Source organism: Molothrus ater, chromosome 5, assembly GCF_012460135.2.
Source record: "Molothrus ater isolate BHLD 08-10-18 breed brown headed cowbird chromosome 5, BPBGC_Mater_1.1, whole genome shotgun sequence".
Lineage (NCBI taxonomy): Eukaryota > Metazoa > Chordata > Aves > Passeriformes > Icteridae > Molothrus > Molothrus ater.
Genome location: NC_050482.2, coordinates 71,556,441 through 71,700,619, shown reverse-complemented (window position 1 = coordinate 71,700,619; position 144,179 = coordinate 71,556,441). Strand labels below are relative to the sequence as shown.

General features: G+C 41.7%; 2 protein-coding genes across 4 annotated transcripts in view; both read right to left on the bottom strand.

The window, feature by feature from the left end:
* Positions 1-70,241: 70,241 nt before the first annotated feature.
* Positions 70,242-128,184, bottom strand: BCAT1 (branched chain amino acid transaminase 1). 2 transcript variants are annotated; one of them, XM_036400804.2, is made up of 12 exons: positions 128,032-128,184; positions 112,435-112,485; positions 97,923-98,123; positions 96,702-96,758; positions 94,556-94,666; positions 93,129-93,248; positions 91,051-91,214; positions 89,478-89,620; positions 84,604-84,689; positions 82,807-82,947; positions 81,566-81,640; positions 70,242-77,556 (listed from the first exon to the last, which is right to left on the bottom strand). In XM_036400804.2, exons 1-12 carry the CDS (start codon positions 128,038-128,040, stop codon positions 77,515-77,517), a joined length of 1,200 nt encoding a protein of 399 aa, XP_036256697.1. In that variant the 5' UTR covers positions 128,041-128,184; the 3' UTR covers positions 70,242-77,514. The 2 variants fall into 2 exon arrangements, with proteins under 2 accessions (XP_036256697.1, XP_036256699.1); XM_036400806.2 differs by lacking the exon at positions 96,702-96,758 and having other exon boundaries at positions 128,032-128,183.
* A 9,844-nt stretch (positions 128,185-138,028) lies between these two features.
* Positions 138,029-144,179, bottom strand: part of GOLT1B (golgi transport 1B) — a 13,911-nt gene continuing 7,760 nt past the window's right edge. The window contains exons 4-6 of one of the 2 annotated variants that reach the window (XM_036401380.1): positions 141,997-142,078; positions 141,028-141,061; positions 138,029-140,675 (exon numbers count right to left, since the gene is read on the bottom strand). In XM_036401380.1, coding sequence (XP_036257273.1) covers positions 141,053-141,061; positions 141,997-142,078 — 91 coding nt within the window. In that variant the 3' untranslated portion in view covers positions 138,029-140,675; positions 141,028-141,052. The remainder of the gene's footprint in view (positions 140,676-141,027; positions 141,062-141,996; positions 142,079-144,179) is intronic. The other variant, XM_036401379.2, reaches the window with a different exon arrangement.

The following is a 144,179-nucleotide window of genomic DNA, read 5'->3' as shown; positions in this document are numbered from 1 at the left end:
TGTTCCATTTAAAAATTCCTCACATTTGACTCAATGCTGCTATATATTCTCAGTGCTTTCTTTGCTTTCTTCCAAGGGACACAAACCTAAAAATATGAACATTTTCTTAACAAGCCCTACTGGTTTCTATATTCACAAACTGAAGCACGATGTATGTCTAGTAATGTCTTACTCAATTCTTTTACTTATGTCATTAATTCCACAGCATAAATACTGCAAAACAGAGACAGATCTTTCTAAAGAGGAAAAACAAAAATAATACAGTGATATTAGATTTTATAGTATGATGTCACTGTGAATAAGCTTGCCTTTTTGTATAACCTTTCTATATATCTCTACTTATGGAATCTTCTTGGAGAATGTAAAGCTTTTTGAAGAAGGTAAACACCATCATCTAGAAACACATTTATATTTATATATATATAAATCTATATATAAAATATATACTCATATATATATATATATATACACACATATAGGAGTTTTCTCTTAGCTCAAGGATTAACTTTAATCTATCTTGTTAGTAAAAGCTGCAATCCCTCTTCTCCTGATTTAAGGAGGAGACTACAGGTTTGAGCAGAGGTGTACCAGTTTTCCAGGCTCTGAGCTGCTGGGACTGCTGGGCAATAGCTACCCCAGACAGTCAATGTGCATGAGCAGTGGTCAAAACCTGACTGACCTACTGTACACTTGATGCATGTTTTGTGAAGATGACATGTTTGTACTCATTGATCAGGAATATAAACCCCTCATTATGGACAAGTCATGTGTGGGTGTGAGGCAGGAAATAATAAAATAAATTTTAAAAAACCCAAACCAAATCCAAGCAGAATCCACAGGTATTTTTGCAAACACAATGTACTCAGCTCCTAAACATGTCCAGAAGCATTTAGATCAGATCCCTGCCTGGAGATATTTGGGAAATTAAAAAAAAATCTCTAAGCCCTAAGAGCTCTTGCTGGTCCTCACTCACTTCTTTCTGTGTATGCCACTTCCATTTTTATCCTCCAAGTTTTGCACAATGGTCAGTTTCCTGGATGAGATGTGCTGCTTTTAATCTCCCACCAGAACAATTCTTTTCCCCTGCTTGCCCCCATAAACCTGGTATTTATCCATATTGCCCTCCCAGGCTTCACAGCCCAGCAGGAATGGATCAGCTGCCAGCACAGGGCAGCCACATCCTGAGCAGCTCAGAGGAGGTGGTCATTCCCCCTGCTGGGTATTTGTGAGAGTAGTTTTGGACACCAAAAAGCAGGAAAAGTAACAGCAGAGAGCCCCTAGGCCAGCCAGGGGCTGCAGCAGCTGCTCTGTGAGGAAACACTGAGGTTCTGCCCCAGAAGAGATGGCTTGGGGGTCCTGCAGGAAAAGAAACAGGAGCCAGACTCCTCCCAGAGGTGCACAGAAAAAGGCCTAGAAGCAAAGAAAACCAAATTGCTTGCAAGGAAATTCTAACTGGACCAAATGAGAAAAAAAATCATCTCCTTCTGAGGCTGGTGCAGAACTGGGAAAAGTGCAGAGGAGCTGCAGGAGATTTTCAGAACTTAAATACAGCCCTGAAATACCAATCAAGATGGCCTTGCATTGAGCAGGAGGTCAGATCAAACAACATTTCCAAGTCTTTATGACCTGAATTGCTCAAATTCTCTGATTAATCTGTTCCAATTTTCCCTCCCCTCAGCATGTAACAACTTCCACATCTGGGCACTGCTTCTTTCTGTGTTTCATGGCATATGAATGATGTCAAATGAACTGTGACATCTCCAGAAATTACAAGGCACTTGTCACAACATTATTAGTTCTATTTCAGAACCATTTCACCTGCATACATTGAAACATAATTCCCAGGTTCCTCTAAGTTGATTTTAATCTTCACTCAGAATAAAATTGCTGGGTATGATGGAAATAAGAAACTGGAGATTCTCCTTGCAGGCGGCTGCAGGTGAAGATGTCTCTGCCTTAAATAACTCTGTGATGGATAAACACCAGGGGTACTCAAAGATAGATTCAACAACTGATGACTCTAACCTGAACCAAACGAAAAGGGGGTCACAAATGGCCATTGGATTTCTGGAAATTGAGTAAATGTCATTCACCTCCACATATATGTTAAATTCCTTAATGCACAGAGGGGAGAAAAGCCAGTCTTGATTGAGTCAAGCCCATTTTGCTTTTACAAATACAAAGAGTCAATTGAAAAGAAAGGATGACCTTTATTTGGTCAAAAAATCTTTGATACATGTTATTCAGTAACAGCAGGTGGCCTGAATGCTAGCTTTTAAAACAGAAATCTTATTGCCATTTCTGCTTGCTTTAATGATGATGTTTTACTTAGTCCTGGGCATTGGAAGTTCAGTACCTCCCCAGAATTTCATGCTTTGCCTTTTCTCCTGGGCCCTCATCACAAGAAGGCAATATTTTACTGCAAATGGAGGGAAAAAAGCCAAAGGCCTAATTTGCTAAATGCACAAATTAGAACAAATACAACATCCTTAAATGTTACAAACAGCCTTGGGTTTGAGTTTGTGTGTGCGGTTTTAATTCTGAGAGCCTGACTATAAATTATGTCCACTCTCATTCAAACAAGTTCTCTGCTGCTGCTGGATTGGACACAGCATATTGAGCACAGCAGAGCTTTTCACTGGAGGAGGGATCTCTGCTTTGGGTTTTACAGCTCTCTGTACAAATCAGGCCACAGCAGATGGAGTGCTTTTCGACCTCAACTGAGCTGCAGCATTTGTGCACCCCAGTATCCAAGCATGGTGTGACACAGAACGATCCTGCAGTCTTGCTGATCACCAAATAATGTACAAAAATACCTTCTCTTTTACTCCAGGATGCTTGGCAGCCCTGACAGCTGCTCCTGCTTTGGCTGGAGCGTGGCAGGGATGTGACACACTCTGGTTCTGCTGGTGCTACAAACAGCAGATCCCTGACAGGAAAATCAAGTTACATTATCTGGAATTATCCTCTGGAATTCCATGCCAGGCAAAAAGTGATCTCTCAAGGAAGACCTGCTGCTTTAGCATGTGAGGGATCTGCTTCCCAGTCCCCCAAACAGGAGTCAGACACCACAAGCATTCTTCAGGGCTTGTAAACAAACAAATGCCCAACTGGACTCAAGGACAGCAAGGCAGCCAATGTATCATGGTTCCTCTTTGTTGTCTGGCTTGGAATTTATTGCAGAAATTCTCTAGGCTTGTGGTTGTGAGCCCTAATGCTCCATTGCTTCTGTGTGTCTGCACAGAGAGTTTTGCACAAACACCCATCACCAGTGTGATTTCTGCATTTGGAATGCATCAGGATTGATGTGTCCAAGTACTTCCTACAAAGCACCGTTGTGCTGCCCACTCTTCACTGCCAGATTTTCATGCACTTATTCCAGCCCTTTGTTCATTCACAGACACCCTATTTTACATGTATGAAGTCCAGGAATTCCCCACACTGGTATAAATCTTCCATAAAGAAAATTTGTTTAATCATTTGTTAATCTACTAAGGATCCTGGAAGAACACATCTCAGCATCTACTGACAATTCCCAGCAAGGGCTGGAAAATTCACTGCAAATTCACTTTGCAGGTCCTAAAACTATAAACAGCTTCTTACCTTTGGGGATTTCAGAAATTGCAACAGAAGAACACTGACAATACACAGAGTTTGAAATCCTGACAACGTGCATTTGCTACCATCCAGGCAGTCAAAATCAATGCCTGGAAGTTATATGGGTTTGCTATTCCAGAACAATTGTAGTGTCTTGCAGAAATTATCACAAAATGAACTTCTGTAAATGTATCGCCCTGTTGTAATTCTTCTGCTGTTAGCATTGTGACAAAAATTTGCCACTCTTTTATGGACATTGCACAACAGTTCCATCCTGTGGACTTTGGATACCAACCACCACTTAGCTTTGCTGGGCTGTGAAGGCAATTACAGACCTGGAAGAAAGAGACTCTACTGCAGCACTGAAGTGATCACATAAAAACTCTGCAAATTCAGGTCATGGCAGAGATCATGGACTGAAAAACTTTGTTAGGTCCAAGATGAATGAAAAGTAAATACAGGTTTAAACCTGGCAAACCCAGAATTGTTTGAACACTCTCAAGAACTGGACAAGACATCTGTGAGACTTTTAAAGTATTAAAAACACCAGCAAATAGAAGAGTACAAGGTAGGGTTTGGTGTAGGGATTATTTTAAAGCCACTTAAGCAACTTCAAATAACTTCTATTGACTGCACTTACTGGGCATGCCTCTTGCCCTGAGCTTTCCTCCTTTCTTGCTTCATTTGTGGTGTATTCATCCCAGAGATAAAATATCTTTACAAGTATGTTAGCTACCATGAGCTTGGGAGATCAGGGAACAAGCTGAGGACCTTCTGCATTAAAATCAAGACCTGTTACACCTTCATGAAAAGAGCCCTGTGTCCTCAGCTGTCACCACTGTATTTTCTGAAAAAACCCTTGCCCAAGATTTCTTCTCCTGGGAAGCTGAGAAACCCCAGAGAAAAAGGAAAACAGTGTTATCTCATTTGCTTCTCCTGCCTTTTGCTGATTTGGAATGTGGTTTGGAGATTGTTTATCCAACAGGTGGTTGTTTGATTGGTTTAATGTGAATTGTTTTAACTTAATGACCAATCACAATCAGGCTGTGTCAGACTCTGAAGAGAGAGCCAAGAGTTTTCATTATCATTCTTTGTAGCCTTCTGTAAGTATCCTTTCTCTATTCTTTAGTGTAGTTTTAGTATAGCATAGAAATTAAAATAAAATAAAATTGAAAAAAAAAATTAATACATAAAATATTGATATTAAATGATAATTAGATGATATAAAGTAATATAGTAATAAAATATAATACAATAATATACAATATAATATAATAATAAATTAGCCTTCTAAGAACATGGAGTCAGATTAATTCCTTCCTGCCAGAAAATACCACACTTAGCCAAGGCTGCAGCAGCCTCCTTGGTCAGCACCTTGGTGTGGTGCCCTGGGAGTGTGATGACATGAGGCTGTTGTGAGCACCACTGCCATTTTCAGGAAACTTTCTGCACTGAGATATTTTTCAGCTAAGTTCATACACAACTCCTTCAGCATTTTACACTGGAGAAGTTTTGCTCCTGGAGAATGTAACGGTGTAAATAGAAATGTCTGGGTACAGATGGGAATTTAGATGATTATGGGGAAGGGAAAAAAAAAGTGTTTCCTTTAAATGAGTTTTACCTGCCAGGAATCTTTAGTGAATAAATTAAAGGAAACCTTTATTCTGTAAATCTTGCTCCCACACACTTTTCCCTGCACCATTTTGAAGGAACTGATTTTGGTTTCGACCAAAAAAAAAAAAAAAGAAAAGGCCAGTTTGTGAAACAGCTTAATAATAGTTTTAAAATTGCTATTTAAGATGGTTCATCTCACTTATTTAAAACACAGCCTATCTCTAATCAAGTCTAAGGAGTAGGATTTCTTCTATAAATAGCCCCTTTGCACGTCCATTTTCCAGCTCCCTCTTTGAAAGAAAATCTCATTTTGTCTGATGACTGCATTGGTTTCACTTCAGATTTGGCTCCCAGTCTGTGTGTTCTAGACAAATGCCCAAATCCTGCAGAAAGTAACCATCATGATCTCAGTGTTTGCTCCTTCCTAGGGGTGGCAGGTTGAGACAGGTGAGGTGGAGTGGCTTACACTGCTCACCACTTGCAAACATTTTGAGTCTTATTTTGATAAATATTAGGGAAACGGTGCTGCTCAATTTTACATTATTGAACCTTACTGCTTTGCTGTTCATTCAGTCCATAGAGCTTGAGAATGGACAACAAAATCTTTAGAGTTTTGGGAGAGTATGGTTCTTCTGTTTATCTTATATTTTTTCAACACTGTTTCCACACACATATTCAAGAGCACAGCATCCTAAATTATTTTGGAGAAACTTTGGGAAATACCCAAATATGTTCTCAAGGTGACTGACTTTAATCTCCAATTATGATGCACTGAAGTAATTGCATATTAGCTTACCCATGGTCTAACACTTCATATTTATTTCTCTCTGGAACACAGCCTATATTTTCCCTCAGAAGCAGCTAGTTAAATACTATCTGGTTTTTTTTTGTTTGTTTTTTTTTTTTTTTTTAATAAAATAAAGTGAAGGAGCATGTCCTGCCAGCACAGTTCAAGACTTTGCTAGTATCTCCTTCCCATTTGTAACACAATGAATTTGTTTTAAAAGGCTGCATTTTGTGCTGGATGAAGATTCAGGTTCCATAATAACAGACAGTGGGAATTCATCAGTCAAAGGCTCTGACCAACTGCTAAATAACAAGCTGAAAAACTCTCCTTTGTTGAAACTGTCCAGGAAAATAAGGACAATAGGGTCTTTATCAGAGTTTCTTCCTGTACAATAGCTATTGCAATCACCGAGCAAATACATTAAAAAAAACCCAACCAAACAAAAACACCACCCAACCCTTCCAAGATTTCTTTAAATCTATCTGATAGCTTCTACTTGTGAAAAACAGTGCTTTGGAGGAATTTGAATATTGCATTTTACTTCTACTTACAAATGTAGCAACAGGACAAGGTTTAGATTAGATAATAGGAAAAAAATCTTTTGTGTGAGGGTCGTGAGCCCCTGGCCCCTGCTCTCCTCTATTCCCTGCTGTTTGCACTTTTTGGGCTGAAGCTGCAGTGGTGTCCTTGGTTCTGGGGCTGGGAAAGGATTGCTCTGTGTGATTGAAGAGAGGAAAAGGACTGTTGTGTGTGACTGAGCTGTGAGGAGAGCTGCTAACAGTGTATGTAAAGTTCAGAGTTATGTACTGATGCAGCACAGTGTGGAAAATATAAAAGCTGAAACTGAAGGCATCAGTGGGATTTAAATATAAAGGGAAGCAAGGTGGTGACTGGGGAAGGACAAAGCCCCATGCTGGTGAACACTGCAGAGCTGCTACCACAAATTCAGACCCTGCCTGGCATTTGACACTGCAAGGGATTGTTCTTTGCTGTCCTGAATGAATGATGCACCCCACCTTTGCCAAAGCCAGCACCCTGTGCAGGACACAAAGGTGACACACAGGGCCAGTCACTCTCACAAACTCTTCCTGTGAGCAGTAGTTAAACACCAACCTCCTCTTTGCTAAAATTTCAGCTTACAAGCAAATGGGCTGCTCAGTAATGTCACACTGAAACACAAGCCAAGTGCACATCAGGAGACGGAAAAGGCAGCTGTAAAGGTAGAAAGTGGCACAGCTCAGAGCTTGCAGGTACAATCCTGTCCTCATCGTTTTTATGGGAGAGAAAGGTGGAAGAGGAATAACTTGCAATGCTGCTAAGGGAGAGGTGTGAAATCCAAACATATTAAGCCTTCAACAAGGTGCACTTCTTAGAGGAACCTAAAAATAATAAATAGATGCTGGAGTCAGACTTCTAATTCCTGGAAGGAAGAGTAAAAGCAATGAACCATCCTGCAATTCAGGTTGCTGGGAAAGACTGAGACTAAAAAGAAGAGCTGGATGTGTTCACAGTGTGGAATGATAGAGGAAATGGGAAGAACCAGGGAGGTAAATTCCCTGAAGTTCACAGTGGGGGAAAAAGGAAGCCTTTCACATGTGTGTAGGCCCAAAATTATATAAATATGTTTTTAAAAGGGGAACATTTTTTTACCTACAAGGGTGAAAGTTTTTGGACAGCTGTCCAGTGCCAAATATTTTCCTATACTGAAAATGTCAGCAAGGTTCTGGCAGGTGCCCTGGAAAACAGAACACACTTTTATCCACAGTCAGCATCCCCTCTGGGAGACTCCATTTCCATAGGCTGCACTGGGGTTGTGTTTGGCACCTGAGCTATTTCACAGGAAACAACAACAACTTTTTGATGGTATGGAGGGTACTGCAGTCTGAAGAAATGTTTTAGCATTATAGGGGTAGAGGGGAGTGGGTGTAGGAGTAGAGCCTCTATGCAGGTGTGGAAAGAGCCACAGGTCTGCTAGTTCAACACTAAAATTAAAAACACAAAATATCCAAAAAAACCTCATGTAAATCATTGGCAGATGAGAAATAAAAATAAGAAATACAGAAAACACAAATTAGAAATAAAGAAAAACAATATCATCAATGATGATGAGCCATTGCAGAACTTTTTTGTCTTCTGCAGTTTCTCAAATCCTTCTGAGGTCCCAGCCCTGTGTGATACCAAATGCAGAAGAAAAAGAAGGTAAGATAGGCTACTGCTTAAGCAGAAAGAAAAGAAAGAGAAGCCTTGGCTTCTTATTGCTGCCTAGACAGGAATTCCTCTGCAATCAGTCATGACTCATTTAACCCATCCTAATGCTAAAATATTTCCCTAGCATGTAAATATAGCCTGTATAAAACCATAAATTCTGCTATCAACTCAATTAATTTACTCTTGGGGAAGAAATGGACTGGCAAATTACAGCCTACCATACTGGCATTTTACAAATGAGTAAGTAGAGGTTCTTCCTGGGAAATTCCCAAAGAGGCCCAATGCTGCTGCACTGCAGAGAGAGTGGGAAAATCAGACACGTAAAAAGAAGTCTGTGCAGTGACAAGCACAGGGAAAACTTTGCTAAGGTAAATATGTGATTCTAAGCAAGAGAGATGGGTGTTGAAATGAGGTCCCTGAGAAAGCAGGACTGTCTGTCTGTCTGGAGCTAGGAGGGGACAACAGAGATTAGGGCAGGACAGAGGCCTGGACCTGGATGGAACCAAAAGTTTCATAGTGGCTCTGGTCCTCAAAATTATTAAAATTATCTTCAAAATAAGCCTTTTGGGTGAGGGAGTTTTCAGGCCTACAAGAACATGGCTGAAAATCTTGACTCAGATATTTCTAAGTATCGTTATAGATTAGCAGTCCTAAATGTAAAAGTTAGAGTTCCAATAAAACATGGCCAAGAATATTGAACACAGTCAAAGAAAAAGAGAGATTACATGTGGCAGACTAACCAACAGCATATTAACCTGTGTGATTTGTCTTTTCAGTGTTGCAGACAGACTGGAAAGAACTGTTTTTATACTATGTGCATGCAAGTAGTTGAATGCAGCTGGGAATATCATCCCAGATCAATGGGGTTAATGCGAGTTAAAGCAATTCTCTTCTATAGATATTCAGCACCTTCCTGAAGTCGAGAGACTTCCTTCCTCCTCCTCCTCCTCTGGAGAAAGCTCACCTACATACATAGATACCTGCCAATACTTTAATGTGTGCTCCTGTGTGGATTCCTTTACAAATCACTCCTGTCAGAAGTGTTTGAGAAAATTTACTTGTGATATTTAGAATAAAGGTTCTGAAAGATCTTAATTTTTGCAGTTCGGTAACTTTGACGCTTGGCTATTCCTATTTTGGGTTGTGTATGTAAAACTGATGGCTCTGTGTGATTTTTCCCTATAGCCAACTCTCAGTCTGCTCTAACAGAAAGTAAAGAGTTTTCCCTGGACAGCAATTGATGCAGAACCAAATCCTTCAGTGTAGGAAAGGTGATGTTCAGCTGCTCCTGAGCTCACACTTCCTCAGCATCAGTAAAGACTGATTCACAACTGCACATGGTCACCACCACCATGCCATGGCCTTTGCCTCTCTGGAGAGTCAAACCCTGCACTGTTTAAAGTTATAATTTGGTATCATTGCACCGTGGGATGTCACTGTGATATTTCATGAAAAATCCCTTTTGCCAGGATCTTTTCACCTGAGAAGCTGGGAAGCTTCAAATTCTCCATGTTTTGCTACTTTGGAATGTGATTTGGAGAATTGTTTACCCAGGATGTGAATTGTTTTTAATTACTGACCAATCCCAGTCCAGCTGTGTCGGGCTCTCTGAGTCTGTCACAAGATTTCATTATCATTCTTGTCTAGCCTTTGAATGTCTCCTTTCTCTTTCTTTAGTATAGTTTTAGAATATAATGATATAATAAAATAAATATAATAATATAATAATAAAATAATAAAATAAAATATAAGATTATATAAAAATAAAATAACATACAATATCATAAAATTATAAGTCAGTTTTCTGAAACATGGAGTCAAGATTCTCATCTCTTCTCTCGTCCTGGGGACCCTCAAACACCACCACAGTGGGATTCCTTGCTTGCTGAGCAGACAGGTATGCACACAAGAGTTTGGAGGAGGAATGTAGCTGCTTCTTGATGGGACAATGCTCCCTGGTTGCATCGCTGTCAGCAAATTCAGCAGTGCCTGGGAAACCCCTTAAGCCTGGGAATGTGCTCATCTCTCTGTTAAGGCACAGGAGTGGTGATTTTGGGCCATGCCAGCTGGCCCTGCCCCAGACAGTTCCTGGCCAGGTTCTGTGGGCTAGCACGGACATGGACCATTCCCAGTGGGCATTTTGCAAACACAAACCTCATTTCTGGGAGCCAAGAGAAGTGCAGAAGGAATCCATCATCTGCCAGGGGGTCTCAGTGCCCAAGAACTAACAGACAAATGCAACTTAGAGTCACAGACAGAGGTTTTATGTCCTTAGGGACCACTTCAACATGAAGAGATAAATATAAATTTGTGACACTGTTCCGAGTTTAATGATTTAAAATGCATTTCCATACAAATTTGCTGTAACTCAGAATCATTATAAGCTTCTCATTCTTCTTTTTTATTCGTTTATTATTTTAAAAAAGGAACCCAAAACTAAGCACATCATCTACTTTTATTGGCTTAAGTGAGTAATTTTTCAGCTTGGAGTTAAAATCAAGGGAAGAATCAATATGGGCATCGCTGTAATTGAAAACCAGTGGGTGATAATTCTGTACTGAAAACAAGATAATAAGTATAGAGATGAAACACTGGCAGGGGAAAAGAAGAAAAGATTAAAGATACGATCTCAATTAAATATCAACTATTATTAATATTATATTAAAAACTTCCCTGTGTTCTTTTCATACACTGTCTATTTTTTCTTTTTTCCTCTAATAGATGTTAAAGGAAAGAATAAATGAAATTATGTGAAATTATTATAAAACAAATTCAGACAGAATCAATCAAGTGTGTCCTTAGCTGGTAATTTATTCCTAATATCATTGAATAGCCCCCAAAACATGAATATTTAAATCTAAATCTTCTTTCTCACCACTCTCTTTACACAGCCTTCTCTTCTACCTCCAGCTAGCAAATCTAGCAATAAGGAATTATCTCCCCATTGCTCACAATGAAAGGAGAAAAAAAGGAGAGAATTCACCTTTACTCCTTATTTCTAATAGACCTGCTGGTTCTAGCTCTGGACTTTAATACTAAGGAGAAAGGAGAATTAATTCTCTATCAGGCCAACAAAACTACATTTTCTCTGGTCTAAACTGTATTTCAAACAACACAGTGATAGCAGTTTAAGAGAGAATCCATTTGGCTTTCAGACCTTTCACATTCAAAGTCAAATGGAGGACTTCTAAAAGCTTGCTGAGAACAGATGATGAGGAGGCCTGAAAATTAGTTCTATTCAAATAATTTTTTTAAAAAATGAAATTAAAATCAAAAACCTGTCTCCATAATGAAAAGTATCATTCAACTTTTAATAAGGCAGCCTGCCAAGAAAGAAGTCAAATCCTTCTCATTACTGCTACTTCTGGCAACAATAGAAGGGGAAGGCAAAGAATATTCTAACACCATTATTTAATAAATAAACAATAGAATATTGTTTATTTCACAATAAAAAGTGGATTGTAGAAAGAAGACACAGTCCAATGCCTCTTATTGCTGTCATCTTCACACAGAATGTTAGTCATGACAAGATGTGTCCACAAAATTAACATTAATAATAGAATAAGGGTAAATGTCAGACTAGGGGGGAAAGAATTAAAAGAATAAGTAAATTACAAGTATTTGAGCCAGGTCCCCAGGTGAAGTTTGTTGTGGCACACCTAAAGATCCTACTGTGGCAGTTTCTAACTTAGGGAGAGTGGAGGATGGGGAGGAAGGAGAGGATCCCAAGTGATTGATACAGGCCAGCCCCTTCCCTCTTCCCATTTTCTAAACCTCAAAACCTTTGAGGAGAGCTTAACCCTCAGTTCTTCTGCACACACACCTGCCAGTGAAATCACCAAAAGCTTATTATTAGCACTTAGATTTACACTGCTGTGCCAATGGTTCATAAATCCTTCAGAAGGGCACAGATTTGGGGTATAAATGGGTATTTTTGTGCCTTTCACCAACAGAGCCCTCCAGGTGAGTGTAACAGCACCAGCAGAATCTGCTCCTGCAAGAACAGCTTGTCATTCAGACCCCAGCACAGGAACAATTCCCCAAATCCCTGTCTAGCCACACTGCCTAACCAGATATTGTATGGGCTTGCAGTGGAAAATGCAGATATTGTTCTCTCCTTTTGTGCCTTTGCACATGAGTGGAGACTAAGAGGAATGTGCTCAGGCCCTGCTTGCCAGGAGAGCCATAGACAGACAGGGGGAAGTAAACTGCACCTTTTTTATGGGCTTTTTTCTGCAGAATGGGACAGCATTGTGTCCAGGGCATGTTTCTTTGTCAGCCCTGCTCCTGGGACAGCACAATGCTCTGCAGTCCCACAGGCAGGACCCAGCCAAGCAGGAATGGCCATTAAATAAGACAATTGTGCTATCAATATATCTGAATGTGCTCTTAAGTGCCAGATAAAGAAAACAATCTCTCAAATAGAGTTCAGGATTTTAAAACGTACATTACATATTACTGATTTTAATTATAGATTCTTTGAAGCCTCTTTCAGTCACTTCAGGTAATCTGTGCTTTTAGAATATGGGAGATTTACTGCTTTGAATATTACTGACAAGGTTGCTATTAAAAGTAGAACCAGCTTTTAATTTTTACAAGTTGTGTCAAAACGGTTTAAGCATATTTGAATTTATGGGGTTACCTTTACTCTCCCTCCTACAACTGCAACACAAAGTCAGGGGTCACAATGTTACCACAGGAAAAAATTACTGAGCCAGCATCAGAATAGCAAGGGATAGGTACAGAAAAAAAACAAACAAAATAGCTGTAGTAACTTAGCTGGCCACTCCACTTGCCCCTGTAGAGTCAGTTAAATGGTATTAACTGATGTAGCCATGGTAGCCCAAAAGCACTCATGAAGATACAGCTTGCAGGGTGAGGTGCCTTTTCTGAACAACCTGTGCCACTATCAAGCCTTTTGTTCAGCTGGGAGAGCATCACAGATGGGATTCATCACAATTTTTTTTCCACATTTTTGCACAAGGAAATGGCCAGGCAGAGCTGGAAAGGTGAATATTCCCTCCCATGCACAGAGCCAAAGACTCAAGAGCCCTGCAAAGCTCAGAGATGCATTTCCAATTCCATCTCAGCCCTTTGCCAATGGCTAAGGACACACTGAGCACTGCAGCATCCCTGGTTTGGATTATCTCACCTCCTCCACTGCTGCCCTCTGCAGCTGCAGCCCTGGATAGGAGAGGTTCATTCCTCCAGGTGAAGCACTCCTCGCTTTTCTGGTTATACACAAACCCACCCAATCACATTTCTACCATTAAAAGCAGCACTTTCACCTGCTGAAAAATCTTTCTCAACTGTCTGCAGTGAAATATTTATTTATCAATGTGACACTCTCCTCCCAACAACTTCTGATGCAATTTACATGAAAAGCATCCTCATAAATAATTCGCTAAAGGGTGTTTTAATAATCAATTGCTGGATAATTACTGGTTCCAGCAGGACAATTGCTGTAAATCACAGGCATAAGGAGCCAATCTCTAACACCTCCCAGTAGTTTCTGCCCATGCTAATGATGTCTGACTATGTTAGCCCTTTCTTAACCATTTATAAACACACATAAATATTACATTACAGAATACAAATTTTTGCTGACAGGGTAGTGTGGAATTAAGGGGCAATGTTTTAGAGCTTTTTCTGGTAGAGAGGTCTCGTTAGGAGGGATACAATTATACCTACATAAAGACACTTGTTTTGCTACAGTTTTCTCTCTCATATTTCCTCTATGAAAACAAGAATAAGCTATTTAAGCAATAAGGTCCTTGGCTAACATAAGTTTTTCTCAATGCCACATAACAATCTGGGCATGGCAGCACGTTTTCCAGTTAAAACTAACCTTACATGTATAAAAAAAAAAGGTAAAGTACATCCAGGCCTGAAACACCACTCATGGCCTGCAGAACTGTGGTGCACTGCAGTGTCCCCAGCCATTAATCAGTGCACTCAGATGCTTTGGTGTCAGGCAGATCATTATGGACACACACCCTCAGGAAAATAAAGCAAATGGAAACTTATTCCAATCATCTTACCTTGCACGCACCCTTCACTCTCGCTCGCTCTCTTTTTAATTTATTTATTTTAATTGGGAGGTTTTAAAGTGATATTGGTTGCTTTTAAATGCCTAATTATCTTGATATAAATCGCACAATATCATCCTCCATCCTTGAAGTGCTGTGCTTGGTGGCCTGTGCTGTTTGTTATTTTGCATTACAATTATCATGCAAAGCATAGAAGGTGACTTTAAGCAGCTCATTTGAAGTGCTCTTTTCCTCAAGACAATATCTTTTTGAGGCTATTTACATAGATGTTTATCTCCTCATTTTAAGAAAAATCAGCTCAATTATAACTACACAAAAGTTTTTATTATGAGTTTAATCCTGAAATGTAAATGGGCCATTGTAAAATCCATGCTGAAATGTTCATTTGTGTTCTCATTTGTGTCTGTGGATTAACAAACCATCCTGCAGTGAAATTAATTATACAGAAACACAAAATATTAACTGATAGGAGAGTATATGTGGCAAAATAACTCAGCAGTTTGAAGAACTAGAAGGTCTTTTGGTCTGTACATCATGGCTACTGAAATGTGTGCCTACTGCCCAAAAAGAGGAAAAAAACGAAACAAAAAAAACCCATCTTGTGCAGTGGATATGTATTCCATTTAATGTTGCTTTCTGTTGCCATGGCTATGATAGCCTTAATATTGTAGGCTCACAGCAAGGTTGCAATTAGTATTTGGATTTAGAAGAGGGAAGATAATGATTTCATATCAAAACTTCTCACTTAATACTCTTCTGGACATAAAGCTGCCTGTGGGTTTCAAACCAGCTATTCCCATGCTGAAACCAAATGAGAGGAAAGAATCTGTGTTATTTGGCTTTACACCTGACAATTCATGAAGCTGTTTGGCCTGGCCTCTCCAGAACTACAGCTCAGGTCACATGTATATTTATGCATATATATACAAATATAAATGTATATATACACACTTAACCTCACATGAGGGAAGTTAGAACTATTCATTTGCCTTGTCATAATTCTGACATGAATTGACACTCTGAGAAGGATCTTTACCTGCTTCTTTCTGATCCCTCCTCTTACAGAAGAGTGCACTTATCATCCTGAAACATTCTGGATCAAGGTTCTGAGTTTGAAATCTCCTCCTCCACACCACCAGCCCTCATCTCCCACACCAGAGTGGGCTCAGCCTACTCAAATGGACAACTCTGCTCCTGTGTTCTCCTGCTGGAGAACAAACGCTGATGGAGAAGAAAAGGCACAATCTTGATGATGGAAGGCTTAATTAGATCCTTTGGTAAGGGTAAAAGTTGTGCTTTAAACTTCTTTCACCAGTTACCCACCATGGCTGGGAACTTCTGTTTTCCAATGCTCACTGCAAAGTGTTATTTTCAAGCATTAAACCCTTTTGTACAGCAATGCTGCTTCTGCTGTCTTTGACAGGAATCATGCCTTAAAGCTTCAGAGGAAAGGGCAAAGAAACCCTTGTGGACAACTGTAGAAAGATTCACCCAAAAAAGAAACATCTGCCAGTTCCTGTCAATTTGTGCTTAGATTTCATCTTCACTATGCTGAGTGCGACTCTCTGTGGTTCTGTTTTAAATCTTTTAATCTTCCCATCCCTTTAAATATGCCCACTTCTCCTTCTCAAATCCATTAAAATTCAGGGCTCATAGTTATCCCACAGCAATGACTGCCATCAGTTGACTGGATTATGTTAAAACCAGCCTTTCCTTTTTAGCATACTTTAAAAGTTGTAGTAGATTTGCTGAGAATGTTACAGAGCAGAGTCATCTGTTAATCTTCCCATATCACTTTGAATCTTTGCTATCTTTCAACTTGCTTATTGTCCTTCCAGACCAAACACAGAGGGAAGGGGTTTGTGACTTTTGAGTGGTCTGGCAGCCCCACTGCCTTGTGCCTCTGCCATTCCTGTAGGAGATGTGCTTGGCTGTCATTGGAGGCTGGGCTTGATTCACATCAAGGTCTCCATAAGGGATGGATTTTTTCCTTGGCCCTCCTTTGGGTGTTGATGCATTTATAAAACCACCAGAGCTCCCACCAGCCCTGGAGGGCTCTGTGACCACTGGTGTTGGGAATTCTCTCCCACACATTCCAGGAGCTTCCCAGGCTGCTTCCTCCCTGCTGTGCTGAGTTTCCAGCAGACAGCCACCAAGGTCAAGCCTCACACAAGAACAAGAGCTGGCAATCCTAAAACAGCAGCCAGACACTTAGAAAATCCATCATCTTCCTCTCCATCCTGGTTGGGGGGCCTGCAACAGACTCCCACCAGGATAACTGCCCTCTGCCCTGCTCAGCTCTGTCAAAGCTCTTTTTGCTGACTGTAGAAACCTCTTGCCACTGCCCCTGCACAGATTTTACACTTCTCAGTAGTCACCTTGGAGGGAAAGTCACAGGTAGATGAATTTGAGGAGGAGGGAAAGAGTGGCAGGAAAAACAAATCTTTCTGGACTTTGGTAAATACTTTTTGTGGAGTACAGGAATATACCCAGGCTTTCCCTGAACTGACTGAGCAGATGTTGATAGAATGGATGCAGCAGCACAGAGCACACGTGTGGCTAAAAATTCACCTGGGTAGGCACCTGGTAGACATCAAGTACCTATTCCTGAAAACCAAGACATGAAATCTGTCTGCCTGAGCAGTCCCTTATTTCAGCACAATCTTACAAAGACCTTGTTCCTGGAAAAAATTGTAAAAGCAACTGCTTATGTATAGCTGTCAGCTGTCATCAGCAGAATCTTCTGGCAAGTCCTGCCCAGAGCTGTGGATGTCTTCTTTCCCTTGTGAATGACTTTGAATCTCCTTTCAGACACCCAATTTTCCCCCTGACTGCACAGTAATCCTGTTTGCTTTTTGGTCCAGCTTTACACAGTATGTGTAGCTGTGCAGCAGCCTTGATCAGAGAAACAGCTGGATTGCTCCTGCTGCATGGGAGCACCTATTTAACTACTATGGTAAGAAGTGTGCTTGTCCTCTAGGTTGGTCACTTTCCAGGGATCACCAGACTTGGATGCTCTGTCCACTGTGATCTATTATCTCCTGATGTCTCTAGAAACAAAACAGCATCACTTCAGGGATAGCTGCCCACACTGGGGATGCTAATGGTGACCCTGCTGCATTAGCAAATTTTAATTCTTCTTATGCGGCCTCCTCCCATTCAGACAATGCCATTTCTAATAGCCTTTTCCTCCACATTTTCTGCAAATGTCATCTGGCCTGTGATTCCTGGGAAACAGCCTCTCTCATCTGACCCAGGGGACACCCATGCTCGGTTAGAACTTGGGCCGCTTCCAATTCACATTTTTTCCCCCCTCCTAATCCACATCACTAGCAATTGGTTTTTTTTTAAATACTGCATCTGGTATGAAGGAGTCACCCAGAGGCTGGGAAGGAACAGCTGATGCTTGTCAAAAAGATGCAGAGCATGATCCACAGGTTATCACTATCTTTGATTCCATCAGCTGTGCCTGTCTCCAAGGATGATCCTTCCCATGGCTTGCACTAGGCACAGGTCCTTATCTGCCTCTTCCAGGGCCAAGTTTAGATTTGGCATAGCAGATTCTGCCTCACTTGAGCTATGTCCAAGGTACATGATGGAATGAAAGCCTTCATAAACAGTCTCCTCAAGGCTGTTCCTCCCCCCTACTACCATCTGATTTGCTATTTTTGCCATTATTTTAAGAGGGCAAATCTTCCCTCTGTCTCCGTAGGAATGGCTATGAAAATAAAACACACATGCAGGCACACATTGTGGGCAACATTAAAAAAAATAATAATTTTATAGATATTTATAATTTTTCCTTTTTTTTTTTAAGTGTCTGTAAGACCTGAAATCTGTAGTGGAAAATTCTCAACAAAGATGCTTTGATCTCCAACTGACAGAAACCACCAAATACGAATATTTCTTTATCAGTTTAGCCATTTACAGATGAAGCGCTCAGAGTCCATCCACTGCCCCCAGATTCCAGGCCTTTTCGGTACAGCTAGTAAATCTTTCCTCCACCAAATAAGCTGCTGCCATTTTCAATCTACTTCTACCAGCTGAAGTACTTGTCTGTGTATTGCAGAGAGTGATTGAAACATCGCAAATAACAAATGCCATTTCCCTTTCCAACTTTGTTAGACAGACTGCAAGAGATCCATGACAGGACAGACAGGAGGATGATATTCTTGGGGAGAAGCCAGCCTGTGCAGCTCCATTCACATCACAAGGTGGATGCCTGATAACACAATTCTCAGATAAACATCTGGATTTAGGAGAACAAATATTAAATATCAGTGTACAGCATCTTATTTCTAGTCCTTTTTCCTCCAAAATAGAAATTGAAGTGTAAGTAGTGCATGATCATCTACCTAAATCTGGTTCCCTTCCTACTTTGAGAGCAGTCATGTCCTCCACTGGTTCTTCAAGTGAGGTGTGCCCAAAAATTACTGGAGTGGAACTTAAAACACCCAAACAACTCAACCCAAAACAACTTTCCCCTGTGTCTCTACCAGCATTGTAAAGGTATCAGACACCCATGTCAAATTCTCACACAAATAACGCTTCACTTTCAGCACAAAGGAATATTTATTGCAATTATTTGGCAAAATAACTTTGCAAAAACAAATAGCTGAAAGAAATCTTTGATATATTTGCAGACATTTTATGAAACAAAAGGAAACGTAAATTCTTTGATTTAATCATACACAATGAATTATTCATCCAGCCCTTTTCTGTATTAATCAGTTAACACAAGGTGATAAGATGACTTCAGAAAAAATGAAAACAAAACCTAAAGATCTGTAAAAAGGTAAGCATTATCTGAAATATGAACAGGAATAGAGCATGTATAATGAGATAACGAAGGTTCCTTTTAAGGCAGAAGAGGCAAAGCCAGTACACCTTCTGAACAAGGAACAACAATATTCATATTTCCTGACCTTCATTATGTTGACTCCAAAGGAGAAGGAGTTTGCTGAGGACAAGCAAAACTCCTAATGCAGCTGCAGTTACCTGGCAGTTCTCTTACCTGCACTGGACTCACTCTGACCCTGTCCCTTGGAAGGAGGATTCAGTTCTGAGACTGAAAATGGGAAAACAGAGCCCCAGTTTCATGGTCTGACTAAAGGAGCTGGGGCAGAATTTCAGTCCTAATCCACTTTCCAGGTGAGACAAAGTGAGAATCACAGAGGTGCTGATGCTCCAGCACACAGTCCCACACTCCTGGGGCAAGATCTGTGCCCCAGTTAGAGCAAGGCTGCATCGGATCCTGGTCAGGGCATGAACTGGTCCTCACAGAACCCTGGAGGGGTTCCCTTTGTGACCCCTTTGGGGTTCTCTCTCCCCAGCCACTGGCTCACCTCCAGAGCCAAACCTTGCTCCACACACACAGCTCCCTGCTAAGCTTATTTCACCACAGGGCAATGCCCATCTCATTATCAGCATTTAATTTCCCTCTCAGAAAAACCCATATTCATCAACATATCCATGACTGCTTTTCTATATTTAATTGAAATTTTACATACTAGAAGTACCAACAAAATCTCAAGGTAAATGTAAATTTTTCTTATTTTATCATCACACAAAAAGTTCTCCGTGTGGATTTAGCACTCAATGTATACATATTTCTTTTTTTAAAAACTAACCCATACTTTCATGGAATTTACCATATTGGTGAATATTTATCAAGAATGTTTTGTGATTTTTCCAGACTTCTTCTCCCTCGACCCCTAAACATCTCAGCTTGAACCTGCACAAAATATATGCATACAAAAATAGAAAGAGACTCCAAAGACAGAAAGAGAAGTGGCACTTGGAATTCCAACCTGCTGAGAAATATTTACTCTTTACTTCACTTGACTTGAGAGCAGCTGAAGGGAGTTGCTCTGAACAGTAATTTTATGCCTTGTAAAAGCTATCAGAGCTGCACACAGATGCATTTTACAGACTCAAAAGAACACTCACACTTCTTGGCAGGTGAGTTAAGCCTGTGGCACTGTCTGCAGACAAGGTTGCAAGGGTGAATCAAGCAGTCCTGAAGATCCAAATCATTACATGAATTTAAACATTTTCTCAGCATCTCTATTCCCCCAGCCACAAGTGTGCTTTTGTTGGTTAAACCTTTCAAAATGCTAATGGCCTCTGAATGGCTGCAGCCCTAAATCCTGTGGTACCCAAAGCAGGGCCAGCCCATCCTAATAGCCCTGTCCGTGGTCTGAGCAAAGGGCAAATGATTCCTCCAGCATGGAATTAGCCCATAACATATTTATTTATTTCTGGAGACAGGAAATAGGCTGAAGAACAGCACCTAGTTTTGTGTTGTTTTTTTTTTTAAAAAAAAAAAAAGTGACAAAACACACAGTCCTCTAAATAAGGTGGCAGCAGGTGCTAAGTTAAACTCCTCCAGGCTGCAAATACAAATTTCTGTATTGATGCAAACACAGTACAGAGCAGTGAAGATGCAAGCCCTGGAAAGATTGCAGGAGCCATGCTCCTTTGTAAGCAGGCTATTTTAATACATTTTCACTTTAAAGTCCTACCTCCTGTTACTGCTAATCCCCCTCATCCATAAGAAGAAACTGTGAGTTGCTGGAAATGTATTTGAATGCACTTGCTGCGAGAAGCCATGAATATCAGCACCAGAAATTATGTACTGTGCCTTCCTCCCTGCCACCTTTGCCCTGAGCAGCTTTGGCTTCTCAGCCTCCATTGCAATAGTTTCTTTTATCTGACACATTATTTTGTGCTTTATTTCTCTGAGTTCCAGAGGTCAAAATTAACCTGTAGCAAGAGAAATGAAATAAATATAGGTCAATCTATTAATTGGATGACCTACTAAGAACTTTACAATAAAATCTGAAGGCCAAGATTTTTCAAAACCAGATGCAAATGAGATTTTTGCTTGGATACTAGTTATGGTAAGAAATCACCACTCTAGTGCCTGCAGTCAGTTCTAACCTTGAGTTTACTTTAGAAATAAATAACAGCAAGCCCAACAATAAAATCTGCATGAATTTCTTTAAAATCAAATATTCCTTTCTAAGAGGTGGATGGACAGCAGTAAATTTATAGGAAGGCAGAACTGCCAAGCAAAGCTCCTGAAACTTGTAATTCTAAGTATTATTGTGTGAGAGAATCCAATGGGTCACTGAAAGCCCTTCATAATTAGATTACTGACTCCCAGCAATATCCACAGGAATTCTAGGACCAACTGGCAGCATGAATTAATAGGAAGAGTTTCTCCAAAATCCCCTTGTCATCTTCTGAGGTGTCAGGCAGGCATTCCTATGCCCAGCTGTATTGCAGATGGTTTGGTTATGTTTCCATAGGTACCACCCTATCTGAAGGTCACAGGTAGCTCCATAATGGCATTGTATGCAACAGTAACATCATCAGGAAAGGAAAGTCTGGGATTCATGGGTTTTGTAACAAAAATGGTGCACCCAAAACAAATAGAGCAAGTTGCAAACCTTAATTCAAGGGCTGTTGTTTGTACTCTGAATAAAATCGTAGCCTGGCTCAGCAGCCTTGGAGCTCCTTCCTCTGCCCTGCCAGAATTGGGGGAGGATGAGGCTCTAGCCCTGCCCAAATTAAGAGGCAGCAAGCTGAGCAGGCTGGGTGTCCCTGCACGAGGCAGGGGACAAAATCCAGTGGGATTCCTCATCAGTTCTGCCTTTGAATTCCATCTTCCCAGAGCCTCTCCTCAGAGCCAGCTCCCTAAAGATGACCAAACTGAAATAAAAAGCCACATTTAATTAGATTATAAACTAATTAGCTGGCTCTAAGTGGGGAAAACTCAAAAGAGGGTAGGCAAAGCAGAACAGAAATAAAACAGGTTTATGCCCAAGTCTTCCCTTGTTAGCTACTTTCCTGCAAGTAGGTCATTGTTTCCAAGCATGATTCCAAGAAATTAATGGCTCTGCTTTGCAGCAAACTGCACAGTTAAAAAGTCCTCTCTGGTGCTTAGGAGCCACCCATTCCCATTTCTAGAGACCTGACTGTGGGGCTTACACACTGCTCTCAGCCTTTTGAGCACCAGTCCCACATTCCTGCTCCTCACAGTCACCTTACCTGACCAAAACTGCTCTCACACTCAGCTGTTCACCTCAAAAGGAGCAGCCCCACCAGAACCACTTTTTACTTAGGGAAAAAATGACCAGCTAGATGGGGAAAAAAAAAACCAAACCAAAACAAAACAAAACAAACAAACAAAAAAAAACACCAACCAAATTATTTCCAGTTAGCTCTTCATTGTACATTCTCTTTAAACACTTTTCTGTCTCTGAACATCTGGCTTTTCCCCACACACAGACATTCACAAGGACAGAAGTGTTCACCCAGCTCAAAACCAGTGCTCTAACACACTGCTAGTGCAAAGCACTGCAAAGGAAATATTTTGGATTAGTTTCATAGCTTTATGTCTCTGCTGAACTCCTTTGCTTCCATTTGGGAAAAGGATGGCCCTGGCAAACATTAATTTTAAAAAGCCCTGGTCACAGCTTCCTGCTGAGCACCCAAAAATAAAGCTAAGCCATGACCACAGTTATGCAGAGCAGTTGTCCTCCTCCATCTGGGCATGCCAGAAACTACCTCCAGAAATTAGGGAGCTCCCCCTCAACTCACCGATTGCTCACCCATCCTGTTCTTGTCCAGTCCCTTGTTTGTAAGTGGTGTCTACCCCATAAAATGGAAATTGATGCTGGCCATTATCAGATCACAAAGCAGCCTGAAGCAGGTTCTTTACTAAACCTCACAGGAAAGTCACAAGGAATGCAGGATCCTGCTCTTTATCAACACAAACTTGAAAGCTTCCAGCTAATTCCAAATCTCAATTTCCTTCTCAACACCAGAAATAATCTTGGATGTACAAAGCAGCCAGTATCCTCTGAATTTGAGTGATAGCAGGGATTTGAAGTGTTCTGGATTCTTATTCTTTCTCTGTATGGTTAAATTCTGGAATTCTAATATGAATTGCTCCCTTTCTAGAGGGATAGTTTAAAAAGCTACCTCCTAATAGGCTGTGATCTTGTCTGTTGTGGTGCATGGATACAGAACTAAAAGAAATGATGCAGAGCTAAAGGTGGGAGAAAAGCTGAGGCAAGGGATACTTGCTTTTGCTTTTGAAATTCTTGCATTTTCCCCATAATTATAAAATCATTCATAGCACTGGAGACTCAGTCTCACGTCTGAAGGGCACCTGATTGCTGAAATGGAGTCAGTTGCTCTCTGAAAAAAGGGGTTATAATTTAATGGATTGAAGTGCAACAGCTCCAAATAGCAGCAATAGAGATGGATGCAAGGAGTGCAAATACTGGAGAGCTTCCAAATGCTTGGCATTTACCAAAAAAAAAAAAAAATCCCCCAAAAAAACCCAACAACAACCAAAAAAAACCCAACAAAAACCGAAAAAACACATGGCATAGCAATATAAAGCTATGTCACAAATATGATTTTTTCCAAGTTGCTTGCAACACTAAAGCTGAAAGCTGAAAGGACTAGAGGGAAGTGGATAGGTCAGTCCTAGGAAAACCATGCCTTGTTTTGTGGGATGGCCTTGAGAAGGGCAGCTGCCACAAATGGACCTGGTTTCAGTCCCTCTCAGGAGCTCTGTGGATCCACCTCCCCTCACTGAATCATCTGCTTCAGCCCTGCAGAGGAATTACAATGCTTTGATGAAACTGAAGCCATCAAACCACTGGTGGTGGCTCTGAATGTGTGACACTTAAAAGAAGCAGAACCAGCTGCAGGAGGCCTCCTCTCTACTATCAGTTTTCCATTCAGTTATCTATATTGACTGGCAGAGAAGTTTTGGGTTATGTGTTGTCTTATTATCTGCTATCCAAATACTCCCTGCACTGTCCTGCAACTCCCTCCTGCTTGTGCCATGTCCTGGTAATGCTCCTGCAAACTACAAACAGAGATAGCTCATGTTGGTGCTTCTCTCACAACACCTCTGTCTTCATCTAGGCTGAGGCTCATAACTACAGCAGCTGGATTATCCTGGAGTACACCAGGCTGACCAAAGGGATTCTTTTGGATGGGAACTATTGTATTTTTTTTAAAAATGTAAATAAAGGCAAAACAATGTCTGCTCTGAATTGTGCAATATACCACAGATACGTGCACCTTCAGGTAGTCTGGAAACCTGAATTATTCTTGAACTAAAAAAAAAATTGCTTGCCCAAGTAGAGATCAAGAGTGCATTAAATGAATTTTGGTAGTCACAAGAATGAAGCCAACAAGGTAGAAAGTAAATTTAAAAGAGTCTGGTACACTTCGAATGCTTCTCATAAACCCCAAATATGCTTATCTAACACACATCTAAAAACATGCCTAAAAAGGCAGCTGTTGTAACAATAATCAGAAGCACTCATTCTGGCTTCCTCAGGTGGCAGCTGTGGTACACAATCATACAAGAGAGGGTAGAACAAATGTGGCCATTTTTCTGCAGATGACTACTGCAGATGTTGGGGTGAAGGGGACTGGGAACTCTGGGCAACCTGTACAAGGATCTTTTTAATATCCCAGCACCCCTCAACCCTGCTTTGATTTCTTTTGGGAGAGTTCCTTAAGCTGTGTCTTTGCACCAGAACCCAGATGATGGAATGTCACTTAGCTTTTTACATATTTCTTTCCTATCTTTCTTTTTCCTCTGAACTTTACAGAACTCAACCACAGTCTGGATTGCAGCATGAAATCACTTTCAACCTCCTCATTGGAACTTGCAAAAATAAATAAAGGGTGAATGTAAGGAAAATACTTTTCCTTTCTGATGTGTGAGGTGCTAGATCTTGAGGATAACAAGTATTTTAAGGCTTGCAAACACATAATAGGTAAGTACCATTTGTCACCAGGCTTGTGCTTGTAATAAAAGCTCCTGTGTGGTACAGCAGGAAAAGAAAAAGCTTCTCACGATGCACTTCACAGTCCTTGATCCTGATACTGAAGAGACAGAGCCACAGCCCCAGATGTCAAGTGTGCCCTGCAGAGAATTATACTGACTGGAGTCCTCCTTCAGTCCCACACACTGATACAGGTGCTATTTGGACTAATAGAAGTGCTTGATCTATTTACTAAAAAATAAAAATGAGTAAACTTTTTATTTGCCTCATTACCATCCCACAGCAGCCAGGTGTGGGTACTTGTAGAGCTACACTCTGTTTCTTTCATGGGAATCTAAGCAGGAAAGGGGGGAGAAGAAGAATTTCTATAAACATTGGCAGAGACCTGGCAACAAGATCATCAGGAAAAACCTGGCATGGGAGGATTAAGGATTTCCGGTACTTTTGGTGCAGCAACTTCTATTTTTTGTTGTAAAATAACCAGAGATACAAACACATCAGAAGGTTTGAGAGTGAGGCTTATCCCATGAGGAAGGAACGTTTTGTCATACTAATTTGGCAAGGTTGTCCTTGGACATCTGAGAGGCTGCCTTTACAGCAGCTTTTGTAGCTGGATTATACAGTGGGAAGTGAGAATATATAACCTTCCTGCAACTTGCAAAACCAACATCTCTGTGGTTTCCCAAGGAAGCAAAAATAATCCTGCAAAATTTGTTCTAAACCTTCTCCTCTCCTTGCTCAGATTCATACTACATGAGCTGGCTGTCATGGAATAGGAACACTCAAAGAAGGGCTCTGAAATAAGCAAAGTTTCTGCATTCTTAAAGATTATTTCATTTAATTCTGTCTGTCAAGTGTGATGGGTTTTCTTTTTTCAAACTAGACAATTTTTCTCACCATCATACATGAATTACAAACATTGTATTATAAGCAATAGTGTTGAAGAATGCTATAAGACTGGAAAGTCTTCATTATCTCAGCACTAAATGGTGTGATTTTTAACCACCAATAGACAAACTGATCCTAACTTTCTACAAGAAAGCCCCACAGGGAATTGGCTGATGATGAACCAATAGAAGATGATGCTTGTTCTATCATTCACTTCAAACCCAAGCTAATTTTACAAGTGCCTGTCTTTCAGGCATCAGAAACACAGCCCCATTTCTGATAGATGGCTTTGACACATCTCTGCTGTGGGAGCTTTGGCAAGGGGCACTATCCCTTTGGCAAGTGCTTTTAACCCTTCGTGGGTTGCTTTTTCCTGGGGGAGCCCTGGCTGGGGCTCATTGCAAGTCTGAGTGTGGTTTGTAAGAGGGATTTGTCCTTGCCGCTGAGGGTGGAGGGCAGTCCTGTGTGTGCTGGGGGCTCTGAACCAGGGCACAGCACCTGCACAGGTGCCCCTGCAAGGTCACAGCCTTGGCACCCTGAGCTGCAGAGCAGCTTCACAACTTCCCCTGCAGGGATTCAGGTTTGGTTCTCAGCCTTTTCCTGTGTGCCTTTAAAAATGAGAAAGTCAAAAAGACCACCACAACAAGTGTCATACAAAACTTCTTGCTTTTCACCAGGAAAAGAGCTAGGCCTAAGTGTGCCAGCAGCTCCAGCCTGATTTGAGCAAATTCTGGCCACTTTGGAGAGACCAACTTGAACTGGACCCCTGCAGCATTCACATTCTCCAAAAAATCCCTTTGCCAGGATTTTACTCCTGGGAAGCTAAGAATTGTTTTCCTTCTTCTCTGAGGCTTCTCATCTCTTTTGCTTCTCCTGTGTTTTGGTGCTTTGGAATGTGTTTGGAGATTGTTCATTGGTTTCGTGTGAATGTTCTTGAGTCAATGGCCAATCAGGGCCAAGATGTGTCAGGACTCTGGAAAGAGTCAGGAATTTTTATTATTAATTTTTTAGCCTTCTGTAAGTATCCTTTCTGTATTCTTTAGTGTAGTATTCTTTAATATAATATAGTATCATAAAATAATAAATTAGCCTTCTGAGAACACGGAGTCAGACTCATCATTCCTTCCTTTGTCTGGGGGAAAGCAAATACAGAAGACCCCTTTTCCCTCGAGGCCACCTGCTGCACAAACTTCCTAGGCATGTTTGGTAGCAAGTTACTTAAATTTCTCATTAAAATTTGGAGAAAAAAAAAAAAGAATGTCAAAGTATGTATCTTATCTCATTTGCAACATTGCACTGGGTTTATTTTTAAAGCCCTGCAACCAAGGAACCAAAAGAATGCCATGTTCTCCTCAAAACACATGTAAAGTGCATGTATTTAAAAAGAAAAATCTGACCAAGAGTTATTTATGAAAAAAGTTAGCAGAAAGACTTTGATATTCCAAGAGTGGTTCAGTTTAGTAAGGACAAGTGACTAAGAGGGAAAAAAAAAACCTCTCAAAGGTCATTCTCGATTTTTCAGCTCTGGTTTGGAACATGTGATACTGCATTTTTATTTCTGGGACAACTAGACAGTGCAGTAGCCAGTAATGCATAATTCTACAGGCAACTGGTGCCTCAGACCATATATATCACTATTTTAAAAAAACACCTTTTCCTAGACATTGGTACTTGGAATTTATTGGGGTTTTAAATTTACTATTTCATTTAAGAAATGTCACTGCAAGTCTTAATAGGTGCCCTTACAAGACACCTATCCAGCAACATTCATGCACAGAACAACTGAAATAGCCATTTGGGTAGTTAAAAATCAGACTTCAGGGCAGAAGACATTTTAAAAAATTATAAAAACTGTGAATGTCCATTTCATTTTATCTTAGGAACAAGGAGAGGTGATTCAGTTTCCCAGGGGAGTCTCCTCATAGCATTGGCTGGGTGCTTTTGGCAGGACTGGGGGTGCAGAGGGGCGAGTGCCCACCCCAAGTGGCCAAGTCGGGAGAGGGGATTTGGCTTCAGGGTTACACAGCCCAGACCTGCAGCAAGCCCTCCCTGTGACCCCCACACTCACGGCAGCACAGCTTTGCAGAGGATAACATTTCAATAAAATGATGTATGTGACCAAGTTTTACTTGCCCAAAGTGCTCCTGATGGCTCTCAGGGGAAGCATTAAAGGGATGAAAGGAGGTAATGCTCCCTGGGGGTGGAGGATGCACAGGGCCTTTTCCCTTTCCCTCTGCAAAGGGACATGAGTGGTGCCACAGTATCAGAAAGGCTGCAGAGCCCCCCAACTCCCACTGCTGTGTTTTAACTGGCACATTCCATTTAAAGATTAGACTCCCTTCAAGGCCTTTCCTTTTGTAGTGCACAATTTAGCCATGAACATCCACTAAATCTGGTCTAAGTGTCAGTTTGAGATAGAACAGCCAGAGTTCTGGAAATTTCTTTTTCAAACAGCTGAGGCTGTGCTCCTAAAGGAGTGACAGAGTGTAGCATTAAAGAAGCTCCTTCACTCTAATCAACTCTGTGAAAACCCCAGGGAAATGTATTCCTGGATAACTTTGACCAAGAGCTTCGAGCTCTGTGTGGTGTAGAGTTTTCCACCCCCACTGCAGATGAAGGCAAGAAAAAAACAGTTAGAAAGAAGATCTTTATAGACCTGTCCCACTAATCTTATCATTTTCATATTATACAGTCAAATTCAAAATAGATTTCAACACAGACTGTTGGGAACCTGACTATAAATTTTTTTTCTTCCACATGAAATTCCTTAATTGAGTTTTTAAGAGGAAGAAAAAAAAAAAACAAACCAGAGATTTTGTCCTGCCAAGCAAAGTCCTCTTTTTAAGGCCCTGTTTCTCCATCTCTCATTGGAAAAACAATAAATACGTTCTTTCACACTGGGAGTTAAGAAGTATATTATTCACTGCAGTCAGGAGTTCCTTTCTCACTGTATCCTGGATATGAGCTCATGCCATATCAACAATCAACAATAGCTATTGTTCCTGGAGCTTTAAGGAAGTTTCTGTGCCCTGTTTCCTGAACACAGTATGTAAACTAATACACACAAAAAAAGGTGTTTCATATTATTCCAGGTACACTGGGCCCCCTCCTTCTCAGCCAACCATGCTGGCCAACATTTCTGCAGAGAGCTGGAAGAGCAAATGTATTCTTGTGTTTATCCATTTGTAAATGGAAACAGGTACTTCCATCACAAACTGCATGGAAACAGAATCCAAAGAAACACAACGTGTTTAATTTAGAAAGTGCACCTTTAGCTCCTGGCTTGTAAAACTGTCCAGCCTTATGGGTTAGTTCCTCAGATAATTCATCACTTCTGCATGGATGAAGAAGGGTAAAATCCTCAAGCTCCACGCACATCAGGAAGGTTGGTGTTTGTTACCATGTGGCAGCAAAGAAGGGAATTGTGTCATTCACACTCTCTGAAAAATCCCTTTGCCCGGGATTTTTCTCCTGGGAAGCTGAGAACCCTCAGAGAAAAAGGAAAAAAATTCTTATCTCATTTGCTTCTCCTGTGTTTTGCTGCTTTGGAATGTGCTTGGAGATTGTTTTAATGTGAATTGTTTTGATTCTTTGGCCAATTGGGGCCAAGCTGTGTCAGGACTCTGGAAAGAGTCACAAGTTTTCATTATTATCTTTTAGCCTTCCATAAGTATCCTTTAGTATAGTATAGTATTCTTTAATATATGATCTTAAAATAATAAATCAGCCTTCTGAGAACATGGAGTCAGATTCATCATGCCTCCCTGCCACAAGGCTCCCCACAAATCCCTGCAGATAGGGAATAACTGAGCTGGGACCTGTTTGTCCCCCTAAGCCTCAGGCCAAATATTCATGGAGGTGCAGATATACCTGGGATAGATACATCTGTGGTAGATGCACACCTTGTTCTGCATGACACAGTTGTGCCAGGACAATGGTGAGCAGCTCCAGGATGCCCAAAGGCACAGGAACCTTTTCAGAATACTCCAGTGTGACCAGTGATTCCAGAACATACAGTATGACCAGGGCTGACCTGCCTTGCATTTTTACCCCTTCTTGGCAGACTCTGCCTGGCAGTACCACATATTTCTGTATAAGGCAACATTTATTGGATTTTTTTTTACTGTTACACAGTCTACATCTCCTCAAAGGAAGGACAAGGCAGCCCAGTGGTATCAGTGTATCTGGTGGTAGCAGGGGTTACTGTCATTTATCCCCACAAATGCTAGCCAGCCCTCAGGCAGGGAAGCTGGAACTAAATTATCTGTAAAGTCCTTTCCAACCAATGGTTTTTGATTTCTCCACAACCTGCTGGGCTCTGAGAAGGTTTCCAGTAGGGAACACTTGACCTCCCAAAGATTCCACCATGTTGCCCTGAGGTGATGGTGCTGCCTGAGCAGCACAATGAGTAGAGCTTGTGAGAAGGAGAATAGAGAAATTCCTGTCCTGACTTAGGGAACTTCATCCAGACCTCTCCAGGTACCAGTGACCATGGTGAGTCCCTCAGCCCTCCCAGTTTAAACCACTGCTGCCTTTACAAGGCAACCCTTTAGGAAAGGAGACTCTCTCCTGGTGAGGATTGATGACCGTGGTCTGAACCTTGAAGCAGAAATAAAGACGTGATAAAGGCATTAACAATGGATGGTTTAATATATCAAGGCTGGGCAAGCCAATTAGGACTGAATAGAAAGTAAGCTAAATCTTTTCCCACAACTCTAATCCTTTCTGTAGGATTTGAAAGAGAATAAAAAGCTGGTACTGCTTTAAAAGTTACTTTCATGGTCATTTTTATGTTTTTATACTAATACTCATGCTCCTGCCAGGAGCACAAATGAAAGTGCTGAAATATCCCACAGCCTTTCCTGTGAGATTTACAGGCTAATTTTATAGATCCAACAAGTTTGAATTATTGGGATAGGCTTCAAATGAGCTTCTAAATTTGGGAGTATTTCTCTGAATCCAATATGAGATATTTACCATTTGATTTTTTCCTCAGCCCTATGGGAGCCACAGTGTATTGTTGCGCTTTTACTGCATGTCCTATTTAAGAGTCTCAGATCTTTTATTTCCAGGCCATCCATGCAGTTTCTGCCAGTGTCCAAGTGACTCCTCTGACTGTTGCTCTTCCCAGAGCAGGACACTGGGAGTGCACTTGGAAGAGCACAGGGAGGGCAGGCAGAGCTCTGGGATGCTTTGTCTGGGTTGTGCTTCCAGCTAAAATTCCAGAGGGCTTTATTAACAGTGCACTGGGGAGGAAAAGCAAGGAGAGGGAAGGAACAAAGGGAGGCTCAAAGAGGAGGATCAGACCATGTCTCACTGCCAGAAGCCTCTTCAGCCCTGTAGCACAGAATGCCCTCACAAATTCCTGCACAGGAGGAACTGTGGAGGGGACTGCAGTCCCCAGGACAACCCAGAAAAGACATTTTAATTTAAAAGATTACTCAGTGTCAAAATGCTGCCAAGGATCTCCCTAATTCTCCCATAAAACTGGAAGAACAAAAGGTAGCTTAAAGCCCCCTCTATCCTTGAACTTGACTCCTCAGTTCTAGCTCATCAGGCTAGTGCTGAATTTTAAATGAAATATGTAACTGGCCATTTTCTCATTCCACCCAAAAGTGGAACAAAAAAATAGCATCAGTATTAATAATCAAAACTCACACAAAGAGAAGTTTTAATACATATATATGAATTGTGCCCTTGTAGGCAAGGTTGCTGCTGTCGATTGCTCCTTGGTTAACAAATTAACCTTCTGAACATCATCAGCTCTGATTTCACTCTATGGATGTCATCAATTCTGTTCCCAAAGTCTGTGGGGACCTGATTCTGCAAACATTTTGGAACATTTAAGTTTTGACCCTAAATCTGTACTACTTAACCCCATGATTCCATCTTATTTCAGAATACTTTCAATGGAATAGCTTTAGAGCATCTGCAAATGTGGGTGTTTGTGGTTTTAGTGTGTATGTTTGAAAAAACCCTTATGCTAATAGAGATATTTCCCAAGCATAATTGTCAAAGTCAAGGAAAAATAATTTAAAAAAATTCTTAGATAGAAATACAAAGAAAAAATACTAGTCTTCATCGTTCTAATACACCCTTTTGAATCTAGGCTTTAAATAACAAACCCTTTAATCTTATTAACTTAAAATCATGTCTCTCCTTTTTTTTTTAGTGTCATTTAGCAAAAAACCCCAAAACTTATAATCCATACTTGAAGGCTTTGAAGACCAAAATCTATAAACACAAAGGGAAAAGGCTAATGAGGAAGGAGCTTCTCCATTTTTACTCTTCTCCCTCCATCCTCACCATGGCACACACTCATGTATGTGCACACTCACACAGAGTTTAAGGACTGACTGGCACTTGAAAGCAGCTGCTCCACACAGGAAACCTTACAATAAAACATAGAAAACAAGACTGCAAGTGAACTAGAGCTTTGGGGCTTAGAGAGGCATTTTAAAATATTTTTCCATTCAGCTATTAATATTGTATTAAAAAAATAATAGTTTTAGCTCAAATTCCCATGTTTCAAAGCTCACACAGCTCTAACACTGAGGTTATCTTGTTTGGCATGAGAACAGCTCATGTCTACATTAAAGCTGGGAGCTTAGAAGTGACATAAACAGGCCTTTTTCTATAAAGATAAAAGGCTAAGCTTTAAAGAATTTTATATTTATAGATAAACGTTTCCATAGTAATCATTACAGTGAAACTTGCTGGTGTCAGCAATCCTTTGCATACAAAAATGGCTTATATTCAAATTAGCAGGAATCACAGAATCAGATCCCAGCTGCTACCTGAAAGAAGGGCTTACAGAAAAAGTGTGAATGGGGATCTCTGGGACAAGCAAATGTCCTTATTTTGGTCCCCTCTCTGCTCCTTTCTGCCAATACATAAAACAGGACATATGATGTAAGAGGCAACATTGCAGGAAAACAAACAAACAAACAAACAAAAAAAAAAAAAAAAAAAAGAAAAAACCAAACCAAAACAAACAAACAACAACAACAAAAAAACAAGCTGAAAGACCCAGGTGTCCTTTTCCAGCTCTAATTTTCAAGTTTCTATTATATAAATACAGACAAATTAAAGCATAAGACAGGTAACAACCAGAAGACAGCAGTGTGGTTTGCTCCTCATCTATTCCCCATGACTTGGATTCTCTTACACGATGGTACAAATTCCATCCCTGCTTTGGAAAGATGTCCATTTCTTGTGACCCGAAGTAAAATCTCCTTCTCGCACCCCTCAGTGAAGCTGGACTTTCCCAGAAGAGCTCAGCAAAGGCCCAGGTAAATGTTGTGGCAGTGATGAGCCCTGCTGGGTCAGGAGTGCCTTATTACAGCTGCAACAGGCAGAATGGCATTCACAGTGATGGGAGTTATTTAAAGCAGAGAGGTTACAGTAATCATGTAAGATAAGACTCAAATCACATGTTTCTGGAGGTTTCTACCATGCCCTGAAGTAAATTAGGTTTTAATTAAAAAGAAAGAAAAAGAGTGATGTGAAGGCTTTCAGTCTATGAATTTTTAAAGCACTGCCAGTTAATTAAACAAAGGAAGGAGAATATCACACTCTTTTTTACAGGTGGCAGGATGAAGGAGAACAGAGGTGAGCTGACTTACTCAGGGACAACATGGCAAGCCAGTAGTGCCTGGCACAGAACCAAGCCTCCTCACTCTGAGATTACATCCTACTCACTCCTTGAAGTCCCAAAGAAGGGAAAAGGAAAATAGCTGAGGGAGCTGTTCAGCTTTGAAATGAGAGCTTCGTGTGCGAGCCCACAGGCGTACGAACATATGCCATGGGAGAGATGCAAGCAATACTCCCTGATCAGCAGTAATGAAAACCTGCCTCCTCCACCTTTTTTCCCTCTAAAAATTTTTTTTTAAAAAAAGCAAACCAGGGAGGAGAGTAAGTCTGAGTGGTTTGCAATTTATATACAGAAGTTTCCATTGTAATGTGAACATTAATGGCTGTCACCATCAGCACCTCTCTGCAGAGAGAGCCTGCCCTCTGTTTCTCTTGGCACTCTGACACAAGGGATTGCTTTCACAAGGTGCCCTGTGTGCACCTCCAATGGCCATTCTACCAGGTTTTTATGATATCTTTGGAGACATACACCCAGTTGTTTGGCTCCTTCAAAGCTCCCAAGTCTGGAAGGCAGCTGGCAGAAAAGTACCCCCAATAAATAATGGAATTCTTTTGGCCAGGGTGATGTTTGTGTTAACACCTAGCAGAGGGGAGGGAGCAGGGCTGGGGAGGGTAGCCACACTTCAAAGGGGGTGCCCCTGGCTCCAGCCACAGCTGCCTGGGCTTGGCAAGAGCCAGGGCTGCCTGGAGCAGCTCAGCAGGATGGCTCCTGGCTGCTCCCAGGTGCTGTCACAGAGCATCAGGGCCTGGGCTAAGCAGAGAACACAATGGGAAACACTAAAAGGAATTGTAGGGGCTGTGCTCCACTGAGCAGTGCTTGCTCAGGTTTGATGGTGGCAGGGCAGTAGCAGCCTCATACAGATAATTTTTCCTTTGAGATGCTCAGCAGTGAACCTGAAGCATTTTTTCTCCCCTCTGCCTAACTCAGAGATTCAAACCATCAGAGAGTCAGGGCAGTGTTACAGTACAACTGTAGGACTTACATGTCACAGTTGAGACAGCCACAATACACAGAATATCCCCACACAATTTCTGAAAGCTTCACCCCAAGCCTCTTCAGAAAGCTTCACCCCAAACACAATAAACACCAAACCTCTTCAGAAAGCTTCAACCCAAGCATAGTAACATCTTACCTCTTCAGAAGGCTTCAGGCATCTGCCCACACACAGTACCATCATTGCAACTCCAGAAAGCTGCAGCACCTGCCCTCCCTGTCCCCCAGCCCAGGCTTTTGTGCCCTGCTCCTGCTGCAGCTGCCCTGTGTACCCGCTACTGCCCTCTGGGGTTGGGCAGTGCCCCTGTGCCCTCCAGGGCTCGTTCCTGTTAATGCTGCTCACCTGTGCTGCACAGCTGGAGCCAACTGGGGATGGTTGGGCACAGCCCCAGCCCAACCACCACTGACTCTGTGCCTACACTCACAAATCATTTGACCTGAGCCAATATTAAGGAAAGTCAGTGGGCTTTGGATCAAGCTCTACCACTGGACAGCGGCATTAATTAAATTTTTGCATTTCTGCAGCACATCCCATCCCAGCATGCAACGTTTTACAGGCATCACTTGAGACCCAGAGTTTCTAGGTAGGGAAGAAAACCAACCATTTTACAGAGGAAGAACTCACGCTAAGGCAGACCTTTTACTGTGTGGTGATCAGAAGTTTATAAAGAGAAATCTGGGGATTCTCTGTCCTCGCTACACTTCCATTCTTGGTGGCCACCTAGCATTCAAGCCCACAGTGGCTGTCACAGTGGTTCTCTGGAAGCCTTTCCTCCCATCACACACTCTGGGAATGACCTTCCTTCCTGGCTGTCTCTGTGCACACCAACAGCTCCCAAAATCACACAGCAGATGTAGCTGCCCACCACCTCTGGCAGTATGTGCACACACACTCATCATTTTGCAAAACTGATAGCTGATAGCTATCTGTTAGCAGTTTAGCATTTTATGAAACTGATAGCTGTTCTTTATTGATCACACACCAGAGCCTGACACACCACTGGCTCCTCTCAATTGCTTTGACCAGGAAATAAATGTAATTACTTGCCATGTCTGCTGGCAGATGGTGATTTTTACATTTTTACAGTAGTTCTGTGTGTGTGTGTACACATATGTGTCAGAGGGACATAAAACTTTGGAGAAGAACAGAAGCTTTAGTTAAATACCCTGAAATTCCACTCTAATCTCTTGTTATTAATAAATTGTGTCCCTGAAGTTTTCCATGTGTGGTCTCAATGGTAGGTAGAATAGAAAGTTTGAGAAAGAGTCTGCTTAGACATTTTATGCTACGAGAGTAGGATGGAGAAAACTTTTGCTGCAAGTTTCAAATGCCTTTTGAAAAAATGGCCAGGTTAGACACTTAATTGCATTTTCCTTCAGTTTTTTAGCCCCTTTTGATTAAACAAAGTCTGAGGCAAATTGGCCAAGGGGTTTCTGAAGGACCACATTTGCAGATACCAATTACAAAAAACTATGTCATCCACATTCCAAAAGATTTCAGACAACATTCCAGGGGCGTTAAATGGACTTACTTCACCACCATTTTTTGCAGGAGAAAGACATATTTAGAGAGAGCGTAATGAGAAACTTGACTGCTCTGAAATGCCATCTTAAATCATTTGAATAAAAGGTGAGCTAATACAGAACTTCACACAGCACTTGATAGTGGCAGAAATGTTCCTTCTATTTCTTGGTTTTTCCAGCTCTTTTCTTTTCCTCCCCATGAATTGCCTGTTGCCCCCACCATCCTCCTTCACCTGCCCACACAGATCCTTTTCTGTGACTGTGGAAGGTTCCAGCCACACTGGGAGCTGATGCTATGCCACAGAGGGAGAGGCAACATCAGGAAATCAGAGATTGGAAAAATGAAGGGGGTGAGCCTCTGGCTTGGGTTCAATCGATAATCACCCTGCTCCTGGCCCCACGTTCCTCCTGCACCATTCACTCAGCCCCTTTGCACATACCTCATCTTTTGTATCAGTTTGTGAAAAGTAAATTTACTGTTTGCTGAGCCCCAGTCATGCAGGATGGTGGAAAAAAAAAATCTCACTGATGGCAGGACAATGAGAGGTTCAGTACAATGGGTGCAAACAAAGACTGAGTAGGAAGGTTTGGTTTTCAGTGCGCATTTTGAGTGTTAGATCAGCTTACAGTTACACTATGAGAATTTTCCCCACTGGAAAGAAAAATGCCCAGAACCATCAGGGTTGTAAACCAGGCAAGTAATATTAAAATGAACAGTGCAGGATGAGTGGGGCTGAGCTGCTTTGGTGTTGTTTTGAGAAGGCAGCTGATGAGGCAATGGCCAGGCATTGCCTGCTTGCTGGGATAGCCACCTCAGTCATTTGTAATTTGAAATTATTCCCCACTGGGGAGGAATTTCAGCTGCAAAACACGGAATTGACTCCCAGTCCAGCAGTGACCAAAACCCAAGGCACAAGTGCTTTGGCATGGAGGTGTTTTGTGCTGCTGCAGGCTATGCCCAATCTACACTGAGCAGGCTAAAGCAGCACGGTTGGTCTTGGAAGTACAAACCAAAAGCAGGCTGAAGGAGATTTTCCAATTCTAGCTTGAAGTATTAAAAAATACACATGTACACACATACAGCTTCTTTCTTGTTTGCTCTCTCCTTTGCCTTTCCCCACATCAATCCTCCCAGGAAGGCAAGGTGCAGTTCACCTGACTTTTTAGGACACTGGAGTAGCCATCATCTGGCGTCCATCTTAACAAATATTCCAATTGCCTTCCATCTGAGTTTGTTCCTCATTTAACGTTCCTCAACATGCTGCAAAATCATGCAGAAAAGGATGCAGCAAAGGAAAACAAGCAGTGACATTCATGACTAAGGTGATCCTTCACTTTGCTAAACAACACAACTCAGTTTTTTCTCCTAATTTTATATTCTATTTTTCCTCAAGTCCCATTCTACCTGAATGCACTCTTCATTTTGTTGACATAATTATTTTTTAAATTATAATTGTAAATGAAATTTCAGATAACAAAGCAAAGCACTTCAAATAAAAGAAGTCAAAACATTTCTTTCTGAAATTAAAATTTCAATTTTTCTGACAGATTTGTGAATTTGTTTCTTCTGGAGCTAAATATGCAGAGCTGGTAAGAAGTTTCACTGCAAAAATTCTTCCTAGCTCTGAAGATGAGTGGTTTTGTGTGTGCCTGCATTTTTGCAAGAAGAGAGAGGAGCTGTTTAGCAGGCTAGGACAATGACAGAGCTGCCAGCACTGCCCCTCTTGACTGCCAGCGTTGGCTGCTGTCTGCTGCCTGTCTGGAATCATTTTGCTGTGGATCAAATCACCTCCCAGCACCACTGCCAGGATCCCCAAGGCTCGGGGGTCTGGGGCTCAGTCAAGCATAAAACATTGCTCATACTCAGCGTGCACCAGGCTGGAGCAGTTGCTGCAGAAAAGGAAAAAATGATTACAGAATTGACTTGTAGTTTAGCAAATCCCCATTAGATCCTTTTTCCTCCTCCCCAAATAAATGAAACTGAACCAAACTGGTGCTGCTCAGAGTGTGTTCAGAGTCAGGGCCACTTTCTCAGCTGAGCAGAGCAGAGCTCTCCTGGCTCGCCCTGCAATGATGCTGATTTATGCAAAACAGGCACATGGCCCACAGTTTATGTCACACATCCAAAATCCCATAGAGACTTAATTTTGCTTTTCAAAGCCCACAGAGATCCACAAATTAACACCTTTTAGCATTATTCACTTGGAGTTTGTCAGTTTTTCTGCAGTAATCGATTAACAGTTGTTTTCAAGTTGGGGTTTATCTCTTGTTGGCGGGTGTATTTATGACACATGGTTACACCTACAAGAATATATTAAAAGTTTTTTGAGCAACTTGGAACTACAAAGGCAAACTAGTGCCTTGCAGTTGCTATAATCTTTGATGTCACTAAGAGACTGCATTTACCAGAATCAAGCAGGAGAATTCTGTTTTCTGCAACTGAAACAATCCAGGTTAAACTTTTAAAGAAGCCGAGTCGACACAAGTAACTCACATACACTTTGAAACCTTCAGAGATATTATTAAGAGTGCCATGCATAAAACTTTTACCTGTAGATCTCTTCCCTCTTGATTAACTTCTTTTTCTGAGAGAGGGAATGCTGTTTGTTACACAGCATCCAGCTGAACAAAGGAGAAGCAGAGCCTGAACTCTGTGCTCTGGGCACCAGAATCTGATGCAGCTCACTTTCATCTCAGTGTAGCTTATCTGGTAGGCAGACCCAGTGGAGGCATGAATTCCTAAGGATAAGTTATATTATACAGCATGTGACTGGCTTCAGCCAACTCACCAGTGATGAATTTGCCTTCTCTTCCAGAGTTTTTTGCTTTTAAACAGAAACCTCTGCAAATGGAATGAGTCTGTCAGGGTAATCTTGACCATAGTTAGGCATGATGTAAAAAAAAGGATACAAAATATGCAAGTTACAGACCCACAGTCCAGCCTGATGTGATTGTACTGGTGCATACAGACACAAACAGAAAACACACACAACCTGAGGGAGCTTATCTTTAATGACAAGGATTGGGACTCCAGAAGAATTCAGTTCCCAGTCTTGCCCCTGAATTCTTCCATGTCTTGGACGTGTAATTCATGTAGCATCTTAATCTCCATGCATTTATGGGCACAAAACAGTCCTTTGGGGGCAAAGGCTGTTCTTCACTGCATGATTGTCTATTGCCTAACAAAATAGCCTCTGACATGAGTTAGAATTTAGTCATGTCACAAGTAAGTTATTGATAGTTCTCTTTTTTTTTTAATGCCAAAAATGGATCACAATGAGGGCAGTGTTGAGCAAATTCTATAATTAAGGAACAACATGTTTCTAGTTTCATTTTCTCCTGTTGTAATAAATACTGCAAACACTTGTCTCACAGCACTAGCTCAAAGCATTCCAGGTTGCAGTGAGCTACTTGTCTGTTCAGGGGATATCAGTATAATCCATGCTGCTATTTTATAAGGGTTTTTCTTCAGACACGCAGAAATTTGAGACAGAATTCATCAACACCTTTTCCCTGACTGCCAACGCAGAGCTGTGGCTGGGAGATGTGAAATGTTCTGTGAGAGTGAGGGAACAGAGGACCTGAGTGGGGAAAGCAGTGGGAGCTGCTCAGGCTCCACAGCCAGGGCAGGGCCACGCTGGAGCCAGGGGGTGTCAGAACCCAGGACATTGCTCTGACTGCCCTGGAGGACTCCACACCCTGGCAGGGGGCTCAGAGACCTTGGCACAGAGTCACAAACACCTGTGCCTTTGATTTTAGCCCTTGGAAACAACTACCAACTTTGTGTGAAGAGTTACAAGCCACAAGGGTTTGAGTAGAATGATAGTGAATTTGTCACAGGGTGAAAAAGTAGAGTTTTGGGGGTTTTAGAATGGGGGTTCAAGAGGCAAGATGGAGGAATCTGGGTGTGTGCTGTCGTTCCTCCTGTTTCTTCTTGTCCTCTATCTTCTGCTGTGATGGTGACACTTCTGGATTGGTTTAGAGCAGAGACAGGCTGTCTAACATAGGTGATAGGGATTGGAAAATTATTGTAAATAAAGTACACGTAGTTCTTAGTACAAAAAGCCAACACCACCCCAAGGGCAGGGACTGTGCCACAAACCAACCTGCTGGACAGACCTCAGCAGGTCAGAGAAAGAATGGAATAGATAAGAGAAAATAAACAGCCTTGAAAAGCAGAGCTGAGGTATCCTGACTTCTTCTTTTGTCGCGGGGCTGGGAAAAAAGACTTTTAATACCTCGGGAGCCATTTCAGCAACACCAAACTCCAGAAGGTGGTGTCACTTGAATAGTTCTGCTGGAAAGGCAGCAGCTCCACTGCCTGTGACACTGGGCATTATCCACCATCACTGTCCTCATCCTCCTCCAGCACACACCCACACCTTCAGGCCACAGAGAGCTGCAGAGCCAGGGGCCTTTGTCACCCCCTAACTGCTGAGAAGGGACTCAGCTCTGCCTTCCAGTGGTTATTTACCTCACAGACCTCTGCTTTCAAATATGTGGTTTAATTTCCTCTAATCCCAGGTCCTACCATGATTATGTGGAATTCCATTTATTCTATTTGTTCTATTTTAAAAGGGATGAAGTCATCTGTGCTGGAAACTATGACCTGATTGAAAGAACTGAAACGCTGCAATGTCTCAGACACAGCTCTGGCACATGAAGAAGTATAAATTAAACTCTTCTGCAGACATTTGATCTCTTGCTATGAAAAGGGATATTGTGCTTCCTCTGTTTAACAGTATTCTCTGCCCACTGTGAAAAGAACTCTGTTTGCACTTCTTTTTTTTTTTTTAAGTGTGGCATTTTTTTCCACTCTAAATAGGATTGCAAATTAAGCTTCAGCATGTATACACACAGAGTCTACATATTCCTGTCTGCTGTGAGCTCAGGGATGCCAATGCCAGATCTGCCAGCCTCATTAACTAAATAAAATTATTTCACTGGTTCAATGGCTACCAGTGAATCCCAGTGAATGGCTACCAGTGAATCCACAGCTCCCAAGCTCCAGGGCTGTGCACAGTGCAAGCACTCCACAACTGCAAACCATTTTTGGTCATGAGTAACAAATCAGCAGAAGACAAGACAGGATGTTGATCTAGTCATTGCTTAGAGTTGTCTACAAAAATTCCAGTAGCCATGCAAAGTCTGCTCCTTTTAGCATAAGGTCACCAGTTACAGATATCATTTCTTTCTTTAGAGTAATTCTCCTTGAAAACTCTAATATAGCTCTGCACCAAGGGTTGGGGTTTTTTACTCTAAAATTTTTAAGGAAAAAAATGTATAAACCTGGTCTCATGCCACATGAGCTATAATTCAGCATGCTGTGGTGTAAAATAATTCAGTAAAATTAACCATCTCTTGCTATACATTTGCTACAGAATTAGCTCCATTTGCCTACCCACTTCTACAGCTAGGGAGGCTTAAGTGAGAAAAGCCATGCTGAAAAATAGTACTTGAGTTGCTGCAGGGTTAGCAGCAGCTGAGCTGTGTGAACCACAGCAAAGTCCCCCTCCTTTCCACAACAAGCTAGACAACTCATATTAATAGGGAAGGAGCTTTTTGTGTCAGCAGGATTGATATTGGGGGCAATACACTTGTTCCTTCTTCAGTGGAAACAGACCGCAGTGATTTCTGTATCAAGTGCTTTCAACTTACAACAATACTGGACAAGAGCTCAAAATGCTCAATCCTGACCTGCCTTTGATCCACTGAAGGGGGAAAAAAATCTCACTTCAGGCATTGGAAGCAGAATGAAAACAATGGAAATATTTATTTTCATTTAAAAATTCTCAACAATGGATTTTTTTAAAAAAACATCTAAGCATGGCAAAAAGGAACCTGCAGACTGGTAGCTGAATTATTTCTGTGTGTGGCTACCACAGACAGCATTTCCAGTGTGGGATGGACCCACAACTGGGCAGGGCAGGGCTGTGGAAGCTGGAGACCAGACCTGCTGTGGCACCATGAGCAGAGGGGAAGGACTCTGGGCAGGGAGCCTCAAGGCCCTGCCACCAACACAAATTGCCTTAACTTATGATCATCTGCAAGGGGGACAAAATCCAGCTGCAGGATCTTCTCTTGCAGCTGCCAGTGCAACTCACACCTCCAGAGAAAGGTGTCATCCCTTCCATTTTAGTGCTAGGAGCAGCTCAGTCCCCTGCTCTGCCTCATGTGCAATTGTATTTCTTTAGCTAGCCAAAAAACCTTTGCTCTTACTTCTGTGTTAGAAGGCTGATTTTTTGCTAGCCAACATTTTTATTATTATTTATTCATTATTTTATTATTATTTATTCCTTTTATTATTATTTCATTCCTTAAAAAGAATCTGAACTTTTTTCAAACAAAAAGGCTTTGAGTATTTTAGCCACAAATATTTTGAGGTTACCTATACTAGATAAACTCCACTTTTGCCTATGTTTTCTACTGCTAACAGAGCCTTGCAGAAAAAAAAAAATAAAAAAACCTGTACATTCCCTACTTCTTTCATTTCACAATAATATGATGCTCAGTCATTGCTCTTTGATGTTCCTTCGTGCTGGGATTTTCAAAGGAAATTAGTTTCCAAAATGTGATGGCACTCAGCAGAAGCTGAGCACTGAACTTCAGTGGGTCACACTGAGCACAGGCTTGAGCTCTGACATTGAAGATACGTTTCACCTGTGACCTAGAGACTGACACCTTTTGTGGCACTTGGTCCTGCCAAAGATCCCTGATAGAGAGAAAGAAATGAACTGAAAAACTGCAGCACATAACAGGTGTCTTTATGGGTTTTAAATCTTTAGTCCTTGTGTCAGCTTTGGATGCTTTGATAGATATGATGGGCTGACCCTGGCTGGATCCAGGTGTCCACCAAAGCCACTACTCAGCAGGGCAGGGGAGAAAAAATATAACAAGAGGTTCATGGCTCGAGATAAAGACAGGGCAAGATCACTCACCAATTACTGTCACTGGAAAAAACAGACTTGATTTAAGGAAATCAGCTTAATCTATTGCAAATCAAACCAGAGTAAGGTTATGGGAAATAAAAAGAAATTTTATAGACATTTTCTGCCCACCTCCCCCTTTCACTAGGGCTTAACTCCACTCCCCATCCATCTGTCTCCTGACAGTGGTGCAGGATTCTGGGAATGGGCAGCAGTAGTTTATTGCACATTCCCTCTGCTGCTCCTTCTTCCTCAGGGAGGGATTTCTCACCCCTTCCCCTGCTCTGGCATGGGGTCCCTCAACAGGAGACAGTCATCATGAACATGTCCAACCTGAGTTCTTCCGACAATTACATTGCAAAATAATAATGCAGTTCTCCAGGACCTTTCCATGGTAGGAAGCTCCTTCAGGAACACAAATCCGGGTCACAAATCCACCAGCAAATCTGCCCCAGCATGGGGGGCTCCTCTCTCCACAGGTCCTGCCAGGAGCTGCTCCAGGGCTGACTTCCCACAGGGTCACAGCCTCCTTTGTGGGGACATCCCTGGGCTGCAGGTGAATCCCAGTTCCAGTGCCTGGAGCATCTCCTGCCTGTCCCTCCTCCCAGTCCCCAGTGATGCAGAGCTGCTCTCTCACGCTGTCCCTGCTCTATGTGAGTGCTGCCATGCGGTTTTTCCCCTCTTTCTCAAACAGGTTATCCCAGAGGTGCTTCCACTATTCCTGAGGGCCTTGGCCTCCCCAGCTGGCATTTTCTGCACCAGACAAGGGTGAAGCTTCAGCAGCTCCCCATAAAGCCACTTGTGGAGCCCCCTGCTACCTGAGCCTTGCCAGGCAAACCCAATGAGTAAAATGCAGCAGTTGTCTTCTTAACAAGAACACTATGGATTCAGTGCTGCTAAAGACTTTATAATTTCCTGAGGTGGAAAAGCATAAAAATCCCTCTGAATCTCACCTGAATTCAGCCCAGGTGATGTTTGAGTCCCTCAGACCAGTAATTGTGAATGCAGATATTATCTGGCCTCTCTGAATCTCATGTTGCATTGCTCTGGCTATGTCCACAGGAAAGAGGAAGGAACCCCACTTGTCTAGAAAGGAAAATCCCAAAGAAATGTGAGCAAAAACCCTGCAGCGGGTCAGATATCTAGGGCCCTACCCTGTCTCAAACAAAAGGAATAAAAGAAATTTTATCAAGAGAAGGTGAAGGATGTTGTGGCCTCTGATTCCCTCCCTGCTCAGGAATGATGTGGCAATCAGGTTGGCTTTGCCCAGAAAGTTATTAATAATATTTATTATTCCTCAGTGTTTTTCCACTGGTAGCCAGCTGCTCTTCAAAGGTGCATAAACCACTTATCATCAAACTAGGAGAAAAATTCTTAGTATCTAATCTGGACATAGAAAGACACTATGCAATTTTAATCAAAATCTACTGCAAACACTTCATTTGTTTTGATGTTTGAACTGTGATGATCAAAGTTCAAGCCGTGCTTATTGTGCACTTGTTGAATGTAAAAAGAGAAAGGACACATGTGACATTATTCCTGTCCCTGACAGTCTCTGATGAACGAGTCTCTAGTGCAAAAGTCCTAAAGAAGAAGAAATTAAAATTCACTTTGGTTAAAAATTGGAATGTCCAAGCCTAGAATCCATTTCCTATGGATACTTATTAAAATTCATCTCCATGTATGTTCATGAAAAGCCTCCAGAGTGGACAGACTCTGGCAGTGGGGATTACAGCTTCAAATGAATATCAGCCATCCTTTTAGACTCATTCATTAAACCCAATTTTACAGTATTAATCATAAAAGACCCTGAGAGATGTCTTTAGGCTCATTAATTAAATGAATCCATTAATTGATGATCGAATATATTTACTTGCAGAAAAACCATAATATTCCAACTTTTATTATTATTATTATTATTATTATTATTATTATTATTATTATTATTATTATTATTATTATTATTGTAATGGCCATTCTTCTTTTCTTTTTAAAATCTGTTGCACCTTTTAGAGGCACTTCAGTAACCATGTTGTTCCAGGATACAAAGGGCTACAGAGCATTGCCCACTCTGAAGAGCCCTCTGAATGGGGCCTTTGTTTTGTGTGCTGTTTTGGTAGGAAATGGTTGCTATTTAGGTCTCCAAGAGGGAATATAAAACTATGCTCACCTAATCAAACAGACCAGTAAATACAGCAGTTAATCTGACAACTTCAAATTCCTGAATTGCGTTTGGAGAAACAATTTAACACAAACAATCATTTAAAGCCTGCATTAATCATCCACCTTGGGTTACTAAGATGCATAATTTGTTTTCATTATTGCAAGCTCGTGGTTCTAAGTGACATTTCTAGCAGTTGGATGTTTTATAAAAGCCAAAAGAGGAAAACAGTGCTGTTAATCTTTTCCATCAACAGAGCTGTAAAATAAAAGCAGGGTTATCATAAGTATCAGAAGATAGACCTCAGAGCTCCACGTCTGAAAAATGTAACTGTCTTAAGTATTTTACATAAGAAAAACACAATTGCTTGTGAACTAAACCAGCTATTGTTCTCCACGGTGGCAAAATGTTCCTTTCTGAGCAAGCCTGCCTGGTGAATGTGAATCAGGAAGTGTGGCTTGTTTGGATTGAATTATTAACATATCTACAATAGCTTCAGAGTTACCTTGAACAGGTTCAGTGGGCACGTTAGAAACAAAAGGGAGAAAGGGAAAAACATGTGCAACAAAAAACTCCACCTGGCACTTCAGTGCAACACAGAATGGCTCTTTAGAGCAGCAGCAGAAAAAGGCTTCTCCATGTGGGTATAGTCAAATATAAAGATATAAATGCTGTGGTTATGCCTTGTGCCTCCCAGAACAATGGCAGCCTTGAGCAATCTTTTCCTTGTCTGTCCTTGCAATGCTGCAAGGTAGCTTGGCCAAAGCTGGCTGTGTTTGTAAAACATGACACAAACTCTTTCTGTCCTCGCACAAAAAAAAAAAAAAAAAAAAAAAAAAAAGGAAAGAAAAAAGAAAAAAATAACCTGGCTTTTAAAAGAGCCATTGTCACTTCTAGCTGAATGTTTATTTTACTGTCTCCTGCACAGCAGAGGACATTCCACCTATAAAGAGCAATTATATAGCACTGGGACAATTTGAATACTCTAATCAATGCAAGTTAAAGTGCAGATAAATAAATTTTTATAGTGCCAGGGCTCCTACCCTCTACGGAAATTATTGTTAATTTATTGAATCAATAATCTTGGAACAATAAATTATAATGCCTTTTGTTTTACTAAGCCCATCTCTCAGCATGTTTAAAAAGCACAGCTTTATAAATATTGCAACAGGCCAGGGGGAGATTTCCAACCAAGGCTTTGTGTTTGTCCCATTATGGAGAAGATTAAATTGTAAAAGCAAAAGAAAAAAAAAACCCTCAAAATAAACAACAAAAACTTGAAGGTGCAGAGGCACTGAAAAAAAAATCCTTAAATACAGAAACTGCCTGGGTTGTAGCTCAGCCCTTTTGGGACTGTACTTTTTAACTCCTTCATTACTAGCTGTGCTTTTATCAATTTCTTTTCATAAAGTAAAACCCCTGGATTTAGAAAAACACATGTGGTTTAAAACAGAAGAGCAGAGCCTGGTCTCCAGTGCAGCATCACTTTGCAATAACTATTGACTTCACAGCACTGTCCTGGGTCTACATCAAACTAACAGTGATCACAGACCCACCCAACAACTGAAAGTATATATATATATATGTGTATATATATATGTGTATATATATATATATATAATTTAGAAGTAATATCTCCCAAAAGATACCAGTAGAATTATTTTAATCCTTAGAAAACACCATTCAGGCCAGCAGGTATCCTGTAGATAGCATTGACTTCTTCATCAGCTTTCTTACTCCATATTTTGGAGTATATATTATATTTTCCTTCTCTAAGGAAACACATCCTTGGCTGGTGAGGTGCTAGTGAAACACAGTTAATCTTATTATTCCCTGTGGAAATGTTCCATGCATGTGTAGCTCAGTGATTGCAGTTTGTATCAGTTCAGCTAGGAGCTCAGACCTCTTCTTGTGAGGAGCTGGCGGTTTCTATTTACCTTTTCCAGATAAAATGAGCTGGAGCAGGAACTGCTGGCTGTTCTGGTGGGAACAGTTTCAGGACAGGAGCACAGATACACAGCAGGGTCTGTCTTTTGCTTTGAATAGCTGGTTGTTCTGGGCTAAGGTGAGGGTTTATCTGGTGGTAATGAGAAAATTCCCCGTGAATTTAAGGTGTCAGAATTCTACCCCTGTTCTTTTTTGACTCGTTACTGTCGAGATCTCAACACTGGGACACTTATTGATGAGAACCAGGCCTTGAGCAAGGTGTAAATTAGCTTAGTTGAGCAGGAATTAATAATTCTGCCCAGCTTTGAAAGAGCTGAGCATTTAGTCCAAAGACGGTTGATTCTGTATCGGCGCTGAAGGAAAAAATGACAAGAGTTGTTATTCTGCTTCCAAACTCCTATTTTTGATCAAGGTTTATGGAGCTGGAGCCACAGTCCCCAGCTTATGTAAGTTTCACTTATTACACAATGAGCTAAACATAAGTAAAAGTAGGCTGAATCATATGGGGATGCAAACCTGGCCAAAACCCCCAGAAATCTCCGAGGTGGGTGTGAGGAAAATCAGCTGCTGTAATTATGATGGTGGTTGTGGGGGATAAGGGAGCAGCCAGATTTGGCTGAGCTTGAAGCAGTACTTTTTGATTTACAGACAGGGAGTGTATTTTGACTTGTCCTCAGCTTGTTAATTTTTAACTCTTGCTGTTTGCACGAGTGCCAGCATGCAGACGGGAAGCATCCCTTCAAATGCTGCCCACAACTCCAGGCAGCTTCCATCCAGGGATAATTTTAAAAAGACTCTTTAAGTCATTGGCAGGCTGTAGCCATTTTGTCTTGTGTTTCTAACCCAGCTCACCACTGCTCTTTTCCTGCAGTCTGCCACCAGCCTCTGGCACGCTGGGGCTGGGAGCTCCACGGAATCCTGTCCTTTTATCCCTGTGTTCCTTGTGCCTGTGTCCTCACATCCCACCCACAAAAAGCTGCTGTGGGAAGTTTTCACTGACACACCCACACGTCTTTTTTTTTGATGAAGTTGTATTCTTGGTCTTAAAAATCCCTCATTGTGGAAACCCAGGGCACTGGGAATATTTCCCTGCCTGTTCTGGGGTGCCCTGACCCCCAGGGGAGCGCTGACTTTGACCCTCATTCATAGAGAAAGTTTCCCAGACTTCAAGATAGACTGGAATCCACAAAAGTGTGAATAGATTATAGAGAGTAGTGTAGGTGCATCATTGGGTGAGAAATTGAGGGTTTGGGATTTTTAGTCTGTTGTGGATGGAAGCAAGATGGAGGGCACAGGGTGTTGTCCTGGGTTTCTTCTTCCTGCTTCTTCTTCCTCCTTCTTCTCTATGGGTTTGGGTGGCATTTTGTAATTGGGCAGAAAAGTCCCCATTGTGGGCTCTGTGGGATCAGTTATTGGGTTAAAAGGGAAAATAATCCAGGTGTCAATTCTTAACTGGATAGTTTGGTCTTAAAAGACCTTGTACCAAGAGATTGTTGGTCATTTTGTGCCTTCTAATGAAAAGCTGCTGAGCTCACAGTAGTGAGGCTGTTTTACTGATAAGAAATAATAAACACTTGAGTGTGAACATGAACTACTGTCTCAAACTCCTTCAATCCAGACCCAGAAAAACCAATACCTTGTGGTGCTGAACTTGGCTCATGTAATCTGGGGTGCTTTGGATGACAGAAATTACATAATTAAAGCCATTTTCAGCAGGAACAGTGTCCATTATTTGGGTCTTGAGACCACATCACTAAATTTGTGGGAGTTCTGTCATTGATTTAATCAAGAAGAGGAAGCCCAGAGTAGAAAAGCTACATCCAAAATATATTTTTTTTTTTAATAGAACATGTAGGATAACGCACACTTGCAGTAATTTCTGTGGGTGAGAACTCACAAGATAAATGGAGTTCCAAAGCTACTATTCTAAACTCCCTATATTTCAGATTAAACTCCTCTACTGCCTTTGCAGCAACTGCAGAGGATTTTCTTCTCTCTAACAGCATCCCCCAAGCAGATGCAATTAGGGATCTTTGGAGCCAACATATGCATATCTTAATTACAGAACCAATATGGGATACTGTTTGTTCCAACATTAACCATAAAAAAAATATCATGGACATCTAGCTTAACAGATAGTTATTGTCATGCTAGCTTTGATGAAAATGTACTCAGCTAAGCTGGTCACTCTAAATATGACACTGAATTATGACCAGGGCAGGGGAGCACCATCCAGCACCTATCCTAGCTAAGAGAAAACAAGAAATCAGGTTTTTCATCACATGGCACACCAAACAATCCCTTAGAACAAAGTCAGCATCTAAATATTACAGGATCAGAGCTGTTCACATACTCACAGCAGTTGTAAAATTAAAAATTTACATTATCAGTGGGAAAAAAAGGTTATAGGGTGAGAAAATCGTTCTGAAGGGTTTGTTTTAATTCCTACTGCTCTTTTCCTTTTAGTTAGTGTTAATAAAATTTTCTTTATACACTTTTAAGGTTTTAAACCTACTTTACTTTCTCCTAATCCCAATTTACAACAAGAAGTGAATACACTAGTGATTAACCAGCACCAAACCCACCACACTCTTTAATAAATTAACCAGGAAATGTTAAAATTAGTCAAATCTCTAATTAGCAAACCAAAACCACTGGAGTTGCTAAGATGCAAGGGAAGGAAGATGACCTTGGCTGTATCATTTAATTAACTGTTTGACTTGTTGAGTTGCAAAAGAGTTTTCCACAATTTAGTAAGGCTTGATATACTACCTGAGAGGGGAAACAAAAACAAACAAACAAAAATAACAAAAATACAAACAAACAAAAACCAAAAACAAAACAACCAAACAAACAAAAAAAAAACAAACAAGGAGAATGAGTTCCTGGGTGGTCAAGTACCTGGGTTGTCAAGATCCCACACTTTTCTGATCAATTAAGAAACCAAAATCAACATGGTGTATTGAATAATTACACGAATTTAAGAGATTGTATTCATATAAATGAGCAAATTAAAATATGGCAGATACTGGATCTGTAATTCCTTACTGCCTACAGCATCTGCAGAGCTTTTCTTTGAGCTGCCATCAATGACTTCTCTGGGAGCCTTTTTGCATCCTGTATTTCCTGTGGAGGGAAGGACATCTCCATTCCATGGGCTAATGCCTGCAGACAATGGCACAGGAAGCAGAAATGCTGAGTTTTCACAATCCAGTCTGAGACTAATCTCCTCATTCTCCACTTCTCCCTGTGAAATTAGGAAATATTAACACTTACTTTCCTCAACAGGTGGTGTTTGTAAGCATCACAATTCCACAGTGATCATATGCTTCACAAATGCTTTGTACATTAAACAAACCATTTTTACAAATCCAGCAGGCTTCTGCACAAGAGTTATTTTTGTTAAGAGTGAGTGAACAATTATAAAAGCCCCAGTTATTTATCTGTTAGAATAAATTAAGACTTTATGACTGATACTCCCAACCTCCTTTGCTGTTTCCTAGTTCAAGCTCTTTATCTTGTGCATCCAAATTTCCCACTTCCCTTAACCTAGATGTTTTTATAAAATTTTCTTTTTTTCAGATTTTTTAATGCTACTTGCTACAAAGTATTCCTAGGGACACTTAATAACCTGTTTATCGTTAGTATATCTTATATATTATCTTTAGAATAAACCACATTTATCTTTAGTAGTAAAAAGATCAATCTTTTTGAATATTTAAGTGGGAGGACTAGAGAGTTGCACTAGAATAATGTTCACTAGGTGATATGACACAGGTATTGGTGTATTTTTCTTCTTTTAAAAGAATTTCTGATTATTTCTATGGAGTTTATTTGTTTGTGGTTTTTTTTCCTGACTGGATTAAGCAAAATTTTGTCTTATGGAAATTGCATGAGGTCCCTTGGATTATTGCTATCCATGTTCTACCAGGGCACTGGCTGGGTAAAGGATCCAGGTTTGGGACATATCACCTCAAGATCAGTGGCTGGCCAAAACAAATGCCTGTGACAACTCTAAAACATAATAAACCAAGTGGATAGGACAAGGAGGGTAAATTGATGTAGTAAGTTCCAAGATGTATATCTATTACTGATGGCATTACAGAACAAAACTAGAAGTTAAAGAATGTGTGGCAGATTGTAAAATCTGTGAAGTTCTAGATAAAGACCAATATTATTTTCCCCATCTACCTTCTGCCACCCATACCAGTCAGCATATGCTCAGCATTTTGCCTCTCCAGAAAAATCAAAAATCAAATTTTGCATCTCCATACAAACCAAAAACCAATACTGTGGGTGATATCTGAGAGGCAATGCACAAATATCCAGTAGGCAGAGGGTGAGCTGCCAACATGCCACGTGCTGGCCAGGGAAAGCCAGGAGCCCTGGAGGAGAAGGATTTCTTAGGTAGCAGGGTATCAGTGCAGCATCATAAAGTAATAAATCAGCCTTCTGAGAACATGGAGTCAGATCCATCATTCTTGCATTCCCTGCAAATACAACACAGCAGGTTCAGTGGCTGAGCACACTGCTCAGCACTGAGCAAAACAAAACAAACAAAACCTTGCAGACTTGAGGACTGCTGCATGGCCTGCCCTTCCTTGCACAGGAGACAAAAACATAAATCCCTGCCCGATGCAATTGTTTTCCTTTGGCTCCTACAGCTGCTGGCATGACAAACTTCCTCACCAGACAGACAGACAGACAGCAGTGACCTGTGCTGGTCCAACTGGAGATCAGGGATTGCTCCATTCCTGCTGGTCAAGAGGGCCCATTTTTATTGACTGATCCATTGACTCAGCTGCCCAGAACAGGACTTTGAAATTCTCAGCCTGTTTTTGGAAGTGACTGTCACAAACTGCCAGTAACCCCTGTTTGCTCCTTGCCTCTCCAGGCAGGCAGGTGATGTAGAGCCAGGTCAGGGAAAGCAGCACCAGTGCAGGCAGCAGTACAGGAAAGCTGGCTGCAATGTTTCATCCTGAAAACTGTTTTTTTATTTAAAAAGATTTTTTTTCTTTAAAAATTAGAGCATTTTGCAAATAACTCTTTGGCTCTTTAAAGAGTCTTCAATTTAAAGCAATTTTTTAACTGTTAGATTTCCTCTTTTTCCTTTTTTTATTGAAGAATGTGATGAGAGGCTTAGGGACGTCTATTTCTCAGTTAAAACAAAATTTTGTTTGTTTTAAAAAGTGATAAAAAATAAAAATAAGTACATGTGTAGAAAGCAACCAAATTCCAACAGCTACAGAGCCACCAGCTTAGTTACACTGGCTGATGTGCAAACACATAGAGTGCACTAAATTAATTAGATTGCCAGATATATATCAGATACATCATGATGCAATTTGAACACCAGAATACTTAATGAAGAGAAGTCTCTTTTTGGTATGATTGCAGAGAGCAGCCATAACAGCTGCACTTCAGGTAAGCTGGAAAGGCCACAGTAGCCTGTACATGGAGACACATCTTTCTAAAAAGACCAGCAAAACTGAGGAATTGCAGCAGCATCACTCAGCATCCCTGCATCACTCACTGGTGGGCCCAGGGTGACCTGGTTGTACACCAAAGCTGAATTGAGGTTCAGGCTCTGAGGGAAGTGCACTGAAATCACACAGCCAAGCAGCTGAAAGTCCAGCCCCACAGTAATGCTCATGGCACTCATTATGTCCCTACAGAGAGCAATTAGTAGGACCTAACAGGGAAAAAGAAAAGCGATGTCCTCTGCCTCAAAAAGCTCTAATTTCATGGCAAGACAATAGGAGATCACTAAGAATAAATTAGAACAAAGCCCCATGGCTGGAAAAAGGGGAACTGGGAAATGATTTCTATTCCCATCTTTGGTATGACTCTGTGATTCTTGGTCATCTCAGTTTCCCTGACATATCTCTGTGTTTTCCAAAGGGAACAAAAATCTTGCAGTTATTTGTTAAGGATTGCAAAGCAGTTTTGACTAGAGGGGAAATTTTGATTACCACAAAAGGACCACAATAAAGCCCAGCTGTTTGCTCAAGGTTACCCCGATGTGACAGTCTCTGCTGGGTGCAGGTGGCTCTCATTCACACCTTTGGCCCCTGGCTTTGGCAAAATGCCACCTGGAGGGTTTCTGGAGCATTTCTGGAATTCCTGAATGCCAATTGCATTTGAGCAGTTGGTGCAGAAGCCTCAGGAACACCTGAGACACAGAGCAAGGCACCAGCAGCTCCAGACACCTGGCAAGCACAGCCCTGGCACAGCCAAATCCCAGCGTTTCATCTCTGGCTGGAGAGACAATCACACAGGGCTGGAGTCAAAAGGGTTTTTAAATGCTCTGTTCACACAGAGTTCTGTATCACAGGGAGGGAAGATCATCTCTAGTGGATCTGTGGTAGAGATCCTTTGTTTTTTACGTGGCAGGATCGCAAATATTTTATGCACGAGACCTTTGAATGTTGATGTGGCCACAGGAAATAGAGAATTTAAATGGAGGACAACAGGAAAAGCAAAATGTAAGATGTTGTGTTGCTTATTCAAAGCCAGTGAGGAAGGGGCCCAACAGCTCCATACAAAGAACTGTTTATATCAACCAACACCTAGTTTTAAATCTCCTGTCTTAGTCATTTTTGGATATCTTTTTGTCCTGTGTCTTTGTCACTCTCCACTGAGCTGAAAAGCACGATCACGTTAAAAATACTCTTTTTCCTTTGTAAGGAAACCCAGTGACTCCAGATCTCTGTGCAGCACCACCAGGAGCAGCAGCCACCAGGAACTGGAGCTGAAAGGTCCTGCCAAGGCTTCCATGAGTTATCTGGGGCTGTGAAAAACAAGGCACTTGCTAACTCTGAAGAATAACTTAACTGCACACACTTGCCCCGACCTGAAGGTGCTGCCTTTGGGAATGTTTCACAGCTTGACACAGAAGTGCTGAGCATCCAAAGACACCAACCTGACTCTCACAGTCACAGAACAAGCTCTGCTTCTCCACCAGCCAGGCTCTCACTGCATCACTCTCTGCACCCACGTACACTTGGCTTCTCCCTGGGTGCTGATAGCAAACAAAGCAGCACTCAGTCAATTCCTGTCATGCCTGGAGTCACTTCTGACAGACCAGCAGCACACAGTGGTCCAGGAAAAGCAATCTCTCCCCTTCATCCACAGAGACCAGCTCTACACCAAGGTGCTGTGTTCATCCCCAGGAACCCCACAGAGAATTCATGTGCTTAGGCTAATAGCTTTCAACAAAAAATAATAATCGTTTTAAAAATCAGATTTCTTGCCACACAAAACAATAAAAATGCATGTTTTTCTTCTTCTTAAACACATTTTAGCCTTTGTGAGCTTGTGTGAAAAGACCCCATTATTAAGCCCGAGTTATTTAAGCAATATTGGAAGTGCCCCTGCCCTTTTGTTAATTTGCTTGGCTTGGTGCACACATGGCATTTGTTTTATATCATGTGTGGAACTTGCTTCTTTAAAAAGTCTGCAGGTTTCAAATTCCTCCACTTTTGATAGATGTACTGTATGTACTGTTAGGTTTAAAAAAGTTACAGGTGGCTGCTATTTTTCCCAATTCAGTCCACAAAAGCCCCTTTATTAAAAGAAGTCCTTAATGAAAAAGAAAAGTAGAGCTACTGTATGTGAGGTTGCAAAGAACTCTGGTGGAAATATTTGGTGTTTACATTTTGCTGAACTATTTATACTGTGGACACACACTACACTAAAGGCTCTCTTTTCCCTGCATAATAGAAATCCTTGTGACTGAATTCTATATACTCAGTATGGTTTACATTTTCTATCCAGCCTCACCACATTTTATTCCACGGTGTGTCTGCAGGGCTCTCTGGGTCTGCAGCAGAGCTGTAGAATAGCAACACCTTCTGGAAGAACTGGAGAATCCTTGTTGATCCTTGCAGCTTGTTGCACTCACCAGCCAGTGTACATTAGTAATAATGCAGAAGCTCAGAATAATAATTAAAATACTTCACTGGCTGTATGTGCATTTATTGCTTCATTTAGCAGTAATTGAAAACTCTGTGTAGGTTTTTTTTTTAATATCTCTTTCAGATGCTTTTCGTTCAGAGTACTTTTAACAATTAATATTCAGTGTTTTAATTGCACCAGATTTATGGGTCTGAGCCTCTGCTCTGTCCACCTCTTGTCTGGTGATGTGAAAAAGCAGAAAAAGCAGCAGCCACCTCCTCTCCCCTCGGAGCAGCACGAGCTGCCAGCACCAAAAGGAGAATCCCCAAACCACAGCCCGGCAAAGGATGTGCGGTGGCCTGCATTTAACACCTTGCAACCTTAGATAAGCACCACAGCCTTCCTGGGGTCTTTATAAACAAAACTCTGCCCCTGCAGAGCCTTGAGCTGCCTTTGGCACTGGGGCTCTTCAGTTTTTGCCAAAAAAGACAGGCAGCCCTTTGGGAGTGTTGCTAGAAGACAGCTTTGCAAGCACAAGGAGGAAACAGAGGGTGGCTGGCAGGAGGACTCCTTTAACTGCCTTCAACTCCAATCTATGGCAATATTTTCTTTTGCAAAGTACTGCAGAGAGATGCCATTAGAGCAGCAGCAGCAGTAGTAACAGCAGTAATAATAATAACCATACCAGCTCTAATTAGATCTTTGAACAGAGGTGCAATCATTTTCACACCACTGCTGTAAAGACGAGTTCTGCTAGAGAAACAAGGAGGGAGGACTGGATTCCTTGAAAGGCAGTATCAAAGGACAAGAGGTAAGGAGAGGGACAGAAGAGCTTCCACGTTTAAAGTTTGACAACATTTCAAGCACAAAATTTGCTTTAAGAGTACCTAACTAGTGAACAGTCTGATTCCAGAACACTGGGCATCATTCAGAAGAAGGATTATCAACTGCAACCATATTCAGTTGGCTTGGAGGATGCAGGACTGAGAGTCCAGATGAGCCTCAAACCTGGATGCCTTTCCTCAGACAAGGCAAGGCACAGTCTGGTTCTGCTCTGGCCTGGTCCTGATGAGCAACCCAGGGTCAGATCTGACACGTTTTGCTGATTTTGTAAAGTTAACACAAGATTTCCATTTTGCTTTTAATTTTCAAATGATGTGTCTGAGCAAAATTTGCCGTGTTCCTTGCTTTGACACTGGGTTTCTATATCTCCCATGCCTCATTCACACCCTTGGTCAGGATTTTGTTTTTTGGGCTATTCCTTTTCTTTCTGCACACCCTTCCTGCAGTGCCAGCTCCTGCCCACCTAATAAAGAAGCCAGTGTACTGCAAAGCTTGCACAGTGCAGCCATCATCCACAAACCACTCTGACTTAGCTCACTCCATTATGCAAAACAGCTCTGAGGAGAAGCCTTCTGGGAAATGCAGAAACAGATTTTTCCATGATGGAAAAAAAAAAAAAAGAGCCCTGCAAGGTATGTTTAAGTGTGTCAGGGGAGGGAAACTGTTTAAGAAAAATAGTTGTCAAAGGTTTTCATGAGATATCTGATTTTTGCAAAGCATTTGAGGGCTAAAGATGTGGTACACCCCCAGCTAATCATGGCAAACACACCCCACACCTTTCTAAGTAACTCCATGCCTGTACTAAGGTACAGGGATCCATGATTCTGCATGAGGGCAGAATGCAGAGCAGCAAGGAACCCATGAGAGGGCTGCAGGCAGCTGCTCAGAGTGGCCAGGTGAGAATAGCTATCAGAGCAGCAGAGGGAAGGCCATATGGCACCAGCTGTGCTCTGCCTCCCAGCAGGACAGCCTCTCCTCTCATGAATATCATTTCCACAGCATGCACAAGAGTGATCTGCTATTGCAATAAGCTGCTCCTCTCCTTTTCCTCACCTGTACCTATCACCCTTGGGCTGCTGAGCTATGGCACAAAAGAAAAAGACAGTGCAAGGAAAACTGCAGGCTCTGAGCCCTTCTCTGTGATGGTGCTCCAAAATGAGCCACCAAAAAAGAGACCAAATTCTCTAGGGAAGCCTCTTCCCTGCCCCTTCTGCTCGCCACGCCTGTAAATGCCCAGAGCCAGGGGGTGATGGCCAGCAGGACTGTCACAAAGCTGCTCATGGTGACAAAACCCTTTTGTCACAAACCCTTCTCTCCGGTTCTGCCAGCCCAGCCTCACCCAGCTGACACAGCCCCAGCACATCCCCCCAAGTTGGGGAATGGGTTAATCCCAGAGGTGCCTTAAACAGCTGGAACAGAGGCTGGACAGAGTTAAAAGGAATAAAAGGATATTTACTCAAGAGCCTTCAAAGGCCACACCCTGGCAGTACCCGAGCCACACTTATGCTCTGCCGAGATGGCTCCAAGATGGAAGCAAAGAAGGGCTTGGTCACAAGATCTCACATTTTTATAAGTTTTGGTCCATTAGCATCTTTCAGTTAATTGTCTAATTACAGCTCCAGCCCATGCAGTCCCATCCTGCTTGTTTTTCCCTCTTCAGCCCACATTGTTTGCTCTCCTGGGCCTGACATTTGGATCATTTGTCCTTGGTGCCCAGCTGGAGCAGGAATTGTTTTGTCTCCCTGCTCTGTGCACAGAGCTCACCATCCTCTAATATAAAACCCAGACCCACACACCAAAGCAGCACAGAATCTGAACAAATAAATTAAAAAAAAAAAAAAAAAAAAAAAAAAAAAAAGAAAAAAAAAGCTAAAACCCCTGAGGTATCACCAGGACAAGAGGAGTTTGTGACAAACCAACAGCCAGCCTGAGAATCCCGAGCGGAATTTTAACGTGTCTGGCCTGGGATCCTCAATCGCTGATAATGACAGGCATTACCTGACCCAGCCAGCTCGGGGATCGCAGAGCTGTTCTCAAGAATTTGCAAATCCTTCTCCAGTTCCTGGCTCCTTCCCTCTGACTATCTTGGCAGCCTGTTCTGGCAGCCAGACTATCTCACCTAAGACTTCTCCAGCTGGTGAAGCATCTTGGCGCTCCTGCCTCTCCATGCCCACACACTTTCATCAACTTCAGCAGTAACCCTTTTAAGTGTTATCTCTTAGCAGCCCTAATTACTTCAAATACATTTTCTGCCTGCCGTTGTGGGACAGGTGGAAACTGAGCGCCATCTATTGCTGACTGAGAAAGGAAAGGCTGCTCTGGTGGGGATGGAGAAGCGCTGCCTCGGCACCGGGAGCCCTGCAATCCAGCAGCAGCATCCAGAAACAATTCCACTCTCAAGTGATGCTTGAAGCCTTGCTGTTTTCCAGAAAATACACCCATACGTTCAGGAGGTGTCCCTAGCTAATTTTTTCAACCTGTAAATATTCTGAGAACCAGCTTTCCCATAATATTTGTGTAATTATGTAATTAATTTTGCCTGGAAATATTATGGCATGAACAATCTCTCTCTGGTGTTTATATCTGACACAGGCTGGTCTCTACACAGTTTGCAGTCCCAACACTGGCTGCAGCCCTTTGCAAGTGTGAGCAACTGATGTGGAAGAAGGGAGCAATCCCCAAGGCAAGCCTCTTCCCCCAAGGAAGATCCTTCCATTTTCCTTGGCTCTTTCCAGCCCAGGAGCTCTCCAAAAAGCTGAGGAACAGAGCAGTGGGCAGCACTGCCACTGCTGGGAGGAGGATTTGGTTTATAATAAGGCATCATTGTAAAGCCAAAGGTCATTTTCTTGTCAAAGGTCTTGGGACTTCCCTGCACGATATAAAATAATTTACAAACCATCCCCAACAGGACAAAAACTCTGGAAATACTACCAAGAGCCTAGGGTGGGTAGATTTCCACGACAGAAGCAAAAGCTGTATCTTTTCTGAGTCCCATACACAACTTTGGAACATATCTGAAGGGATGCTAATTGTTAGCACTGAGGCTGATGCTGTTAATTTCTGCCTCTCACTTTAAGCAGCTGTTACAATCTTTTGCACAAAAATGCAAAGGTTTGTAGTGAGGACAAAGTTAAGAGAACTGATGGGTGGAGATCTGAAAACACTAAAGCAAAGTGCTGCTGCAAAGACCAGGAGCATGTTGTCTAACTCTGTGATGCTTCCAATAGAACTGGTTGCAAAGATTCCTGAGAAAAGGAGAGGGTAAAGATGGCAAAAAAGATGAGCAACACCACTTCAAAGTGTCTGCAGCCATAAAGTTGGGATATCTTCAAACTCTTATAAAAAAATATCCCTGATACTGTGCCAGCTCCATAATACCTGCTACATTTTTTTTCTAAAGCTCTACATGCCTTAGAAAGGAATAAATTATTTTTAAACATTATTTTTTAGCACACATGATGGAGACAAAAGGTGAAGTATTTGTATCAGGCAGTTAAAAAACAGAGAAGCCAAGGAAGAGAGATGTGGGGTTCATTTAGCAAAATATCCTTAGGATTTTCAAGGTTGTTCTGAAGGGTTCTAAAACCTAGCTCATGATTTTGGGTTAGGTTTTATTACTGATTCAAAAGTCACCTTAAACTGTATAATCAGATATAAGAAGTCAGGTAATGAATCCTTGTTTTTTGTAAATGAATAAAACTGGTTTTCCTGATAAATTACAGAAAGGGGAGGAAGAAATCAAAAAAATAATTAAATCATTCCAATTCAGGTGTGTTCTCCTTGAGCCTCTGGGATTCCCTCAGTTTTGTATCCTGAAGCCCAGATTCAGTGCTGCCTAGAAGGTAGGAGACCACTTTTACCTCCCAAAATGTGTTAGGAGAACATGGCCTGGTTCACATTTGCCTGAGGCTGAGCCTTTCCAAGAGCTCTGACTCTGCTCCATCCCCAGCTCCTTCCCTGTTCCCAGGAGGGGCAGCAATCAGATTGTGCTCTCAGCAGTGCCAGGAGCAGAGGAGGTGTGAGCACAGCTGCATCGGGGGCAGATCCCACCCATCCACAGCTGGAACTGGGAGCAATACGAGGGACAAGGCAGGTGTGAATATTCACCTGCACTTGGTGCATTTGTACCAACACCAAAGGCAGCTTCACTGGGGATCTGCAGGGGAAAATTTGTCCCTGTTTTGTCCCAGTCTTCATCCCAGTCTCTAAGTGGCTGCTACTTCTAGCCAAGGCAAGAGTGGTGGTCCTTAGACAGGACCCCCAGTGGGATGAGGAGACTCTGGAGGGCAGGGATGTGTTCAGGACACATTGACCCAGCTCTGACACACAGCAGGTACAGCCTCACAAAGGTGCTTGGCCAATCGTCCTCCTCCCGGGCAGACAAGCACTGAGGGCTCAGGAGCAGCAGCCCCACCCCATGTCTGCCAAGGGCATCCTCCTCCAGGAAAATGTCATTGAACACACCATCAGAAAGGCTGGACTTGGCTGCAATCCAACCAGCAAAGAATTAAAAATTACTTTGTTATGACTCTGAATACTGCTGGTAATAATCTGGGGAGTAGTGATGAAAAAACAGAGAATGTGGTGTAAGAAAATAAATTTACAAGGTTTCACTCTGGGGGTTAAGATGATGGTGGTTGTGCTCCACTTTAGGTAGACTGTCCCAAATGCTCTTCTTTGTACATTATTTCAATATAAGAGGAATTTTATATTGGTTTTTGTTTGGTTTGGAGGGAGCTTGGTACTAAAACTTTTAAATAAGTACAAAATTAATTAATACTGTTGTGTTTCTTGGCAGGACTAGTATAGAAGGTTTCATGTTGAAATACACTACCTCTGTTCTCTGTATTTGGTTTTGCCTTTTTTTTCTTTTCTTTTTTTTTTTTTTTAAGAGGACAGGGTGCTGAATGGCCATGGAAGGAGAATATTTTTTTGTTTGGAGGGTTGACCTATTTTTTTCCTACGCCACATTTAAAGCCTGGAAGGTAACCAGAACAAGATCCAATTTCCCAACCTATTGCAAACTTCTGGTATCAGATAAATAAGTGGTTATGGGTTAAATAAAAAATGGTTACAAATTACCTTCTGCAGAGGTACTGCAGTCTGCTCCAGAAAGGAACATGGTAGGAGCAGTTAGGGATGAAGGAAGGATGTTCTGGTTTGAAACAAATCACAGAACATTAGAAAAGCTCTGCAAAGCCTGCTCTAGCTCACACAAGCTCCCAGGGCTGTCAGGAAAGCACCAAAGGCCTGAGTTGCCTGGGATCAGTGAGTTTAAAGGCAATCTGTTCTTCCTGAGCTGGGAGAGCCCTGTGAGACTGGGACTCAGTTCCAAACTTCTGCTAACAGCCATGCCAGCTAGGAGCATGGTGAATTGTGATTTTTGTGATTTCCCCAGCATAGCTGTGCCAGCCAAAGCCCCAAATGACTACGTTGTTCTTGCAAAGAAAAAAAGAAAAGAAAAAAAACCCAAAAAAGTGCATTTCCTTGTGCAACTTTTCCTGTGTGGGGCTGTGGCCAGGTATGGCTTTACTGTACAAACACCAAATGCAGCTCCACTGGCAGATCTGCAGCCTTCTGTGTGCACTGATGGAATGGCCCTAAGCACTGGCAAAATGTCACACTTGGGTTGTTCAGCAGGTCTAAAAATCCTCACAGAGGCTTTGCTGTTCTCTTTGTGGTTGTTGTGTTGTGAACTTAAAATATGCAAGGTTATTCTGTTTTTCTTTTGTACACAGAAAACAACTTCTTTCATCCTTTCTTCTCCAATTTCTAGGGGAAGGGAGAACTGCACACAGCCCTCCATGGATGTCTTTCTTCAGGTAGAAGAGCCAAGCAGGCATCTCACGTTAAAGGAATAATTTGCTTAGAAAGTTAGAATTGTGATAAAGAACCTAGAGTCATCCTGCCTGTGGAAATTAGAGGGGTCACAACATGATTGCTGGAGACAAGGCAGGTTTTAGGTGCAAGCTGAAGGAAGAAAAGTTGGGAGTTCAGTGTTTTATCAGGGAACAAATGCTCCTGCAGTTCAGGCACTTGAAAAATCGCATTAACCTGGAAAAGCAAAAGCAGGAACAAGATACAGACGTGGATGTAATAGACACTGACTGCAGGGGCTCCAGGGCAGATGCCAGCTCCTACTTCTGCAGTGGAGGTCACAGAAGAACCTTTCTGATCCTTTTTTTCCCTTTTTTCTTTCAAACCAGCATTACATTGTGCATTTAAGCAACAATAATTCACTGGTGAGCAGGAAGGAAGAGGCCAAACATGGGTCTTTCTCTGTGCCACTGTCACATTTTCTGAAAAATCCTCTTCACCAGGATTTCTTCTCCTGGGAAGATGAGAAGCCTCAGAAAAGAAATGAAAACAATAATTATCCGATTGCTTCTCCTGTTTTTTGCTGCTTTGGAATGTGGTCTGGAGATTGTTTACCAACTGGTCATTGTTTCATTGGTTTCATGTGAATTGTTTTAACTTAATGACCAATCACAGCCAAGCCGTGTTGGGGCTCTGGAAGCAGTCACAAGTTTTTAATTAGCATCTTGTTAAGCCTTCTGTAAGGATCCTTCCTCTATACCTTAATATAGTTTTAGTGTAGTATTCTTTAATGTAATATAAGTACATAAAAAAATAAATTAGCTTTCTAAGAACATGGAGTCAGATTCTCAATTCCTCCTTCATCCTGGGGACCCCAAAAATACCAGAACTTTGTGTGTCTCAGCCACTTCCCCACATCTTGTATACCCAGAGATTGTCTGGTCAGTTGGACAAAGGTGGTGTCACATAAAGAAGCAAGAAGGCAGCTGTGGAACAACCTCCTTGAGCAGGCACAGTGAGCAGAGCCAGGCAAGAGGCCACAATGCCCAGTTCTTCACCACCACACTCAGGCACCTGTGGTATTTTCGGGGTCCCCAGGACAAAGGAGGAATTGATGAATCTGACTTCATGTTCTCAGGGCTAATTTATTATTTTCTTACATTATATTATAATAAAGAATAGTGTACTAAACTACACTAAAGAATAGAGAAAGGATACATACACAAGGCTTAACAAGAATGATAATGAAAAGCTCATGACTCCCCAGCGTGTCAACACAGCTGATGGTGATTGGTCACTAAGTAAAAACAATTCACATGAAACCAATGAAACATTGACCAGTTGGTAAACAATCTCCAGACCACATTCCAAAGCAGCAAAACAGGGAGAAGCAACCAGATAATTATTGTTCTCATTTCTTTTCTGAGGCTTCTCATCTTCCCAGGAGACGAAATCCTGGCAAAGAGGATTTTTCAGAAAATGTGACAGTGACAGGCACCAAAGGGTTCCTGCAGTTACAGCTGCACATGCAGCCAGGCAGCTCTGGAGCTGGAAGGTTTTGGGTAAGTCACTGAACTGCAGCTCAGCCCATCCTTTCTCTCTGAAGCAATAACTAAAGTGTTTTTTCCACAGATGTCTGCAGGGCTTCCCTGTTGTGTGGGCTTGGGTCAAGATCACAAAGCTGAACTGAGTAAATGCTTCAAGTCTCACCTCTGTGGATTCTTTTATGCTGCTTAGTGACATAAAAGATCTTTGTATTTGCAAAACAGCTGGTCCTCCATTAGGAAAGGTGTACATGCAAAAATTATGGCCACTAGACATGCACAGAAACCTGAATTTCTGGAATAGACTCCAAAGCCCTCCTTGCAGCTTGCCTTCCTCCCCTGAGGTTCAAGGTGTGTTTGGTTCCCATGCACAAAGGAGAAGGGATTAAAATGGACATTCTTCTGCAAAAACATAGCTCTGTGCCCAGATGTCTGCTGCTGGTATCATTAATTTGCTTCTGAACACTCAGAATCCCAGAAGGTATCACCTGGGGCTGGGAGCAGAACATTTAGGCAATGCAAAATCTCCTAAGGTTAGGTGAAAATGAGCTGGGTGTTTATTTGTTTAAGCCAGAATCCATACTGTAGGCTGACAGGGCCTGGAATTCTAGAATGCTTGGCCATGCATCAGCTTGATTTTTCTCGCATTTAAATGTCACTGTCAGCTGTAGGCAGTGCTCCAGCTTGTGAAGTTTTACTGAAACTGGAGGCAACACTGAACTTGGCAGAGAAGTGATCACAGGGTTTAATTGAAAGAATAAGCCTGCTATTACAAATTAATGTGGAGAAGGCAGCCATGGTGGAATCTGAATTCAGGTCCATCTGGCCCTCCCCTGCTCATGGATCACCCTGCTATGAATCCACCTCTGTCTCCAGGGAGCTTTACCCCCATTTTACAGCTGGAAACAGCAGCTAGGAGGGTCACTGTGCAAACCCAGGGCACTGGGAATATTTCTCTGTCTGCTCTGGGCTGCCCTGACCCCCAGGGGAGCACTGACTCTGACCCTCATCCATGGAGAAAGTTTCCCAGACTTCAAAATAGACTTGAATCCACAAAAGTGTGAAATAGATTATAGAGAGTAGTGCAGGTGCATCACTGGGTGAGAAATTGAGGGTTTGGGATTTTTAGTCTGTTGTGGATGGGAGCAAGATGGAGGGCACAGGGTATCATCCTGAGTTTCTTCTTCATGGGTTTGGGTGGCATTTTGTAATTGGGTGGCAAAATCCGAAAATCCACATTGAGGGTTTTTAGGGATCAGTTATTGGATTAAAAGGGAAAATAATGTAGGTTTGGCCTCAATTGGATAGTTAGTCTTTGAAGACCTTGTACCAAGAGATCATTGGCCATTTTGTGCCTTCTAATGAAAAGCTGCTGAACTCACAGTAGTGAGACTGTTTCACTGATAAGAAATAATAAACACCTGAGTGTTTATTTAAACATGAACTACTGTCTCAAGTGCCTTCAATCCAGACCCAGAGAAACCCACAACTGGGATCCCCACAGTTCACCTGTCCTGCTCCAAGGCACAGGAAGGAACTGAGCAGGGATAACTGCTGATCTCCCCTTCCTTTCCAGATTGCTTGTCATTTTTCCCTAAAGAAAATCACTTCTCTGAAAAACTCCTATTACAGGCTGCAGAGAAGTGTGTATTATGCACACCAAGAGAAGCAGTGTCTTTTAAAAATAAATCATTACAAGCCCTCCTGGCTTTTGCAATTTACTGTAATTGCAGTTTGATTTTCAGTTTTTCCATGAAATATCTCAAACTTATAATCTGATGACTGAATGAAGTAGTAACTGTTACAATATTCTTGGTTGATTACTGATTATCTGTGGGTCATAATGTTATTTTTTTCCTGGAAAAATTACTTTTATTTTTTAAAATGAAAACCATAACACTTTCTGCCTACCAGCTACACAAACACAAAATTATTTTTCCTGATGATATCTGTTTTCTCAGAGAAAAAAAAAAAAAAACAGGTTAAACAACTCTACAGCAGATTAATTTTGCCCTGAACTTCAAATCTAATTTGATGAGAGTTTCATTGAGTCAAACACTGGCTCTCCTTCATGCTGCTTAAATTTCAGTAACAGATAATAAAGCCTTGTTCATGCTACTTTCTCTTTCCAGGAAAAAGTCGCCATAAAGGGGCTGTGAGGCTTGGCAGGGATATGCACATGTTCAGAAAATAAGGTTGGAGTTTTAACATGATCTTATCCTGCAAAACTGGGGGAATTGTCCCCTTTTTCAGGCTGAAATTTTCCCTTATTGACACCTCTCTTAACTCCTGGGTTGTGTTAGTACTAAAAAGCTTGTCAATATTTCAGGTATGCAAAAATGGGTAAATAACACAGATGTTGATGTTTTGTTGCTGTTGAAATGTGAAGGAAATGTGGAATAAGAAGTCTTCCTTTGTGCCACTCACATATACCATAAGGGAATGTCCCAAGGGACCCTGAGAGCCAAAGAGGAACCAGCAAGCTCTAAGATTTACCCTAGGAGATGTAAGAAATTGCAAGGTAGGAGCTCAACAGCATTTACCTCTCCAAACCAGGCAGCCATCTGACCTAAAAATGTGCTGATTGCCGATGGCCCATATGCACAATACCAGTCTCAGTTACAAGGCTTTCATGCACATATTGTTAAATAAGCCTCTGCCCAGGCTGGCAGATTGCAATCTGGATTCCCTGAAGTCAAAAAAATAAATATATAAATTGTGCTTTGCCTCTTTAGAAAGTCAGACTGCACGAGGGAAAAAATGCAGCAATTGGGGTTTCACCGGATTCCTTCCATGACATCAAAAATACAGGCAGCCAAGCTAGGTAATACTGTCTTCAACTTATTTTTTTAAAAGAAGCCTCCTTTCAGCAATGTGATGGGACCAAAAGGGTCCTCAGACAGAATTCTTCCAGCGTGCAATGCAAGCAAAGCCCACATCCCCAAAACTGTGTTTCTTTGGTCCTGAGGAAAACTCACACATCAGCTCTCTTTGCTTCCCACCTCAGCACACACAGAGCCTACAAACCCAGCAGTCTGAGAGGCCCTTGAGAAAAATCTGAAGGGTTTTGGATTAGAGACTCAAATTTGGATTAGAGACTCACCTGAGAGCAGCCACCAGCACCTCCCAGCCAGGACAGAGACACCAATGGATGATAGAGACACCAAAGAGAGCCCAGGGAAATGTCATTTCTCTCAGCAGGACAGAGTATCCCTCCAAGCACCTCTCCCATAGCTCCACCAGCCAAATAATGTTTTTTTAAGGGGACCTATGTGGTGATTGTAGCCACCTGACATCAAAGTAAACAAAGTAATGTTCTGATTACAACAAACCAAGCACAGGTGGGATCTGGTCCCCACTGCTGAGGGACTGACCCACTCCTTCCTCTCTATGAAAAAGGGATTAGAGAGGATTTCTAACCTTAAAACCTTTCTAATCTTAACCTTAGCCATAAAAATATTCTACCTGCAAAAGGAGGGAGTAGCCAAGGGTACCGGTGCTGAGTTATGCTTACAGGCTGGTATCTGTGGGAGTGCACTTTTAAGACAGGAATATGAACACCTGACAAACTTCCCAGATTTTCTGTTCCTAGTATGATACAAGGATAGATTCTGCAGTGGAGGGTGGAGGTGGTATGAAGGTTTTAAGCATTTAAAAGGAATGGGATTCTTGGGAGGATCCAGAACAATAGGATGGTCAGAACCACATCCCTAGAGGTAACAAATCCTAGGATAGCAGGCTGACCTGTGACATTTTTCTGCAAATTTTAAAGCACTAAGGTTTCCTAAATAGATGGGCATATTTTTCACTGTCTGCTCCAGTCAGTTTTCAGACATGCCCTCATGACACAGAATCTTCAAAAGGTCCTTTCTTATCCAACCTGGGACTTCACAGTAAAGCAAATATTACAGACTTCACTCACAAGGTTTATATGAGCTAAAGGAAGGTTAAAAAAAATAATTAACCCAGAATTCAGCAATGACTTAAGCAAGGTCTGGTGCATTAAAGTTTAAGAGCCATAATAAAAGTGTCTAGCACCTGGGATATAAATCCTGATGTGTCATAGGGGCTGATTTTTGACTGCCTTCAGGTCCTTCAGACAAATGCTGCTGTGGGGAGCAGAGCAGCCCTGCTCTCCGTGTGTTTGGCACCTGGGCATGTCCTTTCTCCTTCCTGTGGCCAGGCAGGGATCTGGGCACCTTGCAGCTGGTACAGAGCCAGCAATGCCACAGAGGGGACAGCAGGGACAGGGCAGCTGGGAAGGAGTGGAGCTGTTCCCTTCATCACCCTCAGAGCACAGAAATCACCTCAGCTGAGCTTCTGATCCAACACCAGTTGTCTTTGCTGGAACTGGCATTCCACTGGCTCTGCTGGGTGATGAGCTGTGCAAGTGTCACTAAAGGGCAGCTGAGCCCCAGTCTGTTTTAAGACTGTGTGGAAACCCAGGGCACCACAGGGAATATTTCTCTGTCTGCTCTGGGCTGCCCTGACCCCCAGGGCAGCACTGACTCTGACCCTCATTCATGGAGAAAGTTTCCCAGACTTTAAGACAGACTGGAACCCACAAAAATGTGAAATAGATTATAGAGAGCAGTGGAAGTGCATCACTGGGCGAGAAATTGAGGTGTTGGGATTTTTAGGATGATGTGGATGGAAGCAAGATGGAGGGCACAGGCTGTTGTCCTGGGTTTCTTCTTCATGCTTCTTCTTCCTTCTTCTCCATGGGTTTGGGTGGCATTTTCTAATTGGGCAGAAAAGTCTTCACTGGGGCTCTGTGGGATCAGTTATTGGGTTAAAAGGGAAAATAATCAGGTGTCAGTTCTTAATTGGACAGTTTAGTCTTAAAAGACCTTGTACCAAGAGATTGTTGGCCATTTTGTGCCTTCTAATGAAAAGCTGCCCAACTCACAGTAGTGAGGCTGTTTTACTGATAAGAAACAATAAACACCTGAGTGTGAACATGAACTACAGTCTCAGGTGCCTTCAATCCAGACCAAGGGAAACCCACAGCTGGTACCCCCACAGGACTGGTGTGTCACAGTAGATGAATTTCAGCCCTGTCACAATGAGTGTCAGAACTGGCCTGGCTGTTTTACAGGGGATGGGGTTCCTGGCAGTGGCAGCCTCCCTGCAGGTATTTAATTTGCACATCTATAAAGGGCTGATATATAATCAACTCCCTCACACATAACCCTGCAGAGCACACAACCCCTGACCCTGCCACAGCTTCAGCTGCACATCCAGATCAGGGCTTTGCCTACATCTGCCTGTGGGCAGAGCCTGGAGCTCCCTGAATGAACACTTGGTGTGTTCTGAGGATGGCAGGTCTGTTCTGGGCATTCACACAGTGCCACTTCACAGATCCCACAAAGCAAATCAGTATTTAATCAGCTTTGTCTTTGAAAGCCTGTGTCTTCTATGCTGGGAATATCCAAACATGCCTTACACACAAGTTAACTCAGACACTGTTGTCATCTTATTGCAAAGCCCCCATACCTTCTCAGTGATTTCTCATGGGCAACTCCTCACAGCACTGACTCCTTCTTCACAGCACAACCAACAAACCCCATCTCTCCCCTCACCCAGCTAAGCCACTCTTGTAGCACTCTTCTCCTCATTGGACACAGCTGTGGCCTATTAAGGGCAGGCCTGTTCCTGATCTTTGGTGATTAGTACAGCTGCAACTCCTCAGGTGTGAGACTAGCTTCTGCACTATCTTTATTTTCTTACATTCTATCCCTGCACAAGACAACTTAAAATATTACATTACTTATGTAGTACTGTGCAGGTCATTTGCTTTCTGCTTTGCTCTCTCACTGTATTATTTTAAAATTGTGGGTTTGGTTTTTTCTGGTTACATCAGCTTTACAAGAGTTTGCATCCTGGATCAAAGCCTTCAGAATTGTTACTCTGCAGCCCCAACAACTCAGTGCTGCTGGTGATACTGCAAGTGCTTTACTGGACAGAGCTACTGCCAGCTACTGAGATGTTTCAAATAGGAGGAAAAACAAAAAGTCTTTTAAAAAAGGTCCCTGAAGCCCAGTGAGCACCTTGTATGATCAGTCAACTTATTACTGCTTGTGATAGGTGAGGTTTGAAAGCTGGAGCTCAAGCTGGAGTTACAGTTTAGAAAGGTTCCCTCAGGATGAAAGGGGGAAAGGGCAAGACACAAGAAAAAAGTCAGATTCTGACATGCTAGGTTCATTCTCCCAGCAGTAATTAATAACTCTCAGTACTTACCTATCTACAGCTTCCTTAAAGTGTCCTGTGTCCATGCCAGCTTTCTCTGGAGTCACTGAGAACCAATCCAGGTGGAAAATGTACCTGGAAAATGTACCTGGAAAATGATGCTTAATTTACCACAGCATGGATCAGCACTACCTTTAATTACAGTATTCCCTTCCCTGGAAAGAGGGAATACGTAAAGTTTTTTTGTAAATATAGCCACCACACATGGCAAATGTCAAGATTTTAATGACACTCACTTTCAGTACTTTCCATCTTCAAAAAGCTCCCCACTGGTTAAAATATTTGGGAGTAATGACTGTTCAAAAATGCCCTGTGAAGTAAGTGCTCCAAGTACAAAGCTGTTTTCTGGCATTCTCTCCCTTTACTTCATCAGCCCCAAACCCTGAGAATGGGAGCTGCATTCAACCACTGCTACACACTCCTGGCATATTAAAAACTCCTTCATGGTTAGCAGGTAGGTACTTTTGCTGCTTAATTTGTCCAGCATTTTACTGTAAGTGAGAGAACTGGCTCAGCCTCCAGGCTTGGCAGGGTAGGTGCATGTCTGCCACTTCAGCCTTGCTTTGCTGTTCTTACATGACACACTTCATCCAGATTTTATTTTTTCTTTTAGTCCAGCCTTCAAGAATTTATTTCATAGCAGCTCCCATCTCTGAGATAATCACACTTAGTTAGCTGCACTCAACACCAATGATTACATAACGTGCCACAAACAGGTGCCAATTAAATTCCTTTACTGGAGACAGAAACATTGAATTTGAATACAGAACATTTGAATACAGATTTGATGAAGGAAAACTGCAAATAGTATAGACTGTTTCTAATGCTAGCAAAATACAGTTCTTACAGGATGTACAGACACACAAATATAGCGCTTCTTTCATGCCAGATGGTCACTACGTAACAATGTCATTAGGAGCTCTTAATTGTGCTTCTAAAAACCTTTAGAGAAGAATGAGGTAGAGTTTCCTTTAGTTTATCCAGTACTTTTTCACACATCTGTCCTTTACTGCTTTCATATGCTTCAGATTCTTGTAAAATACCAAGTTAACTTTCAGCATTTGAGACAGAGACCCTTCAGAGGTGTTTACTTCTCCCTCCCTAAGCTGCTAATTTCCCACTCCAATTGCAGTAACCACTTCTGCACCCTCCTAAATGCTTCAAAGGTCAGGTAGATTGGGACTTCTGGCTTTCCTACAGAAATTGTCTGTAGATAGCTTCAGATGAAACTGTAACTTTGTGGCAAAGAACATTCTGCATTTTGTCACCCAATGCCCAAGGTGAGTCCAGGCCACCTCCCCAGGAGACAAAGGGAACAGATCCACCCTTTGTGAACATTCTGGATTAGGAATAGTGTTAATGATGTGTTTGTCTCCTACTTGCAGCTCCAGTCCACCACTGGGCTTGATACAAATGATGGGAAGAGAATCCACGAGTGACCTGTTAGAGGGTATGGAGCATGAGCTGTTTGACCAAATATTCCACTGCTTTACAAGATGTAAAGGTGTTGCAGCTTTTGGTGAAGATACAGGGGCCCAAGCTGAAAATGTAGGCACAATGGAGGTGTTTGAGCAAGTGAAGAGCATTAATACCAACTTAAATCCCAACATCAGTCTCTGATTCTGCTAGAGTTGTGGTGGTCCCTCAGTGGACTGAGCAAGAGGGCTGTGATGTGCTGCTGCCCTCCTGCCTTACTAGCACTGAAGGCTATTTTCATTTTCACTCTTGCTCCTGCCATGCCTCTCCCTGACACAGCAGACTCCACTCACTGCTCTGGCCTTTGCTGCCAGCACTCAGTTTAGCACAAGCAGGGTGCAGTTATTTCACCCAAAACGATCACAATTCTAGTGGTGACCAAATCACAGTGATCAGGGGTTTGGCATACACAAAGAAAGTGATTACAGAAAGAATAAAAATGTTTAAGCTACTGCAATGTGATAGTGTAAGACATCAGTTCAGCAACACTGTATCAGAACTCTAAAATGAAAAACAAAAGTTTTATAAAAAGGTGCAAAGTTTAAAATATTCCATGTTCACACCTCGATCACTTTGATCGTAAAAGGACAGAAAATCTGTTTCTGCAAGAACTGCCTGAGAAAAGCTTCTGAGCTCCTCTACCTCCACCTGAAACGACTGCTCTAAGCCTGACAGAATCAGGAACTATACAGAGTTAGTGTTAAGAGAACCAGCTCTTAGAAACTTCCCCAACTCTTACTAAGAAACAAGCAATAAACTTATTTTATCAACTATTCCCTGCATACCTCTTTGGTAAAAACCAAAAATGGCCAGTGCTGGTAAAACATTTGGAACACTAGTCAAATGCTCGCACAAAGTTGTCTTCCCTGTTTCTACTTTAGCTTTACCCAGCAGGTATTTTAAAGGCTTTAAAATTTTAAATCAAGGTCTTAAATCTTCCTTAAGATCTTCTCATGAGCATGAAATTTAAGAGACTTGTTTTTTTTTTTAAAGCATGGCACGAAAATGCAGGATTGTGGTAAAATTCAGATATGTTAAATTAAATTTTAAGATGAGCAAAGAGTATAAATTCATGTTCAGAGAGAAGCATGCTGTTACTACTGGTGAATATAATTACCATTATTCTTTTAGTATATTCGGGTGTGCCCAAAATAGTGTTTTAATATATTTGGGTTAGCCTTGCTAGAGTGATTAATGAGATTTCTGTTAGTATCTGAGCTACTAATTCCAAAACTTAATTCCAAATCTACTGACTGATCTTATTTCAAATCTATTTACTGTTGTAATTTAGTTTTGCTCATCATCTGCTAGGTCCCAATGTGCCTGACTGTTCTAGCTCAAGGTAATGACCAAGTTAGTTTTGTTTATGGAGCTGGGGATATATTGGCCAGTATATTGCCAATATATGTATCTGTACTATAGATGGCACTCAGATTTTGCACAGAGAAAATATCCTGGAATTCCTACTAATAAGAATCATGCTCACAGCAAGGCATGGACAGGTGGACTGCTACAACAATATTTTTTACCAATGCAATGCCAGTGTTCTCTTCTGCTCTAATGGCTAAAAACACAACTTATTAAGAAGTTTTCGAGCTTAAATGATTTAGGACCTATGAATTATTTTTCCACATCTGGAGGTTAGAGACAAAATACAGTAAAACACAGGTCTTTCACCTTCCCAAACTGGTAAGCATCGCAGTTCAGCAATTTTTTGGATATGATGGATAAAGAGGTCTCAGCGCTACATGACGAAGTGCACCTCTAAGTCCCATGCTCATGACTTTACACTGAGAGGTGTCATGATTCCTTCAAGCATTTTTCCAATAAGATAGCCCAGTCTGAGATGAAGTTCTCTTGTTAAGATCATTCTGCATGCTAATTTTTATATTCTGAACTACATTTGTTTCATATTTATGGCTCTACGCAGCAAACCTTGAATGTATTTTTCATTTAAATAACATTTTTCTCTGCATGACCAAGTTAGTGTATTCTAATGTAATCCTTGAAATACTGGACTTTACATGGCATATTTCTTGTTACTTAAAAAGCTTTTTCTGGAAAGCTTAATTTGATATGTAATGAAGCAAGTTTTTAAGCAAAAGTTTGGATTAGAGTTAGAAGTGGTATAAGTGGTACTACTACTGCTTTGCAGCCAGAAAGAATTCAGGTAACTTGTCCAGGGTCACAAAGTCTGTTCAGGATTACATGTCCTGGTGGTAAAGCACAAATCTGATCCCTCAACAGCTGGAATATGAAAAAACTGCCTTTTTTTTAACTGTCACTACTGCTAAAAGCAAGAAGAATGCAAATTTGCTCAAACAGTCCCTTCTAGATATGAGACAACAATAGCAGGCTGGGGAAAAAGGGGTGCAAGTCTGTGTGAAAGGAAGAGAAAGACAGCAAGGACCAGGGTAACAACTGTCTCAGGGCATGCTCAGCTATCATTTCCAGCTGCCACCTCTCAGGACATCAGCCTGCCACCAGAACACTGACATTTACCCTCAGCAGGGTGGATGCCATGCAGAGAAAGGCAGTGTACCAGAGTGCCAGGCTGTGCCACCAGCTCTGCATCTCTCTGTGCACTACCCAGAGCAAGGCACTGACAGCTGACACTCAGGAACCTGCTGGGATGATGCAGATTGTTTTGGAGAGGCCACTGAATTCAAGAGGGCTCCTCCTCTAATTAAGCAGCTCTGAGATCAGCCCTGGCTGGTTTTCTGTCTACCTCTTGGTAGGTAGACAGACATTTCAAATAACTTGCACTCCAAATTACTTTTAAGTATCACATTTTTCCAAATTACCATTCTTCATGCCTGAGGATAAATAATAAAACTAAGTACACAGGAAGGGATCTATGATATCTCTATGCTGAATTAGGCAAACCCAACAAGATGTTATGTACAAAGAGGAGGAGTGGCTGGTAACTGATTTTGGCTTGAGACAGTTGAACAGGTATAAACAATGGCTGGGCAGAGAGATCTCACTACCTTGCTTGTGTCTTACCAGTCTTCCCTTCCATACCCAGAAAAATCCTGTTTGCTTTGCCCTGCTCTGGACTGAACAGGTTATCTACCCCAGGAACCTTTATCAGCATCCTCACCTGGCTCTGTCCCTGCCAATTTTCAATGAATTTGCCTTCACTGCAGTTAACAATCTGGTTACGTAATACCAGTTGCTGAAGCCATAATTCTTGGCACCAGAACAGCTTGTATGAAATGCCAATTTCATGAAAATTCTGTTATTTGAAGGACTTTTTTCCTAGTCATGAATCATGCGAACCAAACCAGAAAATTAAGGACACGCTCAATACTGAAAATAATAATCAAAAGAATGCAGAGAAGAAAGAACATATGAAAATTAGATTTCAGTATCATCATTTTAAAGTACCAGTGTTTGTAAAACATAAGCATGTGAAAGGCTGAATCTCATTTGATCAACCCAATTAAACATTAAATAATTGCAGCCAATTATGCAAATATCACACAACAATATTAATTTGATCTTTTTTGAACGGTTTCAAATTTTCCTAATGTTAGACTATCTTATGTCTTAAATGATCAATTACCAGAACCATAACTAAGTGATGAAGAATGGATAATTGCCTAGTTATGATGTACCATACTCTTTCTATGTAAATCTGTTGCAATTAAACAAATAGGGCACATGGAGAAAAGATGTGCAGATGTTCTTTTACAATCTGTTACTAGCTCAGGGAATACCACAGCTCCCTCCTAAATTTTACAACTGAAAACAAGGAGAATGCAATATCAAATACTGATTGTTACTTACACATGTTATTTCTTTCTTTTGGTTAATGAGATAAAATGCACTGCCAGAATTCAGAGTAGGACAGCATGCAACAACACAAGAATTTCCTGTACTATATACTGACCCATCAGCTCTCTTCTTTAGGTTTCAAAGTTTAAAATCTAAAACCTATTCCCCTGGTTGGAAACAAGCACGGCCTTGAGCTGACACAGACAGAGCAAGGCAATTAACCAAGATGTTAAAGACAACAATTATCACACACACACTCCACGTTTTCATTCTTCCCTGGGAGAAAAGACCACTCATTTCTGTGGGTCATTCCACCATCAACTCTCCTCATTCTGAGTCTCCATTAGCAGAAAAAACAGAGGTGTCTCTCTGGTCAGTGCAGGAAACAGTGCAAAACACAACAAATGAAACCACCTGTTTCATGTTAAATAACTTGCAACTGATTTAACAACTTGAACAATTTAACAACTTCCAGGTTTACATTTCAGTAAAGTAATTTTTCTAACTGGTCCTTATTCATTCTGCCTAGTGAATAGATTGCTGCTGGTATACTGAGGCCTTCATGGGGATTTCTGATATGTGGTATCATTAATCAGCTCTGTCAATGCTGTGATGTTCAGGTATTGCACAATCACTTTGCCATGCATCTGAACTTAAGATATTTTCACTTTTCCATTTGCTGATAAATCAAAGATGAACTTAAGGGAAGGAATAGATTGTTCAGTACCAGTAAGCCACAAATGCCTGCTCATTACATCATCTTCAGAGAGCTCCACTCCACACTCTGGTTAAAGGCACTCTTAAATTTCAATACTGGTCTCATTGCATAAAACTCTCTACCCCATGCTGCACTTTGACATATTCCCCATGTTTATATTACAGCCATCTAATTAAATAAAAGGAAAGACTACTAATTAAGTAAAAGACTACCAGCAGCTTATAACACACAGCAAGATACTGAACTAAGACCAGCAGAGGATACAAATTCAAATGTCACAACACTATGGCTACTGTGAGTGAAACAACATTTTGTGCTTGCAGTTGTAGACTAAAGAAAAAATTATCCATCAATTTTTAACAATAGTTACATTGCAGAGAGAACCTTCAACTGTTCTTCATTAAAAGATCAGACTGGACTGCAGTCAAAGACAGGAAAAATCATCTATGAAGGAGCAGAAGAAAGTGATGGCTAAGGAGGGATCTTCAAAAGGTGACCAAAAATGAACAGGAAGCCATAAGGCTGCTCTTTAACAGCTGCATAAGGCATGGATGGTCCACTAGAAATTATATTTTACCTTTTTAAACTATGTTACCAAATGCCAGTAACTACAAAAGACTTATTAAGCATGGAGAGATACTGTTGGTCTTAAAAAAATTAAAGTGCTAAATGTTTCCCTTAATACTGGTGTATCTCTACTGCAAACTAGAACAAGAAATGTTTCACTTTTACTTCTTACAGGACTCCAATAAAGTGTCAATAAAGTTCCACCAGTTTTATACTGAAGTAGCACTTTGGAACATTGATACAGAATATGGTTATCCTTTTTGGCAAGAGGTATCTTAAAGCTGTTCAACAAAGCTGTGTGCAGAAGGAGAGAGCTAATAAATATTACAGGATGGTCGCTGGTGAACATTTGCAGGAGTTACTTCCCCAACTGTGGGCTACATGCTCTGTATTGCTTCCAAAGAATCAAGGCTGCATGTGAGAAAGCAGCGTGCTATGAATTATCTGCTTAACCAGAATGAGACCAGGGTTTGAATGAAGCCTCTTTCCTTCCAGACATGTTCTGCTGACAACACTGCTTGCTCCTTAACAGGAAGGCCCTTCTACAGTACACATGGCAATGAAGGCTTGATACAGCAAGTAGGTGAAAGGGACAAGGAAAACATTTTTCTGATCTAAATTACGTGAGTGAGTGATGGAAGAAATTCCTCCATCCAAAGGTTTGCTTGCTGTGAAGAATGGTTCAATATTCACAGCCAAAGGTGTCTAATCTCATTTTCCTAGACATTCACCTGGAAGGCAACACTGTGTCTGCAGAGCCCAGCTCTGGTAGGCAAAAGGGGAATTTTTATCTCATTTTTAAAAGCCTGACACAGCCTTTTAGATCATGTCTAGGAGGATGTACTCAACTCCCAGAGAGGAATGCACTGCCCAAGCAGGCACTGCAAATCCCCACAGAGGGAAGGGCAAGAGGCCAACAGGGACCATCCTGCAGGATTTTGGGCTAAAGGTCAGAGTTACTGGACAGAGTAGGAGGGCATGTGCCAGGCTATGCAAACTCAGGAATCTCCCATAGCAGCAGAGTATGAAAGGATGGAGTGTATGGCTAAATTTGTTTCCCAAACACAGAGCAAAAGGCAGAATAATGTCAACAGAAGCCTGTGGGCAGCTAACAGGCAACATCCTCTGCTGGTGGAGGCAGTAAACAAACCAAACTGAAGAGCAGTTGAAGAGCATTTTACAAGTTTCCAGACTATGTATATAAGGAGGCACTAAGAAAACCATTGGGAAAGTTCTATTGCTAACATTTAGCACCTCTACCAAGAAGACAGGCTTCTACCAAGAGGATTACAGTAGAAATCAAAATGATTGTGTTCACGTTTGCCAGCTTGTGGAAACAATCATCCTGGGGAGCAAATTGATACTGGGACTATGCTACACACTGGCAGCTACAGAATTTGTCACTGTTCAGATGTCAGGTCTGTCTGGAGGCTCTGGACTCTGCCACCTTCATGACACCAGCATTGCCCAGTCGCTCTCTTCTCTTCCATACTGAAACAAAGAAAAAATGAAGTTTAAGAAAAGAAGTTAAAAGAATCAGTGTATGTTTACAATAACTTCTTAGGTGTATCCTCAGAAATGTTCATTTTCACTGCTCTGATAGTAGTTTACATTATTTTTTATGCCTTTACTTGCCTTTGATTTGGGCACAGACTAAAGACAGCTTGCTTTACCCATATTACAATAGCTGGTTTAGGAAGGAGCAGAGCTGATACTTAGTACAGATGACACAGAACAGCCCTGCTTCACTTCCATCAGTTTAATGCAGCTACTCCCTGAGGCCTGCTCACTAATTCACTCAGAAGTATGCCCCTGCTGAAGCTCCAATAAACAAACACATTTCATTTTATTTCTTTTTATTGTCAAGGTGGCTTTTTATTACAGCATTCTGATTGAACGTGAAATAAAACCATCACAAATACCACAGAGTACAATTAGGGAGAATTGTAATCCAAAATAAAACAAGTTGTCTTTCTGTACACAAACAAATGGGATCACCAGGCAGAAATGAAGGTAACCTATGGCATGCAGCCATATCCACTTCCAGGGGAGCATTCAGCCCCAAGGCAGCACTTCTGACAGCTAGACTGGTTCTGTGTTCTAAAGCTCTGTCAGAAGTCCTGTAAACAATGCTCCAGAGAGACCCCAAAACACGCACAGGGCTCAAGCAGGTAAATAATTCAGAGGTGGAGGGACAGCAGCAGATGGGAATCCCTTCCCTTAGAGTGTAGTACTCAGGGAGCTTGAAAACACCTTCAACCAAGAAAATGAAAACTAATTTTAGAGGCTTTATGTAGGCTAAAAAAGATGAGTTAATTTCTCCAGAGTGGAAAAAAGGAAGTTCCTCCAATACAGGTTCTGCATCAGCAGGAAAAGTGCTAACAGGTCACTAAAGCAGGGAAAAGACAATAGCTCCAAATCAGGATGAGCCAGAAGAAACACACTTCCAGATCCACAAAGAATGGTGTTCAGTGGGTTTGTGTTTTAGCCCTTACTCCAGCAGGCAAGGCACTAACTGACCTTCAAAATTATCACATCTACTTTGTCTTTTCATTATTAATTCTGCTGCTCCTTTTCTGCAGCTGCAGTTATCTATAAATTTTGTCATCTTTAGGCAACAGTATCATCCAAGGCTCCAATAAAGAAATTGTGGTAGGGACCAGTCTGAGCTGCCATTTGACTAGAATTTGCACCTGCTCCCAGAATTAAGAGGGGAATGAAGCTGCAATACCACAATGAAAATAATTTCTTTCTGCAAATAAAAGCAGATTTAGCTTCCATTTTTAATTCTGTCAAGGGCTTTGTGATCTCAGGCTAGTAAATCCAGTCCCTCTTCCACTGTCCACCACCTCCAGGTTGTTTTTTTGTGAAAATTACCACATACATGGTCCTATGGTCCTTTCCTGGTTGTTTTTCACTGCCCAGAGAAAGAAAGGGGCTTTGATTAAATGTCTCTTTTCTGCTGTCTTGCCTGCAGTGTTTAAATGTATTTAGTAACATGTAGCATAAGCAATACATCTTATTTTCTACCCATCTCTTCCAAGCTCTTCCAACTTAATCCATGTCTTAAAGGACACAGCAAAAGCTTGTTTATTCTCAAAGCATGGATGCAAACCCACAGAAACATGAGTGGTGTTTCAGTGAGTGTATTTCCAGAGAAAAGAACCTCACCCCTAAATCTACCAACTCAAGCAGCTATGGAAGAGTGTACTGTTACTAATTCATTCATAAGCACACCATTAATTTATATAATGTATGTTCTTTAATTTGAAGTCTTTATCAGGCTTTGGTAACCATGACATCCATTCAGTGACAGGAAGGGAAATGTGCATTGCAGTGCAACCACTGTCTCTCTCAAGTGGCATGAGAAATTGAATCAGTTCTGCCCATGAGGTTCTAATTTGTCATTCCAGCTTTGGTTCCACTGAGCAGCTGCTCACATCTACAGACATCCCAATGAACAGGGCAGACTTGCAGGAGAGCAGCATGAAACCAGACTTGGAAACACAACAATGAAGAGAATATGGAAATAATAAAAGCAGCATGCACTCTACACAAGGGAACTGGTATGACCACACTGGATTATGGAGTCTGCACCTTTGGTCACAGGTTCACATGCAGGATGTGGTGGTGTTGAGAATTTCCACTTTTTAAAAAATTCCCATGGTTCAACATGAAATGGATACAGTGCCCCAGTTCAGGCAGCAGAACAGCACAGAGACCAAAGCTGTGTTTGACTGCTATTTCTATTGCACTTTATGCTTCAAAACTGGAAGATTCTTTGGAATTACAGCCTCAGATTGTCCAAATGACTCGACAATAATCCAGTGATAATGCAAAGAGATCTGTTATTTTTTCCTCCTGGTAGAGAATATAGAAGTTCTTGGTCAAAGATTCTCCTCTAACAGGTTAAGGTTATTATGTAGTCACTTTTTGTGTCACAGCATTGCTTTCTGCGAAACATCAAGTCCTTCTGGATATAAACCCAGCTCCCTACAGACAGAAATGTGCAGAAACACAACCAGCAACCACTGATTGACTCTTAATGGGGAATCAACCACCGATCTCTTTAAAATCAATAATTTTTAAAATGGTTTTCAATGATTATGTCTTCTAACTCTCCTGATTTTTTTAAAGAAGGAAGAGAACCCAGAATTAAGCATAGACATAATAGTCCAGCATTTACCAGGAGTAACAAACTTACTCCTGGCATGTAACTGATGAACACAGACTAGGTGCACAGCTGAAAGGTGAAAAGGTCCACATCAACAGGCAAGCGAAGTGAAAAGGTCCCAGAAAGATAATGCTTAGCAACAATCCACACTTTTTCAGCCTCCTCCTGAGCCTTGGCTGGTGGTGGAACACCAGGGTGGATGAGGCAAGAGGCAATGGGCAGGAAGTGATGCCCAGGAAGTTCCACCTGAAGATGAGGAAGAACTTGTTTATTGTGCAGGGACTGAGCCCTGGACAGATTATCCAGAGAGAGTGTGGAGTCTCTCTCACTGGGGATATTCCAAAACTGGACACAATCCTGGGCCATGTGCTCTGGGATGACCCTGCTGGAGCTGGCACCAGATGACCCTGGTGGGCCCTTCCAGCCTGAACCATTCTGACCCTCTGTGAGCAGGGAGGGCACAGGACGACCCTCAGGGAAAAGGCTGGATACCTTTGTCTTCCACTGCTCACTGTCTCAAGGCAGAAAGACACAGACTACTGGCAGGAACATAAAAATTTCAGTGGCAAATCTAAGAACACTTGGAGCCAAAAATGTAGAACGGAAACCATCAGAGTCAATTTGAAGAAATCCTGGCAATACCGCCAAGCAACTGCTGTAAGATCTTAAATAAAGGGTCTTTGTAACTTGCTCAGCTCTTCCCCTATCCCCAAAACCCCACACCATGAACTACACCAAATAAGGAAAAAAACCCAGGAAACTTTGATTAAAAGGGCTGCTGCTCACTGACTTCACCTGAAATGGTTCCTGAAATGCCCAGACATGGAGACAAAGCACAGACTCCACACAGGCTTTGATATTTAGCACATGATAGAGGAGAGAAGTGCTTTAAGAATGAACAGTGACCGTGTGATTGGAAAGATAATGAGAAATGGAAATGGTGATGAGCTGGCCATTCCCAGTGAGTGTTTAACTGCCTCAGTGATTAACCTGTACTCATTTGTGATTGTGGTTCAGATGCTTCATAATCCTGTCTTCTTCCCCTAAAAAGCAACCTCTAACATCACTATTAGATTTCACTGATAACAATAATATCTTGCAACTCTTACCCAGCTTCCAAGATGAAGTATAGTGTCGTTTTTCCCTCTCATCTCTACCATACTTTTTCAAGGAAAGAAAATTGGCAGAATAATCACACTAGACAAAGGGTCTACATTATTATATAATACCATCTATAGCAGCACTACCAAAAAATATTATTTTCCACTCCATTCAAAGGTTCACCTTTTGTTATTCTACCTGGTTATAGAAGAGGAAACACCTTACCTGGATATCAGTTAGCTTATTGAGGAAACGGGTTGTTACCTCAGGCCCATTCTCCATGGTTGGGATGTCCAAGTGCTGGCATGGAACAAAGGAGAGGGAGAAGGGGAGAGAAAGACAGTAACATGTTATTACATGTTATTCTTTATAGCTTTACATATATATGAATACCTTATGGTTGCCAGAAGTTTTAATAAATATTTATCATGCTGGCTAGCCCCCCCTTATGAGTAGAAAAGGGTGGGTAGTTTGGGGTTTTGTGTTGGGTTTTTAGTTGTTTTTTCTTAAACAGGAGGGTGGTGCTAAGCCAGTGAAAAGTTAGAGAGTTAAACTGTTATGCTCCTGTTCAAGAAAGACTAACCTAAGCCTTCCAAGAGATCTGTCCAAAATAGAGGGAATATTGTGCAGGCAAGAGAGGTAACATTATATACAGCATTTCATTTCAAGGTATATGGTGTAGAAATACAACACTTATATTTACAGTACCTCTCACTCAGCACCTCCATGTCTCATATTATCTTAGCACCAGGTAATATCAATACATTTATTCTACTTGATTCATTCAGGAAGTATCACCTAACAGACATTTACTGTACACATAGACAAAGCACAACCCTTTATGCAGCTGCACTGCTCCATGTGCTCTGAACTAACTTTGTGCTGACTAAATAACCCCAAATCAGCTTCACATTCTGAATGCCTGGGGAATTCCACCTGTGCAGGAGCAATCTCCCACATGGTGAACAGTAGGTGAAGGCAGCTGGGCACTGCCTTGGAACAGCTCTTCCACCAGAGCTGGGATCCCTGCAAGGAGGGTGAACAAGAGAGGAACCTGAGAAGGAAGGGCAGCAGTGGCTCAGAAGTTTGGTTCCCTGTAAAAGTCTTTTCTCTCCTCACTTCTCCTCACCCTTCCCAGGTACCTTAGCAAAAAATAATGAGTAAAAGAAATGTGGAAGAATGTCTTTTTCTACATTTGCAAACAGGCTGGGAACTAGTGTTTTCTTTCACTTTCCCAGAACTTGAGATTTTATATTTTCAGCTATTAGGAAAAACCCCAGAAGACAAGAGGGAAAGCTCCCTTCTGACAACCAGTAACTCACTTGGGAAACAACACACTGACACTGTTCAGCCTTCCAGGCAGCGCACCTTTTCTATCTCCCTTGGTTTTGGCTTTCAGTTGCAATTAACTGTGATAAAATTCAGAAGAAAGAAGGAAGGGGTAAAAAAAGGAGACATTTCCTTACCTTGCCCTTATATAAAATTTTAGAGATGGGACATACAATGCAGGCTGTTCCAGCACCAAACATCTCCTTCACCCTGTTCTTTTCCAAGGCAGCTGTCAGGTCACTCATGGTGATGTATCGCTCAGACACTTTGAATTCTCCCTGCACAAGAAGCAGCAACCATAAAAATGGGAAAAAGTTAAAAAAACCCCATTACTGTTTTTGTTTTCCAAAACATTTCCAATAGGACTTTTAGCCTAGTGACAATAAATCAAGTTTTGACTCTGATTTTGTGATCTTTTCAAACATGCCAGTGTCACACAAGACAGATTTTCATCAAAAGAATACCCTACACAAAGATGCCAGTGGCCTGCCAGATGCAATGCTGATCATTAAGTGGCACTTCCCTCTGGTTTGGTGCAGAGTATCAGTATCACATTAGGGAATAACAAAGAAGAATTGTTATGGGACACTGGATCTCTCTATTCATGGTCTCTAGCACGTTAAAGTTTGTCCAAAAATTACTCAATTATCTCAATTTGCATCCCACTCTCAGACAATTCCTAAGCAAGATACATTCTGTTGATTAATCTCACCTGCCAGGCCAATTTAGGTATTTTTTAAATCCCTAGTAAAATGTTCCGCTGCAGCCTGCACACAGCTATCACATACAAAAATTAACTGTAATACAGGTATGAGTGAGGCCATTTGCACTGCAGTCTTAATTCTGGGACTGTTTTACCTTCTACAATGGTTGAAGTGTGCATAGGAATCAATTGAAGGGATGTGTTTCAAGAAAAAAAATAAATGTCAGACTTAGCCACTTTTATTTCATGTACACGGTATTCCTGTTATCCCACTGTGAGCATAATCCCAGCCAAATCCAGGAGACAGGATCCTGGGCTTGATGTGCCTCTGGCTGTGCAGCATCCTTACGCCGGCTGCAATAAAACCTTTGAACACAGCAAGGCAGAGTTTCTGCATTTCAAGACACGATCCAGTCTCAAGTGTCCAAATAAGCTCTTGGATTGCTGCACTAGAGAACAGGAACAGGGACCAGACAGATGACTGCAAGACTGTGGCTGGGCAGGCTGCATGCTTGTTAGCAGAAACAAGGTTGGAAGCATGAGAACTAAATGCAGAAATAATGAGCTGATGACTGAAGTACAGCCATGGTCATGCACAGTAATTCTTTGTTTCCTTGCTCTAAGTGCTGGTACCAGTGGATTTGATGAGAATTTTCATGTTAAATACTGCATGGAGCTGCTTTAACAAGCTTGGTATTGTTCTGTGTGACAGGTGTGGGTATTCTGGTGATGCTCCTGAGAATCCCTGAATGAGCACACCCTGAGTTCCCTTAAGTTAAAGGGAGTGCATGCTCAGCAAGTTTTGTCAGCAGCACCAAGCTGTGTGGTGGGGCTGACAGGCTGAAGGGAAGAGGGGACATCCAAGGGATGACACCCTTGAAAGCAGGGTTTCTGACAGGCTAGACACAGCTCTGAGCAATCTGATCCAGTGGAAGATGCCCCTGCTCCCTGCAGGGAGGCTGGAATAGATGGCCTTGAAATGCTTCCCAATGCCAGGCTGGATGGGCTCTGAGCAGCCTGGGACAGTGCAAGGTGTCCCTGCCATGGAAGGGGCTGGAATGAGATACCTTTAAGGCCCCCTCCAGCCCAGGCCTTTGTATGAAGCCAGACTGGTGTATGATTGTATGATTTAACCAAATCAGCTGAACTTTGGGATACTGAGCACCAGAAATGTTGACTTCTGCAGAAGTTATAACATGACAATTGAAACCATTACTGCCAGAACACTCACCCAGCTGCGTGCCAGATCCAAAATGCTCTGCCTTGTCACTCCTGGAAGGATGATGCCATCTAAAGGTGGCGTTGCCAGCTCATTTTCTGCCAAACAAAAAAGCACTGGTTGAAAAACAACCAAACAAACAAAAGTTTACTGCTATTACACTGAACACGAGTCCCTTACAACTCAGGATACTCCATGATTCTTTGGCACAAAAAACAATCCCCAACAACATTTATCTGGGTTCTCTATGAACACTAACAGATACTCAGTTCAGGCAAGTTGCTGCTGAATGTTTGGAACCTCATTTCACCTTTTATTATAACCTTTAGATATTAATGTATTAAATATGTTTCTTCCCCACCTTTTGGGCAGGGAAGAAACATTTAATACATGAATATATACATGCCTAATGCCTTGTAGGTGGTTTTATTCCTCAGTGCATTGTACATACAACTGTGTTACTTTCTAATGCAGCCACCCCTGGATTCATTCATTTGGACTATCCTACCAGTGCTTCCAAGTTCCTTTTATGAGGATCTATGCACACACCAGTAACAGGAGTAACCTGCCATGCCAAAATGTACAGAAATGCTGCCCTAGAACAGGCTGTATGCTCTGCTCTGGTTTCACCAGCCCAGTGTCATTCTCCAACCTATCCCAGACTTCTAATTCCATCAGCCATCTCCTCTTTCTCATACAGTCAGGAATATCAACATTTCCTTTTTTGGAGTCTGTCTAGCATCACTCCTCTTTGTGATACATGTCTGGTCCTCATTCTGGCACAACTATCACAAGAAGACTTTAAAACTTTCCAAGAACCACAGAGCTCACCTGATTCTAAACACTGCAAACCTGAAATTCTGCATTTGTAACCCAGTCACAATCTAATACACTCCTTTCTTTAACAGAAAACTTCAGATACTGTGGACTTTGCCACCAAAGATTGTGATTACACTTCTCTGTCTGGTGATGTTGCCACAGATCTTGCCCAGGACCTGTTTAAGCTCAGTAACATATATTAATTGATTTGAGCTAGTTTGAAAAGGTGCCAGGCCAACCCAGCTGCCAAACAGCACCGAGCAGACAGGACATGAAAGTCTCAAAATGTTCCAAGCAGGCTGCTCTGTAGAATTTTGTAAGTGTGCATATGATGCCTCCCAGCCTGGGGCCAGCCAGGGAACATCTGCTCCCCTGGGATCTGGCAGGGATGGTAACACCCTCCAACAAGGCATGCCAAAGCTCATCCTCCATGGGAACTGATGCCAAAGCAGGCTCCACATGACATCAGTGTGTCCATCTCCCAAAAAACAGACTGTGAGCTCACACACTCCACTTGCCTTCTGAGTTATTTTGATGTATAGCTGCAGAAAGCAGGAGGAAAGCATTTGAGGGGAAATGTCAGGGTTTCTCTTCAGCTGCCTCCTGTTATTGTTCTGCTAGCAGTACTGCCTGCCCAGTGCCCTGGTACACCTGCTGTAGGCTTGCTCTAACAGCAGAATCCCATCAGAGTGTTTAAAAGTGTTTTTTAAATGAGCTCTTCCATGTTACAGAACTGCACCTTTGCCTATGAACACAGAGCAGGTAAGACTGCACTCCTGGGATGCCTTCAGGACTAGCCAGGCTGTAAAGAAGCTGAGAAATTCACCCAAATATGTATTTTGCCAAAGTGAACTTCAGGATCCAGGAGAACCCAGGAACCCCGTTTTCACTGATATTAACAGCTAATTTCTTTTACCAGCTTGTCCTCGGTCTTTGTCCTTGCTTCCCTCAGGCTTTTCTTCAACTCTTCCCTCATGCAATCACTACCTTTGCATCTGTTAATTTGCTTTCCTCAATTACTTTTTCACCCTTTGCTTTGTCTGCCACCTCATGCATTTGCTGCTCTCCCCTCCACTCTGTTGCTGGGGCTCTCTACTAGAACAGAAGCTGCAATCCTGATTTTGTTAGTACTGTAATTGTACAAGACACTTCTGTGGCACAACTAATGTTCCAACTACAGAACACTTAGCAAACTGGCCTTAAATTTTACCTGATTGTTCCAGAGGATCTTTTAAGAGATTTACTTTTTAATTTATGCAATTTTGAAGTGGGACCATTAATCACCATTTCAATTGCAGCACACAAATATTAAATAATGCCCAAATACTACTGACAGTGCCTTAACATTAAAGACAGAAGCAGAGCCCAAATGTTTGCAAATAATTTTGAAGGCACAGAATTTTTCAAAACTGCACACAGCTTTCATAGCTAGCAATCTTCAGGTTGGACATATGTTTAAATTTTAAGGTTTTTTAAGGCTTTTTAAAAGCCAAGCCTATGTTCTAGGCAGAAGAACAGACATTGTGAGAGGAAGTGAGTTTCAATGTCAAGAGCCTGCTGGGTTAGTTACATGATCTGAGAGGCATGTGGAAGGGACTGTAGGGTGACTAAATTTTTCACTTAGTGAACATAAACCATAAATAGGATTTGATGGATGAGGTATTTCTGCAATAGCAGGGAACCAGTTTTGGCCATATTATAAGCCTCAGAGCAGCAGTGGGAATACAAGAACAGTATGGAGCAAGTCATGCTGCTTTACCAAAAATTGAGCAGTTTTTTTCCCCTACTCCCCCCTTTATGTTAAAAAAAAAAGTATTTTTTCAGGCTCCTCCTGCCATGCAGGACAAGATGTCACCTTTAGGCACAAAGGCTACAGGGAAAGCCTACTCCCACTGAAGCACGGCTGTTCTCTAGGTCAAGCTTTACTGGGATAAGCCTCTGCTTATAAACCAAGGAGAGCAGCTCAGCTCCCAGCAGCACCTCAGAGCACACAAGGATGGGCATTTTCTTTTGATGATGATCTGCAGCTCCTGCCTCACTTTTTTTGATCCCTCTCAGCTGCAGCATTTGCACAACAAAACCAAAGCACAGCCTGAGTGAGTGTCCTTTGTGAAGTGACAGAACGCAGTGACAAGCAGTTCCAAATCCCCACGCCAAGGCACAGGCAGGTATGTGATGGCACTGGGTGATTCTCAGCCAAAGATCCCACAAATGCAATTGCTCAGCACTCTGGGGGACAGCAAAGTGCTCCATGAGGACAATGCCCATGTCCTGTGAAAGGACAGGCCTGCCAGCAGCCAGCCCTCCTGGGTGGCAGGAGTGACAAGCTGTTTGCTACAGCCACCTGACAATAGCAGCATTCAGCCCTGCGCTGGTAGCACAGTGACTGGCAGCTCCTTGGAACAGCACGGTGCTGCAGCTGCACCATTCCAGCATATTCCTGGTTCAAGTACAATGAGAACATTGAATTCTAATTATGTCCCTGCTTCAGTGTCCTTCCCTGGGCACAAACGAGCCAAAATCTATTTTCATGTTTTTCCAGCTGAGCTCCACAAGGCAGAAATATGGCCATCTATCTAAACTGACCAATCAACTGCTGCTGCAACAACAAGAAAATGTCTAATATTTATCACTTCATTCATAAAGCCTCACAGACTCATACAGCACTGAGGGACTATTGTCCCTGTTCTTACAAATGTGGTAAAGATTTTGCAGAAGAACAAGCAACAGAACTGGAGATGGGAGTCTGTTGCCTTGTTCTTCTAAGTTCTTCTGATGTTTTACATTCTTGTAATGAAGTTTCTCATGCACTTTTATGTAAATAATTATTGTTTTACATTCCTCTCTGGAGGAGAAATTTGATGGACGTTTGGTTTGTCCAGTGTCATTGGAGAGGTGGCACTTTCATCCTCCAATCTACTGTAACTTTTGAAGGTCTATAAATGTTGGGAGTCAGAAAATAAACTTCTCTTCTTTTAACCTTGGAAGTTCCAGCATGCATGATGTTTCATTTTGTGTTCAATAGTGACAGGAGTCAGGTAGCTGGATCCCAACCACCCTTCATTATCCAAGGCACACTGCTTTCCCCACAAAATGCTGCCTGTTTTCTGCAGAAAGCTGACAGTTCACAAAGGTACCTATGGCACTACAATGAAACCAGTCTGACCCCTGCATCTGCTGCCATGCAAAAATTCAGTAACACTTCATTCCCTTGGAGAGAAGAAAATGACTTTTAATCAAGAAGAAATTTTCTTTCTTCTTGGGAAAAAAAAGGGAAGAAAAGTCTTTTATTTTTGCCTGTAGTCTTCCAAACCAGTTAAGAGGTGCAGCTATCACAAGCATTGAATAGTTGCATACCCAATGGGTGCTTTTGAGATGCCCATATAGTTGGCTGATTTTAATAGTTAGTTTTAATAGTTTTAGAAGTTTTAATCAGCATATACCTTGCTCAGAGATGACTGTGGGTAGAGAGAGGTAAAAATAGCTTAAAGAATGATGATCCATCTTAAAAGCACCTTTTGAGCATAACTGATACCTGACTCTCACTGACATGTTTCTCTTGCTGCCACCACTGGGACAGAACTTCAAATTCTTCAAAGAAAACAGTTTTAGATTGGATGCTGCAAGAATTCTGGATATGGTTCAGGAATATTTGACTGGCCAGCAAGTGATGATGGGAGCCACTCACACACAAAGCTACAGAGCCTGAAGAGTTGCACAGCCCCGAGCTGCCTTTTAGCACGTCTGCACTGCTGAGCCAACACTCCTGGAGCCCAAACATGCTGCTGGCACCCAGGCTCATGTGTGACCTTGTGCAGGGCTCAATTCTGCCCTTCTGAGCATGGGGACAGCCCAGCAGTTCAGTCTGTTACCAGCAGGCAGCATTCACAGCTGCTCCAGGATCTCCTCTCTCACAAATAACAGCCACCCAGTAATTTTCAGAATGGGCATTTCCTTTGTTTAACCATCTTCATTAAAAAGATTATGATCTGCATTATAACACTCATTTTGTGGATTACAGTCCCAATCATCTGCTCTGTTAAAGTTTTCACACTATGTCACCATACCTCCATTTTCATTTATCCAGTAGAGAAACAGATTCATTGTTCCAACTTCAGTTATTTGGTGATCTTCTCCATAAAGCCACAAAACCTGCTGGCAGCCAAACTCCAGAGCTTCTTGCTGGGCATAAATAGCAGAACCATAATTCCTTCAGGCGGAAAAAAAACAAACCAAAGAGTTATGAGTACCTGGCTGGGCATCTTCGCAATTTAAACAAGATTTTGGGCACATCTACCTCATGAGCAAGTGCTCTGCAACAGTCACTGCCTGTCCCTGGGATATTTTCACTGGAAATACTCCACCAGTATTTTACTAGATTGTTTGTACCTACAACCCAAAAACTTTGAAAGGCTGAACAGCACCAACAACTCAAACATATCCTTCCAAATTGTATTAACATACTTCTTGTTCCATATTCTGGACATTGTCGTTATTGCAACTGAAAACCCTCAGAAAGTATTTATCTTTCTTTAGCAGTTGGCATTCTGGAGAGAGAGCAACAACTCCTCTCCAGGTTTTAGGGTTTCTTGGTGTTTTTCTTGGGTTTTTTTGGTTGGTGTTTTTTTAATTAATCTACCTCATGTCAGATCAGTGATGTATGTTAGATTAAACTCTTGGAGCACAAATAACACCAGAGGTGAGCTGTTTTTTTTCCTAATAAAATATATTAAGAGAAATAGCATCTTCAGGAAATGCAATTGTGTCTGGATTAATTCCATATCCTTTAGGAGCAAATTTTTCTTAAATGCTGCCTACAGAGTGAACCTGACTGAATAAAGCCTGCTGCTTTGAGGGGGAAAAAAACCCCTTTTTGCTTCTGACCTTCAACAACCTTCTAGACACAAAGTCAGCAGCTCCAAAAATGCCGACCACACTGAAGCCAAGTTCTCACCTCTGGGCACAAATCAAGTCAGTAATGACTCCAGATTACTGTTTTTCACAGCTGATGTATGAAGGATCCACAGGAAACAATATATTTCTAGAAGTAAGCAGAATCTCATAAACAAAGTCCCTTTCAAAAACAAAACCTCATTTAAAACCTCAAGAACAAAATATCATTTTAAAAATCTCTTCCAAAAAAAGAAAAAAAAAGAGCATAGGTTCAGAACATCAGCTTGAACAAAGGAAATTTTTCTGCCCTCTGATTATTTTACCAGCTCAGCTGAGCAGCATTTGACAGCTACTGACTCCTGCCTAGCAAAGAAGCTCCTGGCTAGGACAATGCAAGGAAGGAGGTGAGCAGCCAGAGCAGGCTGCTGCACTGCTGAAGCAGCACAAAGCCTAACTCCAGTGTCAACTGCTGCAAGGGCAAGAGCCAAAGTATTACATGGACAGCTTCCAGGTGCACTTCCTCAGCTTGAGATGCTGCAAAAAAAACCACTGGCTGTAACATTCAAACAAAAATATGCGAGTTGCAAAAATAATATTAGCAAAGGACAATTTTGAACTCTTTGTTGTAGTACGTTGTTTATTTAATTACTGCATTTAATGCCTCTGTTTCTGCTGGATTAGATACTTCACTAAAACCCAAATCTGCTTTGGTAGCTGTGTAGAAAAGGCAGGATGATGTTTTCTTACCCTCCCACTTTGCAGTCTCCTGTTCCTCCTTTCCACGCTCTCACGTATTTTGGATCTGCCCACAAGGATATTGGACTAAAGGTTCCACTTGCAAAGTAAGGGCCCACAGGGCTCAGAATGACATACAGCAGGGCTTTAGTTGGCTTCTTCACTCCAAGGGAAGGCTGAAAATAAAGGAATGCAAACAAATCCAAAGTTACTGGTGTCCTTCAAACATCAGGGGCTGCACCATCAGCTTTTGAAACACTGCTCTCAGTGGGACTGCAGCATGAGAGTGCTTTTACCAGGACAGGGCAAAGTGCTGCAATGAATAAAAAATATTTCAATAACATTACCCTTATCCAAGCAACACACCAACCCTAATTTTATATACTGCCACCATTCACTTACAGCCATTCCATTTATCTATATGCTATTCTAGTACTCTCAAACAGTTTCAAGTTTTTGAGAATTCAAACATCAGCCTAACAAAGTGCTATACAATTATATGAATGTGATACAATACAAAATAATAGAATACAATAAAATGCAATACACTAGAACACAATACAATATAATGTAATACAATACATGAATATAGTAATATGAATTAATCACACCAGAAGCCCACAAAGCCTTCTGGGGCAAGGAATGGCAACAACAGCAGTAACAGCAGTGGAGAAACCACAGTCAGCTGCATTAGTGAGAAGAACTGTCCAGTGCCAGCTGGCATTGCCAGAGCTGAGTGCTGACTCTCTGAATGCCTGAGTGACAGCTAAAATTATTTGCCTGCTAAAAATAGCTCACACAACAGCCCAGGAAAAAACCAAAAATGTCAGAGTTTTTTCTGCCCCTCCTCTCTGAGAGATGGCTTCTCACACTCCAAGTCATCACCATCAATACTTGAAGGTGCAGGAAAGGAGTCTGGTGCTGGCCAAAGTTCTCCAGGTGCTGAAAGGGTTCCTTTGGTTTCTGTCTACCCTGCTGCTTCAGAAAGACTTCCAACATGATTAACTGAGATCTTGATATTTTTGCTGATGTGATCATTCAAAAGATTGCGCAGCCTGGTTTTCTGATTGATTCAGAAGCCTAAAATTGATTCTAAAAGCCTAGCAGAACATGCAACCTAGAAACAACATGTGATAGTGGAAAGACCACAGGGGTTGGCTATCCTGAAGCAAAAGAATCCAAAAGCAAAACCAGGGGTAAACACCCAATTTTAATATCAGTACCTTATAGTCATTGAGTGGAGATTCTTTAATCTGAAAATCTGTAACTAGTTTAAAAGTATCAAATTAATGGAGTCCTAGAACCTATGTGAAATGTAAAATGCTCACTTATGGTAACTACTTACAGATAGGGACATTGTAGGAGTTTAGTTTATATAGTTTGGAACCTACATTCTTTAGCTTCCTTGTCCTATGCTCTACCATTCTACACTTCTGTCCTGCTACTGCTGAAAAAAAAGAACCCTGGAGGATTTAATAAAATAAACTGTTTCTTCATCAACACTACAGAACTGACTCACACATGAAACTCAGAGAGGACACATTAATAGCCATTTGCTAAAGAGCCCCTTAGAAGGTCAGTTTCAAGAATAATTGACAGATGGACTAGTCCTTAGCTCTGATGAAAGTGTCTCTTCTGAGACATCTTAATTTACAGGGTAAAATCTTCCAAAAACTTCTAAGTTCAGATATGACTTGAAATTACAAAATGTACACAGCAAGATGTGATCCATCATGTTCTCTCAGAATTATTAGGATTTTAATATTACCACGTCAGGTACAACTATCCTGACATCAGCACAACGCCAATTAACAAGCACTGCTCCATTCCCACTGTGAGTAGTGGGAGGAAACTCCGTTTATTTTCTGTGCTCTGAGCCGGTGTGCCCACTGAGTGGCACTGTGGTCAACCTTAAATTCGTGCTGGGGACTCCCAAGTAAAACCACAAAACCAGTCTGCCCCCAAACTTCATCCTGTCACCTACTGATTGCTGAATATTTCACTGTATGGATGGAGGACTTTGCCTCGTACCTAAATAAACCAAAAAAAAAAAAAAAAAAAAAAAAGAGAGGGAAAAAAATATTTCAGACCTCAGTTCCAATGAGGGTAGGACGGATGTAGAGGCTGGCAGAGGTTGAGTAGGGCACCCACTCCTGCTCCAGCTCCACAAGCTTACGGATGCACTCCAACAGCTCCTTCTGGTCAAAAGTCTGGCAAGGAACAGAAAGAGAAAAAAGGCAATGGAACACTTTGTGGTCCTCACAGCTCCACACGCTCCAGGGAACACCTCCTCAGGATATGCAACAGTGACACGCTGCAGAGGTTCACACCTTCTTTGGGTTCATTCCTTACAGAATTTAATATCCCGTGGTTTTAGCTACTGTGCCTTTTTGTGCAGTATCCTGAGTGACCTGCTCTGCTCCAAAGTGTCCTCCTGAGATGGTAAAAAGGAGCCACTGACCCTTCTTGCCTCCAAAGCATGTGGAGCCAACTGTGCAGCCAACTCAGCCGGGCATACAGCACCACCTCTTCTACAGGAGAGTGCTCTGGTTCATAGCTCCAAGGGGTCAGCAAGTCTCCCACAGTTCCCAAGTTCTTACAGCAATTAAGCTAACAAATCTGGGAGGAAGTTCACTGCCCAAGATACAATTGCTAAAAGCAGTGTTAAGTTACTGGCATGACCAAAACTAAAGGCACTCAAGAGGCTGAACAACTTAACTGAAGTGCAGAGAAGAAAAGGGAGAACATAGCACCAGAGCAAATCAGACAGCTGCCTGCATGCAAATATCTGCAGAACAGCACCCACCCCTTGTCACTGTCATATTTTCTGGAAAAATCCCTTTGTGCAGGATTTTGCTCTTGGGAAGCTGAGAAGCCTCAGAGAAAAATGAAAACAGTAATTATCTGATTTGCTTCTGCTGTGTTTTGTTCCTTTGGAATGTGGTTTGGAGGTTGTTTATCCAACAGGTGGTTGTTTCATTGGTTTTATGTGAATTGATTTGACTCAATGTCCAATCAGGGTCAGGCTGTGTTAGGGCTCTGGAAAGAGTAATGAGTTTTCATTATTATCTTTTTAGCCTTCTGTAAGTATCCTTTCTGTAGTCTTTAGTATAGTATTCTTTTATATAATATATAGTATCATAAAATCATAAATTATTTCATAATTTATATATATTTTAATAAACTATATGAATCTGCCTTCTGAGAACATGGAGTCAGATCCATCATTCCTTCCTGCTGCGGGGCACCCCGCAAATACAATAATCCCTCAGAAACACTCTGAGGCAGCAGGGAGGCAACAATGAAAGCAAAACACTCACTGTTCTGATTTTAAAATAAGCACTAAGGGATTTCCTTCAGTAAGTACGATCTGTTAACAAAGTTTGATTGCGCTATCAAAGACTTAGAGTGTTTGATAAACGTTACCACTGAAAAGCTGTAGAGATGGGCACTGTGACAGTGAAAACCTGCTCTGAGGAGGCTGTTAGAAGGAGCAGGAGGTGCCCTGGGTACGTACTGGCAGGGTTGTCCTCAGTGCTGACCGTGCCATCCTGTCCATGTTGAGGGCGGGCCGGAACAGGCGGATTTTGCCATCCACTCCTCGGTACGCCTTCATCCCTTCAAACAGCTACAAGCCAGGGAGGGGAGAAAGCACACAGTGACTCAGACAGCTCACCCCTGAGGATCCATGCCAACTGGGGAAAGAAAAGCTTCACCCTGCTGCTCACAGCACCCAAACACGAAAATACTAACTAGTGAGTTCTGGCAGTACACTCCAGTGAGACAGATTTATCTGCACTAGAGGCATATAGTATAGTATCTTTGTAACATCAACTTCAGAATTCCTCATCATAACCTCATTTTTTTTCCATAATTTGGTTACAGCAATTAAAATTTGTAGCATGTGTTTGACTTAATGATTCCCTCACATCTTGACCGATACCTGAGCCAAAGCAGCATTTTCGCTTATATAAGGGATCTATGGAATTTTAATTTTTATATATATGTTAATTATTTTTTAGAGCTCTAGCCAAAACACTTATTCTATCTCTGTTAGAAGTATAGAATAACCAATTGAGAGAATTCTTGTAAAGTTCTTGCTGGAGTTGTAGTAGGAGCTGGTCACTTATTTCCCCCTTATGCCACTATGCTGTGGAATGGGATTTAGCCTGCATGAGAGAGATGCAGCCTTACACCAAAGATAAAATACATGGAAATATTTTCTCTATATACCTTACAGGAAATCTAAACATAGTTATCCAAACTGCAGGACCCAGACAACTGGTGTTGACAATCAGAAACCCTTATCCTATCAATGCCCTCCCAGCATCTCCTAACCACATCAAAAACCACACCCACCAAATATCCAGTTATTTTCAGCTACAGACTCGTAATTTCTGGTTATACTTATAGACAGAAAACCCGTGTATTATATAAGCTCATGTCAATATATATGTATAAACAACTCTTATTTGGATTAAGTATTAAAGGCTCACTTATGCTTACAGACAACAGGTCAGATTCTTCGAATTTTATCTTCCAAAGCATTTCTTTGTACATTAAATTTCAGTGTAAGTTCTAGGAATTTAACTGCATCACTGCTGTCAAACTCCTCAGGCTTCTCCTCCTCTGACTGTTCCACAAAAAGTGGCTGGAACTGCATCCCATGTGGTTTGAAGTCTAGATATGCAGCTTTTTTTATTTGGAAAAAATAATCCAGTATTTGTGCCCAAGTAATTTTAACAGAGTATTTCAGGTTTCACTGTTATCAAATTCTATATTTTTCTGTAAGAATCAGTGAAATGCAATCTTTGGAAAGCTTGCATGCAGTTCCATGGCAGAGCTAGGTCCTTCCACATGACAAATTTTAATTGGGTTGTAACTGGGTTGCAGAATCCCAGCAATTTTCCTCAGGCTGTGTGCCAATTATGTAGCAGAACCAGAATTAGAACCCAGAACTTTTTGCTTTCCAAACCTGCCTTAGTCCTATGGCCATGCCAACCTTATTAAAAGATTGGCACAATTTTGAAAAAGAAGTTCTTCCTAGGGTAGACATTGTTGCCACCAGGAAAAATAAAGTCTTTAATAAAGGATAGCATTACATATATCAGATATTACATGTATTACAGATATCTAGCTGATATTTGATATAATTTTTACTGGGCCAGTCACTAACTGATAGCACATGGTTGGAATATTGCTTTCTTACCCCAGAACACATTTTTCTCCCCCCACCCTCCTCCCAAACACATTCACAGAACTTTTAATGAGAGGGAAAAGGGAGGAATGTCACTACTAAGAGTTGATCAATGGTTTGACAAAAGTAAGAATCACATCATTACTGAAACACAAAGCCTTCTCAAGATGTTAATTTTTTTTCTCCAAAAAGAAATACTTTTCATCTTCCAGAGCTCAGTAAAACCTTCCACTCATTAAAAAAGGGAGACAGTGATGTGTTCCAGAAATGTTCAGCTTTAATGAAAGCAACTGCTGTGGTTGCTTGATGGTTGGTTGCTACAGTGGTGTGAGAACAGCACTATCTGACATCTGTACATCACAGGAGCTGGATCTGGAGTTCAGCAGATCCAGATTAGCACACTGCATCATGAAGGGCAAGGAGAAAGGGGAGGGCATGCCAAACTCATCACTTTCATTATACCCACTGTGTATTCATTGAGCCACAGCAATGACACCAGATTCTCCTCTCTCTGTCCTCTTGGCTAGAGGAAACGTGATGCAATAAGGGTAAAAGAATAAAAAAAATGGAAAAAAAAAAAAGAGCATATTCAAATTAGCAATGATTTCAGACCAGGCCAGAGACCAAGCATTAAAGCAATGTGCTACTAAGAGTGAAAAACAGATTTGGGACTCCAGCGTGGTTCTGATGTCCTGGGCAGATCAAGAGCTGCAGCCTCAGTCCCAGGGCCCTGCTGTAATTTACACAGGACCTCTGGAGGCTTGGTGACGAGATGAAGAAAAAAATCAGTCAAAATAAAAATGGTGAAGGCAGGAGCTCAGGGACAACAAGCAGGGAAAGCTTCCCTTGTACCAGTGGTTAAAATACAAAAAAAAACCAAAAAAATTAAAAAGGAAAAAAGGAAAAATAATAATAAAAGCAGCACAAGCAACTCCACTCACTGCAGTGGAGACACTCCCACCTCCCCAGAAGTGGGAGAAGTGGGCTTCCATTTCAGGTTCTGTGCCCTGCTGGGGCTCCCATAGGTGTGAGCAAAGCCCAAGCTGCTCTGCAGGCACCAAAGGCTGCTGTGGGCAGCAGTCAGCCAAGCACAGAAACTTTAACCACGCTGGTTTCCGACCTAACATCCCACTTCCCAAAGTTCCCTGCTGTCTGTTCTCCTCAAACACACCTGTTGGTACATGCTGAGTGCATCAGATCCAGCTCTGAGCTCCAGGGACTGGTTCAGAGTTTCAAACAAGCACCTGCCTAGCCTGTCCTGCAATGCAAGCTATCAACCTTTAAACCAGCTGCAAGTGACTTGTACAGAGTGCATGTTCAGCCCCCAAATTAAAGCTACTTTGAGAAACTCATGTTCTGACACACACCAGAGACAGTAACTGGACCAACCCACTGTCAGTGAACAAGAATGGTTTTTCAAATAAATTTATCACCTCTCAAGAAAGAGCTCACCTTCCCTAGGCTAGGACTTGAAGTGTGCTGGCATCCCCAGGCCAAGCTGCTTCTGTGTCACACATAACCCTGCTGTAAATACTGCAATTACTCTGGAAGAACACCAGTTAACAGAACGAGATGTAACTCAATACTAATGAACTTAAGGCAGTAATGCTCCTTGTATTACAAAGCTGTGGCTTCCAGAGCTAATAAAACAAAAACCATTTGGTTTCCAAATCCATGTACTACTCACTTCTACAGCATAATGCAGGGCTGAGGCAGCTGGATGTATTGAGAGGTTCTCTAGAGGCCTGATACAGGGTTTCTCCCATCCTGAAGCCAAGGACCATTCAATTGTCAGCATATTGTCAGTGAACACAGTTCCAAACACCAGACCAGTGGGGTCTGGTTTCTCCTTGAACGTCGTAGCTGGGGTGATAATCAAGTCGGATGCCTGAAGGAACAGAAAGAAAGATGAAGTTTATCAAAATAATGAAGGCAGACTGATTTAAAATTGTTCTGCATCAGTGAACAAGGACAAGCCTTAGTATTTTCTCTGTAGGGATATTTAATGACATGATGGTTAAAGGCAGCCAACCTCTATGTAGCTGGCAAAATATTCATAAAGTGCATGCAAACATATTCACAGTGCTGTTGTACAAGAAGTAGCACATTTTGAAATTCTGTTTAAGAATTAAGTTAAAGAAGTAGTACAAGGCACAAACCCAGAAAATTAGCAAATGTAATCTCCTGGACACTTAGGTTAACAACCAATTGCTGTACCTCAGCACATAAGCTGATCATCAGAAATTAATCACCATCACAATTAAGTAGATGTCACACTGATTTTCCTTAAATACGTAAAACCAATGTGAGAGATCAGAGCCAGCAGTCAGAAAGTCACTTATGCCACAATAACTTGCTCTTATGATCCTAACAAACACTTATGATCCTAGAAAAATCCCATTAGCAAAAAAGGCTAAATGCTTCCCTGCACCAGGGACTGCAGACTCTCTGATAAGCCACGACTAGCTGCAGACATGTGCCACAGGGTTTTGCACTGGTTCTGGCTGGAATAAAGTTAATTTTCTCCATGATAGCTCCTGTGGTGTGAATCATCCTGAAGAACAACAGGGAAATTAGGAATGCAGATCTCTGGCATGTCACTCCCTTTTTATTCACAGGTAGGGGCTGAACAACCAGAGAGGGCTGCAAAGCAGGCAGAGCCTTGAGTCACCCTCTCCTTTCTCTTCCTGTGCTTCCTTCTGGGCATTTAAACTGCTGCTCAGAGGCCAGGGAGAGTTCAAAGAACCATATCCAAAGCTCAATTTTCCTTCCTAACTCAACTCAGAAAGCACTGGCCCTTATTGCAGGCCCCCAGGTGAAATCCTGCTCCTCTGTGCTGTGCACATGGAACAGACTGAGACAGAAGTAGTCAGAATACTGATCCAATGATTTGCAAAATTATTATTTGATCTAAAAAAGTGCTTCTGCAAGAGATCTCAGTGTCTTGGACTTCTCACCCCCTGCACACATTTAACAAAATGAGACAAAATCAGTCCCAAGCTTTTGAAGAAGTGCACCCCCATCTCTGTAAACAATTTTCAAGATGTCTTTAATGAACAAAGACCTGTTTCTTATTGATTAGTTGTTTTGGTTCAGGTTTCTTTTTGCTTATTGGTTTAGATGTGAAATTAACTTAGAGCAGGAGCACATGAATAGCTAAAAGCTTGTTTCAACTATCTGCAATTATAAGGCTTGTCTAGATATTACAGTGCATTAGTCTGGTTGAATTAATACATAATCTGATGAAACAACAATTACTCCTCTTAACTCTTCTCTTTATTCTTCTGACAGTGAATGCTCCAACAGGAGAAGCACCACCTAATGATGTCCCGAAACTAATTTTACCTGGCAACCTCTCAGCACTCTTATCAAGCTTTAGGAAAAAAGGTATCACAGAGGACGTGGATCAGCATAAAAACCATAGAGGAGTATTTGCAATTATCCACAGTGCAGGACTCAGCTCAAGAAAACAATTACAGGGGACCAGGGATGTCAGTGGGGCTTAAGTCAGTGTGTAGAACACAGATGTATCTCTGGGTTTATCTCTGCAAAGAATTACAGCAGATAAAGAACTCCCTCTTCCCGTGGTATCAACTGCTTTCCCTGGACTCTAGGCTCCTCAGGTCACTTTCATTAGGGTAATTATGGTACCATAAACTGGCCTGGGGACCATAATTATCGTTTGAAACCTCTTTTCCTAGAGCTCCCATCAGTGTGCTGATTTCTGCTTTATGACTCCCTCTGCTGCCTCCTCAGTGGTGGTAGCACAACTACTTGAAAGGCATCACTTCAAAACAGTTTGTTAAATTTGCTGGGGTTAACAAATCTTTTATTTAAGGATGAGAAAGAGTTTTAACCTGGCTCTTCTCATAAATCCACAAGCAGTGGAGAGGGAGCAGCAAGCTGAACAAGTGAAGAAACACACTCACTGCATTTCACTTTGAGTCCCTCAAAGGCAGAAAGCCCAGAGAGGCAGGAACTCTGACCCTTATCCAGAAAAGAAGCAGACAACTCCCACACCACAGAGCTTCCTGGAGCTGCACAGTCTGACCAGGAATCCCATTTGCTCTTTCAGAATTTGGGCAAGCCAGCTTTCCTTCAGACACTGTGCCAACACCTGTGTCAACAGAGTCAGGTACAGCACCTGACCCGTAACAATTCCTTCAAACAACAGCAGGAGCAGCCTGGCTGAGACCTTAGAGACAGGCTGAACTGCACTGACCAGCAGGGCAACAATCATTCAACAAGCAAAAAGGCAATTTTCTCAGTCTTATAATCCTGTTAAGCTCTCTGGAGATTCACTTTTTTGGCCATTACTTTCTTAATATAATTTCTTAGGACTCTATTCCTTCACCCATTATGTCCCTTTCTTCATTTTTTTACCAAGCAGTGCAAATGAACAATGTGCAACAGCACCCAAATCTTTCAGAATCTAAATGCTTTTTTCTGTCAAGACAGCATCGAGTGCTGCAATGTATTTGGTCTTCTTTTTCCATGGAGGAGAACACATTGGAAGGAGGTTTTGGAGGATCATCCTTGGAACACTCTCTCCCACAGTGTGGTCCGCATGAAGTATTAGCTCAGCCTCTTCTGGGTCGCTGTGTAGGACACCCTACACAACACCTCACCTGGCTCACAAACCCTTTGTTCAGGCAGCACCAGGAGGCAAATCAAAACACTCAGAAGAACCCACAAAAGGAGAGCAGAGCAAGGCCAGGTGACAAATGCCAGGGTATTATCAAGTATCAATGCCTATTCTGTTAACATCCCTCTTTAAAAGATTATCTCAGTGCTACTCTGCTATCACCTGTGACCTTTACAAACAGCAATTTCCTTTCTTCCTTTGCCAACGTTCCCCAAGCCCTAAAAGCAGCATGTTAAGGATGCATTAGGGATTGGCATTAGCACCCATCCAGATCTCCACTGTTTGCACTGCCAACACAAAGGGCAATTTTCAGCTAGGCTTGTGTTGTGTTTGCTTTGTTTATCCAACATGCTCTCAAGCACCTCCTGATGCTGTTGCCTAATAAAACCATTAACCTGGAAGGAAAACTGGTAAATGCTGAACAAAAAAGATAAGGGAGATTAAAAAAAGAAGGGGATGTGGCACATGGTCTAATAGAGTGCAGCTATTTGGTACCTGTTTCTAAAGTAAAGTGACACAGTCCCAAGTCTACAAAATCTCCATGTCACAGCAGAAAGGGATGCAGAAGATGTCCCTCCAACATCCCAGCCCAGGACACTCTGGTAAGGAATGGGAAATACCAGATTGCCCTGCCTATGGTAGGCAAAAGGGAGTGTTAGGGAAACAGCTGCATACTGCTGATTTTCAGGGCTTACATGGCAACACTAAACCTACACAGGGCTGCTGTCCCCAGGAAACACCTTCTGAGAACCCCCTCAGCTGAAAAGTGCCTGCTCATTCCAGTGCAGCTTCTTCCAGGGCAAAGCTTTACCCAGCCCAAGTAAAGAAGACATATTGTGACATTTTGACACTAAAATTCACCACTGGATCAAACCATCTTCTCAATTATGAGCTGGGCCAATTAAAGGTGACTTGCTGGTGCATGCCTAATCAAGGCTGTGACACCACATCCTGGTGCCTGGCTGAGCTGTCACTTCAAGGTTTGTTCCACCCAACCTTTGCAATGGCTTTAAGTGGATTTGGAGCTGAGAGCAGCCCCTGGCCAGAGCTGCCACTCTCCTTGTTGCATTCCCACCTCTCTTACCCTAGACAGCCATCTCAGGTAGGTGCAGATGGCAAAGATGTATTTTGTCCTACACTTTCTAGCAAGTCTTGGCAACGCCTTCCCAAATGATCCTTGGCTGCACTGAAAATCCCAGACCATAAGCTGTAACAGGTCTAACTCATTTGACACACCCAAACTTTTCTAAGCACTGGGCTAGGCCAGGCATTTCTATCACTTAATTGAGTAAAACCAGACCTGGCAGCCCCAGCTGTAAAATAACTCACAGGTCACCTAAAAACAGCAGCAAGTTTCAGCAGAGATCCCCAAAACATTAACACGCACTCAAGTGAGACTGACTGCAATCTCCTCTGATGAAAACAGTAACCTCCCTGACCTCCAGTCTAGGTGATTAATTCAAGATCACAAGCAACTGCAATAATTTTTTATCTTATGCTGAATTTGTAAGCATATCCCAGAAAAGATCAGGGCCTTCTCATGCAACAACAAACACAAAAGCACAGGCAAAATCAAGGAACTTGTTCTGCCCTTGCATTTGAGAACAGCAGTGGAACACATCCTGAGAAGGAGACTCAAAAAGCATAAGGCAAGGCAACAAAGCATAGCTGAGAAGAATTGGAGAGAATGAATAAAGTAATTTATGTAAGCTATCCTATAATCCCTTTACCATCAATACTATTTTAAATTTACAACAGAGCCTGAGGCTTGAGAATGGAATGTGTGCCAAGATATTATTATAAGATTTGAGGAAGAAAAAAAGCCCTGTTTTTTCTACTACTACTATCACCAAAGGGAGAGAAAAAAAAAAAAAACCAAACCAAAACAAAAACCAGTCTTCTGCAATCCCAGGGTAAATACCAAAAATAACAGAAATCTTTCAACATAAAGCTTCCTTGAAACTTCATCTGAGATTGAGATATGTTAGCACATGTAATTGGACTGAGTCCTGGAATCATTGCATCAGGTTGGCTGTACATAGGGTAATAAACCACAGAACAAATGACAAAGCAAAAGAGAGTCAAGACTCTGACTCAGCTGTAAGACAGACATGGAAACAGCAGGAAATATGGCTGGAAGGACTATGTCCAGTCCATCCTCTACAAGGCATTCCCCCCAAACTATTCATAACTGATACTTCTCAGATATTTGTCTCACCAAAGAATGAAATTCTGCTGCAGTCTGCAAGAAAAGGAGGGCAGCATAACCCACTGCTGGCTCCTTTAACCTTTCCCCTGGTCTGACAGAGGCTCCAGCTCTGCTGCAGGAATGCTTGATCTGCAGCACTAGGTAGGGAAGGAAACCTGTTCTGACAAGAAAAGAGAGAAGTGGTGGGAATTGACATAAACTTCTTGCCTAAAGGAATGAAAAGAGCACCCAGGGCAGCAGCACAGCTGAAAATATATTCTCAAGCCCTCAAAACACAACAGAAGGGAAATGAAGATGTTGGGAAGCTACAGTCAGGCTAGATGATAAAGCATAACAGAAACTTCTTTTATCCTAAAAATATATCATTCATTTCAATGGCACTAGCTAAATTTTAAGAGTTTTTCCACACTGCTGAAATGCTGCCTGCATAACTTCCCACTGATTTGATCCAGAGACCATTTAAGTTAATCAAGCCCTTTCTTCCAGCTTTGTAGGAATCTGGATTGTAAGGCAGGAAAAACTACTTGAATCTTTACAGCCTCATCCCTTTCTTCTGCTTCAGGAAAATTAAATGGACTTATTATTAGGTTTGGGGCTTTTTTTCTCCTTTACTGATTCGTTTCTTCTCCACTGACATATTTCAAAAGATGTATTTTTAAGGTTAAGAAAGATGCTGGGATGGGATTCCTACAGATCCTAAGGAAACCTTCCACCTGATATTAAGGAAATCTTAAGAAACAAATCTACTTTATTTTAGTGGGGTCTACCTCCTCTACTCCAGCTACTTGTATTTTCAGATCTCCAATAAACAGTCACTTAGTATCTCTCCTATCAAAAAAGTCTCTAAAATATTTCAAATATGTTTCTCTCTATGTAATTCAGACCACAATGACGTTGATGAGTCTATTAAACACTGGAATAAAACCAGACCCACTGGCTGTGTTTTGGTGCCATGAATCATTTTTTCAGAAACAGCTGTTCAAATCAACTAAGTGGGGTGAGCAGGGAGTGTGAGCAGGCTTAAGTGCAGCCATTGCACTGGTGTGACAGACACACTGGTGTGACAGACACACTGGTGTGAGCTCTCTGTTACCTTTGGGCAAGTCAGCTCTAAAAACCTTCTTTAGCCATACAACTGCAGTTTACATCTGCAGTGCAGACACACCTGGGATTCAGATTAGAAAGAAGCAATTCCATTTAGGGAAACACAGACTGCAATTCCATAACAGCAGAAAGTCCTCACATCTGTTTGTAAACAAACATTAAAACAGAAAAAACCCAGAAAAAAAACCCAGAAAAAAAAAAAACAGGAAAAAAAAAAACCCAGGGAAAAAAAAAAAACACAGGAAAAAAAACCTAGGGAAAAAAAAAAAAAAAACCAAACAGAAAAAAACCCAAAAAACCCAGAAGAAAACCCAGAAAAAAAAAAAAAACAGAAAAAAACCAGAACTAGGACCATTCTTCACTAATGGCAGTCATAGCTAGTTACCTAATTCATGTGGTTCAGTATTAACACAAACTGCTTTTCTCAAAGATCTGACAGCTTGGTCAATGCAATTGCTGATGCTGTGCTGCTCCTTGCCTCACAACCACTGCATTTCTGCAGAGCAGCATAAACACAGTGTTCCATTTTTAGAAAAACTTTGCCTGGGAGAAGGTTTGAGTCTAACACAAGCTGAGGGCTCACACTGGCCTGTGACACAAGACTGGAATAGAGAGGTCTCTGACATTTCACCAATAACACATCTTTCCACCAAGATTCAAGACACTTCTGTCTCCTGGTTTGGGAAATATCATTTGTACTTTACATGAAGCAATTGGAACAAAAAATGAGATTTTTTTTGCATCTAATCTTCTCTGAAAGAAGTAGCCATGCTGAAGGAAGAAATGAACTGCAAACCTAAATTTCAGACAGACATGTTGGAAGTATTTTGCCTAAGTAGCCTGGCCAGTCACAAACACGTTGTGTGGAGCAGCCAAGAATAGAACCATAATCTTGTATGTCCAAGTCCTGAGCAGTTGCAATTAAATCTTCTTATCCTGATTTTAATAAGCTTGCAGACATGCAGGGAAGTGGATTCATGGAATGCAGGCATTCAAAACCTTTTGGAATATAAATATAAAATGCTTTCATAGTACAGTCTCTATATTGTACAAAGGTTATGGGAATAATTTCAAACATTGTTAACCACACCTAACTCTTTCTCAGATTCCATCTCCCTTTCACACTGGCAGACAGCAGTAAACTTAAATATTGCCATGAAATTCAGTGTCTGATTTGCCAATGAAAATGCCATCGTTTCCCATTTCATTCCACTCAGTATTTTCTTAGAAACAGGGACTAAATACAGGATTAACATAAACCTCTTCCAACTCTCTAAGCTGTTAATTCATGGAAAGTTAGGATATCCTTTCAAAAAGCAAGCAGGAAGCCCAAGAGGATCCTATGGAAAAAACCAATCCAATTTAATTCTCTTCCATAACTGCAGCTTCTATTCAAGTGTGCTCACCAAAGAAAACATTTACTATCAAAACTGGGGACACAACATCACAATGACAATAAAATTTAAGAAATCTTGGAAATAGGTATGGACACTATGGATTTTTTCAGTTTTGGAGTCAGTTTATAAGTTTACTTTGATCACTGACTGGTGCTAAGCCTTGCATTTTGAAACCAACTCTTTACCTTGGGAAAAACAAATCCAGAAAATGATACAACGTTAATGCAATCTCCAAAATTCCAGTGCAATTTCTGTGCTTTCACAGACACATATTAAGCTCCTAGTGAAAAAAGTGATAAAGCATCACTTTCTTATGCTATAAATCAACTCAGCCAAACTGCCCCGGCTGGTTTTTTTAGCAGTTTCCTTTTATCTTGGCTAAAAGCTTCTGTTACTCACCCAAAGACAATTAGCTTTATTTGCAAATCCTCCAGCTCCAGATAACCCATCAGTTCCTCTCTTACAGCTTAGAAAATCTATTTGCTAAAAGCCTGCAACTGTTTGAAGAACATTACCCACTTGAAGAGAGACACAGAACCACTTGCCATCGAGCTGAAAGTGAAAGGAGCTGCCAGAGACCCCAAATTCTTTCCGAATAACTGGAATGAGAGCAGCAGATATGTGTCAGTCTGGTGCACCTATTAATAGTAATACTCAAAGAGTTTGTGCCCACGTGGATGCAGAGTATCACAGAAACCACTCAGCACTCTTTGTCCTGGAACTGGATGAAGTTTTCCTATTGGCAGGTAAAGATGAGGGAATGAGATTTGATTGTAATCACCTGAAATAATTCTGCAGCCTATACATAACCAGGTGATATCAAAGTACAGTGATTTAACAGCATTATTACTCACCAATCTTTTTTAATTCAACACAACACAAAAAACAAATAGTTTTCTTACCACTGACAATAACACAAAAAAGCAAACAGATTCAGCTGAAATCAAAATCAGAATAACCTTTTCTAAGGAAGTGCCCAGCCCACAACAAGCTAAATATTTTATGACAACAACAGAGCTGGCCTCTAGCTTAGCATTCCTGATCTAACAGTGGCTACAGCTCTGTACTTCCACAGAGGTGATGCAGAGATGAGCTACCAAATGGGAAATGAGGGGCTTCAGCTGAAAGGGATCAAGCTGGACACCAGGAGAACAGGAATTCTTTAGGACAGCAGCCCAGCACTGCACTCAGCAGAGGGCCTCTCCAGGGCTGATGAGAGCCCCATCTCCAAAGCATTTTTAGATGCTTACTGTATCCTGTTACACACACACACATCCCCTGGGCTGCTTCAAGACAGTTTATATAACAGCAGATTTTCTATACACACATTCCAGGGAGCTACTGCTCATCACAGCATCAAGATGTCATAGCTATAATAAATCTTTCCCCATATAATTTAATATAAAGGAAATGCTCTATCTCATCAAGCAAAATTTAAAATGGAGTCTAATATAGAATTTTAAATGGCAATGCAGGGCATTCTTCTAATATCCCCCCTAACACTCACAACTCCTGAAGAATCAACAGCTGCAATATGACAGAAAGCCTCACTGGGTGCACATGTGCTTTGGCAGGTAAATAATTTACTGATGTCAGTAGAAAATGACAAATTGAGGACAAGCTGAGGAGGAAATAATATATATTTGAAAATATATAAACCATGTAAATTGCTTTTTATTTATTAGCCTCGTGGGTAATATGGTAACTATGACTGTGTCTATTTCCTCATCCCAAAAACCCTTGAGCACTCCCCTGATCCCTTTGCTCTAAGCATGTCAGTAACTTTACCTACGGCTCCTATGAAATGAAAATAGAGGAAAACTGCTCAGTACTTCCTAAACTCTTCCAGAAGTGGAACTTTAACCCTGTCACACTCATGTGCTAATGTGATAAAGTCAATTAGTTTAGACTTTAAGACAATATTTCAAAAATTAGACTATTCAGCATTTTATATACTTTGATCTTTGCAATTGGAGGGGAAACAAGAAAATTTGGTAGAAACAAATTTCATCTTTCATTACAAAACCCCGAGGATCAGAGAACTGTTTGTTGTTTATCACTGCCAGCAAACTTTTCACATACCATATAGTTTCCTAAATTAAAGCTTAAAACCATCTATTTTCTCAAAATGGATTGTCCTCTCTCCCAATTCCCAGAATAAGGAATCCTATATCCCACTGTATTTACCACAAATCAGGCTCACTTGGTATAAAAATGATTATGGCTCACAAATCAGGCTCACTTGGTATAAAAATGATTATGGCTCACAGAAATGTAAAACTTCCACTGGCAGTCTCTCAATTTGAACCACAAATGGAAATTTGAACCTGCACTGGAAAAAGAATTTCAGTTTCTTCTCATGTAACATACACTACAGCTTTAGATTCTGTGGGAAAACTGTCAGAGATTTTTTGGTTGGGGTTTTTGGGGGGGGGTTTATATATGTAGAGTAGAAATAATCTTTATATTCAGATTTGTACAATACTTAGCACAGCGTCACCTAATTCACAGCTTAAAAATGTTACAGCAATGCCAGAAACAAATAACTAGCCATACATCCCTATGGAAAATTCAGTATATCCAGCACCTCACCTGGCTGGAGGTGGGACAGCCTGGACTGGAAGCTGTATAGGTGTATCAGCAGAGCACTGCACTTGGCCTAGCAAGCCCAAGATGCCCAGAGGGGTCAGGAGATGCAGCACAGCCCTGCCCAGGCAGCTGGCAGGGCTCACGTCCCACTGGCCCAGAGCCTGGCAGGCTGATTTGCCTGCAGAACACTCAATGGGAGCACTCTCAGATATTCAGAGTAGCACTGCAGTCACATTTCTCTTCACAGAGAAAAGCAAGGCACAACTTCCCAAGGATATTCTGGGATTCGCATTCTCTGAACCTCAGAGACAGGAAAAACAATTCTTATTTCATTTGCTTGCCTGTGTTTGTTCACAAGTGGAACGCGTGGTTGAAGACTGTTTACCCGAAGGGAATTGGTAATTGGATTCTGGTGTGTTTTGATTCACTGACCAATTGAATCCAGGTGTGTGTGTCAGGACAGTCACAAGATGAGTGCAGTGGAGTGCTTGGCAGATTCAGTTGAGATGTAATGTAACATAGTATAGAATAATACAGTAGAATAAAGTAATTAATTACCCTTCTGCTAAGATGGAGTCCTCATCATTCCTCCCGGTCATCAGGTGAAAATTTCACTGATATGGGACAGGAGTTAAACACTTTAACATTTCCCCTTCTGCCACCACAAGCCTTCACATGAACAACTCAATCCAGGTCCACTTGTAAGCTACAGCCACTCCATTCTGCTTCAGTGTGGCAAACCAGCCAGTATTCCCTAGAAATTCCCTAGAAAGTCTGCACCACTTTGGCTCACTAAACAGGCTGTTAAGAAGTAAAACAAAAGAACTGAACTTTGCACCATTACAATGCCAATTTTCCCAGAGCTTCAGATCACAAACTCAGAGAAACATTACAGGAGTAGGTAATACCTTTTAGAAGTGTTCCATGTATCAGTCTCAAAGGGAAAACAAAGACAAATTCCAAGACAAAAGGCTACATTAAAGGCATCTGTGATGCCTTGTATTTCTCTCATATCCTGAGAGATTATTTGGTTTCTTAACATCAAGTGCTAGGAATTCCAAGTCAGAATTCATACATTAAAAGAAACCAAATCAGAGTTACATATGGAAACAGACTGCTAGGTTCTCCAAACATTCATTCTGTCTTGTGACAGCACAATGAGCAGAATGAATGCATTAAAGGAACTGCCAGATTTTTAGTCATAAAAATTAAGTGCCTTAGACATAATTGTGTGTTTTTTGTGGTATTACTGGATGCAAGTGTAAGAACAAAACCAGATATGTGCATTTCTTGATCCAACTTCCCAAAAAACCACTCAGTGGCACAAAGGATGAAAGTACTATCCATTACTGATGTGATATCCCCCTCACAGAGATCCGGTGCTGGCTAGAGACAAAAACTACAAATTAGGTGTGGTCACAAATCACCATCTGCCGTTTAAATAAACAAATAATTTAAATAATTATTTATATAATATATTTCTAAGTGCATACAACAGTCCAAGGAGGGAAGAAGATTTCAGTCACATGGAAGGAGCTTGGTAAGTAAATCCTGGAGACCTGGCACTTTCTACAATCCAGGAAACTGCAACATAATCACTATTTCCTTCAATGTTTCTGAGCTGTTCCAAGATGACCGCTCACAAGGCAACTCTAAAAGCCACACATTAAATGTAAACCACAGACCTGCCAGGATGAGACTTTTAACTGCAGAATTGAGTCAAATTAAGGGAGCTCAGTGGCAGTCAGGATGGAGGAAATGCCAATTCTGACCTGCTGCTTTTAAAGAAGCATGAGAACAGAGAACAGGCAGCTGTTAGAGGGGCTCACTGCCTGCCAGAAATTATGGTAACATTCATGCCTTCCCCCCAATGTACAGGGACTTTCTGACTCCACCTTTCAAAGCCAGGCAGAAACTGCAGCTAAACTCACAGCAGCTCACCCCACCTAAAAAGCTCAGCTCTGCATTCTAAACAGCAATGTCTTCAGAGGGCTGATCTGGCATTCAAATGCTGGAAACAATATGTTTTATGTAAGCTTTAACCAAAACCATACCCTGCTTTCTGCACTCCCACAATCTTGGATTGCTTAGGTCACTGGCACAAAATTGCAGCTTTGCTCAGCACAGTCAGCCCCATGGGTCAGCTTGATTCCTTTGAAATATTATTAGCTATAGTTTCTGAAATTGTAACCCCATAACTGTCTGCCACAAAAATGTTTGAGAAGCTCCCTAGAATGAATGCAGGCTATTTTATTTTCATTTTCTGTTGCTGGTTTTTTTTTCTTCATTTATGAAGGTTTTTCTTCTTAATTTTACTGTAAAGTTAAAGAGGCTAAAAAATAATTATTATAATGCATGATACTACAACCAGGACCTATATTCTGACCTTAACTTTCATACCCACACTTCCCACAGTACAGTATTTTCTAGAAATCTCTAGATTTCTAAAAAAATCTCAGCTCATCTTCAGAAACAGAGCCCTAAGGCAGGAATAAAGTCTCATTCAAATTAGACTTCAGCCTGAGCCAGCTGCTTTCTCCTAGCATTATTCCCTTTATGACCATCTGTCCCACCTGTTAATGTGTTTTTCCCCTCACCCAGCATCTCCACTACAATGATTTGCCATTCTGGCTGACACACAAATATCAGTGCAAAGGAACCTGGACTAAATCCAGCTTTGTGCCACTTGGTACTTGGAGCTTTGGTAAGGCACCTGCTTGACTGCTGGTATAATTTAATCTGCCTTAAGCCTAGTTTAGTTTATGCCAAGTTCACCTGTGAGGCAAACACAACAGTTTGTTGTCCTTCCTCAGACTGCCTCAATGAGTGCAAGTTTGGGTCAGTTTGGTTACACAAGGGTCCTGTACAGCAATTCTTGTTTGCAAATAGCCCAGCACACTCTGCTGAATGAATATACTGAGATCTATCTATTTATTGAAGGTGAATCCACAAAACAGCCCCTGCACACACTTGTGATTTCCTGGGGTTTCAAAACTGGCTGCATGCCTGCCTTTGTCAGCATTTTTTTTCAAATCAGACCTTCAGGCTGAAAAGTCATCCTGAATTTTCCTCCTTGGGCAGAACTGCCAGAGAGACACAACACAAAGAAATGAGGAAGAGAAGAACTGGGAAGGGCTGAGAATGAGGAAATAGAAATTAAATGGCATGTTGCTATACAGTGAAATTCTGCAATCATGGACTCGAAAGAATTCCTTGCTGTTTTCAATGAGATTAACATCAGAATAAACCTTATCAAAGATATTTTTAATAAATAAATAATTAAAATAGTTTATATATATTATATCATATATATTGTATAATATTTTATATTTTTATTTTATAACAGTTTTATTTTAGAATATTCTATTAATATATGATAATATAAATGCTATCAAATTATATATAATTATATGTATTATATATAATTATTATATACTTATACAATATATAAAATATTATAATATCAAATAATATAAAATATATTATATTTGATAATATATATAAAATATTTATTGCAGCATTAATTTTTCATATCTGTTTAGAGTCCGACAACTGAAGGGGAAATAATTACTTAAGCATAGCTCTGAAGACTGCACAGCTGTGGCACTGCCCAAAAAAGTCAGGAAGAACACAACACTTACAAAGCACATCATCACAATTTCATCTCATGTACTGCTGACAATAGTCAGAAATAACAGGAACGGAACTGCTGAAAAAACATGAGTTTTTCTGAGTACTGCTTTTACATTTCTGCAAAATATAGATAAGGCTTTTTTAAAGACTGTAAATCAGGGAATAAGAGAGAAAAGGAATTACAGATGTGTGACAAAGAATAAAGGCAAAGGACGTAGAAAAGGCAGGAAAAAGGAAATTAGGACAGATGCAGAATTCAAAGGAGCACATGCTGACAGGCTCTGCACTTCCAACAGAAAACTGGAAGCTGACATCTGTACCCATACAGTTTTAAATGAGCTCTTAGTTACTGGCACTGCATCCAGGAAGGAGGCAGAGGCAAAGAATGGTATCTTAACTGAGCTCATTTCTAGGCATAAGATTAAAATAAAAAGAGAGGGATGCAATTTCATGTCAGCTCCTGGCTGCTGCTCAGCATTCCTGACTGTCCCAGCCCTGTTTGTTGTGGAGTGCTGATAATGTTCCCAAGCTGCAGAGCTTTGGAACCCTTCTGTGATCCTTAGCTCTGCAGCTTTGGGATCCAATGGAAAAACCCCTTTTTCTGAAGGCCATTGACACATACCTTGAAAGATTCAGTCATTTGCTTTCCTGCTTCTCCCGAGAGTCCTCCGCCCTAGGAAAAACAAACCCAGAGCAAATCAAGTCCAGTGCACAGTGCAGGAAAGGTGATACACATTCAGTTCATTAATTTCAGACTGTACTGAATCAGCAGCCTTTGCATCAGTAAATGTATTAGCAAGAACTTTGTGGTGAGTTCTTAGCACAACTTTCCATCTTCTGGGCTCTCAGTTTTACTTCAGTTCCTTTATTTCATGCAACTGCACTTCAGGGCTTTATATATGTAACACATATATACACACATAACTTTCTAGATCAGATCATCACTCTGTAGTGCAGAACGTTATGGGCAACATCACAAGTTTTTCATTCAGAGCTGAATAAATAAATTGGGTTTTTACTCAAGTTTCTCCACTAAAATATCTACCTAACAGGTTTGCTTCTCCCTTTTTTAAGAGAAGGTTGAATAGGCAGAATGCAAGAGAAAAGAAAGAACTGGTTTTGTTAAATCCTTCATTAAACAAAGACTAATAAGGAATGCTCACCTATATGAATAAATAATGAGATTATTTTGCTTTGTCTACAATGTTGAACTTCAGGCTTCTGCAAAGGAACTGGGGGGGGGGGGAAGAAGACACAAAAAAAAGGGGCAGTAGTTCCAGGCATCTTTCTGTTCAACAACAGAGGGATAACAGACAGAGGGAAGCCATCTACCTAAAAATAAGATTCCCAGTTCCCACACCATCACCTCAGCATCTCTGTGGACCCTCCTGCAGTACCTGCACCTTCCCTGCCAGTTACAGCATGGAACAAAGGAGACAAAGCCCCACCAGGGTTCCTTGTTTCCCAGCAGCCTTCAAGGAGCTGAAAAGGTGAAGCGGGTGCAGAGGCTTGGGAGAGGGAAGAAGGCACCAGGAGCAAGAGGCTGGGGTGATGGGCCATGAAAGAGGATGGCTGGGATGATGGCTTTAGGGAGCACAGCTGGAAGGATGGAGTGCTGTCTCTCAAGGACTCGGTGGCTGTCTCTCAGCCTTGCTGCATCGCAGGTGGGAGCTCCCAGTCCAGATGGGAAAGCCCCAGATCAAAGGTACAATCCCCTGATGGAAAGAAGCAGAGAAAACCTTTCATGGCTGGCCTGTGAGATCCCAGCCCTTACCCACAGGGAGGGCTAGTGCAGGTGGATGGCAGTGTCAGGGACACAGCAGCCACCTGTCCCGCAGCAGCCACCAAAATGTGGGGCCATGGCTGGCACCACACAGATCACAGGCTTGCACTGAAGGCAAGTAACATGGTTCTTTTCCCTTTTTACAGATCTTGGGAATATGGTAAACATTTTAAAAAAATTTAAAAGAAGCAGTATTTTCAGTGGACCTTCCACAGATCACAGCCTTGCTACCAGCAAAAAATAAAAGGCAAACTCCCAGCCACAGCAGATCTCACTTCCTCTCCCCTTCCCCCCAGGGAGCCCCCCATATCCCCTCCTGCTGCCTCTTCTCAGCTTTAACCCTTCTGTTCCTCTTTTTTTTTGTAACTCTCTAAAGCAAGGCAGGCAATCATGGCTACAGGACCCTCCCTATGCCCTAAAAGACAATGTGCCAAGAGAGATCATAAATCTCTTTACAATATCCCAGAATGCTTTATCCTTCACTAAAAATATGGTTTATTTGCCTTAAAGCTGAGGGTTTTCTACTCCAGAATGACAAGACTTTGGCACAGTGGCAGACCCAAGCAAGACTAAAGTGTCACCCAAAGCCAAGGACACTATATAATAGCAACTCCTTGCTTTACCTGTAATTTTCCAAACACTTCCAAACCCATTGGTAAAATCCTAGAAATCCTTCCTGACACCATCAGCTGACAGTAGTGAAGCATTCCACAGATGAATAGAGGTAGCTGATTTTTCTCTGCAGTGCAATGAATGAGGATGGAGAGTGTGCTGATTCCCAGCTAACAGGATGGGAATTGCCAGCTCTGGAAGAAAAATATCCTAATGCCATCATCCCAGCTCTGGAAGAAAAATATCTCAGAGAGCTCCAGCTCCACTGCTGGCTTTTGTCTAACATCCAGCATGCCAAGCTGGATTTGCTAATAATAATTACTCGTGACAGCAAATACTGACAAGTACTCAACCATTATGCTTCAGTTTCTTCCTGTTGCTGCTTCATGGAGTTGCCCTAAAGCAAGAGCTGGCATCAGCACAGAGGACTGGAGCTGGATACAGTTTAATTTTCTCTTTCATGATCTTTCTTAAAGATACCAAGCCTGCATGTGAATTTGAAGTGCAGACCACCTACAGAACAGCCCCTGGGGGCTCCATCACATTATCCTTCAGTTCAACATTACCATGGAACTCAGTGAAGTCATCAGCCCAATTTTTGGGCCATGCCATGGGGCCAATCCTCCTCTCCATGAAGTCATTATTAATTTTTACAGATTGAACTCATATTTAAAGCAAGTAGCTAACTGCCTTTGTTAACCACACTGAGATTAAACTGAGTTAATCCCCCAGCACTAGAAAGAAATACCACAATTACTTTCTAATTAACAGAGTCATATTGTAATGGCTCCATGGCCTACAAATCTGAAACATGTTGCAAAGCGCAATATGGAAAATTGCTCCCTGGTTTAGTCCCAATGTTGCCAAGGGAGATATTCCAAACATGAATTTGCCCTTTACATTTAATAGCATGGTAGATTTAAACCTGCCCCCATTAAAACACTGATATTATCCTAAAGATACACTTCAGCCACTGGGTGAACAACTTCTCAAAAGTCACTCAGGAGTGTCTCAAGTAGCTGTACAATCACACAAGCATGATATTATTTCCTGTTGTGCCGTAGAGATATCAGTGTTTTCTCTGTGGTGTATGTTATAGGAAATAGAAGAGTATTTCAAAGGTTTCCTTTGAAAACACACATTGATTTTAACATTACTGTAAAGCCTGTATGAGAATGAGGTGTAAAATCTTACAACAGATTAAACTTGGTCGAAAAATGGGGTTTGTATGTCATTTAACCACTGTGATACACCACTGAAATAAAGACCTGCTGAGCAGTAATTCTGTTATTACTTTTACTGAAGACCTCAACGCTCTAATGACCATTACAAATCCTTTAGCACTGACAGAGTAATCCCAATGCTCTCAGCTGAATAACAGTGCTCCCCACATCAGCACTTAGCTCCAACCTAACTCTTCCACAAGACAGAGGAAAAGCCTCAGGGGGTATTTGTGTATGGAACACTGGCACTTCTGGCAAATCTTGGGCTAAACAGTTGTCACCTGCCCTTCTGCTAGAGCTGTCCCAAACCTGGACACTCAATTCCTGCACTTCCTGCTCAGGCTGCCTTAGACAAACACACATCCAACATCTCCTGGCACCATGGGGCTGCAGCCCATGCTCTCCCTGCTGCCTCTGGCACACCTCCTCTACTTCTTCTGTGCAGTCAGATCACTCAGCCTCCTGCTACAAAACCAGGCCCATCTCCTCCCTAAACTGCCCAGGGTTCCTAGACTGCATGAGTGTAGCTCAGCTGCTCCTGTGCCTTCACTGTGGTATTTTCGGGGTCCCCAGTCATGGGGAGGAAAGAGTCTGACTCCATGTTCTTAGAAGGCTAATTTAGTATTTTATGTTCTTATATTATATTGAAGAATACGATAGTAAAACTATACTAAATTTTACTTTGGGCTACTAAGTGTCTAAGAAATATCCTATGCCTCAATTTGCACTGGAAGGATAATGAAATGAGAGCCCTTGCCAGACTGCAGGAACACAGCAGATCAATAAATCCAATCCAGGACTCACTCTCTGGCACAGGAAAGCCACAGGAGGCATGTGGTGACAGGTACCCTGTCACTCACAGCCACACAAACCAGAGCTGCCCTCCTGCTCCAGGGTAAAACACAATCCAACGAGCACAAATGCCACAGATTCTGTATTGCTACAGCCAGGCAAGAACACTGCCACGACTTCAAAACAGCTTTTATCTGTCCCTAGGAAACATTAATACAATTTGGCAGCCACATCACATAAAAGATGAATTTGCAGGAAAAAAAAACATTCACAGCTAAACAAAAAAACCAACCAACCAAACAAAAAAAAACCCAAAAAGACTGCCAAAAAACCCAAAAAAAACCCCAACACACCCCCAAAAAAACCAAAAGAAAACACCCCACACAGTCAGAGAAAATTTGCTAATTTTGTGATATCATACAAGTGATATAATAGTATTTTTAGTATCAACTAGAATTTATTTATTTTATTCATTATTTTAGTTAGTTATTATTTATTTAATTTTTTATTTATAATTTATCTTTATTTTTTATTTATTTATTAAATCTTGTGAAATATTTCCATAGCTTAAGAAGCTCATTTATGGCAGCCAAAAGCTATAAAAGCACTTCAATCCTGTCTCCATACTGCAGGTATGTGAACACGAACATACACAACACTGGTCTGTGCCACCCTGCATATGCCACAAAGTCCATGTGTTGGGCAGGGCCATTTACACAATTTACAGTGCTAATTTCTGCACTCCCAATACATTTTTCAGACTGTTCCTCCTCACACAGATCCTCCCTGATGCCTTGTCAGCCTGGCATTTTCACCTCACTGTAGCTGCCTGTCCAACCTTGGGCTGGCACTAATGTTAGTTAAACAGAGGCTGTGCAATGACAGCACACAACAAAGAAAAGCACAAGGCAACTAGTGTAGCAGAAAAACAGGGCTTCCACGCTATTTAATAATCATTTTGCCTCACAGTGAGGGCATTGGGGCACAGAAAATACAAAGGTTTTATGTACAAGACAGCTGCATTGTACAAAATAAGGTTGAATTGAAATACATTGTAATTAAATTAGTCTAAAAAACTGTGCAGGCACTTATCCCTGACTTGAGCAGTTCATTGGCTTTAATTTAAACCAGTTTAATTGGTCTGACTAAAACTAAATATGTTCCTCTTAAAACAAACATCACTGTTTTTATTAGGCTTAAATAAAAGACGATTCAGATTATATGAGCACAACTTGCTTGTTAGAAAAGCCTTGGAACAGAGGCTATCAAGAAGCAGAAATATTCAGCTAGTCTACCCCAGACTCATGTTTAATAACATTTACAGTTGAATCACATCTGTAAAAGCAGACAAATTTGGTTCCACAAGAACAAATAAATGCAGAGCAACATTTGCAAAGTAAAGCCATTACAAGCAGCACTCTGGTGAAAAACCTCCTCTAGAACTAATGTCAATTTTTGACTCAGTGCTTAAATCAGTATTTTAGTAACTTCAGTAAAGCCTGAACTGATGCAGAAGAAAGCTTGCCTCAGTTCACTTGAACAACAGCAAGGCTAGGGAAGGTGAAGGATATCTACTCCTGAATTCCAAAGAGAACGTGGGCTTGACAAGCTGAACTATCAAGAACTCCAAAGGAACAGAGACCAGCAGAAACAGAAAACAAATTAATTTGCTGAAACCAACCCTAAGGAGAACCTGATGAGGGATCTATTCAGCTTCAGGCTGAATTTATTTTGTCACGTATTTCAGAAAAATTTACAATTTGAGCTGTGAATTACAACCATACACCATGGAGTCTGAAGTGTGATCCTTCCCAGGTGAAAAACCCTGTCAGCCTCCCAGCAGTCCCATCCACCACAGGACATAAGGCAGCTGTAATCTCTGCGTGCTGCCCCTTTATTCAATTTACTCACTTTGCTCTAATACATTTCCTGCACATCCAGACAATCCTCTTTCCTATTAGCAGAAACAGGCAAATACTCTAAAGAAACCCTCCTCACAATGACCCCCAGGAGCTGTGTCCTTTAACCTTGATTTCTGAAGGCACTGCTCACAGTGCTCTTGGATTGTTTTTCTCCTCCCTATGACCCTTCTGCTGCTCTGTCACTCCCCAGTGCCATTTCCTCCGTCTTCACAGTTTACTGCCCTCCTGATTGGGGAAAACAGCCTGGTACAATGAGGGGAAGAGGCAGATGACCTCATGGAGCTCTTCCATCTCTAACTCCTGTGAGCAGTGCTCTAAGTGACTCTTTTGTTGGTTTGTTTGTCCCGTCTAGCATTCATTAGGTTTTTAACAAATGCATTTGTTTGCTAGAATGGCATGAAGGAAAACATCTTAAAGCAACCCGCTGGATGTAGCTGACATAAAAATGCACCTGCCTGTTTTCTAGCTAGACAGTGCCTCATGGCTGCATGATACACTGATTGCTCAAACAAAATAAATTAACTTCTGAAAGACAACACAGTTTTAATGCATTTCGGCCAAGTTCTTTGATATGAGATCTTCTGCATCAAACTGGCAATAAGAAAGGCCATAAATGCTACTGCATGCTTTCCCCTAACACTATAGCAGGGCTTTGCTCTTTACCACAAGCTTGTGCTCATTATGTTTTCTCTAACATTTCCCTTTCCTCATGTATTCTAAAAGCCAGGTACTAAATCGGCATTTTAAGAATTTATAGTAAAATTAAGCAGGATGCATTTTGAACTGCACTGTTGTTCCAGAAAAGATGAGCCTAAGCACAATAAAAACTAATTTGTTTATTTTCCTTGAAGATTCAGTTACACTGACTGCATTTTTTATTCTGAGACAGCTGCACAGATAAATGACAGATCTGATTTAAAGATGCATAAAATGTAGCTTGCAATTTATTTGTGAAATTGCCTGAAACGCCACACATATTCCGCAGCTGATGACCAAGGCAATTGGCTTTATGCAATTACCAAATAAAAATATAAATAACATGAAGGCATAGAGAGCAGAAACAAATCAAATCATTGTCTGAGGAGTTACTGAGGGCTTAGAACGGGAAGCAAACAATTTGGTGAGGGAGACCAAAGCTTCTGCAGTTTGCAAATAAATCACTAAAAACTCCTGGGGGAGAAAAAGCCCAACCAAACCACAGCAGAGACAGTGATGGATTCCAAAATGAGAACTGACATGACCAAAGAAAAAAGCTAGCAGACAAAAACCTGTTTTTAAGGACACAGCCCATAAGTGCAGCAGCAGCAGCAGGAGGAGCACGAGGCCAGGCCTGAATCACTGGCCTGTGTCAGGGGTCACTTGGAGCTATTCTCAGAGTGCTCAGACCGTGTCCCATTTAAGCCCATTCTGCACTGGAATAAAGGTTTACATAAGACACTGAGGAGAGATGAATGGCACACTGAAAACAAAGGCTCTGTGGAGGAAGAGAACAGAAGAGCTTTTGGAGGAGGAAGGAGTTACTTTTTCCACCATAAGTGCTGTCTAAGTGCCACTACAGATGACAGAACTGTGACTGGCTCAATGCAATGCACATGTGTGGCTGCTGGTGTGCACAGGGCTGACACCACATCTAGCCCTGGTGACTCTGCATGGCCTATTTAATCACAGCCCATCATCAAATGCCACTGCTGAAAAGCACAAGGAGCACGACTCTGTGCAGTGTGCTGGCTGTGGTTCCTGTCCCTGCTTCCCAAGAGGCTGCTGTGTCCCTGCAGTGTCCAACAGATGAAGCTGATAAGGCATGGCAGCAGCTATCTGAACTGGGGATCTGAATGGGCTCAGACCTGCAGGGACACTCTGCTCCACTGCTCAGACTGCTCCTATAAATCTGTTTCTCTGCTGTTCCTCTCCAATGTCTGAGCAAAGCCCCTTTCCCTGCTTGCAGGCCGAACCATGCACACCCAGATGTGGGCTCTGCCTGGACCATGCTGCAGCAGGACCCTGACTCCCAATTTCAGGGCTCACAGTGATTAAGTAGGTCTTGTTCAGAGATGCAGTAAAGTTATCCTGTATCTCTTTAATCAGGTCATTGCCCCAGTCTAGAGCAATTTTGGGAGAAATCAGGTTTTTAACAAATGCATTGTTTGCCAGAATAACATGAAGGAAAACATGTTAAAGCAACCAGCTGACCTAAAAATGCACCTGCTTGCTTTCTAACTAGACAGTGTCTCATGGCTCAACCAAAATAAATTAAATTCTGAGAAACAACACAGTTTTAATGCATTTAGGGCCAGTTCTTTGATATGAGATCTTCTCCATCAAACTGGCAACAAGAAAGAGGAAAGCAATAGCATTTATGCTCTAACACTGTAGCAGGGCTTTGCTCTTTACTACAAGCTTGCGCTCATTATGTTTTCTCTAACATTTCCCTGTCCTCATGTATTCTAAAAGCCAGGTACTAAATCGGCATTTTACCGTAAATTTTAAGAATGTACAGTAAAATTAAGCAGGATGCATTTTTAACTGCACTGTTAGACCAGAAGGACAGCAAGAAATATTGCAAATATTTCTTTCCAGAAATAATGCAAATACTGTGTTCTCTTCTGACGGTGGGCTTGGAACTGCTTGTTCCAGATAAAGAATGAAGACCTTCATTATTTATAAGCTTTAAAGGTCTCTTCTCACTGCAAGGCCTGGCTCTACAGTCCCAACAGCCAGGTGAAAGAAGGCAGAAATATCCATTACTTCTACAAACAGGAAACTGAGGTACAGATTGTCCCACTGACACACTTCACCCTGCTCAGCAGCTGCTTCAGGAAACCCACTGGGGTGCCAGAACAGGGTCTGCACAGCTCCCCAGGAACTGAAATATCAAATCTGTCACTGGCATATTTTCTGGAAAAATCTCCTTGCCCGGGATTCTTCTCCTGGGAAGCCTCAGAGAAAAAAGAAAACAATTATCTGATTTGCTTCTCCTATTCTTTGCTGCTTTGGACTGTGTTTGGAGATTGTTTCATTGGTTTCAAGCGAATTGTTTTGACTCAATGGCCAATCAGGGTCAAGCCGTGTCAGGGCTTTGGAAGGAGTCACAAGTTTTCATTATTATCTTTTTAGCCTTCTGTAAAGGCTTTCTGCCTTCTCCTTCCTCTATTCTTTAGTATAGTTTAGTATAGCATTCTTTAATATAAGATAGTATCTTAAAATAATAAATTAGCCTTCTGAGAACATGGACTCAGATTCTTCATTCCCAGAAAATACAAGCTCAAATCCATCCCAGCTCTTGTCAAGGAAGAAGAACAGGTGGCAAATGACTGATTTACAACAGGTTTAGCTGTTAACTGCTCACAGCTGTAACCTATTCCAGTTCTTGCCTAACAGCACACAGGTGGTGGCTGCAGAACTCCCGCCCACACCAGCTCCAGTGGGGTTCAAGCCTGCCATAATTGGTCTGAAGCACTGGGAGACCTCTCCAAAGCCTGCCTTACACCCCTGTGAGGTGTGTTTCAATGTGTGCTCAAACACTGCCCTGATCTGTTTCAAACGGACACAGTTCAACAAAGCAGAAAGGAAACTGAAGCTTTTCTCTTGATGTAAGGGGCACGAGGAACAGAGCTAAGCCAAAGGGAAAATCCTGGGGAACTGTTTGAGGACATCGTCTACAGTAATGTTCTTGTTCCAATAACAGAGAGGGAGCACATTTGCATGATAGATGTTCAGCTCAGAATATTCTAAGAACTTAATTGTTTTACACTCTTCATGAGTTGCAGAGGCTGCCACAGAGGTAATAAACATTATGCACCACCACCAAGCAAGTGTAAATAATCCCATGGAAGCTTACTAACAAGCCAGGAAAAGCTGGGCACAACTACAGCATCACTGCAGTGTCACACATTGCTCTCTTCAATGTGGTACAACAACAAGATAACACCCAGAAACTGCTACTTTTGTTCATGTTATCTGCTAAAAGAGGTAAAATATTTCAAACTACTGACAGAACCAGATATCCCACCTACTTAATATATATTCAGCTATGTAACAACTCCATGACAGGAAAAAATAATGGATTATAAGGTTCCAAAATTCTGGGGCTGTATTAGCCTTACCCTGTGCGTCCTTTCTAAACAATGTGAGCAAGTCCTTCATCTGAAATCCCCTATCATTTGTTGACAATGCCCAGAGCAAACTGGAGGCTGCCCAGGGAATTTCAGAGCAAAATATCACTCAGCACATGAGAAGTGGCCTTGGAAGAAAAGGGTGGTCACAGATGAGGTATTTGTAGAGGTGTCAGCATTAAGCACACACAAAGCACACAAAATGCAGAGAGGACCTTTGCCCAAACTATAGCATGGTTAAAGCTGTAACAAACATAAATCAGGAGTGATGCAGTCTCTGTTAGAAAAATGACAGCTTTGAAATAGTAAGAAATGGAAATGAAGATAATAAACTGGCCTATAACAAGTAGTGTAGGCTTGTCCTCCTACAATTCAACACCTGTATCAATGATCAAACAGCCCTGCTCAGCTCCACAAATCTAAACTGACAAATGACTCACTTATAACATGAGCAAAGGGTCTGGGAGGCTTCAGTGCACGTGAACATCAATATTTTTCACATTTCAGAAGGTATGAAGCTAATCTTGAGCCTCTTAAAAGCTTAGAATTGCATCTGAAAAAATATTCATTTTGCATGTATGCTCTAAGAAATATTTTTCCCAATTAACATGATGAAAACATTGCTCGCTACAGCACACCACCTTAATAGAAAACCCAAAAGAAAACAATTGTAAATGCTAATTTTCAGCTTAGTGAACAATCAGAAATAAACGCTGTTACTGAACTTCTATCTTCAGGTGTCAAGAAGAGAATCAAACTGTAAATGCCAAAAATGGTCTCTGAAAAACTGTTGAAAGATAAAGGATAATATTAAAACCACAGATGACATACTCAAGATGGATAAATGCGATAAATGCCTCAAATACATGAGCATGTCAATAGAATTATGGGGTTTTTCTGCATGCATGTACACATGCAGTTGTGGCCAAACTGTGCCTGTTGTAATCACTACATGTAGTAACACCCTGTGCTAAGGTTATTTCTTCATCCGGATTCATTTTTTTTCTAGCTTTTACCCTCGATATTTCAGGCAATACTTTCTAGCAATTAGGAAGAGGTTTGTCAAATTTTAAGCAGGCATTGCCACAGGGGAGAATTCAGGACTGTGATGTTGATAATTTGATAATAAATCTTCATGTTCTGTTCTCAAAAAATAATTATGGTACTCTGAACTATAAATGTATAAAGACAGTTTATAACAAACAAACTATAAACTATGCAGCCTATAAAAAAAATACTTAAACTTCTCTTCATCTAGGATCAAAAACTTAGCCTCTCCACCAGTTTCTTCCAACTTTAAAATCAAGGAAGTAAAACCTGTATTACGCATCTGGTAAGAAATTTACATAGCAACTGACCTGGCAGCTATGTTGACAATAACTTGACAGTAAATGCTAACATTTGAAGTTTCTTTTCCATACTTGTTTGATTAAGAATTTCCTCCATTTTAATGGAGGTTGAGAAACTCTACATCAAAAGAAATTGTATTGTTACTGTTGATTTTAGGTGGACTACCTATAATTTTTAATTAATTGCACGATGATAAGAAATTGTATCACATAAGAGTAGAATATGCAATTTCGTGTGGTAACCTTATAGGCTGTATTTCAGATGCAGCAATTTCAAGGTCACATGCCTAAAAATCAAAAATATCTCCTTTTATTCAGTGCTTTATAGTTTTCCAGCTTAATCTCTTCTGCTAAGCACACAGACTTCCTCAAGATAATTAAGAAAATGATACTGCTATACTGACATGTTAAGAATATATATTCTGCAAAGCAATCTGCCTACAGTGGTGCCTTTTAACACCACCTTTACACAGACTTCTCTGTGCTGTTAAAAGCCAAGCATTCAGGGCTCTGGACAAATATCTGCTGGTCCACACCACTGGGTGTGTCAAAAAACTAGGACTGAATTTTAAAAAATTTAGTTTCTAAGCTTTTTCTCAGGACCACAGGAAAACTCAGGCTGCAAGGAACCCCAGGATGTCTTTAATTCAACCTACTGCTCAAAGCAGGGTAGGCTCTGAGCTCAGACCAGGTTCTTAAGCTTGACCCAGCAGGGTCTTGAGAGCTGCCAAGGATGGAAACTGCAGAGTCTCTCTTGGTAACTTACTTCCCAACCGTGCTTGTGGAGACAGCTTTTTCCTTATATTCCATCTGAACTTTTTATGCTTCAGTTAATGCCATCATGTCTTGCCCTCCTGCCACACAGCCCCCTGCTGAGCCTGACCCCATCTCCATCATCTTCCTCTAGATTGTGCAAAGCTGCTGCTACAGCACCCCAGAGCCTGCTCTAGACTGAACACACTCTGTTCTTTCAAACTGAGTGCTAAACGTTTAAACACTTCCATTCTCAGTAAGAGTAATGCATATTCAAACATTTATTACAGAGATGATGACTCTTAACAATCTAAATGAAATTAAACAAGTGGACATGATGTCTCTGAATCCTAGTGGGAATTATTCCAATCAGAACCTTGTGGAATTAAACCCTGTTTGTATACCAGGAAAACACTTTTCTGTGCTTACTAGAAATGTTTTTATCAATATGGTGTGTGATATGCTCTAACAGGCACACCAAATTAGCAGTAGCTGTGCCCCTGCTGAGAAGTTACATGCTGCCCTTCATTAATGTTTCAGGTATATTCTAAAATAAAACTCAAAACACACTGCAGACCTCAAAGGAAGAAGTAAATGAGTAACTCTGTTGGAATGGTATTATGACATTAGCTTGCAAAACTAGTAATAAACTATGGGCCAAGACGCACAAAAAGCCCCAGATGGATAAAACTCATTGATCATTTTTAAAGATAGTTCCTACTCTTCTCATGTTAAGTTTTGGGCCCTCTGATGTACACACCAAAGGGTGCTTTCAGTAAGTGCAACACTGGATCTTCCTCTGCAACAGCATATGGTAATGCTTCCTAAATTACCCTTCTGCAGAAGGTGCTCTGTTTTATGATGTAATTTTACCTGGACCTTTAATGGGTAAAGCCATAAAATAATGAGGTTGTTTCCAAGGTAAATGGGGCCACCCATTGACTTCATCCTGTGTTAGAATGGGAGGCATCAAGGTGCAAACATGGAAATGACTACAAAGATGGCATATTAGGGTCACATACTATTGGATTTATGCTCAACCACCACCTACAGCCAGGCTTTTAAGATGGCATTTGGGCTCCACTGCAGCCATGGTTGCATGTGGGCAGCCACAACTGATTATCAAAAGCCACAATCAGTGCTGAGTGCCTTGAGCTCCCAGAGCTGCCTCTGTGAGACAAGCTTCCCCAGCAGCACAGAGAACGTGGTGTGTCACTGTGGGGATGTGAACGTGCCAGTCCCCACATCTGTGGCCTAACAAGGCTGATTGTGCAAATTTTACAGAGAGAATTTACAGCCTGGCTCCTTCATTCTGACACTGAAGGTCCTGCCCTCAAACCCACTGGTAATTTTTAGCATTATACATTCAGCTGTGATTATTCATTTAAGAAAATGGCATAACACAGGGAAGCAATGAAAATGCCTGTTCCAATTCTTTACCATGCCCACATCTCCTAATTTGTTCTAAAACGCCTGAATAAATGCAGAGCACCTGAGTGTTTACACAATTAATGAACTGATTTACCTGCCTTCCTAACACTATCCTCCCAGGGATAAATTAATGACTAATGAAATCCACCTGAATTATTTTCATCTGTCTAATTAAACAAAGGATACAGCCTGTGGACTATTTTAACAAGATATCAGTTGTGTTGAAGCTATCTCCTGACTTTGCAATCTTCTCTTTTACCTATGGCTTTGCAGCATATTTCAGTGCTCAATTTCCATGGGGAAAAACCAGCATATCCACTGGATCACAGAGAAGTGCCAGGCCTGTCAGGAACAATCAGTGCATGAAGTGGACAAGGCAGAGACTGCAGAAACAGGAGGCATAATTCATTTCTTATACATTACTTTCAACAGCACAGAAAGGGAGGGCTGTGGTTGAGCTGGAAATCGTTCAAGGAAAAATGGAGCGCTGCGACTAAACACAGGAGAGAAGGGCCAGATGAAGGGACAAGGAGGTGGAATAATGCTGTTGATTGGGTTATTTATTAATGTATCAGGTTTTATGTAAGTATGGTGATAATCAAATTGTAATTTTCTGCTCCTTTGATACATGCTCCACAAACACACAGTGACAGCCAGAACCCAGGAGAGCTGACACTGAACAGATGAGGCAAGGAAAGGGTAAAGGGCTCGGACAACTCTGACTTGCCCAAGGCTACATCATTTCCAAGTGGCAAGAGTGTCCTTTTACTGCTGTAGCTACAGCAAAGACCAGAAAAAGACAAAGTGAAGGTCGGGTTTGTGCAGGTGAGAGCCCAATGAGATATCAGTGCTGCTTTGAGCAGACAGGTTGGTAGGTGTATGGTTTCCCTGTTACTCAGTTTTTATGTAAGGCCAGAGCATTCCTGACAGGTGCTGGATATTATAAATATATAAAGGTAGAACACTATATATTAATATTCTACCTTGATATTTTTCACAGTATCACAATTTCAAATTCTGGCACCCTGGAAAGCAGAGCCCTGCCCTCTTTCCTTGACAAACAAGAGGTACATCACAAGTGATACAAAACAGAGTCTGCCCCTTCCTTGAGATGCTCCATTCTGTCTCTGAGCACTGTGGCTGGGGGAGCTCCTGGGTATTTTCCCTGAGTAGTTTCAGACCAGTTTCCTGCCATGGCTGGTCTGCCCCTCTCCAGCTGCAGGGAGGGCAAACGGGGCTGGGACAGCATCTCAAGGCTGGTCCATGCCAGCCCTGGCACCAGCAGTAGCAACTGCAGCACTGCTGGATGTGAGGAACACTTGCCACCAGCAGCACAGAGGGGCTGGGGAGACACCTACCAGTCACCTGTTGTGCCCATACCCCATCTGCTACCGTGACTAAGGAAAGCTAACACCTCAGCCGTGGTTTCCTCAGCTGTTAGCTCTGGCACAGACTGCAGCTGTGCAGCTCCCAGCCTCTAACCCGAGCTTTACTGAGCTGCTGCACAGGGTGGAACGCGGCTGGGATGCTCCCTTGGTCCAGCTGAAAGGCGCCCGTGCTAACTCCGTGCCCTTTGCCTTGACCGGCAAGACTTGGTTTTAATCCCCAGATCAGGTCACTAAGCCGAAGAACATAAACATGACATTTATAAAACGACAGTGCCCACAGATGCTCATCGGCCACGTTAGTGTTAGCTACCGAAAACTCCTCTTCCATGATTCAAAGTTTCTTCTGAAATTACTCAGAACCTCTCAGCACATGTTACTGGGTTTTACCCATAATCTATTTTAGTACAAGGGCAGACAGAAGAGCTTTAACAAACTGACAGGCAAAAAAAGGCTTGATGTCTGCCAGGACACCTTCGCGGGTTTTTGGTTTGATGTCTTTTTGTCAGTTTTGTTTGGGTTTTTTTAATCATCGAGAGTCCCATAAACAAGAAATTCACCCCAAAGGAAATCATACACCTTGCCTTCCCCTTCTCCATCCCCTCTCATTATTTCCTTTCCACACGTGGTGACTGCAATGAAAGAGCAAGGAAAGAGGTAAAACCACACACAATCTGCCTCTGAATCTCAAACAACAAATCTGCCAGGGACAGAAATCCCCTGCAAAGCACGAACAAATCGGGGCACTAAAATCTGCTAACACAAACCGGCGAGCTGCCGAGGAGCAGCCCCTGAGCCGCTCCGCGCCGCCGGAAGGACGGACGGACGGACGGATCTGGGCAGCAAACTCCGCTTACCTTGCTCATGCTGGCAGGAGAGGGAGATGGTCCTGCCGGGCTCCGGCCGGGATGGAGCGGGATCGCCGAGCCCCGGGGGCGGAGAGAGCGGCGCTGCGCGGGACCGGGGCCGGCCGGGGCTGCTGCTGCTCGGATCGCTGCGGCTGCTGCTGCCGCCGGTGCCGCTGCTCGGGGCTGGGGCTGCTGCTGCCGCCGCTGCCGGGCTCAGATTGCATCAGCGGCTGAGGGCGGCGCGCTCGGGGAGCTCGGCGAACAGCCGGGGCCGCCCCGCCCAGCCGCTCCCCGGCACCCTCACCGCCCCTCGGCACCCACCCACACCGCCCCCCGAGCAGCACCGGCCGGGCCGAGCCCTCGCTGCAGCCGGGGCACCCCCGCCCTAAAATGGCCCCGCATGGTGCGCGGCGGAGACATTCAGGGCTGTAATTCAGTGAGACACGTTCTCCTCAGCCTCTCATGGTGTTCTGAGTCATTTCCTCTGTCTCGCTGGGTCCAGCTGGGCTGACACACCAACACCTGGCAGTCATCATCCTTCCCTGCTGCTGAGTGCCCCAGCACTGCCACCCAAGCACAGGGGCACAGTACCCATTGTACCTGGGATTACTGGAGCTGCCAGAGGTATTTCCCTGCGCTCCAGATATTTCCCTGTGCTCCAGCACTACCACCCATTTTATCTGGGATTAATGGGGCTGCCAGACGTGCTTCCCTGCTCACCCAACACAGGGGCACAGCACCCATTGTACCTGGGATTGCTGGGGTTGAAAGACGTGTTTCTGTGCCCATCACCCATTGTATCTGGGATTGGTGAGGCTGACAGAAGTGTTTCCCTGCTCACTCAACACAGGGCACAGCACCCATTGTATCTGGGATTACCCGAGGTGCTTCCCTGCCCACCCGTGCCCCAGGCCACGCTGAAGGTCTGGGATGTACCTGCAAAGCTCTGAGCCACCTCAGAGTCCCGGTCACCTGGCAGGCAGCTGGCCAGAACCCGAAGACAATAAATACAGCAGCCTGTCCACTGTGTTGCTTCTAGTTCCTGTGAAACTAATTAAAAAAAAAAAAGGGAAAAAAAAACCACACGAATTTTTCAGAGAAAATGCTGCTCTAATGTTCACAAAGTGCTTACTTTCATCATGACTAATTTTACATTTTCTTCCTCTACTAATATTTTTGTAAAGGTTTTCCCCCTCTGATCTCTTTCAGAGTTGTTGTAGGAAGCCGTTTCATCTCAGTGTGACTGTCACAAGTGCCAGGTTCTGCTTTGCACGATGTACATGAATTATTCTCTGTTGTACAGTGCCAGAGATTGGTTACATAAGCAGGTTTTTGTTCCTGCTGCTCTTCAGCCAGGTAAAAATGCTGTTTAGTGGATTTACAAGCATTTTGATTTCCAAAAGAACACAGGTGAGCAGCACTACCCAAAACACAAGTTCACATGAACAGTGATATTTCAGCAACTATTTAGGAGAGGAGAAAGATGGAGCAAAAAACCAGGAGGCAGAAAAAGCAGCAAAGAAGCTTTAGATAGATTCAGCTCATCATCAGGGCAGTGCTACCCAGTGCTGATAAAAGCAATTCAACCCATTCACAAGGAGTTATCTTCAGGTTACAACCACACATAGGAACAGCCAGGGTCAGGCCATTTAATTCAATATCCTTCACTATCATAATGCAGAAGAGTTTCAAGAAGAGAATAAGCACATAGAGGCACTTAGCTTCATATACTCTTTCCACTATACACTTATCCTCAAAGGATTTGTGCCACATCAACTTCCTGAAAGATGAATTCTCTAGGATTAACAGCTCCTCATGGCTTTTTGTTCTATTAATTTGTTCCCTGAACCTACATAAAATTTGGTATCTTTCAGATCTTGCACTCATCAGTTCCACAGTTTAGCTCTGTTCTGTAGGAAACCTCATCGTTTTGCTTTATTTTGAATTTGCCACTTGAAAACTTCACATCATTCTCCATTTTTCTGATACTGAGAGACTAAACACAAATGAAGAGCACTTTACCCCCTGCATGTAACTTGTGATTTTACAGGCAACTGTCAAATCCTCTGTCAGCCATCTCCTTTCTCCAGCTGAGGAGTTCTAATCTTTTTTTGTTTACTATAAAACAGTTCAATAACCTTGATCATTATGATTTAGGATAGGGGACATGAGCCACACAACACTCTCAAAAAGCAGATCATCATATTTAATTGTAATTTGCCTTTTTTCTCTATTTCTTTTCCTTGTAGTTTTGCTTCCTGTTTGGGCTGTTTGTGAGCACTGAAGTGAACCAATCTATTCCTGAACTACTTAATTCCAAGATTTCTCCACTGAAAGGCAACACTTCATTCATAACCCACCTATTTATATAAATTTAGCTTTTATTTATTGTTATGTGCATAACTTTATACTCACGGACATTATTATATGTTATTTTTACAACTGTATATTCAGTTTCATAAGGTCCTACTGCAAATAGCCCTAGTTTGGCTGAATTGTTTTAACACCCTTACCCTGAAGGCTTTAACTCTTATCAGCAAACTTTGTCTTTTCTCTGTTCGCCTCAATTTCCCCTTCTCTCAATTACAGACTCTCACGTCTGTTTCTTATCTCTTACCCAATTAAAGACAGCCACCATAAAGCACCTTTCTTTTCTATGAGCCTTTGCTAAGGCACTTCGTCAAATGCTTTGGAAATCCAATTGGATTTTATCCCTTGGACCTTTCCTTCCTCTGAAGCTCAGGATTTCCTTTCAGAAAATTCATACTGAGACTGCCTCTCAATGGTATACTTATCCATCTATCTTTGTGCATTTCTTGTTACAGGTTGTGCATTTTCTCACTTCAGTAGCCTGAATCCCTTTACAAAAAAAAAAAGACAAAACAAAAAAACTCCAACCCCCCCCCCCACAAAAACCCAAACAAAACCAACAACAACAACAACAAAAAAAAAAAAAAACCAAACAAAAAAACCAAACAACAAAAAAAACCCCACCAAAACCAGAAGCTGTTTGAGTGCAATTTGACTGTTTCCAGAGCTCAGTTTACCAGTCTGAACAATCGGCCTTTTACCAAAGTTCTGTGCAACACGCTCACCATAGACATGCATTTCAAATTATCCTTAAACTGCTGCCAGCTACTGAAGTACAGAGCAGAATCCATAGCCTGGGCAAAACTAAGAAATAGGAGTAGGAAATGGGAAGGAAGAAATATCTGAACTACAGAGGATTCGTGCAAAGCCAAACCATCACTTACTACATTATCCAGGATATGAAAAAAAAGATTTTTGTATTGATCTTTTGCTTTTATTCAGGGCCAAGCTGGCCCTGAGCTTGCAAGTAAAAGTCAGGAAAAGAAGAGAAAAACTCTTCTTTTCCAGGAAAACTCAGAGAAGCTGCAGAACTTAACTTGAAAAGCTGCATCTTGCTGCAACATCCCCAAACCTGAAGTTGCCATTGGCAAATGGGCCAAAAAGATGTATTTTTGCAGGGATAGTTTGCATTGCCTCACTCTAGTTACAGTCCTTTATGTAACACTCCAGAAGTTACAAGGCAAAGGACATTAGATCTTTACCTCTGGTGATTCACTCAGTTGTGTTGCTCCATCAGTAAGAAATTACATTTTCTACACTCTGAGTATTTAATTTTGATAAAACATTATTCATTTCAACACTAGTTTTTCCATTAATGCCAAGAATTCTGTGAACGCTTGACAGCACTGTTAAACTTTAATGAGTAAATTTTTCACACATATGAGAGAATAAGGTAATTTATATGCTCCAAGTCCAAAGTGTTTGCACAAGTTGTAGGGATCCACGAGGGGAAGAATCTAAGCCACACACATTTTCCAAACCAGACCTGAATAAACTCACCTTTAAGCCACTGAAATGTAAGGAACTACTGTTGAGGAAATGAAAAGGCAGTATGATACAAAGCCACATGGGAAGTGTTGAAAGAGGAAGCCTGTAGATCTATAATTCTGTAAGAATAAAGAGCAAAAACCCCTCTTGATACACTGCAAAGTTTCCTCTACAACCCTGGTGGTATCCTCTGAAGAGATAGGGAGAAGGTGGGTAGAAACCAGGTTTTCCATGTAAAAGAAAGCTAGGATTCTGTGGATTTCTTTTTTCTTCTGAAATGGCATAAAAACTTCCTGTAGAAAAATGTGGAGAAACCAAATTTGATCCAATCAAATGGTATAATTTAGACAAAGTCTGTGCTTCACTTTGCTCCTGATCTTTTAAAACTTTCAAAGCTCTTTGTAATATAGGCCTTTTTGAAATGTGTTCCAAAGCTTATTAAAAAAAATATATATATAGCTCTTCCAGAAATACCAGAATGCTATGTTTTAATATTTGTGAAATACTTCACTTCTACATCAGCTTTTTTACTAAAACTCAATCTTGCATAATTTCTATGACTGCACGTACATGCATTAGCACAAATGTGGACTTTTCTGCCCAATTACAAAATGCCACCCAAATCCAAGAAGAAGAAGGAAGCAGAAACCCAGGACAACAGTGCCCTCCATCTTGCTTCCATCCATAACACACTAAAAATCCCAAACCCTCAATTTCTCACCCAGTGATGCACCTGCACTACTCTCTGTAATCCATTTCACACTTTTGTGGGCTCCAGTCTGTCTTGAAGTGTAGGAAACTTTCTCCATGAATGAGGGTCAAAGTCAGTGCTGCCCTGGGGGTCAGGGCACTCCAGAGCAGACAGAGAAATATTCCCAGTGGCCCTGGGTTTCCTCTCTTCCTTTGGAAAAGGAGGACGGAGGATTGTTTGCAGAAACAGAAAGATGAAAGCAGCATGGTCTGGCTCCTCGTGGAAGAGCTGGAGTGGGATGCAGGGTCTCAGGCGAGAAAAACACCAATCACTTGTTTTTAAGATTGTAAAAGTTTGCTAGTAATAAAACAGTTATAAAAATAGCAATATAATTAGAGTAATAATAATTTGGACAATTTGAATTAGGACAATATGAGACAAGAGAAACAAGAGTCACGGTAAGTCCGGGTACCTCTTTCTGGGCACCATAAGACCGAAAAAGGACCCACGTTAACAGAGGATTAACCCTTAAAAGCAATAACCTGTTACATATTCATACATCTCACACACGATGCATACATTCAATTCAAACACAGGATTCTGTCTGGTCAGTATCAGCTTCTTCCTCTGAATCCTGACAGTGCCTCCAGTGCTGAGCGAGGCGAGAAGTTAGTTTCTCCTGATAAGAGAGTGATAAATTATTTTTTTCTGAAAGAATTAGGTGTCCTGTGGCTGCTATCTCGCTGCGAGTCCTCTTTTCAAAAAGAGTATCCTACATAGCAGAGTTTCTATTTTAACATTTTGTTATAACCTAAAACTGTATTTAGCACACCACTTAATACAGCATAACTTTCTAACACAACACATATAAAATTAATTTTAATATTTGCGAAAAGCAAATCATAAAATACGCATTTTTCACACATGGGATGTGCTTTTCTGAGCAGCAGGATCCTTCTGCGGCAGCACCTTCACCCGCGGCTCCTTTCCTCACTCTCTCTGTTTTCCACCTCCCCGGCCGTGCCAGCCCCGCTGTGTGCGGGCTCTGCTGTAAAACCCATTAGCAGAATCTGGGTGTAAGATCCCAGCTAAAAAGGCCGGGAGGAGGTAGGAAGAGTTTGTCGGGAATGCTGAAGGGCTGAAAGCCTCAGCACAAAGAGCACGGGCTGCACAATTAAACTTCGCAGAAAGAAACATCACAAACCGGGAGAGGGAGAAGAGATAAAAGGGAAAGCGGCCACACAGCATCTGACAAGCGGGGAAATGCTGGGAAACGCTGAAGGGGAAAGGTCTGCATGCATGAGAGTAAATTGGAACCAAACAAACATATTTCCCCCCGTTTGGTTCCCACCCCCTAAAAACAGCATTTTACGCATTCCTCCTAAACAAGCACTTTGTGAATGTGTCACTTATTTCTGCCCGGAGAGGCAAGAAAAACATCGTGCTCCGGGAATTAACCAAGAACAGAGTTTGTTTCCAACATTTCTTCCAGCCTTTTGTTTTCCAGCCACTCACCTCACCTCTGCCTCTTCCAGGGCCCTTCCAGAAGGTTCTGGGCGGCTGCACCTCCTCAGGGCTGCCAACCCAGCCCTGTTAGAACGGAGCAGGCCTCCCTCAAGAGACATCCCCGTCAGAGCACAGCCTTCCAAAGGCTTTTAAAGGGGTTTAGGTGCTCCAGAGCGTGGAGGAAGCACAGGGTGGGGCAGCACGACCTAACCCACCCCAGCTGGCTCTGTTTGAGCCTTTAGCACCTCATTTGAATCCCCACGTCTCACCAAAATCAACGCCCTCATTCCCCATTTAAAGGGAGCACCAGGAGTCTTTGCTGGCTCATTTTTCCTGTCCAGTGTTGCTTCCAAACTTACTTCTTTATCCCCCGCTCAGTCCTCCTTAAAAACTGGTGGGAAAGTGAGGAAACAGTGTTTTGTGCAGTTGAGGGGGGAAGAAGCAGGTGGAGGATAAATCTCCACTCAGGTTCATAAAATGACAGAACTATATAGGTAGAAAAAGACCTTTTAGGTCATTGAGTCCAACCATTACCCAGCACTTCCAAGCCCACCACTAAACCATGTCCCCGAGTGCCACGTCCACGCTGGTTTTAAATAGCTCCAGGGATGGTGCCTCCACCACCTTCCTCGGCAGCCCATTCCAATGTCTAATCAATCTTTCTGTGGAGAAATTCTGCCTAGTGTTGAACCTAACCCTGCTCTGGTGTGGCTTGAGGCCATCTCCTCTTGTCCTGTTGCTGGTTGCCTGGGAGCAGAGCCCGATCCCCTGTTGGGGACTTGCAGAGAGTGGTAAGGTCTCCCCTGAGCCTCCTTTTCTCCAGGCTAAACACCCCCATGTCCCTCAGCTGCTCCTCACAGGACTTGTGCTCCAGACCCTTCCCCAGCTCTGTCACCCTTCTTTGGATCACAGAGTTTGACACGTAATGATAAAAGCCACTCAGCTGGAGTGTCTGGAAGATTCAATGCAGAACTGCTTAGTTTCGTTATAAAAATTGGTATTTAAAGACTGACCTAATGGGTGTGTGGGTTTGGTGGTGTAAAACATTTGGGTCCAAGAAAGCTTTTTATTTCCAAGTAGTAGAGTTAAATGGTAGGAATCGATGTGAAATCTTGATTTCTCTGATGTTTCTGGAATAGCTTTGGGGTGCCTGGAGAAAAGGAGGCAGTGATGCAGCTGGGCTGGGCCCAGGTGGAAATCCTGCTTTCCCAACTTCCCAAGTACAGCCTGGCTGCCTCAATCCCTGCCAGCCCAGAGAGGGGCAGAGAAAGGCTGCTTAGCCTTTCGGCTCCAATAGCGCTCTATAAAAAGCTCAACATTATCTTTGTGCTGTAAAACTACACTGTGGTTCCCCAGTCTAAATTAAACTGAGCCTAAAAAGGCTTCAGAAAGAAGTGCACAAAAAAAAACAACAGGCAGGAAATTTCAAGCTATTTTCCAGGTCCCACTCACCAGGAATAGGACTCGGAGCCGTTAGCGTGTGCCGAAAAGAAAACAATGAAAGGTGTGTTTGTGCTTGAACACGAGACATCCCCACCTGCCCTCCTGGTTTTGCAGGGACATGGGCTCCATGCTGGTGTTCCCAAGGAGCTGGTGACCCCCTCCTGCCATCCCTGACCCCAGAAATTTCACTTCTTCCTATGTGGAAACCCAGGGCACCACAGGGAATATTTCTCTGTCTGCTCTGGGGTGCCCTGACCCCCAGGGCAGCACTGACTTTGACCCTCATTCATGGAGAAAGTTTCCTACACTTCAAGACAGACTGGAATCCACAAAAGTGTGAAATAGATTATAGAGAGTAGTGTAGGTGCATCACTGGGTGAGAAATTGAGGGTTTGGGATTTTTAGTCTGTTGTGGATGGAAGCAAGATGGAGGGCACAGGCTGTTGTCCTGGGTTTCTTCTTCCTTCTTCTTCTTCCTTCTTCTCTATGGGTTTGGGTGGCATTTTGTAATTGGGCAGAAAAGTCCCCATTGGGGGCTCTGTGGGATCAGTTATTGGGTTAAAAGGGAAAATAATCCAGGTGTCAATTCTTAACTGGATAGTTTGGTCTTAAAAGACCTTGTACCAAGAGATTGTTGGTCATTTTGTGCCTTCTAATGAAAAGCTGCCCAACTCACAGTAGTGAGGCTGTTTTACTGATAAGAAATAATAAACACCTGAGTGTGAACATGAACTACTGTCTCAAACTCCTTCAATCCAGACCCAGAGAAACCAACAACCACTACCCCAGCAACTGGGATCCTCACATTCCTGCTTCCTCCTGGTGGCCACAGGGGAACCCTGACTGCAGGACCAGCATGGTCTGTGATGCTCAGCTATGAATCCAGAGCTTCTGTGAGCATTATCTTACTCCCAGAAGTAAGATACTCACAAACTTATATATTTCTATAGGAGATCCACCACATTTCCCAGAAGAGCAGTACTCAGTGGGAAATGGTGCCTGCTAGAAAGCATGAAGCAGCACAGATGTTATTTGGCAAGCACATTTCTGGGCATGCACTTTCTCAGCAGGTGAACTGTTAATTAAACTACCCTTAATGACTGGTAACCAACACATAAATGCATTCCTAGAAATAGATATTGCTCCATATCCCAGGTTATCAGTCATAATACTTAGTCAGAGATAATGAATTCCACACTAAATTACCCACAGTAGCCATGTGATTTTTCTGTAAATTATTCTGTGTTTGAGGAGGCTGCTTGAGCATATAATTGTGGTGAATTAGGCTTGGTGAGGGATTAGAGGAGCTGCAGAATCTCTTTGTTGGGCTGAGCATGAGATCCAGCTCTTCTAAGAGATGCTTTAATGTGCCAAGATCAATACTAGAGGGGCAGAACTTAGAACAGATGGGCCACAAGGGCCAAGTTCTGCTGGTAAATCAGTCTGGTAATGACATGCCAGTGATGTCACAGCTGGCACTGGCAGTCTGAAGGGTAGAACAGCCAGAGGTGTGGCAGCCAGAGGAGCAGAGATGGGAGTCCAAGGGCTAGCAGTGACCTCTGAAGAGCCAGCTGGGAGACAGACGTTTGGTTTAGGGATATGGACTCTACTCTCCAGCCTGACTGATAATCAGTCATCCAGAAAGGGAACAAGTAGATGAGTGTGTGCCTTGAAATCTTTAAACAATTCAAAGTAATCCCATAAAACCTTCATTTTGACATCTGCCACAGGGCCAAGATTCCTTTCTTTGCACTGCTTTTGACAGTCTCTAAACTGTATGTGGTACCACATTGTGAGCAGTAACAAAGCCAAAGTATTCCTGGTTAATAAATGGCAACTAGTCACTGAAAGTAACTGGCCATGAGCCACAAACAGATTAAAATTACCTCTCCTAGTTGAACAGATGTAACCCGACATTGCTGTGGGGTTTTTCCTTTCAAATTAGGAAGTGCCAGTTCTTTCTATACAAGCAAATTTGGTCAAATTAAGTTTTTAGGGTACTAACTGGTGCACAGCACCAACACAATACCTCAACAACCAGTTAAAAGCTTTGCTTTGCTGCTCTCCTGTGAAAATCCTCAACAATGAGCCCCAGGCTTGCAGAGCACCACGGAATGGTAAACCTGCTTATCAGGCCACTTTGCAGGATACACAGAACTCATGGTCATATCCTTGAGCTAGACTAAAAACCTGCTCCAGGATCTAGACACATGCTCTTTTTCTCCTGAAGTTTCATAGTTATTTCCTCAGAAAAAAAGGAGGTTGTTTCCCATCTAACTGAAATTTCATATTTTGTTGTGCTGTGTCTGAAACTGGAACTTAAAAAATTAGGGGGATTCTTATGTAAAAGGTTCGTTGTAAAAAAGAGAGGAAACCTTTCCTTTTTACTGTAAAAGTCACAACAGTGTAAGACAACAAGGCAGTAACAGCCTGTACTCCTGACTCTCTGGAAAGGAAAACTTGTCAACAGACTTTTTTAGAATGTGCACACCAAGACACAAAGACAAATTATAGAAAAAGGTTCCCATTTATTCAAGGTATGACAAGGATATTTACAGTATTCATTTGCTCAGAATAAGATCCATCCTTATGAGTTTTAAAGCAGCAATTATAAATTACATTTAAAAGGGGAAACATTCCAAGCATGTTTCTGTTAGAGATATTTTTTACAAGGACAGAAACACTTTAAGGCTAAGTTGTTTTGACCTTTGCTGCCACCCACATTTATCTTGGCAAAACCGTCTCAAAAACAACGTTACCTTGAGGGATAGACTATGCTAAATTTAACAATTCTGTTCCCTCACATGCTTTCCACAACAGTTCACATGTGACAAAAAATTGACTTTTGATTTAAAACAATGAATTAAATATAAATGAGATGACCTGCCTACACCCCAGCTTCTCAGAGAGGCAAAAGATCATCCACAGCCACACATGAACCACCTCTAAAAGACATCATCATCATTTCTTGTTGTTGAAGGTACTTCAGCTTACCAAGCAAGTTGCTGCAGCAAGAGATCCACAGTCCTGTGGTGCAACCCACCTTTTCCATCACATTATTTTTCAAGACAGAAGCACAAAAACGTTCAGGTAGCTGATTTCTAAGGTGAGCACTGTCTGCTTGAGACAGCACTTGGTTCCCACAGCACAGCCTAGTGCCCTACCACAGCAAACAGGAGCTGGCTAAGCTGCTGGAGTGTTATTCTCTAGTCATTGTAACACGGCACAGAGCTATAGGAGCAGTTAAAATTGGGTTATCTAAAATGCTTTATCCTTGAGGTAGAGCCAACAATCGTACTTACTCCTGTTTCTTAACTGTAATGCACATGCCATCAAGAAAATATAGCAATTTATAAAACAAACCCGCTGATTTTTCAGATGTTATTAAGTGCAAAATAACAGGTTGGATTTTCTTTCTGAATAATTTTGTGCCTGTTTTAGAAGGAAGCAAATTAAATATTGATAATAGTAGATTGTGGCTATTTATACAGTTGTAGTGGAAAAACCCCTTCTTTTATACAAATAAACTTCACAGCAACTTTCAAAAGGGTTAGTATATGAGGATTTTTTTAAGTTAAAAGTAATATTAGAAAACTCCAATTTTAACTGCACAATAAAAAACCCACAAAACCAAAAAACAACAACAAAAAAAACCCCAAAACCCAAAAAAACAACAACAAAAAAGTCACCCCTAGTCATTAGACCTTTAGTCTACATAGCTACCTTTAATACTACATTGGGTAATTGTTTCAGGATTACATGAAAGGGAAAAGAAAATGAAACAGAACAGAACCCCCCTGCCTGCACAAACACAATTCACTGAACAAGGATTGGTAGGGGAGGACACTGTAACTGAGACTATTGCAAGTGCACAACATTTAACATCCCAAAAGGAGCAGAAATGGGACCAGTCTATTAGGAGAGGACATTTATTCCAGGTTAGCCAAGAATCCTCAGTAACAACAAAGCTGCTGCTGTAACCAGGAGCTGTCTGAAGATAATCAGCTAACCAGTAACACGTTACAAACACATGGAGATTGGCACTTGATCTGTAGTCAGCCCCAGTCACTCAGCAGTTTTCTCCCCACAGACTCACGTACACAGAACTTTAAGTTTCCATTTTATTACCGTAAAAAATAAAAGTCAATTCGTAGTTCCAGAGTAAACAAAGAAAGCTTAGTTTCAAACTGGTTAAAAACAAAGCTCCAAATTCTGGTAAGTAACATTTCACAGGGTTCACATCAGCACCTCAGCCTAATGCAGTTTTTTGTGAACTAAGCATGTTTCACAGAGTTTGCACGTTAGTGACAAGGGGCTACATTCTCATCAGGATGCACATGGAACATGGCTCAAGGAGAACAAACTGGAAGGCCTGCAAGTCAGCTTCCAGAGTTCTCCACTGAGCTCTGCATGTTCAGAACCAACATTTAAGACCAAAGTTATTAAAGATTGACCTTTTGCATATTCCGAAACGGAAGGCAAATACAATCAACTAACATTTGGCTTTGAAACATTAAGATAACAATGCTGTATTTCAGCCACATATTTACAAAAATGTTTACAACACAACTGTGTAGGGTTTCTTTTTTATTGTCATAATACATTATAGATGAATAGTCATCTTAACCTTCATGCAAAGATGCATCTCTTGTTACACAAGAAGTTTCCTGTTTGATTTTTTGCACTCTGAGGATAGCAAGCAGAGGGTTGGGTAAGTTTGGGTCACCCTTAAAAATGTAGGCCTGTTTGCTCTACTGCACCTTCAAAATAAGGAGGTAAATAACAGGCACCGTTAATTCAACAAGGGTTCATTGCCTCTAGCATGTTTTCCAAAACCAACAGAAATAGTCTTGAACAGTTGTAACAGGGGTTATTCCATGACTTTCCCCTCTTCAGTTGACTTCCCAAACTCTGGAGTTACTTTCCTAGAAGCACACTTGCTGAGCTTCTTTTCTAATGTATATTGTTGACTATACATTTTAAATTAAACTGTTATGTAAAGAATGTAACAAGCTTTTTCCTTTGTACACAACTTAATCTTTGTGCTGAGTATTCTTCAAAGGGATTTTATAAATAATACAGTAAAAGTTTAGATCAGTCTTCCACCCTCTCGTCATTATACCATGTTGTTGCTTTCTCCAACTTTATCTACAAGCTGTGGAAAAGGAGACAAAAAGGTTTTAGGTTGATGACATTTATGTAGAGTGAAGCTGCTCTCAAATACTGCTTGCTACTTGCATGGTTAGTATGTGACTGGAAATGAGAGTCAAGTAGTACTCACCGAGCTCTCATGGTTTAGGTTTGTGAAAACCAAAATTCTTAAAATTGCAATTGTGTTTCTGCATAACATGTTTTTCTCATATAGACATTAACAGTGCAGCATGAAGATGCAACAGAATGAGAAAGGAAATAGAAGAATGCAGATAACACTGCCAGCTTAATGGTTAAAACAAAACAAGTCTCAGCCACACATGCATTAGTAGACCAAGGAAGATATTTCAACTGACCATTACTGTGGATTCTCTTCTGAGCCTACGTAGGCTTTGAATAAAACATTAACAATTATCTTTTAAAAACAAGATTTAACCCCGTTATGATCAAATTAAATATGATTAGGATCAATTGACAAATGAAACATTCAATTGATCATGAATTATGAGCCACAACTTGGCCTAATTGTGAGACTGGAACAGATGAACTGGAACACTCATTTTTAAAAAACAGCCTGTATGCATCTAAGTTATTCCCACTATTAATTTTCAGTAGTAGCTGTAAAAACTGTTGCTTTCAAAACTAGTATTACAAATGCTCGTGTTAAAATACATAAATAAATTAGCACAGTAAAAGTAGTTGACTGAAACACCCTAGTTTAGTGTCTTTCTGTTGTCTTCAAATCCTCAGACATTTGGTTTCAAAAATTGAAAACTCCATTTGAAAAAACACAAATCTTAGTAATAAAAAGATGTAGCCTGGTGCAGTGGCCCTTAATAAACACATTTGATGAATGACTATTCATGCTGAGAGTTTCTGGGTTCACCATATGAGCTGCAACATAACACTGAACTCCACTCTTTGCTTTTAGAGGCCACTTTCCCTAAGTACACTCAAATACTGCACCAAGAACAGTGCCCTCCTCATTGTACAACAGGAGATGAGGAAGATTCACCTGTGTTGTCAGCCAGGGCCAAGAGTGAAGCAGAAGAACCCCAGCATTCCCTGTCACAATGCAGGACTCTTCCCACTCCACTGCCCATGAGCAGGGGCAGCTCCTGCCATCGCCTCCTTCTGTTCCTTTTATCCCTAGGAGCATCTCCCTGGGAATGAGTGGGATGTGCATGGTGCAAGAACTGTGCAGCATTTGAAGTCATTGCTCCAAAGTTCTATTTGCTTTCTTTTTGATGCATATCTACAGGTGCTATATCAGTGGAATGAAAATCAGAACATGCTGCAGTTGTTGCATGAAGTACCAAACTTACCGAGCTTATACCAGGTAAATTCAAGAGATATCCAAGAACTGGAACTCTTCTAATAAAGCCAACCACCACAGGAAAGAACCCCCTTTAGGTAAGACATCAGAAGATTGTATTAGTTTTTGTAATTAAGCTTTGCTCATATTGCTGTAATATTAACAAAAAAATAATTCTGGCAGCAGATAATTAGTCAGCAAAACAGATTTCTCAAAATTAGCATACATATTTTGAGATAATTCCTCTTTATGTTATAGAAAATACATTCAAGACCCAATGTAGAAAGAAGTGAAGTTAGTTCTGAGTAATTAAAACCATATATGATACTCTTTACATTAACTAAATAAAATGAAGCATGACAGAATTGTGCATTCATTTATTTCCCAAACTGAAGTCAGTGGTTTGAACGGTGACCCTGGGGATGTTCCCTGGCACAGATGCTCTGGTGCAGCCCCTGCACTCTCCACCTAACCTCTGCAGCAGAAAACCAAATTTTCTGTGGCAGTATCTCAGCTGTCTGCAGGCAGCTGCTGGCATTCCCAGCAATCCTGTGTTGAGCATTCCCTGCATGGAATAAGGATTAATGTGCAATGAGGCCTCAGCCACAGTGAAACTGTGAAATTTCACAAGTCATCATCCTCTTCACCACCCTGCTAAGAACTGTTTGCTGGGTAATAGCCACACCAAAAAGGGGGGTTTTGAGTGGTTTTTTTTTTTTTTAAAGACCAGGTCATTTCAGCAAATGTCATTCAGTAAATTGTGAGGCAGGGCACACAAACCACTTGGGACAGATTAAAACAACTGCTGTGTCCAAGAATAAGGAACAGTCAGTACAGCAGGGATAATATTGTCAGCCATAACTCTGCAGGGCTGTCATCTGAACAAGGCCCCAAAAGCACCTTAGATTATAACAGCTGTCCCATAATAGGGCAGTTTTCTGCTATGCAACCAAGCAGCAGGACCCTGAGGAACAGTATAAAATGGTGCTTGAGGAAAGACTTCATTTGTAACTTCTTCAGAAGGGAGCAAGTTGCTGACAAGAGGAGGATGGTTGAACTGAACAAGATTGAAGCAAAACAAAAGCTATGCTTGAAGTAATCACTAGTCAGCCTTGTAGCAAGGGATTTAGATTCTATCAACTAATGAGCCCTGGAAAAGATGGTCACAGAATCATGGAATCAAGGTTGGAAAAGACATTTAAGATTCTTCAGTCCAAACCACTGGTCTCCAGATTCTTTAAATTAAAACAGATCAGCTAAACATTCATACCTGGAATTATCCATCCCTTGTTGATTCCCTTCAGGCTAAGGGACGTCCTGGGGATAATTATTGATCTTTTATAAACCTCTCAACACTGTTTTACCTTGCAAGCACCACTAGATAATCCATAGTCATACCTGCCTGGACAGACTAACTTATAACTCTTTTGAGATCTTTTAAAAGGGGGGTGTTCTGTTGGAAACACATTCTACTTGCTTTGTACTGATTAAACCAAGCAGTACATGCAAGAAGTGACAGTGTATTCAGTGAAATACTGAGATTATCACAGCACTTACAGTGACAGGATTCAGAGTACCACAGAGCAGAACAATAAGAAATACATTAACCCCACTAAATTAATTTTCTGAAATTTCACTGTCTCCAGTAAGAGCCAAGTTCAGATTGACTTTTAAAATAAACATTTTATCTGAACTAAATATTGGATCAACATACAATTTTACTGGGTACAAAAAGAGCTCCATGAGAACAATGGTTTCACTTTGATTAACAGGAACAGTGTTATTCAGCCATTCACAGAACACTTCAGGGTCTGAAACTTGATCAATAACCATTAGTGAAACAATCTGCATCTGGAGAGAGGTCCAAGAACAACCAGAAGACTCCCTTTCTACATTTTTGCATATTTTTTGCTTTGTTCTGTAGGGAAGCATAGAACTTCAACCATAGAAATAAAGATAAAAATATAGATATCTATGCAGGTTGTAACAAGTCAAATTCTTTCACTATTACCGTTGCATTTATGAAGAACTTAAATGACACATTGTGAAAGTTATAACATGTTTCAAGATTGCTGTTAAAAAAATAGAATTTCCATTTTTCTTTAACTCAGTTGAGATACTGCTAACCCAAACAAGCAGTTCTGACTCCAAGGCACAATTGTAATGAAATACGGCAGAAAACAGCTTTTCCCT

Excerpts from the sequence above, each read along its gene's own strand:
- BCAT1 (XM_036400804.2), bottom strand. Across the intron at positions 98,124-112,434 it reads AAATGACTGAATCTTTCAAG|GCATCCGACTTGATTATCAC; the intron begins GTATGTGTCAAT and ends CTGTTCCTTCAG. Across the intron at positions 82,948-84,603 it reads TGGATCTGGCACGCAGCTGG|GGAGAATTCAAAGTGTCTGA; the intron begins GTGAGTGTTCTG and ends CTTCTTGTGCAG.